This window comes from Sinohyriopsis cumingii, chromosome 9, assembly GCF_028554795.1.
Source record: "Sinohyriopsis cumingii isolate HCF-2022 chromosome 9, ASM2855479v2, whole genome shotgun sequence".
NCBI lineage: Eukaryota > Metazoa > Mollusca > Bivalvia > Unionida > Unionidae > Sinohyriopsis > Sinohyriopsis cumingii.
Genome location: NC_142969.1, coordinates 41851549 through 41967215, shown reverse-complemented (window position 1 = coordinate 41967215; position 115667 = coordinate 41851549). Strand labels below are relative to the sequence as shown.

The 115667-nt window shown below is 34.8% G+C and overlaps 1 protein-coding gene across 1 annotated transcript; it reads left to right on the top strand.

The window, feature by feature from the left end:
• The first annotated feature begins 44137 nt into the window (after positions 1-44137).
• On the top strand, positions 44138-107725 carry LOC149791622 (uncharacterized). Its single transcript, XM_089969229.1, has 4 exons — positions 44138-44429; positions 98206-98305; positions 100650-100718; positions 106375-107725. The coding sequence occupies exons 1-4, from the start codon at positions 44319-44321 to the stop codon at positions 106527-106529; spliced, it is 435 nt and encodes a 144-aa protein (XP_089825355.1). The 5' UTR covers positions 44138-44318; the 3' UTR covers positions 106530-107725.
• The last annotated feature ends 7942 nt before the right edge of the window (positions 107726-115667 follow it).

The window sequence follows — 115667 nt, the reverse complement described above, 5'->3', positions numbered from 1 at the left end:
CATTTTTTTTTATCAATGTATATTTGCATAGCGAAACTGATCGAAATAGGAGTCTTGAGCAACCGGGTTAGACGCCTGTTCATAATTACAGAACATCTAGCAAGCGCCGTCAGAGCAGGGACTCTCGAAAATAGATCTTCTAAGGGCTAAAGTGATTAATAGCATTGCCTACGGATTTTCTCTTTGGCCTTTGAAAACCCATAACGACTCTTTTATCAAACGAATATGAACAATTCGTCCAGCGTTCGAAAACAACTCTGACATTATCTAAGTAAGAAACCAAAATTGTAGTGGGTACTCAGAACTGATATTATTGATCGTTATTTTGGCGGGAAAAATTCATTTTGTACACAAAATTATAAAACGTTATGGAGATGGATAATTCTCAACTGATAAGCGAGCTTTTAATTACAACATGTGGCATAGACACAACTGGTAATAGGGAGTAGTTCATTTTAGATAACTCTGCAGAATTTGGTGTAAATTAAAAAGTATGCGGTGCATACATTACAGTGTCGATGGGCATTAAAACTGAACCATGGACGAGATATTAAGTAGTACGCCTTGCGTACATTAACCTTTCGCACATGGCATAATACCGCACGCGACTTGAATCCAAAACATGCAGTCTTGATATTCATCGTCAATTGGGTGTGAAGAATAATTATTTCCAGGGCTACAAATTAGAAAACTCGAGTATTTTACACAAGTCTATAGGACATAGTTGAACAACTCATAGATGGGGTGAAAGAGTGGAAGTGTACCCCCACATATGTCATTTGAAGAAGGAGAAGAATTCATTAATAATAGCGAAGGCCCTTATGAGAGCGGTTATCATTGAAGAAGTGGAGAAGATCAAGAAGACATTAGTTATAGGTGTGTGTGTTTAGACAGTAATCAAAAAGCTGGTGCTGGAGAGTATATGTGGTGTGATTGACAGAAACGACAGAGGGTGTTGGATAGTGGTGGATATTAAACAGAAAGTGTATTAGCCATTTGTGGTGCGAAGGATAGTTATAAAGAAGCGGGTGCTAGATAGTGATACACTTCCCGACCCTTTGTCCCTAAAAAGTGTTAGTTCCCAACAACACTTTGGTCCCAATAATACCATTCACATGTTAAACCTATGAACAATTTTATCATAGGATTTCCCCTCGTCTCCAAAGTGCCGCCTAATTTAATCCTATGGGCTAAGGTTGATTCCGTACGTTCCCCAATCGCCATATAATACTACCCGTCTTGTCCAAGACTGCAGTTTGAGATGAACGTATGTATTGCACTACATCATGGTCGATATGATGATATAGGTTGCAGGATTTAGTGAAAATTTACTATAAGTTGTGTCAGGACTCTAATTAGAGTGCTGTCTTGCACCTCATTCACTGCGGATGCATCTTAGTGTGGACTTGTGTCAGGTTTAAAAATAGGTCACTGTGCAGGCTTTATTCAACATTACTGAGAAAAAAAATGCTAATTTCTCCTATTTGGTTTAAACTTCTTTCATATATTACATGTATATTTACTGATATCAAAATTACAACATGTACTCATGATCAGCTTGTGGTTTGCCAAATACTGGGTCACTGCAGCGTCATTTCCAGGGTTAATTTAAAATTGGCTCAAATTATATTTATGATATAGTTCCAATGCCTTTTCAACAATTGTCACCAAGCATAAAGAGTGCATCATAAAATAAACATGCGTCCCACTGTTCGTGTTGCAATTTCCAAAGTACCGCATCTAATGACATAAATATAATCATTTTTTTGCATCTTATGATGAGCATATGTACTTCACAAAAACTGAGTCACTGTGACTTACTTTTCGTTAGAGAAAATTTATTGGTTACATTTATGTCCTGGCTCCCAAAAGATTGACACCAGACTTGTAGTGAAGGCTTATCTTTGAATCAAAGTAAGCTACACATGAAATCTATACCACTATGATATTTTTTTCAGGATTTGCAACATTAGGATGTTGTCTTTGTTCTAACTGCAATGACATTAAGCGTGCATTGTACATGTAACTAGCGATTAAGCCGCGTCACACAACAAAACTAAATTGATGTTACCTGGTTTCTAAAGCTTATTGTAGTCTGATTTGAAGATACTGACCTATGTTTACCGAAACTGTTTTTTATTTTGCTCACTGAATACTTAATAGCAGTGAAGAATGGACAGATAGAGAATGGTACCAGTGACAAAAGATGTATTTGTTCGTTTTGATCTGTAATGTGTACAATAGATAAATCTAAAATCAATATATATGAAGGCAGCACATAGATATAAAGAAGCGTGACAATTTATTAACGCAAGCTTTTAAAAAGTCTAGTCTGTTCATGACTGAGGGTGCCTTTTATTTAAGTAGAAACACCTTGAACAAAACTAGATAGATAATTCTAATCTCTCTACATGGGCATAATTGTAAGACCAAATTTTTTTGCCACTCAGCCTGACTTCAAATTTAAATTCACCTAATATGGATGTGGTCCAAGAGAGCTATATATGTCTTACATGGCGAATATTTATGATACCATTGGTCGAAAGATCACCAACATGAAGCTTGGTTTGGTGGAACTACTTAAAGAACAAATCCCTTTGTGGAAGCGTAAATGCGGGGCTCGAAATTATTGTCAATGCAGTAATCCCTAAACAGTGATTCAGACTGCTGATTAGCAAATTCTGCGTAGTGACTTATCTTCTGGATCAGTAAAATTGTTCGCATAAGACATAACTGAAAAATATCAAATGGCCATTGAAATGCAAGACATAATTTTTAATATATCGTCTTTTAAGTTGTATGCATGATTTCTTTTAGGCGTGGTGAACCACTAACGGCTAGAATGGGCAAGTTTGTAAGTTATTAGCGATCAAATTCACCTTTTCATACGTCCGTTTTAATTTGTGGGTATTATGTTATTCCTTTGTTTGTCGGTCAATGTATCCATCCGGCAACAGGCGTAACTTTGTAGGGGTAGGAAAAATCTTAATGAATGCTTTCCAATTAACATATCATGGCCATGCTTTGTATCGTGAGCTAAAAATCGCGGCAGGGAAAATGTAATTATGAAACTTTCATCTTTGTCCAGAAGAGAACTTATGAACCACTGAATACATTTTATTGAAAGGTTTGTAATTACCACATGCAGATGGTGTTTCAGGTATTAATGCCATACCCTAGCCTCAATGCAGATGGTGTTTCAAGTATTAATACCATACCCTAGCCTCAATGCAGATGGTGTTTCCAGTATTAATGCCATGACCTAGCCTCAGTGCAGATGGTGTTTCAAGTATTAATGCCATACCCTAGCCTCAAGGTCAAGATTAAAGCGAGGGGATATATAAATGATTGATATCCATCTATATACGAGTATAACGATTAACTATTCAATATTTTGCAATTAAACTGTAACCTGTTACACATCTTGCCTAGAAAGTGTCTGGCGTATTCACAGATACATCTCTTACTTCAAGGTCAAGGCCAAAAGGTGGGATAACATAAGTCATTTGACTGTTTCCTTATCCAGGCTATGACTTTTTTTTTATTCCCTGCCGATAATTTGCTAAAGCTTTACGCATGGTATCCATTGTTATGCAGTAGTCGATTCGAAGGTAAAACTTATTAATAGTGAAAAGGTCATGACACTCGACCAAGAGCGCATAAACATGTGTTCGCGTTGTGCGAAACTTTTCCTTTCAGTCATTCCAGCCGTATTGTTCAGCATAGTCAGTACAATTATAAAATGTCCAAAATGATTCCAGTCCTGTTGGGTCATTTTTTTCAAATAATTTAGGTTTATTTAATAAGTGGCAGACATTGTGGAAAGATGCTGTAAATAACAAGCTCCATGTGATCAAACCTACAGTGGGCGAAATGCCTTTTTCCTACAGAACCATCCGTAGGGAGAATGAAGTAATTGCAATATATAAATTGGTCATACAGATATAAATCACTCCTACATATTAAAGGGCGAATACCCACCTGAGTGCGATTCTTGCAATGAATCCTTGACAGTTAAGTACTTTATGGTAGATTGTTTCGATATCCGACCTTCATGCGATCGTTGCAGCAATTTTTGAAACTGGAAAAGCAATTAAGTGGAAAAGATCTAAATTAGGTTTTAGATCTGATCGCAATAAAAGCAGCTATAAAAAAGAAAAAGATAAGAAAGCTTTATTTCAGACTACATAGTCCATACATCTAAATTAAAATATAAAGTAAAAACATTGTAAACATAAAAGAACACATATATCATACGTACAAGTATACAGATACATCTACACAATTAACTGCGCCCTGCATTGTTATGAATGAAATTAAGTGGCACATTTAAAGAGTAATTTGTTACATCTGCTATGAATGTCATAGTTCCAAAGAGATTTCAATATAAAGTTCTTATTACTATATATTCTTGTCATCACTGTGAATACGTACTTTCTCATTACTTCATCAAAACTGAATACATTATAATTTACAAACATGTTGGAAGCACTGTTCCATCTAGGAAGACCTAACAGAAAACGAAGGCTATTATTATAACCAATAAATAGTTTTCTTTTCATACATTCACTAAAGTTTGTCTATAGAGGAGCACAATACATAGTGCAGCAATAAGATTTGAATAATCTAATTTTGATATTCAATGGACAATTCTTAAATTTACATAGAAGAATGTTTGTTAGAGCACAACAAATCGGTAATTTCTCATATCTTCATTATCTGACCGACTGGATTTCAAAATATGACCCAAATAGCTATAACTGTTGACATACGTAAGAGCATTGCCGTTAATATGTACAGGGGGAAGATATGGTAATTTGAAAGAAGTTGGCTGAAAGACTATGCATACTGATTTTTTTTTATTATAGATTGTATCATTCTCAAGTTGTTCACATATCTTTAATAATTTCCTTAAACCTGTGATAGAAGGACTTATCAGTGACATATCATCAGCAAAACTAAAATTGTTACGAAACAACACATTTGGTGGCAAACGTAATCCCACGTAACACTGACCCAGCTTACGATTTAACTCGTATATATATATATATATATATATATATATATATATATATATATATATATATATATATATATATATATATATATATATGATATGTCATTGATAAGTCCTTCTATCACACGCACATACACACACACTCACACATATATATATATATATATATATATATATATATATATACATACATATATATATATATATATATATATATATATATATATATATATATATATATATATATATATATATATATATATATATATATATATATATATATATATATAGTTAACTAAAATATGAACTACGTAGACAGGTATTTTAATATCAATCAAGTTTTTAAAAAGCGTCCAATGCTTGACTCTATCTAATGCCTTACTAGCGTCTAAAAAGCATGCAAACACTGGGCTGCCATGCTCGACATAATAGTTAACATTTTCCTTAAATGCATGTAGGCATAAATCTGTTGAATGCTGCTTTTTTAAAACCAAACTGATTATCGGAGATTGTGTCGAGAAGCCACAGTTTTTGTAAGAAGCAAATATCGGAAATATCACATAAAGTTCTTACACATTTTATATGTTATTAGCTATGTTACTAGGGATACCAACATTAACACAAGTTTGGCGGGCCACATCCTAGGAGATATCTTGTAGGATGGTCAAAACGACTCTTTCGTTGAGAGAATTAGATAGTAAAGACACGTCATGTCACAAAATACATTATCTACAGAACATGTTTTGCAGTTTTTATTAACACTAACTCGTTTTAGGCAAGATATACAAATACGTTTATACCTTGTTGATATGAAAGCCACATCTTATTAGTGAGACAATCCGTTTCGGCCACAACGATGGTAGAGAAGAGGATAAAGAATCACCGGAAACATTAGGAAACACTAAGGAACGCTAAAGAACATCACGATTAATTAAAACCGGCTCGTGTATTATGAAAATAAAAGATCAAATATAGTTTTTTGTATTTGGTTGCATGAAAGTCACCCCCTTGCTAGGGAGGTCAAACTAGATATACTTTTGGATAGCATAGCATACAAACAGTATTTGATAAAAACGGACTGAGTCTTCCCAAGAAAGGAAAAACTAGGTTCAATCCCCCCCCCCCCAATTACACATACACATACACACATATATTTGCTTGAAAGCCATGCTATTAAGAGGGAATCCAACCGTGACCCTAAGGTTTTAGAAACTGACATATAGAGCATTGCTATAAAGTTTGATTCAAACTGATCTTTACTTGTATTTATAAGAATGTTATGCAAAAAATAATTAAACCGACAGCCATGTGAATTAAAAACTGCGAACATATATATACTGAAAATGCATTGCGGGTTAAGCCAGTATAAATAGCTACTATTTATTTAGTTCAAAATTCTAATATTCTCAGTCTTTATTTTTCAAACATTTTCACTGAGTTTTAGTCATAGTTATTTTTATTTTTATTTTCATTGGATGTAGGATTTTCATTCTTTTGAAATTCAAGGCCAGACCTAAAACAATGTCATTCACCCCTTTCCTCTGGACTAACTGGTATGATTTGTGGTATGGAAACAAGCTAAAACAATGAATTTAAATATTAATTTAGCAGCATATCCAGATAAAGGGAGAAGAGACTGAACAACTGTTAAAGTGTCAGTAATAAAGAAGCATCCCACACTAAAAAAATTGATGCAATGGCAAAGTGTAAAGGAAATCTTTGCACTGGCTGTTAACGGACTAGCGGTACTAATTCTGCTCCAACAGTAAACCTAAGGAAACACCATGACATTAAAATTTCGAAAACTTTAAATTTCTAAATGTTCGTTATCAAACCTATATTTCTCAGTATAGATATATCCTTCATGCAAGCTCATGTAATTAAACAAATCATAAGAGCGGCGTCATTATTCAAATGTATATATGTTTGAAACACGTGTTTTCAATTCTGTCTACAAAAGAACGGAAATTCCGTCAATAAGACATTGTCACTGTTTTCATGCACAACTAGGATAAGCCGTCAAAGATTCGTTTCATAACAACTATACTTTCATGTTCAACCAATCCTGGCCATCCAAACGCATATTTACTCATTTTACGTTCACCCATTTTCAGACTGATTCCCATTCTTCCAAGAATCAGTACCGTGAGTCCTTAAGAGAAAAGAACGGAGAAGAACAAAGCTTTATCCAAAAACGACATACTCAGGCCATAAATAATTAGCATATGAGTACAGTACAATCAAAATTATGTTATATATAAATCAAAATTATGTTATATGTAAAGTCATCAAGATGTAATATAAATAAAAGGGAGAAGGATTAGTTTGGTTTGGCTTGGTGGGACTTAAAACTATTTTTCAGCTAATGACTGGGATGTACCTCGTGGACATTATATTTGGTAGAGGAAGAACCCAGGAAGACCTAAAGAAGACCCATCGACTCATGGGAAACTACCTGCAAACTTTCTTACCTACCCACGTTAATCGAGTCGAGACTCGAACTCTCGGTAAGAGTTGTGAGTGATGTGTAAAGGTAATCGCCTCAGATCACTCGGTGTGTGTGTGTGTGTTGGATTTTTAACGTAGCTTTAACAATTTTCAAGTCATATCGCTACGATGTGTGCAGTGTGACAGTTTATTGTTATGTCTAGCACTGGGGCATCATGCCGCAGACATGAAGCATGATGTCCCACCCAGTAACATTATCCTGACACCAGGCCGACCTGTCCTAACACTAACTCTTAATGCTGAGCGCCAAGCGAGCAGCTGTTAGTACCATTTTTGTAAGTTTTTGGTATGACTCGGATGGGAATCGAACCCACGACCTCCCGCATCCGAGGCGGACGCTTTAACCACTAGGCGCCCCAAGTGAGAGAAGGAACGTAATAAAGAGAGACCAAAAAGTGAGACAGTGAGTATTGTCCATATATATCCTTTCAGCACTGTAGCACTTGACTTGGTAGAGTAAAACATTAACATAATAAAATATGTGCGCACATAAATCATCGGTGAGAGAGAGAGACAGAGGGACAGAGACGGAGGGGGATAGAGAGAGGGAGAGAGAGACAGAGAGTGGGGGAGAGAGAGAGGGAGGGAGGGAGACAGACAGACAGACATACAGACAGCAAGAGAGAGAGAATGAGAGAGAGGGAGAGAAAGAGCGTTATAGAGAGAGAGAGACAGAGAGAGAGAGCGACAGAGAGAGAGACAGAGAGACAGAGACAGAGAAAGAGAGACAGAGAGAGACAGAGACATACAGAGACAGAGACAGAGAGACAGAGACAGATAGAGGCAGAGAGAGAGAGAGAGAGAGAGAGAAAGATGGATAATCTGAAGTAGAATGCATTAAACACATATTTACCAAGATATTATACAGTCGTTAGATCTTCATTTTTGAGTAATTGTAGTAGTTTATGCATTGTCTGGTTTCTGCTTATCATCCGTTGGTAAAGATGACTGATTAAGACAAAATTATAGTCATTTTCGATCTCATTATTTACGCAAAGATAACATTTTCTTTCACGTCGTTGGTTTCTTACAAGTCTATCAGTCTCTGTATTTAATGGGTGCGATGAATCATTTAATTTACTTGAAACCTTTTTGTGGTTGGCATTGTTTTAAGATAAGAAGCGGTTTTGAGCATATCTGTTATAGTATTATGCATTTATGAAGTTTTTCAAAGCAACTGCTGAACTCCAGTCAGAATGAAATATGTATTTTAGTCTTTGGTTAAAATGCAATAAAAGGAATGATATATTGACTGAATTAGGGTAATACCAGACTTCTCCAAATCCTGAGATCAATAGTATAGTTCTACGGCAGAAACCCTGCTTTTATAATTCTTTCTTTCCCAATCAGTCAGCATTAATTGAAGAATTTAATTATTTTTCCTTAGCAATTTGGAAGAGTACTTAATGACGCAAACATATCTATTTAGATGAAATTACTATCGGCCCAACTCTCCATATACAAACATATTTACATATTCTTGGTATAAGGTATACCATCTTGTGGATGACACCTAGTAACCACTTGTAATATTTTATATGTGGTCTGCTTTCATAAACCGTCATATTTCACAGCAATAAGACAAAACTGGATATACAAAAAGATTCCAATATAGCACACATTATATTCACAAGACATTGTAGATTATTATTATTATTATTATTCAGAAGTACAGCCATTCATTTTCCAGTTGACAATCTCTGTAGCACATCGAAAGGAGTCTCTGTTGGTAAAAACCAGTTAAATAATTCAATTAGTCTAAATGTCCTGAAAATACATCTCCTTACAAAAATTAAAAAACTAGAATTCTAGCTCTTTTGATAAAAATCATAACATTTGTTTTATCAATATCTTCATAAAAACTCCACCTTATACAGTATGTATGTAACTTACCTGAAGATATTTGTAGACCACCTGCACTCGATGAAAAAATCACTGTATCATCGGCAAACAATAACAAATGATAAGACATTTCTTCGAAACGATACCTGCATCTTTATTTGATTTTAATGCAATTTTCAGATTATATAAAGAGAAAACAGAAATGTAAATAGACTTTCTCCTTGATGAAGTTCAAGTGAAAAATCGAAATAGTCTGATTGCATGTTTAAGTGCTTTACGCAGGACTGAGTTGAGCTTTAAACAGATGTTATTATTACTAACATTCTCCCAGTCACTCGGCAGTTTGCTACTCTATGCCATGGACTTGTCCTTTCATCACAATCAAATAAGTTTCTGAAAAACGAATAAAGGCACAACAGGCGTGTTCTTATCATCGATGATCTTTTGAATAAAAATTAATATATAACTGGCGTCTGTTGTACTAATATTCTCCTGAAAACTAAATTATGCGTCAGAAATAATATCATCTTTAATTATCCAAGAGGACAGTCCTAATTTAATATGCTAAGCAATGTTATCCCTCCATAATTATCCGCATCGGATGGATCGTCTTTTTGAACAATTGGTATAATTGGACACTTGCTTGAATTTGAAAGATATATACAGCTGCTAAATATCATAATAGGTTTCAGCATGCAAACTGATACAAATTTAAATGACTCAGTCCTGTAATCATTCCAATTTGTGTCAAGATTGGTGCTTTATAGTTCTCTACATATTTTACAGTTGAGCAAAGTGCTTCGGTTGGAACATCTAACTGTGCCAATATAGACTGGCTCAGATTCTAAGTTACTCCTTCGTAATGTGTGCTTTACTCTGCCAATATAGACTCGCTCAGATTCTAAGTTACTCCTTCGTAATGTGTGCTTTACACTGCCAATATAGACTCGCTCAAATTCTAAGTTACTCCTTCGTAATGTGTGCTTTACTCTGCCAATATAGACTAGCTCAAATTCTAAGTCACTCCTTCGTAATATGTGCTTTACTCTGCCAATATAGACTCGCTCAAATTCTAAGTTACTCCTTCGTAGTGTGTGCTTTACTCTACCAATATAGACTCGCTCAAATTCTAAGTTACTCCTTCGTAATGTGTGCTTTACTCTGCTCCAACTAACCAGTATTATTTTCTGATAAGGCTGTTGCGTCCTTATTAAAATGTTAGTAAACAATCACAGCAATAATTAGAATGACTATTAAAACGTTCCGGGTTTTTAAACGATTCGGAAACTCACGTGGATTCCCTTTTCGTAAATCATGCAACGTTGACACTCTTGATCTATAGGAAAACATTTTGTATGCTTTTCATCATTATGCAGTTCCATCGTTTATTTATATCGGATTTGAAGGAATTGTAAATAATCAAAGCACATGCATATAGTTTCATTTTTTTTTCTCTAAACAAGGGACATTTTCATTTGTATAAATGATAAATTTCCCATCCAGTAAATGCACCATTGTTTTTTAAAATATTGATTTGCATTTTTGGTACAAAAAATTAGCGCCAATGCTTCAGTTTTATCCAAGACTGAGTTTTGGTCTTTGAGTTCAATAATTTGTTCTATTAAAGCGTTTTTTCAATTCCACAATGTCACATTGTATGCTAGCAGGAAACGCGGTTTTAAACTCTGGATTCCATTTATGTTTAAAGCATTGTAAATTTCATATAAGTCTGATGATTGATTACAGATTTTAACGATAGGGCTAATGGACAATAATTTTAAAATTCTGTAAAACTATATACTTTCTTTAATCCAATAGTCCCACTGCGAATATTTGTTGATATTAGACTGTCTAATTTCTGCATTTTATTTGCACACTGGAGAGCAAGAAAGAACCATTTGGAAAATTAGCGGTCTTATCAGTGGTCCATTCAAATACCGTCTGCTCATCAAAGAGAAATGCATCTAATCCACTCTTGAACAAACCATTCATCCCTGTAATCGATGAGCAAGCCCGCAGATAAAGCGCTGTCTTTGTAATTTTTCTTGTCCGTAATCTAATCGGCTCCTCAATCCAAATTCAGAGATTTGCTCTGTTTGGACGTCAGGCTTTTGGACCGGAAAATTATCTTTGACTTACCAGATATGCCCGTAATACGTGAACCACTGTGAATTACATATATATATAAATGGTTCAATAACTTCTTCGTTCAATGAATTGGTACACCACTCTTTTGCATTTAAGTACTGTTCTGACCAATTTGATTATATTCCAAATTTTAAAAAACAAAGTTTTTGTAAACTGATGTTGTAATTTTTGGGACATTCAGTCAGGCTATAAATTGAGTAATACAGCGTTCCATTCAAGGGCAGTTTCACACCCATTGCACGCTGCATGGAAAGGATAATGAAAATTGCTGGGCATCATAGGTAACCCTTATCTACCCAGGCAAGTGCCCCGTTGTTGTTTCCGGATGATAATTTAAATTCTAGTAAACAGATCTTGTGGAAAACTATTATATGTGTCTTTCCTTGTCCAAGGAAGAAGTTGGTTGATTTTACAACCAGCACCTCTAAGGTTAAGGTTAAGCTCGCTGTTGCTGAAAAGGGATTCTATTTCATTTCCGGATAACTTGTGTTCTGGATAACAGAATGCAAGGAAGTTTTATACATTTGTTTCCTTATGTACCAGGAAGAATATTTTTCCTGAAACTCAGTCCTATGAAGAAATCTGTTGATTTTGCGAATAACATCTATGAGGACAAAGTCAGTGTTGCTTAAAATATATTTTTCCTATTCATTTCATTTCCGCACGATAACGAACGTTCTACTTTTGCATATGTATGACATATTATAATAATGATTTATTTTCCGGATTACAGAATTTAATGAAGTTTAATAATTTGTCCCTCTTGGCCTCAGTCATTTTATTGATTTGGATGTCAGTAGCTCTAAGGTCAAAGTCACTGTTACTTAAAATAAATTTAGCTAAATCATTTTATTATTCCATTTACGTTCTAAATAACAGAAGTCAACGCACATCTGCGCTTCTTATCGCCCCCCCCCCCCCCCCCGAAAAAATCCCGATCGACTGTGGCGAGCGGGGACGTCGAGCTTTAAAGTGTAGGTCGCTGTCGCAAGAAAGAGATCAAAAATTGCGTTTCATTTCTGGATGATAACTTAGCAATTTCATTATTACACAGAACATTTGTACGTGCGTTTCTTTCCTTCTAAGATAGATCCCTATTAATGTGAGCGTGATTACCTTTAAGGTCAAGGATTTAAGTTCCTTTCCAAAGTCCCTTTCCACAGATTTCAATGAAAATTGGTGCACGCATTGCAATCTTTGTACTTTAGAAAAGGCCACTCGATTTGAAAGTCAAGGTCGATGTTGCAAAACTTTAAATTTGTACTTTGATTTTGATTTATGGACGATGCCTGTTCTTGTAGATAATCGATTTTGAGCAAACGTGCTACATATGCTTCCGTTTGCCCAAAGGAGAACACCTAGTCAGGAACAAATTACAGAAGGGTCGATCTTGAAGTAATTTTGGAACCATATCCGTACATCTTTTTTAATGCGTACTCAACATATGCTGCAGATAATACATTCAGATAACTGACCTAATGTGCACTGGTATCACGTGCCGTTTGCGGAATCTTGTTTGATTTTTAGAAAGTGAATTTCACTTAAAATAAATGCAATTAGTACTACAGGTTTATACAAAACGACGCATTTACAATTTCATGGAATTACAGGCTTTATAAAAAATACGCATATAGTGTTATGCGATTACATGCATTATACAAAATATCACATATACAATGTTATGCAATTAGTACTAAAAGCTTTATAAAAAATTCCACATATGCATATGTTGTGCAATTACAGGCTTTATACAAAATTCCACATATACAAATGTTTTTTGAAATTACAGTTGCAATTAAAACTGACACCTATACAAAGTTATGCAATTTCAGGCTTTGTACAAAATGACATACAATGTTTTGCAATCATAGGTTTTATGCAAAATGACATATATAAAATGTTATGCTACTACAAGCGTTATACAAAATCACACATATACAATATTATGCAATTACAGGCACATAATATACATAGCTATACTTTTTATGTATTTATTTGAAAATGTAAAATGCAAAAGTTGGATTGTTTTACTTATTTCTAATTTTATTTCAATTTATACTGACGTTGGTAAATAACAATATTGCTTTGTTCTTATATTTTCTGTAACGTTTGTTTCTTTTAAATCTGAAACAATTTTCAGATCGGTAATAAAAAAATATGTTTATATGTCCAATGAAAGTAATTACTGTCTTCAACTGATGATAAATGTTCCATGCATTCATACGTATAGCACGTTTCAGGTATATAGCATATTTTTTAAATAAATTGTTATATTTTGTTCTGTAAAATAGAAATTCATCCCCAGTGACAAAAAGCTGTCACAAAAAAACATAGTCTATACATCATTATAAGGATATATTTATACTCGTAGACGAGAAGAAGATGTACAAAAGTCATATATCAACCTCTAACCAGCTGCCTTAGACTGGTACAATTTATATTGTAAATTAAGATCGTAATTATCTCGCAGTGGACTCGAGTTTGTCAAGAAACATCTAATTTATGTGATGTAACAGCATATTGATCGATGACTCTGTCCAGACAATAGTGTTGTATGTCATCAAAACTCTCAACATGTCTGTAAACTTACTCATTTATTTTGCTAAGAAAGTTCACAGCTCTTAGTTGACATCATTATGTGACTGGTGCCTGCGCTACTCATTATTTGCATTTCACTGTGCCTATTTCAATGATTTCTTGTGGCTATCTACAGACTCTAGTCCACACTTTTGTCCAGTTTGGTCCACTTAAAAAAATAATATTTATCTTATTCTTTAAATCAAAACACGAACCATTCAATACGGATAATTCAATGGACACGAGAAGAAATCCTGGAAAAGCTTTATTTACTTTTCGATGTCTGTGAGAATGAGTCGCAGTTAAAAGATTTTTTAAAATTATTTTTAGTTTGTTCTCTGCAATACTAACCAAGCCCAAATTTGCAACTGGAAATGGAAGCCAACGCAAATATCATTGGTTTTTTTTTCTTCCTATGCAGATGTCACCCCGTTCGCCATTTCCTTCTCAAGGTCTACATCATAGATTTTGAAATGTTCGTTGTCATTTATAGATTATTGTAAACTATCGTACCATCTCTCAAATGGTGTAGAAATTTCAATTGAACAAACAAACTAAACTGACCTAGGACATCACTGATTGCAAGTTTTCCGGCAAATTTGGAGATAGTTGAAAGTTTTAAATAAAAACTTTATACGATTATACACATGGACAACACTAAGCTAGTACCTGGTATCAGTGTAGGCGGACATGCACAGAATTTAGATAAAGCAATGCAAATCGCAGACTGATGCAGAATTAAATTGCTACATGTGATTTCTTTGTTCACACTAATAGGGTTTCTGTGCAGCCCTGCATATTTTCGAGTCCATGTGATGCTAATTTAAGTTCTGTTTAGAAATTTCAAATGGTCTTATATCCTAGTACCTTTATTTTTTACAGACATTAGATTTATAGGACATGCGTCGATGGAGTTTATCAATATATTTAAATTGCGAGGCATTATTCATCTTCGCAAAAGCTGTTTTGGACTAAGACCATCCTTAATTTCATGACATAACATTATTAGTATAAAAAGAAACAGGTACAATTACCATGCTGCTAATTTTCTATAGGCACGCCAATGACCCTTATTCGGCCTCCCGTGCATTACAGCAACAGAATCTTGTCAGAGTCTATCACAGAAATGCATCTGCAACCACATATGACGCGGGAAGAGTATGCGACATGTTCAAGAGGAAAATGCACATTTGCACGTGTATGAAAATACATGTCGACCACAGCTTAAAAACACAATGTGTTATAATGCAAAGTAATTACAATGTATGGAAATCGTGCAGGCAAATCTGCAGATCCGTATCAATGTTTTGATGGTGGTGCATGAATTACTATAGATTGTTTTATGCCTGTATGACTTGATTGGCTTCGAGGTCAAGAAAAGTTTCTTCGAAGGGTGCACAGAGACCTTGTTCGGTACATATTTTGTAAACTATCTCTGAGAATCGCAGCTTGGGTGCGAGTTTGTGGTGAGCACGAGAAACGACCGCATTGGCACGGTTCCAGACTTCATAAACGATAACAGTCATCTATGGTCATTGAAGGAATTAGAGCAGGCGCCCATAATGTTAATGTTGACAACAGAACTTGGCCAGCAGCACCTCTATGACGTCAAATTGCATCGTTGGCGATACTCTTACGTGTTAACATGACTGTGTGTTTAGCTCCGAAAATAACCTTGCGAACATCTCTGTGGAGTGGCAAATTTTATGTCGATCTAACAAGAATACATTAGTTGAGACCAGACAACCATTAATTAGATTTATGGAGACAAGCGTGTATCATATCGCCATACTACCGTGTACGGTTATGTCCTTTAGAGGGAGAATTCTGTTCCTAATTAAACATTTGTTTATACAGCAGCCAGGCGGACAATTCAGGACAAGGAAAACTTCATTTTCATGGTAAAGTTGTCACAATTGAGAGAACGCAGAAACTCTGTTACTCAGACTACCAGGGTCAAGTTGACCCTGACTTTGGCGCCTCTGGAAAAAGGCGGCAGAGATATTTGATTCTGATTGGTACGTTAAATGAGAGGGCGTGTTCCAACACAAAATTTCATAGGTTTTAATATCGCCCGCATCGAATTTTAATCAGTCTAAGCTTTTCCTACAAGAGGGGACCCAAAGGTTACGACTCCGGGAATTTGCAAGAAATTTCCGTAAAACTGTTGTCCAAAAAGGGGACGATTGTTGAAAGGAACCGACGAACTAATTTACCGATTAGAGGGAGGAACGCTGAAAGCAAAGGGAGAAAATAGCTCCTGAGACGTATTATTCTGGGACGTATGAGGTGATGTTATTCTGAGACCTATACGGAGAAGCATAGAGAAGAGTGCAGTGAGATGTATAATCCTGTGACGCAATCCTGCGACGTATTAATTTCTGAAGACGTATTCTGAGAATATCCTGAGACGGATGGTAGAAAGTATCATCCTGAGATCCAAGGGTCTGAACAGCGACAGAGGAAGCAAAAACAGATTGAGAACGAGCAGGTTATGAAATCGTACAAGACGTTGACTTCAATTGTTCACTCGATCCTATGATGAACTAAATCTATCAGTAATAGATCGGCTATCTTATTTAGATCTATTTGCATTTTCTTTGTATTTCGGTGAAAGTTAAATTTCTAAAAGCAGAGTACATTCCTGATGTAATGAATTTTCACAGTGTTTGTATGTAATTGATTAAATTGTTTGTTTACATGTACGGGGGCTCGTGTTGGTTTGTTCTATATGCCTGCTCAGATCTCTATCTATTCCACCTATAAGTTTCACCACTTATATTTATATTTACTCGAACCGGGCAATAACATCGAGGGTGGTCAACCCCTAGATAACGAAAACCAAATACGGAGGGACAATCACTCCCCCCGTGTAACAATCTCTAAAAAAAACTCGAACATATGCCTAGGAGGAGCTGGAGGAATTAATGGGCGGCTACTGTGTCTCATCAAACCTTTCCCATCCGTGCATGTACTCGTATGAATACACTACCTTTCTAGTTATCAACTTCAATGTGTCAGGGTTAAATGCATCATATCGACTGTTGATTTTGAATCGATCATTGCTGTACGCTGTAAGTTTATTCATGAGTCTGTGTAGAAGGGAGTTTATAAACTGTAATGAATCGGTACGTTGCAGCCGTCCGAGCCTAAACTTCATGTATTTTTCTATGTTACTGCTGATGACGCTTACTGGTACTTTCGTTGCTGTTGCGAATCCTTGCATTATTAAATGACCATCATATCCACACAGGTTATGAAGCACCACCGGGATTTTTGCTTTGCTGTAGTAAATTCGCATCTGTAGTTTGCATCCACTGTGTGCTGCCCTCTGTAAGCACTAATGATGTGACAGTGATTTGATTGCTTATTTTAGCATCAACCACATATCCAGCCATGAGTACTTGTGAATATCATCACCTGTCATAGTCAAGTCCGTGGGTGCGGAATGCCGTTGCATATTCCTTGTTGATGTGACATCTACTGTGTCCTTACTGCAATAAACATTGGCAGCTCAGTTTCCTCGACGCATCTAACAAAGACAGGACAAACCGCTCATGGGATGTGTTCCCTAACTTACACTGTGGGGGCTTCGCTAATCGAAGCTTTCACAGAAATGTTGAAATATTCAAAGTCCACGTACATAAAATACGGGACTTTTTATTGTTCATTGTAGCGCAGTAAAGTTTAAATTATTTTTTGCCAGACTCCGCATGATAGTGCGTTTGAGTTTTTCCCTAATTCCACCACAGTAAAAATCACGATCGTCAAGCCGCTGTTGCGTGTTGAATAAATACAAGCAACGTCTGCATGTAAAATAGTTCCCTTCGTACTTGCTGCTCCTGTAAACAAGATGGACGTATCTTGGTAAATTCCTTTGGCAGTTTTGCCTGCACTGGCGTGGAGAACAAAGTCATTGCGGATAGAAGACTTTGACCTTGATTAGTAAAAAAATTCCAAACCTTCTATTATCATACTACTTCTTTCGAAGTTATTCGACTCGCATTAGAGAGACGAGGATGTTGTGTCGCATTTATTATATAAATCTAATTTTTGTATAACTCTTTTCTAGGAATAGCTGATTTTTATATGGATATTTGTAATTGTGTGTCACACCGCCGGAGCTCGTGAGTCATTGTGATACTGGCAATTTAACTTGTACATGGCTGATAGTGGTCTAAAATGGCAAGCTAATATCATAGGCCTGTAACTATTAATATATCTGTCTCCTGACTGATTAGTCAATGACGTCATTTCCACAGCAATGACATTATTCCCATCATGTATAGTTTAGGAAATATCCCTTATCCTCGGGATGGTAGACCTTCCGTGTGCCGTTATAGACTGAAGATTTTAAATAATTATAATATTTACTTTTAAATAAGATGATGTCAATGCTTCATCCAGAGTATTCATTATCTTGAATGAGGGCTACATTTTATTGAAGAAACGATGTTCAAAGTCGGAATTTCTAGCGTAGAAAATCCTATGTTCCGGGTTTGCTAACGAAAATCCATTAAATTAACGACTACATCGCATAATCTTCTTTCGTGTCTACATATAGCGTTCGATGCACATGCGATATACATATATGTATGGCCGGCATGCAGTCAGAAATCTATACTAGTAATTTAGGTCCTTGACAAAAAATGGTCGGCAGGAAAAAAGAGCTAATTAAAGTAATTACTTCAAAATGTTCCGTCTCACGAGATAGTTTAAAACACACACACACACACACACACACACACACACACACAGACACCCCTGAAATATTTATGACAAAAGAAACGTTAATTCGCTTTAAAAAAAGAATTAATGAAACATCTTACATTATTCATATATTTTCATTCTTTGTTTATATCGATGTCAGAATAGAACAAACAAATAACAATCAAAATATAATCTTACCTTTTACTCATCAATGCGACGATCATGCGCAATTAAGACCATCTTAAGTTTGAAAACGTTCATATGTATCAAGTCATTTATTTGAAAACTTAAGTTTAAGGACCATTCTTGATTTTTTAACTAAGCTTTTGTGTGATAATTCGGCATCTACCTATCCATCGTACATAAGCAAAACAGTAAATAAACTGTATCCTTCGCTCAAGCAAGGTATGTGTCGGTCCTAAATATTTCACATTGGGGTGGTCCCAAAAAATACAATGTACAATATACTTTGAACTAAGTGTGTGTGGGGAGAGAGAGAGAGAGAGAGAGAATTATGCAGATGCCGTGTTGCAGATGGTATACCAAATTGTAAAAAATATGAGGCAACACAACACTATTTTTCTCTTAAATCGCGTATTTTTGAAACCCCAAAAGTTTTTTGTTTGTTTGCTAAAGCTCAAGCAAACACAGCCTAACAAAATAAAGCAAAATAAGACACCTACAAAATGTTTACATGAAGGTAGACAGAAGTATGCATAGAAATTGCAACAAGAACAACTTTGATAACTCGATATCGCAGATTCTAATTTTTTCTTCGAGTATCAGGTAATTTAAAAATAGTAATATTTAAGACTCCCTAGTTCCTTCTCCCCTTTACCCTTGCACAGAGGTTTTGTGAAAAACTGCTACTTGTGAAAGATATTACAGCTTGTAAGATATTTATGACATGATTTAGACACTTTATAGGGCCCCGCTGTATAGAACGCATTATTTTTGTGGAGTCGCATTCTCAAATGACTCGCACCAATAGATTAATAAAAAAGATTTATTTTTTATTGGGATTAGGCGGCGACAAGCAAATATCGCATTAGTCGTATCAATAGCCGTATCTTAAAACATATTGATAAACCAAGCATCCCTCTACTGAATTCTTATAAAAAGAGAAACTTGTTTTGTTCGAAGTCAGTTGGAAACTAATTTTACTAGCGTGCCTTCTTACGTAATTGTCTTGTTATTCAAGGCAAATGACTTCACAACAAATAGATCATTGACATCTCACATCTATCCATGTGGGTACTAGTCCATAGCTCGGCCAGTGTGGGAAGATGAGAAAGCTTGCCAGTTGTTTCCCGGGGGACAGTGGTTCTTGCCGGGGTTTTCCTGGGTTCTTCCTCCTCCCGTGATACTAGCCGCCATGTATAGCATATCTTGCGCTGAGAAATGACGTTAAATCCAAGACAACATCAACACCAACACTTAAATCTGTCTCAAAGTAATGATGACTTGATCTTGGTTCTTTCAGTTCAGTTTCTGCAGTTTGTCTCTTCATGTCTTATGTGTCCGTCTTGTACTTTCAAGATGCTGCCTGACACATTTCTAATTGATTATTCATTCCTTTGTTCATGGCTCGTCTCTGCTCCTTGGCAGCGAAACGGTTAAATCATAGATACGTTTTGCAACAGACAGTCTACAAGCAGAAATACATAAATGACTTCTCAATGATTATAAAATCGTATTTGGGATTGTGAAGACATTATGGCTTTATTTACATTCAGAGCAAAAATGGATACTGCTCTCTGTTCGTCTTTACTGTAAAGTATCACTTTATTCAAATTAATTCAGGATCTTTATAGGTGGAATTATGATATGATAACATTTTTGGCGGTCGGATGCATAAATGAATCTTTTTGGTAAAAATATGAGCATTGAACGCAGAAAGGATCCTGATGGTAATTTGATTGCATTCGATATTCAAGTTGGTGAAAGGATTTTCTCTTTAATTAATTTATATGGACCAAATAATGATTTGTCAGTATTTTACAATAATTATAGGTTACTGCATTTGTATGGGAAAATATGAACGAGTTTTTTGAATGGAATACTGCACGACCTTGGGAGTGCAGTATATCCTTCCGACAAAACGAGTTCATATTTTCCCCATAGAAATGCAGTAACCTTTTTATTATGTGCTCATTTTTTAAAATTCTACCTAAGGTTTAATTATATAAACAAAATACACTACAAGAAACAGCATAAATGAATGTATGCCGCATTCCAAACTAAATACACAAGCGCATATTCATCATTACACAAATCAACATTATTAATGCGCACATAACTCCGTCCAGATAAATTTGAACTTAGTCGCGCGCTCGACATAACTTTCGAAAGAAAATGGCGTGTCTAGTTAAAATTGAAATTTGGAGTCATATTGTGAATGAATGTGCATTGCAACAACTTTTCCATTTGATCTGGAATGAATAGATTTTGGTATTTTTCTCGATTCTAGGAAATTTTCGTGATTATGGACTGGATTTGTATGTGACAATTCCACATGAAAGACATGAGATTGAAGAAGTTAGTGAGAAGCGTGTTGACATCTGTAAATGTGTTTATGTTTCTGTCATTGAATGTTTGAAATCATAATGTGGGAAAAATATGAAGTCTTTCAATTGCAATTATCAAAAAGACGCTATGGAATTTAATGCTTATTTCATTCTGAGTGCAGTAAGGAGGATGCAATTGCACTTATCATCGAAATTACAGCACAATTTCGAAATGTGTAATCCAGATTGAAAACCTATGACATGGCTCATGTAATTCGCATTTGCAGAATTAAGAAAATACATTTTGAGGAAATTCAGGATGTAAAACTGTAAGTATTTTTTATTTTGCCATTCGTATCACCATCTGAAGAAGAGAGTATATAACTTGTCACTTGTAAGTTATTTGTAAGGACCTTATCTTGCGCCTGTTATATACTGTAGCTAGCCTAAATCCGTAACACTGTATCAACGCGGAATGTGACAAAGCAGCTGGTATGTGGCAGTCCACGAAACATGTTTTAGTTCATTCAGAAACAAATTTAAATAATCACAACGTAAAGAGCCTCTTACGCGAGTATACATGATTTGTGTACAAATCAAAAGTGCTGGCGTCTGCGTCCATTGTTTGTTTACAATAGAAAGTAGTTCCTTTATGCACGTGAAAGATATATGTGTATTGTCGCGCGGATTCAATATTGGATAATACTGCACGATTCTGACAATGTAAAGTTAACGGGGAAAAAATGAGCATATAATAACATAAATAATATAAATAGTATTATATATGAATATGAAAATGAGTCTGTCATTATATGTGCGGACTTTAACTTGGTTCAAGACCCAGAATTAGATCAGTATAATTAGAAAACGTTAAATAACCTTAATCCTAGAAATGCATTATTAAGTATAAAAGAAACTGTTGGTCTCATTGATCCATTTAGAACATCAAATGTAGAATTAAAGATATATATATGAATAAGAAAAAGTCTTTTAAACCAAGTTAGACTGGATTTCTTTCTTGCGTCTGAATCTATTATGTCAAATGCAGGAAAAGTGACAATTGAACGAAATTATAGGTCTGATCACTCCATGATAATGTTGCATTTTAGTTTAGAAAAATGTTCAGAAGAGGTAAAGGTTTCTGGAAATTTAATAGTTTACTGGTTTATAAAACTATATTGAATAAATAAAAATTTTATAAGGACAATTAAGATAGGCTGCAACTGATTATAGTGGTTATTTTGACAATGTATTGAATTCAGATCTAAGATTGGCTATATTAGATTCATTATTTCTAGATATATTGTTGATGAAAAATCCGTGGAAAATCCGTTTCATAAAAAGTCTATACAGACTAGTTCCATTGGATCTTATGATTTAGAAATATTGGAGTCTAAAAATAATAACTTGAAAGTATGAGAAAAGAAAAGCTTCGAAGAAGTCTCGTTAGATCATGAGTAAAATGGATAGAAAAGGGCGAGAAACCATCAAAGTACTTTGCCATCAAGAAAATAAGAACAATCATAACATAATTAATCAGAGATGAAAATTAAATTATTACTAGTCAATTTGATGTTCTAGGGGAAGTTAAAGATTATTATAGGAAAAGAGGCAGAAGATATATAGAAGATGCAGCAAGAGGGCCGTCTCTAAAACTATTATATTCCTAGGCTTAACCAAGAAAAATATTTAAGATTAGACGGCAAAGTTATCGAAACAGAAATATCCAATTGTTGAAAAGTATGAAAAATAGAAAATGCCCAAGATCATACAGTTTTACAGCTGAGCTTTTAAAAGCCTTTTTGATTGACAGAGGAGAATGTTTTAGTCAGAACAATTAATGAAGGACATGGATCTAGATATTTCTCAACGGTTATGAGACAAGATACTATAACTTGCATACCCAAGGAGGATAAAATAAAATCTGTACCTGAGGAACTGGTATCTCGACTTAATATTGTTTACCAATTAGCATCAGGATGTATTGCCAAAATAATTAAGTCAGTACTGAATGAAATAATATCTGATGATCAAATTGGTTTTGTAAAAGGAAGATACATTGGTTAGGCACATTACAGAAGAGTCACAAATTCCGGGTGCACTATTATTAATCGATTTTAAAATAGCATTTGGTTATATTTCTTGCATATTTATTGATAACGTTCTCACATTTTTAAATGTTTGACCTATTGTATGGCACTGGACAAAACCATTTGATTGTAATGTCTCATCAGCAGTTTTACAAAATTGCCATTTTGGAGACTTTTCCCCCAAAATTTCCAGAGGTTGTAGATAGGGTGATCCAATACCTCCATATCTCTTCTTATAATGTGCAGAAATATTGTCTATACTGTTAATGAATAATACAAATACAAAACATATCAAGCTAAACAGAATATTTACTGTCACGGTTTGCAGATGATACTGCTTTAATTTTTGAGGGCTCTTTTGAATCCTTGGAATCATCTACTAAAGTATTAAACTTTTGGGTAAGGATTTCAGGACTTAAACTTAACGTTGCCAGAACAAGAGCGGTATGATAGAAAACAAGAAGTAAAGTCTAGAAACATTTAGTCATTGGTTAAATTTACAGTGTGTGACTGAATTTACATCAACTGGCATAAAGTGTTCGTCGGAGTTTTATAAAATAGTAAAGATGAATTTTGAAAATAAAATAGAAATTATTAAAATTGTTTAAAACATTGAGAAAAGCAATCCTTAACATCAATTGTTAAATAACAGTTTTGAAAACCTCAGTTATTCCAAAGCTTATTTATATGTTCATCTCGATGGCAAATTCTCCTCAAAACTGTATCCGGGAATTAAATTGTAAAGTCAAATATTTGACAAAATTAAAAGAGTGGTTATGATTCAAATTTTTTTAATGGCTGCTTGGCGATGATACATATTGATAAATTTATATTAGTTTTGAAAATAATATGGATTCATAAGTTCTTCTACCTAATAGAAACTTATACAATTTGTTTAAATATAACACATATGCGAGATTAAGTACATGTTCCTATTAGGAGATGAAAATGTGATGACATTATCCAGAAATTACAAATACTTTTATTGCGCGATGTTTTACTGACTTGGAAACTGTTTATAGAGAAAAATACAATATACACCCGACAGGAGAAGATCTTGTGAAGAAAAAAGTTGATTGATTATATCCCTCATAAAGGTGAACAACTACCTCTCATCCAGTATGAAAAATATGTTAATAAAGATGAAGATAGACAGCTATGGAGGTTTTGTCTCTTTTGGGAAAGAGGTTTCTACGTCAAGCTTTGGGCCTTAATTTCAGTTGACGATGCATTTAATTCCTTTTTTACCCCTTGTACCGTCATTTTTTAAAAATATTCAACGTACATAGGTAGCCATGACGATGCGTTGAATTCCTGTATGCGCTCAGAAGAAAAGGACTGACCTGATCTTTGGGTATTAGTATCGAGATGTAGTCGACTTTTCATGGTTTTTCATTTCAACAGAAACACAGATAAAGTATGACTTCACTAATTTTTTAATTGAAGAAAAAAATGAATGAAAACATCATGGCATCAGAGTCAAGCAATTGGGCGTGAACTAAGAAGAGGTTCAGGATCATGTTCTTATCGGTTTTCTTGACGATGAGAAATCGCCAATGTAAAACGATTGTAATAAATATAAAGCCGAGCAAATAAACAAAAAGTTGTAAATTTACAATGTAGTTAAGGTGAAATGAAAAAATATATTCAACAACTTTATTTATTTTCGCAAGCGTTTGTTCTGTTTCAATAGCCGCTGTTATTTAAGCATGTCTAGTTCCTTGTTGTGGGAAAAGCTAAATCAATTAAAGAAGCCCTGAAAATGAACTTGACTACCGTCATTATCACTAGATGTTGGATAATACAAAGCGTGGGGTTCATTGAATTATTTCTAAAGCATAGATGGATGAATGTATGTCATCGACATGTTCCTGTTTAGATAAATATTAAGCAAAGCCAATATCTCTGCATCTTTGACCAACAACTTGTAGATACTAGACTTTCATGTAAACCTCTGGCCTTTTGTTCAAAGAGCATATGTTGAATGCATAATGGCTTTTACAGCATTTTATCAAAGTCGAACGAAAATAGTGAAATACCTCTTTTCCGCCTTCTCACTGGATGGGATGAAATTATTTTTGCTGTACAATGGACGTGGAGGTTATATATAAGAGTTTGGATCAGAGAGAGAGAGAGAGAGAGAGAGAGAGAGATTACTGAAGGGAGGGGGTAATAATCTTGCTAGCAGTTTTCAGAACAATTCATACGACAGCCTATCGTGCAAATACTGAATGCTGTTATCCAGAGTTCGTGACTCAATGCATAATCTTATTTACAATCGAAAATACCAGCTGTCACAGCAAACAGGCACATAATTTTATGAAATTTTCATTGATTTTCACTCTAAAAGCTTTTCTAAATGTACTATATTAAAGTTTTAGTAATAACAAAACTTTGTATAATTTGATAAGATAATTTCTATTTTGTATGATGTTGTTTTGCTGTTTCTACGTTATCTGCCTGCTTTCTTGTCAGTTTGTATCATCAAGGATGAGACTGTTTCACATGGTCAGAACAGAAACATCATTTATTCATTGCTACCTAATTTGTATTTATTACATTTATCTTTCATTTTTACACAGTTTTGACATCTTTACAGTTTTATGTTCCGCCTTGTTGTACTACGCATTTACGTTCATTGGAAGAGTTAAAAATCCAAATCACCCCCACCCACCCCCACCCGCACCCACATGTTACATTATTTACAAATAGAATTGGAACCTCTTTAGAAAAACTCATTGGAGAGAGAGAGAGAGAGAGAGAGAGAGAGAGAGAGGGAGAACAATATTAAAAGAGAATCATCTTTTTTTCGGAGCATCCGGTTTGGGTCAATTTGTTGTACTATACTTTTGTTCAGAACTACGGTATCTCAGTTGGTAGAGCGTCGGTATTTAAAGAACCGCGATTTCAATACATGCCCAGGCAGTAGCGTCACTAGGGGGATGCGGGGGGTGCGGACCGCACAGGGTGATACCACCAGAGGGGGTGACACCAAAATGACTGTCTATAAAAGTTTTGAATTTTTGTGGAGGAAGGAGGTCCATGGGTTAGGGGACACCATGAGTTACCTCACTGGGTGACACCAACCCTAGTGACGCCACTGTGCCCAGGCCAGCTACTTCAATGTGCCTTAAAAACGGAACTTAGCTTCTATTGATTCTGCATGATTTAACTATTAATGTGGTAAAAGTGCTATTAGAAACCAACAACCATTATTGAATTATTGTTCTTCGTGAGACGAGTACATACGGCTTGGTAGATAACGTGTGATTAATAGCCATTCTAAGTACCTAGGGCTAATTCAGTCGTGGTGTCAATCAGATCGGAGAAAAGTGTCAGTAAATTCTAAAAGAATTTCTTGGTTGCTAACCCATTAGGTAATGCTTAGTCTAGATAATCTACCGATCAATGATTAATAACACAACTAATCTACTGTGTAATGCGTGTATTGATAAAAGGTAACTCTTTTGCAAATGCTGCCTTCCCGGCTCAAATATAACTTATGCATACACCGCGAGGCTAAATTCAGTTTAAGACAGCACTTTCAGTTACATTTATGTGCAATGACTGACTCAAAATTCGTGTGAACACTTTGTATACAAGATTACAAACATGATCTCGAGGATTAGGGCCATCTTGAACAGTTTAATACTTCGACGCATTATAAATGTTGTTGTTATTATTATTATTATTATTATTATTAGACTTGCAGTTCAATTTCAGACATCTATCGTCTAGGTTTTCTCCATATAGCCATTGTTTTCAGCCATGCACACAGTCTTCTATATGTTTACAATGTCGCGCCTATACTACTCCATCTAGATCGGAGCCTAATTTTAAACAATCCAGTCAGAGCGTGCTCACTAATTACGTGGCAAATGCTAAGTTGCTCACATAGGTTGGCGGCAGGGACTTTTATGGATTGAACAACTGTGATTTAGCAATGACAACGAGAGGAGATGCTAGTTTCAAACGCCTACAAACATTTACAGATGTTTGAATCGTAACCATCATGTGAAACGTTTCCCAGATTTCGTATTTATTAACTTAGTAACTCACATGTAAATGCAAAGTATTTGACTTTTAATAGCAAAACAGATTTACTTTTTTATGTAGGAAAATAAAATGTTCAGCAGTTTTTTTTTTTCATTTAGCTTGTAACCAAAATTATATGATCAGATATAAAAACCCATTTTCTCATAACGTTTTTTATTGTTGTGCTTTTTGTTTTGTTTCTTTTTAAATTTTTAAATATAACAGATTAGTAGCAAAACATAATCGCGATGTTTACTTCGAATTACATGTAAATGGGCTTCAGCTGTCATTGTATCTAATTTTCAGAAACTTCTTGGCATTTTCGATACATGCAATCAAATTATCATTTTTGAAAAGAAGACATATTTATTGTTATTAAGCTCAAACAACTTAAAAAGACTTTATTTTTCTCGATACAAATATCAAAGGATCAACGGGTTATGTCATACTCCACTACTGGAAGTTAACACTTTGAAAGAAATGACAGCTTTGATCCGGGACAGATTCTGTGACAAAGCCAATTACAGCGAAAGAAGAAATCAAGAGACAGTCTGCTGTAATTGATGGGAACTAGGTTTAATCGGCAGTTCTATCTTGTATACCATTTATCATCCTTGTTGTAACGAATCACAAGCACCAACACACCACGTCAGAATTGACATCATATTACACATGTAAAAGAACATCTACACCGTTTAGTTTTAACATCAAATATATGAAAAAGAACATCTACATCGTTTAGTTTAAAAACTGAGTACGAAAATCGTGATCTGTATTATAAAACGTGGTTTTCTTACATGATCATTGAACGCAACACTTACTCGCGTCAAGGCATTTGCGAGGCAGTAATACTGTTCAATAGACCAAACTAAAAGTCCACTGGATTACCAAAGCCACTGGTGATTATTTTTCCAAGCAACTGTATTTAGTTTGAGTTTCATTAGCTGTCAGTATCCAATTGAATGTCTCTAAAACGATCGTCGAGCATTTACGATGAATAAATCTGTATATCCTAGTTTTCAAAGCTAGACACAAAGGTTGTACGCAGACATTTTTTTAAATTAATGTCATCTATATTAAATCATGCAATGCGACCAGTTCCTTAACGAATTTAATGTCAGATGCTTTAATATGCTTTAAATACTGTCAAATATTGTGGCAATGAATATTGAAAGTATTGTGCCGGGCTTATTTCTGGCTTACATCAGAAAACTCCCCTATGGCATCGGTTCTCATAGTTCACGTCTCCTAATATAAAATGGCCCGAATATCCTTTACCCATTGACTAAAGCATGATCACAATTAGTTGGACTTCATACTTGGGCCCCCGTGTGGCCGAGTGGTCTAAAGCGCTCTCCGTCACGGATCACTGCCATCCCACCTCTGTCTGCGTGGGTTCTTGTCTCGGGCTCGGCCAATTTGGATATGTGAGAAAGCTTGCCAGTAGCTTCTCGTGGGTCGGTGGTTCATTCCGGGATTTTCCCGGGTTTTCCTCCACCATTAATACTGGCCGCCATGTATAGCCTATCTTGTGCTGAAAAATGGCGTTAAACCTTATAACAAGAAGAAGAAGAAGAAGACTCCATACTTTTACTTCTCGTAGGCAAAAGTCAACATTATTCAAGAACAGATTCGACGAGAAAACAATAATCGAGCGAAGCAAATAAAATATATTGAAAGAAAATCGGCCATATCTGACCGAGACTTGAGAAGCGACTATATTTAACATTTTATAACCAGGATTAAGTCAAAAATGTATCGGTGTATTTTATGAACAACAAAGTCATCTCCACCATTTGGTTTAAGTGCTGAATACAATCGATGATGTGACAGTACTATTTTGGGGAAACAATCTCGGTATATTTTATCGCATATATGGATTTATTTCATGATTAACGTGCGCGGTACCACTTGTTTTGGAGCATTTGCCAGAACGCAATGATACTTTACACCAGAATGATGAATCGATTGATGCATCAGCCGAATCACACTCTAGCATAATTTAGGACGAAATGCTACAACTTGTTCCCTGATCCGCCCTCGAATAATAAACCAGTAAATCAAGGTCTATGTTGTTTTTCTTACTACTGATGGCTCCCTAGAAATTGCATAGACCCATATATGCCGGCGCATTATGCGAAAGCAAACATGGGTCTGCAGTTGGACTCGTCTTTTGAGCGAGTATAGACAATGTATATGTCAATATGAATATTCATAAACAATATGAATATTCATAAACAATATGATTATTCATAAACAATATCATCAACTTATCTGCTACGTAAAATGATCATTGCACGTCAAACAACGACAAATGCGTAGGACTATGTCTACTGTATTCCACTCGATGGTTTTACAAAGTGTTTCTTTAATAATAGCGAAGATAAATTGTTTACTATAGTCGGTTCTCTAAACGATCAAAGATTCGAACGTTCTTGAAAGGCTTAAATCTCGAAGCGATGAATCTTGAACAATACTACATGAAATTGGAGACTCTCTCAAGCATTTGTAGCTCAGTCTTTTACAAACTGCCAGTCAGGTTTTAAATGTTGGATGTTCGACATGACTATGTACCAATACCGTACGTTAAAATACCTTTAAGTCATATATGAAACTAAAAACGTCTTCATCCTTCAGTCACTAGAGAGCAAAACTTTACTTTTCAGTGCAAGCATCAGAACTGATCCATTCTGCGCCTTAGACGCTAAACAAGTGGTTCTGCTATCTATCGTTTTACTATCCAATTTTGGATATTATCCCTAAGCCGACCAACTATGTGGTCACGTATTTATGTCAAGAGCAACAACTTAGTTCCAAACACGTGGCCCTATTACTTAGTTAATTTTAATGACTTACTGAAGACAATCTAATGCATCTCTTGGATGCAATTTTAAACTAAGCACAATTCTTTTAATAAAGTGTGTTAATATGCGTTTGTTGCAGTTAAAGTTGCCGCTGCTTCGTGGAGCACTTCTTTTGTCAAATCTTCATTTTCCGGGGTAAATAAATCTAGCTTGTAGTTCGCAATCCCATAATGCTTAAAGGTCTCACTGGATAGTTTCGTAATTTGACACCTCCCTAATTTTTAAGGTAGAATGCATGAACCTAATTATGATAAGCCTAGCATTTATAAATTCACACATAAGCTAAATCTGTAATGTGGTTTAGATTTCCTTTGAGTTAGGCTTGGAAATGGGTTGGCTAGTTTTTGTGACTCCTGTCACAGTTAGGCTAGCACTGGAGATAAAATGCGTAACCTGGACTGCAAATGAACAGCCGACTTGGCTTACGTAGTTACGTATGTCTGCTACAGAGGTAAATATCTAAAAATCGAGATGGTTGAGGGGTGATGAAAAGTATGCTAATTTGTTATAGTACTAGTGAACTTTATTCATGCATAAGGCACCTACTGATTCTTTTAGCTGCCTTGTCACATGAAAATATTCAAAATAGCTCTCTGCTGTCGAAATGAATGCAACAAAGAGGGGTTTGTGGCAGTGTTGGTTCAGTATAAAAGCCACCAGTTGTATAAGAAATTAATCTGATTGCAGCAGTCAAAATCTCACATGAATACTTTCAACAAAAATCATTAGTTTGTTTTTATTTGTATCTTCAGTGTAAAATTATTCTCATTTTTCTGCAATAGATCATTGTCAGATTAAAATGCACCAGATAAACTGTCCAGTGAGACCTAAATAGATGTGATCGGTTTTCAAAAGAAACCGGAACTTGTGAAGTTTGGAACTGATCAAGTACAAGTGCAACAACCAGGGCCAGTGCAACATGTGCAAGTGTATTTTGCGCCCTGCTCGAACCTTCCACCTACTCCCCCCTCAAGGTATCGCTTATTATAAACTGTTCATTAGTATTCATACACTTTCTTAATTTCATTTTTCAGTCTACATGTTTAATGATAATCAATAAATACCCTAACAGTGTACTTCGTTTTTGCCCCCCCCCCCATGTCTGTATATTTTTGACGTCTATTGACCAGTGATATCTGTCTGGATGTCGATTGACTAAGGATGTCTATCTTTTTTGAATATCCATTGATTAAGGATGATATCTGTCTATTTGGATGGCTATTGACTAAGGATATCTGTCTACTTGAATATCCATTGACTAAGGATATCTGTGTCTATTTACGTACATGAACTAATATCATGAAATTCTCTGCTATTAGCAGCGATGATATATAATCGTTGAACTTCAACGTGTCGAGTTATACATTCAATTTATGCTCCAAGATGTACACGTATTACATGGTTTTTTATGACGTAAAGCATCGCATTCACGTCAACAAACGTAATATAATAATATAAAATAATATTCCTGCTGACAAGGTCTAGTACTTTTCAGACAGCGCGGTTTATATAAAAAAAATGATTTTACCGTTTATATGGGGGTGGGGGTGGTGTCATACCTAAACCTATCATTATATGAGTGGGATTGTTCTAACGTATCAATTTATACATTCATCCCGAAGGGCTCGTTAACTTACGAACTTGTGGTATATATCAGAAAACACGCTCAAGTATCGATTCTTGTAGCTGATGCCTGATAACTGATCTCAGTCAATCTCTATGTATTCCATTTACGCATTTTTCAAAGATTTAGTCCTCTAACACAACGAAAAAAAAATATATAAAGTGGCCGAATATGAGAGATTGTGATATCAAGTTTATATATATATATATATATATATATATATATATATATATATATATATATATATATATATATATATATATATATATATATATATATATATATATATATATATATATATGTGGGTGTGTGTGTGTGTATGTATATATGTATGTATGTGTGTGTGTGTGTGTGTGTGTGCACTGGTCGAGGTTCACCCTTCATGAGGTGTGTGTGTGTGTGTGTGTGTGTGTGTGTGTGTGTGTGTACACTGGTCGAGGTTCACCCTTCATGAGGTATGCACACTAACTGAGGTTCACTCTTTCGGAGCTCTGCACTCTGGTGGAGGTTCATCTTTCAGGAGGTTTGAGGAAACATATACATATAGTACACAAATATCTTGTCTACTGGAAGACAGGTTGCGCAAGAATTTGTTTTAAAAAGAAATATACGTGGAACAAAACGTTTTCAAATGAAATGTAAAGGGTCCCACTCCCCAAATGCCCATGCAAGGGGGATACACAATGGACATCGAAGTATATTTGAATTCCTGGTATATAAAATGTGAAATTACATTCGTCTGGAATAGGAAAAGAACGCACTCACTAATTTTTAATTAAACAAAAATTAAGGTGGTTAGGTCTGTGTGCTGGCGATGTACTAAAATAGTAGACTTAATTACATGGTATAATATCACGAGATTAGGGTAAATTGCCAATAAGCCCTCCCTATTGATATAACTATAGGCTTTTGACTTTCGTCGATTATTTCTCTCTGAGATTGTCTTGATATTAGACCTTAGTTATTAATGGTCCCTTCGCATTCGGCGACATAACATCGTGTAATAGTCATTAATATCCAGAGCATGATTCTGATAATGCAATTTACAGACTTAAACGAGTACCTGCTTTTCAGTTATAAAAAACGTAACTATTGCAGATCTCTGGGAAAATGATCAAGTTTCCATCACACTGCAATAAAATCGACGTGCTTCTATTTATTAAAATTGAATTAATTCTTGAGATTATATCAGGTTACCTACTTGAAAAACATATCTCTCAAGCATTTGCATTGAAGCAAAAAATAAATGTTGATCACTGTTGACGTCATGAAGCAGAGAAGCGAATTCATTCTTTTGATTTTGACCTGTTTTTTTAAATTATTAATCAAAGATAAATCTGCTATGCAATAATTTCATTGAATAAAGTTTAATTGAATGTTAAATCTTATCAGCTGAATATCTTGAGCCCCATTTCATACGCAATGCAATATCATAAACCAATAATCTCGTCTTCTTGGCAACTCTTTGTTAACACATGACACCTGTGTGCCACAGCGCCAACCATACCCTTAACTGTCTTCCGACTGACTATGGGTTACGGGTTAATCTTCATTAGCACAAAAAAAGCAATCATATTTTGTGAAATTGTCTCCCCTTTATCTGTAAATGCCACATCCGTGAACGAATTGTACTATCATACTGTCACATATCCAATGGGCTTAATACGATATCATGTATAAATACCATGTCTTGCCGCAATTCATCGCAAATTGCACAATTGCTCGGAATGTTCTGTAATTGTATAAAATGATTCTTTGACTTTTTAAATGAAATTTCGGGTCTTCTTCCCCCAGAATATGTACATTAAATACAAAAGATATCCATAATATACAAATTTGCCAGAAACATTAAATGTAGCTTTGTGATGATAATGATGATGATAATGATGATGATGATATTGATGATGATGATATACATTCTTCCAATTAACGCACCAACCTACACGTGAATGTACATGTCCATTGCTTATGTAACCCAAATTTTATGCATAATGACCTCACACATGTGCGATATATAAATGTACTAATGCATGGTAGGCATATTGACTTCACACATGTGCGACATATAAATGCTCCAATACATGTTAGGCATATTGACTTCACACGTGTGCGACATATAAATGCTCCAATACATGTTAGGCATGTTGACTTCACACGTGTGCGACATATAAATTGTTCAATACATGTTAGGCATAATGACTTTACACATGTGCGACATATAAATGTACCAATGCATGGTAGGCATATTGACTTCATACATGTGCGACACATAAATGTTCCAATACATGTTAGACATTTGATCATCTATTTTCAGACAGATCACCCATATCTTATATATATATATATATATATATATATATATATATATATATATATATATATATATATATATATATATATATATATATATATATATATATATATATATATATATATATATATATATGTATGTATGTATGTATGTATAAAATTAATTTCCTTATTACGAATTAACAATTCTCTAACCCGCTCTGTTTGGCATATATTTGTAATTATGTGCAGTAACCAGTATACACTATGATTTATCTCTCATTGGTTACATGTTACATGTTATGTATATCTATATTGTATGATTAACCTTGATTGACCTTGCGAAGTAGTTGGTTTTAAGGCCTGCCTGTCAAAAGCTTGATATTTTGTAGAAAACATATTACGTAGCTAATACTTCTCTATCATTTTAGATTATGTTTAAAGATCATTATTAATGGAGGTAAAAATGTTTACTTGTATTTGAGCTTAGGACATTATTTTTTCACTTGGAAACTTGACAACTGAGATAGTTTTAGAAGCATGTTGTTTACAAATTCGTTTGGATGTTGACCATCATCACTGTTCCGTTATTGTGTCTTAGCTTGTTATATAAATGCTGTTTGCTTCAACATTGTCCGTTACTACTTTAACATTAGAAGTGGAATCAGTCTTTAAAGGAATCAATTTTGGTTGTGTTAAGAGGAGTTACTTGTTTCGATTATTATTTGGAATTACATAGTGTCATTAATAATATTTTCAGACTAAAATACTTTTTGGGATATTGTGAATTCATTCAATGACATTTTAGATTATATCATTGTGATACATCAAAACTGTTGGTACATTAGAACTTTCGAGACTATTGATACCTCAGCACATTCAAAAAGTGGAATTCATTCGAATCACCAATGGAATTCATTTGGAAATTAAACAATCGGAAAAGTGATAAAACTTTTAGAACTATTAGGGATTAAACTACAATACTAAAAGTTAATTTTCTTTGTGAAGTGGTCCAGCGATAAAGATTGATGGTAAATAATATACTTTGACAGGTACTTGTTGTTAGAAACAGAATGCCAGTTGGAAAAATCTCACCGCCAACTCCTTTTGTGACAGAATTAAACATGGTAATATCAGTCAGCAATTTAAGATAAGCGAAACACAATTTTAGCGCCGCATCCCAAGATAAACCAGGCCATTAAGTATTACTAAAGTGGGGCCAGCATGTCCTAATCAACAAAGATCCAACATAAATCAGACTTAATAAATTTTCTCTGCATGCGACAATATAAATCGTCACTGTTGGATTCTTAATGATGACTTTGTATAGAGCCTAATCTTTAGAAGCTCTAAGCGCTTTACATCATTAGACAACACCTAAAAATATACATAATGATATTATTACAAAACAAAAACACCATGAAATTAGAAAATATGGTGAAAATATTTAAGGTAAGGAAACATTATTAAGTCTGTTCTTGCATTCGCAATAGATGAGTTTTAAGAGTACTCTTGAATGCGATCACTGTGTCTTTGTGTCTAATTTTAGTGGGAAATTCGTTCCACGTTGCTGGACCCTGGTATGCAAAAGAACGTTGTCCATATGACTTCGTTTTCATAATGGTAATAATGAGAATACGAGTTTCAGAAGAGAAGCGTAAGTATCTTGCTGGTGTATACACATAGGTGAGGTCGGATAGGTATGTTGGACTGGAGCCCGTCAGTGAAAGCAGGAGGAGGTGTTCTCTGATCGTGGTACTCTAAGGATTATCCTATCAACTGTGTTTTGAAATTTTTGAAGTTTCTGGAGTGGATATTGAGACGAACCAGACATAATTGAGTTACAATAGTACAGTCTTGAACGTACTAAGAAACACACAAGTGTTTTAGTGGCATCAGATGAAAGATATTTGCGAATGGAGCTGATGCGTCCAAGTTAAAGATATGCAGCCTTGCATATGTTCATGACATCTTGGTACAATGAGAGAGTACTGTCGAGAGTAATACCCAGGTTTCGTACCGACTGGATAAAATTAATGTTGGTGTTACTGATATTTATTGTTTGAGATAAAGGATGTGAATGAGAAAGTCTTTGCATTGTAATCAGAATGGTTACAATTTTATCATCATTTATCTGCAGTTTGTTACATGTCATCCATGATTTCACATCGGAAATGGACCTCTCTATGCCTTGGATGGTAGCATCAACTTCAATTGGTTGGCTAGATTTGTATATTTAGGTGTCATCAGCGTACAATTGGTGAGAAACTGGATGATGATATATGACACATGAGAGCGGCTGAGTGTATAAAATGAAGAGAACAGGTCCAAGGGCAGACACTGTGGAACACTACAACATAGATCAAATGGGCTGGAGTGTTTTTCATTTACGGACACAATTTGTGTCCTGCTAACCAAGTTGGACTTGAATCATAGTAAGGTTGTATCATGAATGCCAAATGCATGTTGGAGCTGGTGAAGTAATATATTATGGTCTATTGTGTCAAATGCTGCAAACAAGTCAAGGAGGGTGAGTACTGTAATCTTTCCGCTATCCAAAGAGAGAGAAGGTCATTAACTATTTTCAGAAGAGTAGTTTCAATACTGTGGCAATGGCGGTGTGCATACTGTACATTGCCAAAAAGACTGTTTGAATTCAGATGAGATACAAGTTGGGATAAAACAACTTTTTATAAGATATTTTCCATGAATGGGAGATTAGAAACTGGGCGTTAGTTAAATCGTTATTGTCGAGTGTTAGTTTCTTTATCAGAGGCTTTACAATGGCAGTTTTGAAAAATGATGGGAATTCCCCGAATGGGAGAGAGGTATTAATAACACCAGTTAGTGAAGGCAATATTGAATCCAAGCACTCAAGCAGCAGTGATGTCGTAATCGGATCAAGGTCACATAACCTTGGTGCACTCTTTATCACGATTGTACGTACTAAATCCATACAGACAGGTTCAATTGCTGCTAACGGTTGCCGCTGAAATTCTGGTTCGCAAATGCATGGTGACGACGAGCCAATTGAGAGTGTGTTGTCACGCTTATCTCTAATGGTTTGTACTTTGTCACGGAAGAAATATGCAAACAGGTCCGGAAGGTTGACTGGAGGGAAGGTTGCTGCAAGTGGTGTACATTTTGTTCCTTGATGTTAGCTTGTTAGTAATCTCGATGAGCTCTTTGCAGCTGAAACTTTCCGTGATCTTAGCACTATAGTGGGATGATATTGCTGCATGGACTAGGTTTGTGACATTCTTCTTAGCGGCTTCATATATTTGCTTATGAATAGTGAGTTTCGTGGAAAGCCAAAGCCTCTCTACTTTACGTCGGTCTCTTTTTGCAGTGCGAAGTTGGCCTCTGACACTGCTATACCACGGAGAACACGTTTAAATTGATGCTCTGCTCTTGGTTGCTGGGGCATGTTTGTCGAGCAATGAACGCAGGCAGTTATCAAATTGTTCTGCTGTAGGAGATAACCAAGTTGTTATGTTTGCTTGGATGTCATGCATTAGTTGAGTTCTATTTATCATACGGAGGTTTCTCTTAGTGGCAAATAAAGGTGGAGGTTTAGGGACTGATAGGGCAAAATGGCATATAATGCACAGGTGATCGGATGCAAGTTCGTTTGTTTTCTTCTGTTTGTCCATGAGCAAGACTTTGTGTTCAGGTATTATTCAACGGGTTCGTCACGGTAAGATTCTACTCAAGATTCCCATGAGGCTTTCTATACAATGACACAATGGTGTCAAGCAGAGTTTCAGGCTGCTCCAAGTAGACATCTTTTATAAAGACGATTTATCTGACAAGTTGTCTAACCTAATGAGAGAAAACGATTTACAACATCTGGTTTAAAGATTTGTTAAGAATTTTGTTAAAGTATGTGCGACTCAGACATAAGCGAAGACGCTATTGTCCGTGATTACAATCCGTAGAATCAAGTGGAAATGCGCACCTGCATTACAATCAAGGCCGCAAATATGTATCAGAAGATATCACAATGGTTCGTTTAAATCTGTCATAGGAAGAAACAGCGCGATTCAAATAAATCTTTGACAGGGTTGTCACGCTTAACGAACCAGGGAGACGGCAAAGGATGAGACATGGAAACCTGCGGTTGTTGTGCAAAGACCGAAGTAGTACCTTAAACCAATAATATCTCTTTGGTTTTATCACTGCTAACTTGTCAAGCGTAATCTTATTTTTCCTCCTGAAACTTTCTGGAACAAAACCATACCTCATTGCTGTATCATCTACTTGGTTGTAAATATTACGATCGGGCTGCGGTTAATCATTGATATCGAGTTGCTTTTCCAGAGGATTATATGGACGGACCTGTATGCCTATGCATTGGCAGAGTCCAGATGTTATTTGGCTTTGGAAGTTTTCCAATTAGCTTATGAAGGTCAAGAAAACCGTTGTAGATCTTACGGCTTTTGCAGACCGTACAGTGGCCAATAATCGTATTTCCTTGTATACAAATCATCATCCACGCAAGTATGAATAATATAAAAACATAAAACCACCTCATGTGTCAAATACAATAATAATTTGTGTGCTTAAGGGGGTGATCTTTACAACCTATGTTGCCGTCATGACTATTTGAAACCGTCTATGACCATGATGCAAATATCGTTGCTAATGACGATTTTCTGTGTGGTGAATTCTAAGCATATTCTGATGATTGCCTCAAATAGTGTTCTCAACAAACATAGCAGAGTTATTGAAGCAGATATTTCTCCAAGGCAATCTATTTTACCTTCGCAAACGGATAGACGTTGCTAACTCTGGGGATCCAATTGTTGTTGGCATGATTCAGTACAATTCTTGTGAGTTTTGTTCAAACACATCACATTCAATTAGAGTTTTTGTGTTAAACACAGAATATCGATAGCATTTTGTGTAAATATCGATGAGAAAAAATAGTTGGCCATCTAAATAGTAGCAGTTAATAAAGCAGTTGTTGGGCGCCATGGTAATAATTCCTTAGTGCCGAATCGAGCGTTTCAGTTAGAAAAATTAGCGGACAATTATCTGAGGCCAAGACACGGTGGTCCATCTTCTTGCGTCAATAACCCTGGTATTATTTTTTGGTCTGCGAAGGTTGCCACATCGAGAAAAAACTTATACTGGGGACTGGGGAGTCATTCGCTTGTGCCCATAATCACCCTTTCACCTACCTCTTTTGACGTTGTATTATCAGTTTAAAAAAATTTGATTTGAATTACAAAGAGATAGCTAAATAAATAGATGTTAACAACAACAAAAAATGCTTCATTACCAAGTCAAAAAACAAAGTGGCACCAACAGTTGGCCCCTGAACAGAAATAAAAAATAACTTTAGAGAAAATAATGATAACACTGGATCAAAATTTAAATGAAAGTTACCATTAGACTAAGGGTTAAAACGAATGTTCAAAGAAAACGATCGAACAATTTCTACTCTTTTGCAGCTATTAGTATTTCAACAGCAACTCTTGGCCTAACCACAGCAACAATTGACCTAACCACAGCAACAACTGGCCTAACCACAGAAATAACTGGCCTAACCACAGTAACAACGGGAACGGGATTAGAAAGTGGCAGCAGCGGTGATGAAAACGGCATGCAAACATATTGCTGAGTATTTGTCTAACAGCTGAGTCTGTAGTGAATGTTACTTATCTAATAGCTGACGATTCAATTTTGATATTTATTGCATTAATTATCTTTTCTCTGCAATTATACTAAACGTTTATTTTGTAGCAACACGTGTTTCATGATCTACATTTCCAGACATATTATGTGTAGGTTTCTTTACATACATTATTATTATTATTATCATTTGGGTCGTCTATATGTTGTCTTGTTATTATTTTTGTTTAAGTCGTTACCTTCTTAGTATTTACATCACGATTTACCTATGTTTAAAAGAATCTTATGACTTTAGCAAATAAGTATGCATACTATAATTCTTGTTATACCATATTAATAGGCATTACAGAAACGCCTTCACCACGAATTTCATAGTGAAGACTAAAGTTTGATCTAAATTTTTAAAACTTGTTGCAATGTTTTCACCTGATTCGGGGAGCCATGATGGCTTAGTGTTTAGCGTGCCAGACTCACGCCAGAAATGGTTCTGGTTTCGAATACAGCCATTGCACCAGCCTGGATTGGCTACCGTGGTGAGTCCTTAGGAAAGGCACTTTACCCCAGTTGCCTCAGCACTAAATAACCTGTGTTACAGTGCCGTAATGCACCAACCCCAACCCCAATAAATAAATAAATAAATAAATAAATAAATAAATAAATACAACAATAAGCCCCTAAAAACAAAAAGAAGCATTATGAACCGTAAACCTTTTCACACAAATGTAAATGCTGAAAACTGTTTGCTTGGGAATCAGTCTCTTCAAACTACAAAATAGATGTTCTATTTTGTACCTGGACACAATACATAGAATTCCCATATGATATAATACTTTGGTTTAGATTCGATGTTCCGTCATTGGTTATGCATTTGCTATCTTGACAAAATAAAGAAGTTGAATGTATCGTATCCAAAATCCTCTGTTCCACCATTTGTCTGGTTCATATATTTCCTGTCTATGTTTCTCAGCTTCTGTCATGGCCCTCACTATATTGTTAAAGGTTCTAGGTCAATTAATAACATGAACATATTTTCTCTTAAAGATCTAAAATCATGATGTGATGGGATATTGAGATTATTGCAAACTAATTTAAATTTCATTAGATTTATATTGTTGCTCCTTGAGTTAATTGCTAGATCAGATGGTAATTGTACTGAACATTCAGACTCCAGTTTTCATATTTGAAAGCCAATATTAAAACTGATTATGTATTTTACTAATTCTGGCATACTTTTGTCTAATAAATGCCAATAACACATCTTGATTTTGCCATCAATGCTGCCCAGGAAAATTGAATTTGCCAAATTTTCATAGCACTAAGTGACTTGTGTCTGTTCACTGAATCAACCTTATCAAAATTTTCAAGTGTACGTTTTGAAAATATTTAGAGGATCTTAGACGGTTCACGGCACATCAACACACTCTGGTTATATAGTGCCGAGAAAATACTTTTTAGCAAAAATGGCAGATGCCCAGGAAGGTAAAGTGCCCAAGTGAAAGTAAATGTCCACCACGATCCAATAGATCTACCGTAAAAAATACACCCCCAACAACCTCACATACAAAACAGCGACAGTGGCAATAAAGGTAAAGTCGTTAAAATACAAGTCAGAATGTTTCTGTATAAACCAAAGTCATATAAAAACACCTTGCCAAAGTTTTCGTTTTCGCCCTGAGACAGAAATTAAATTTTATAATTAACACTTTACCTAAATTGCTGGGTACCCCTATCCCTAAAACATGTAGGGTTGATGTGTTCTGTTCTACATTGCTATAACTCGCAAGAAAGAGCTTTGGCGGCGGAGATTACTTACAGAAGTCTAGGGATATAGTTAACGATAAGTTTCATGAAATTTAACGATACAATTAAAGGCAAGTTATATGATAGTTGGATATATAGTTAAAGACAAGTTATATGATAGTTGGATATATAGTTAAAGACAAGTTATATGATAGTTGGATATACAGTTAAAGGCAAGTTATATGATAGTTGGATATATAGTTAAAGACAAGTTATATGATAGTTGGAGATACAGCTAAAGACAAGTTATATGATAGTTGGATATACAGTTAAAGACAAATTATATGACAGTTGGATATATAGTTAAAGACAAGTTATATGACAGTTGGATATATAGTTAAAGGCAAGTTATATGATAGATGGATATATAGTTAAAGGCAAGTTATATGATAGTTGGATATATAGTTAAAGACAAGTTATATGATAGTTGGAGATACAGTTAAAGACAAGTTATATGATAGTTGGATATATAGCTAAAGACAAGTTATATGATAGTTGGATATACAGATAAAGACAAGTTATATGATAGTTGGATATACAGTTAAAGACAAGTTATATGATAGTTGGATATATAGTTAAAGGCAAGTTATATGATAGTTGGATATACAATTAAAGGCAAGTTATATGACAGTTGGATATACAGTTAAAGACAAGTTATATGATAGTTGGAGATACAGTTAAAGACAAGTTATATGATAGTTGGATATATAGTTAAAGGCAAGTTATATGATAGATGGATATATAGTTAAAGGCAAGTTATCTGATAGTTGGATATATAGTTAAAGACAAGTTATATGATAGTTGGAGATACAGATAAAGACAAGTTATATGATAGTTGGATATACAGTTAAAGACAAGTTATATGATAGTTGGATATACAGTTAAAAACAAGTTATATGATAGTTGGATATACAGTTAAAGACAAATTATATGATAGTTGGATATATAGTTAAAGACAAGTTATATGATAGTTGGATATACAGTTAAAGACAAGTTTTATTATAGTTGGATATACAGTTAAAGACAAGTTATATGATAGTTGGATATACAGTTAAAGGCAAGTTATATGATAGTTGGATATATAGTTAAAGACAAGTTATATGATAGTTGGAGATACAGTTAAAGACAAGTTATATGATAGTTGGATATACAGTTAAAGGCAAGTTATATGATAGTTGGATATACAGTTAAAGGCAAGTTATATGACAGTTGGATATACAGTTAAAGGAAAGTTATATGGTAGTTGGATATATAGTTAAAGACAAGTTATATGATAGTTGGAGATACAGTTAAAGACAAGTTATATGATAGTTGGATATACAGTTAAAGACAAGTTATATGACAGTTGGATATACAGTTAAAAACAAGTTATATGATAGTTGGATATACAGTTAAAGACAAGTTATATGACAGTTGGATATACAGTTAAAAACAAGTTATATGATAGCTGGATATACAGTTAAAGACAAGTTTTATTATAGTTGGATATGCAGTTAAAGACAAGTTATATGATAGTTGGATATGCAGTTAAAGACAAGTTACATAAAATATACTGATACACACTTGTATTAAACATGAAAATCCAGATGAACTGGAATAAACGGGATGAAATTTAACGATACAGTTAAAGGTAAGTTATATGATAGTTGGATATACAGCTAAAGACAAGTTATATGATAGTTGGATACACAATTAAAGACAAGTTACATAAAATATACTTATACACACTTGTATTAAATATGAAAATCCAGATGAACTGGAATAAACGGGATACTGACTAGCGGGTTATTACTTCGGCCTTGTTACTACACAGAAAGACCACTTGAAATTCAAAACATTTTATTTACTTAAATTGTATTTCCACATTTTTTGCAGAGAGAACATTCAAACGTTTATTTTCCATCGATCTGTTTGCCTTGTTTTCAAAATATATCTCATGTTATGGAGTAGTAGTAGTAGTAGTAGTAGTGAAGTATCAAATACGGAATTGATTGCTTTGCTAATGCGTTTTTGCTAATATCAATTCCTTCCGTCACACTGGCATCAAATGCCTGTGCCTAATATCTTACCAGACACACTACACTGATTAAAAAGTGTCTATTTGCTAAATGAAAAGACGATCGAAATTGGGAATGAAGGTAGCCAAGCTCTCTTTATGAGCCAGCAAAGAAACATGGCCACTTGAAAGATGGCCTGAAACCAACAATTTTGATTTGATGAGTCTCTTTACAAAAGATTTTGCTAACTAAATGAGTCAATCGTTCCCTTCTACAATAACGATTTGTTGGAACTAAAGAGCTCCATCCATGAGATAATGGTTGTGCCCCCGCATGTCCTCGTACAAAATCAATGGATACACCCCCATTTAGATAACAGGACTGCTGTAGGCGATCGAAGAGAAGGCGAAGTTGAGTGCACATAATTCAATTTCTTGCGAAATATTCCCGGTAAATATCATATTAATAAAACACGGTAACAAAGCTACACGCACAAAGATCACGCTACACGATAGCATTCATTACAGATGGCAATCTCGTTACGTACCACGCAGGACAGAAAACAACGTTTTTTATAACAGAGACTGATCTATATTGGTCACCGCGCAGAAAGTTCCCATAAAGTCTGAGACATTTGGTGGTGCGGTAGTGTCGTCAGTTTTAGAAGCGCACAATGAGTTACGCAGTGGAACGGTTTCTTTTCGCATGTTTGTGTGCGTGTTTTGTTGTGGCATGGTATGAGAATGACGTATATGGAGGGAAACCCGCAAGAAGAAGTCGCTGGGTGAGTAGATTACCTGGCATTAGATTCTGTTTTTTTATTTATAAAAAATTATATTATTCTTTTCTAAAGGAGTTTAGAGTGTAGCGTGTCTGGTTCAACTACGTAATAAGTATAAATTCGTTTTGTTTTTATTACATATTTTGTTTTACAGGAAATACCGAAGCAATCATGATAATATATATTTTGCGAGTAAATTAGCTCTTAATAGTGTAGTTCTATCTATAATTTCCATTTGAATATTAATCAAATAAATCATAAACTCTGAGGAATTTACCAGTATTTATGAGTTAGCTTGACTATTTTTCTACTAAAATTTCTAATAGGAAAACAAAACAAGAATGCAACTTTGTATGCAATTCTTAATGATACATATTTCGAATGCCAGTATTTACTGAGGTGTATAATACTTAATTTTAAAAATCCCTAAAAGCCAATAATATATGAGATAATCAATGATATATTCCATATAAAAGCTAGATATATGGTAATCGACCAGCAGTTTTATGTAAAATATTTAAATAAAAAAGACGTTTGTCTCTGATCACAAAACAGTGTCATAATACCCATCTTTACGAATAATTTATTTCTTTTAATGTTTAAAAGTCATACATTGGTTTCGTGAAATATATCACGCATTCTACTATAATCAAAATATTATTCAATTGTCATTCATCATTTATGGAAAATAAACATTCCCCCTTATTAATTTGGTTTTGACCAGATTGTTTTCTGTTATAAAGGTATCAGTTCGTCTAAACTATAAAATGTGGCTAAAGAAACCCAAATGTTTCACGCAAAGATGAAAGTTTATATATACAATATAATTATATCATGTTCCTTATACAGCATGACCAGTATGTCAAGCAAATAGGAAAAAGTCACCAAGAAACACGATCTTATATTTCTACAAATAGTGTATTTTTACAACTTCTTAATCATGAGTATTACTGACGCACCAAAATTGGATCCATATTAATACCGCCTTCATTTTTTTAAATATCAAATTCAACTAATTCTAAACGTGATCGTCTACGATGCGTACTTTCTGTAAAATTTGATCAACAAATAAGACCATTTCCCCGTAAAAGCTAGAGAGTTGTTGTTCTTTGGTACAGTTCAAGTGTAGATTTTGCGTCAGTTTATTAAGCTATCTACGAGACTAAATGCAAATTTAAATTATGAATTAAACAAGGAGAAAACTTGTAACATAATAATATAACAAACTATTTAAACAAAGACGTCTACTTGCCTGAACAGCAAGGATCAACGCGTGTACTGCAACATACATTTGCAAATCTAATTCTTCGCTGTGTTATCACCGTATCGCTATGCTTAATAAAATTTAATAAAACATCACTATTTTAATTTAATATCTCTTGACGTATCATTCATTTAGCATCTAATTTAGAATAAAGTTACGACAGAATATACATGGTATCAAGTAGAACTTAGATTTGCAAACATCGAATAGGAAACTCGCACGATTGTTACGCTCATATACCGTCAGAAATATAAAAGGTACAAATAATAGTTTTGTTTCTTGTTTTCATGAATATGTCAGCTTGTGTTTGTATTTTATGTTCATCATCGTTGTGTTTTCTTTATTTTATAACATAATGCTTTTAATTATAAAAGACTGAAAGTCATTCCAGTTATGTACTCATAAAGTAGGGAGAACGTTTGAAGTCGGATTACTAAAATCACCCAAGCGTGTCTGAATGAATGCTAATTGATATCGTATTAGCTGAGAGAACTAATCATGTGCTTTCCTCCATATTTACAAGCCCATGCCCTGGATTTTTCTTGATTCCAAGGAGCTGGATTCTTGATCAAAAGGACGCTGACTTTGACTGATCGTCAGATAAGACTATGCTAAAAATGAAAAAAATTAAATGCACACACACAGATATATATATATATATATATATATATATATATATATATATATATATATATATATATATATATATATATATATATATATATATATATATATATATATATATTCCTCAACCAAGTTTTACTTGTATTCATGTTAAGAAAATATTCCGTTCTCACAGGTTTGCAGTAATGTTAATTATATTTGATTGCAAGATGAGATTCTATGTTAATATATATATATATATATATATATATATATATATATATATATATATATATATATATATATATATATATAGAGAGAGAGAGAGAGAGAGAGAGAGAGAGAGAGAGAGAGAGAGAGAGATTGATAGGCATTCCTCAACAAAGTTATACTTTTATTCATTTTAAGAAAATATTCTGTTCTTACAGGTTCGCAGTAATGTTAATTATATTGCATCTCGCTCATTTAATATAAGTGTCATTATTTATGACAGGATAAAAACGCACTAAGAATAATGCATAATAACGGTTTAATGAAGTGACTGAAAATCTAAGAGAATGACTCAAAACTTCTCAACCTTCATCGGTCTCAGATTTTGTTACATCGATACTAGAACAAGCAAATCAGGCGTGATACCTGATTCTATTGCAAATATTTTCATTGTATTGTTTTAGATGTTGATATCACAAACATTTCCATGCATGTATTGATATCAGGAACCTTATTTAAAAAACCAATTTTAGAAAACGTTATAAAAATGTTCGTACTGACAAAACTCTCCGAAATATTAAATGACTGAACTCTAGAAAATGTGCGCCCATGTTTTTTCGTTTTGAGAGTTATGCACACATAATTAATCTCTCATTTGGAACAAGAACAAAGTTCAGAAACATCTCAGAAAAACTCATTATTTTAGCTTTCATTATCATGAAAGGTAGCAAGTCTGATCCAGGTTACTGTCGGCCAAAATCTCTTCTGCCACTACTTTCCATTGTTTTACAGCGAATTGCTCATATTCTCAAATTTTGTTTCCAAAGATAATGATCTCTTCTCCTCTTTAAATTTTAGGAAGGGACACAATTCAAGCAGAACTTCTTATATTAACAGAATTTATCTGAGATAAAACCCAGAATCTCATAATGATAGGAATTATAGACCACGATCTAAAGAAAATACTTGACATTTTTAATCACTCGAATCTTTTGCACAGAATTAAGCATTATGGCTTTACGGTATATGACCTACTGTGGTTTCATAAATTTCTGTCAAATAGAAAGACATTTGCTATAACTGATGTTGACCTTTCTGACTTCAAGATCAACTATACGGCTGTTCCTGCAAGGATTTGCCCTAAATCTTCTTTTATTTGCATTGATGTAAAGATGCTATTGTATTTTGTTGATAAATATAATCAGATTTGCAGCCTGGGCTTACTAATGTCAAGTATCGGATGAATGTCAACAAGCTAAGTGTCCACATTGGCTAGATCAATTCTATGCTATATTCTTCAGAAAAGAACAAACCTTTTGACACTAGCCTATCTCTTAAACAAAGCAAAGAGACAGTTTCATTGGTCGAAAACTATGACTATTCAGCGAATATTTTTGACTAGAGCTTAACTTACGTCAAATAGCAATTGCATAAAGTAATTAGCAAATTAAATAGACCTCGTGGGATCCCGAAAAAATGTTTAATGTTTTCCAGTCCTAACTGAACTAGGACAATCTTCTAAAAATCTTACAGTATTCTCTAGTCTGACAATGGCTCATATGGACATATTTCAGGAAATGCAAAATCCAAGCATGCCCATAATTTGAAATGTCATTATTGCACTAACACTACTGATAGCCTCAACCGGTTCCAGTTTCACTTTATTTTAGAACAAATCGTATATAATGTATGCTGTATCACATTGAACTTTTTGCATAAATTAGCTTAATAGACCAATACGCAATAAAGTCTGTTGTAATTTCCCACCGTTCTAGATTACTTTCCGACATGAATGTATACGCTCCTAGTGATCACATCAATTATTTTAAGTGTTTGGGGTCCAAATCATGGAATGACCTCCCACTAGATGTTAAATATGCAAATAAGTTTCAAGGTTTTAAGAAAACAATTAGTGCCCAGTATCTAACGTATGTCAAACATTCATTTCCTGTGATAAAAGGTTTATCGTATTTTTAATTTTTCTTACCCAGTTGTGTTGTTTTATGTATAATTGTTTCATGTGATGTACTTGAACCTCCATACATTTACCCACTCTACGCGGTAAACCATGCAGAGGACGCTTTATCCTTGCTCTCACCAGCAAGGGCTGACCAGTTTACGGCTTAGAAATTCAGCTCAGTGTACTTAGAGCTCGGACCCCATGGATACAAATAACGGTGGGACGTATCATTGCATCATTCTGGTAAGTTACCACCCGGCACAAAGCTGTTAGCCTTCAAACAGTAAGATACAGACTTTCGCTGGACGGACTGCGCCATCAGATGCATGGAACTTAGAGTTTCTTCTCGACGCGCAGATGGCAAGAGCTTACCAAGCAAACATAAAGTAAATTCTTCCTGCTTGGAAACTTGAACGTCGGAACTAGATGACCAGGAATGACTGATGTCATGCAAGCGATAAATGATGTCAGCAAGACAGCACTGATTCACCGATCTCTGCATAAACTAAACATTGACATCACAGATCTCCACAAATCAAGATTATATCTGTGCCCTTAGAAGCAGCTTTGCATCACTAACACATTCTGTACGGGCAACCATTAGCACGCTATTCATGGCACCGCAAAAGATCCAGTCATTGACATCAACTCGAACTATTAGAAGACCACGTAACCAGGCCACTATACTCCACACCCGCGCCTATCACAGTATAGACTTTTATATCGACTACCCTTCTATCATCAGCAGAGTATGTGTGCAGCCCAAAATGCAGCATAGATCCAGACATGAAGGCTTGCCACTTATCAAAATACGCAACATGAAAGATAGAACCTGCATTCTTCAGAGACCATATCTAAAGAAGGTCTAACCGGGAGTGCTGAAGAAGTCTGGAGCGACCTGAACTCAATTATCCACTAGTTGACTATCATAACTTTGTTAAAAGCAGGAATCAAAACAAATACTTCTAGATCCATTCAGACAAGTATGGTGCCATCGATAAAGGAGAAGAATGATGCCTACCTAGAACACAACCGCGAGACATGAATAGAAGCAACTCCTGGTTTCAAGTCGATTAAGAATGCAGCACAGAAGTTAGCAAGGTACTGCACAAATAAGTACTGGGCCAATGTATACCAGAATATAAAGACCGCATCAGACACAGGACATATTGGCGCAGTTTATGACGGGATCAAGAAGACCATTGGCCCCAATATCATCAAACGTACCTCCACAAGGCACTATATGGCAAGGTGATGACAGACAGAGACAAGAATATATCTCGCTGGGTGGGAGCTGTACTCTCCCAAAACAGTCACATTCCAGTTAGTTCTTGACGAAGAAAACCTGCCATTGAAGACATCGGCGATTAGCCAAAGGTAATCCAGTTCAACCAAGCCATACATTCCTTGGCAAGCGGAAAGGTGCCCAAAATGAAAAAAAAAAGACCAGCCGAACTGCCCAAGTGTATAAAGTCCAGTTGTTACTACATCTCTGGGATCCCCCTCTCATCTGTTGACAGGAAGGAGTAGTTACAGAGCACATGCTCAGCACCAACACTATAATATAATAAATGTGAGAAGTCCTTTCAACTGCATTAACTACTGCGGGATCTCACTCCAAAGCATTGCGGGGAAGGCTGTGTTATGATGTTCTTGTGGAGACTCAATCAACTCATAGACAAAGTGTTTCCTGAAGAGCAGAAGATCAACACTGACAATCATCCTTTTCGTATTCCGACTGCAAGAGAAATGCAGCGAGTAGGAGAAACCACACACTACACGGCCTTTGTCGACCTCACCAAAGCATTCGATACGGTTTGCAGGGCAAAACCATTTGAGATTTTCATGCAAGATCGGCTGCCCCCTCCCCCCCCCCCCCGCGCCGCATCTCCTCAGCCTAAACCGCTCATAAGACAGTTTTGACCGCTCCACTACCGAAAGCTTCAGGAGCAAGTGTGTGGTAAAACTGGGCTGAATCCTGGTCCCAACATTTGTTCTTATTTTCTTCTTTGTACTCCGTAATACGCCACTGATGCGGAAATGGAAAGTGTCTACTTGAATACGAAGTCCTATGGAAAGTTTTACAACCTCGCCAGACAAACTATAGCAGGACTTCATCAGAAATTTTCTGTTTCCAGACAATGCAGATATGGTTTCCCACACAGAAAGTCTGCAGACATTTTTACAGAACCCTTTGGGCTATCATTCTGACGCATGCTCCATGTTCACAATCATCATAAAAATAACATTGGGACAAGGTGTTGCTCAAAGCCATCAACCTATGCTTTAAAGACATCTGGAAACTTGATATGAAGGATCCCAGCATCGCTGTCGACGACGAACAGTAGAAACATTTGGAGCGGCTAGCTTCTGGTTGTACAAACATTTATGAACCAACAATGCAAAAAGCGACAACGCAGGAAGAATTGGGTCAACTAAGCTCTACCTATCATCATCACAGAACACATTTGTGTCACTTGCGGCAGGCCCTGTCGTTCCAGGATAGCACGTTTCAGTCAACACAGTAAATGTAACAAAAAATTAAAATGTCATCACCAAAGATAACTGCATATTCATAATCTTACGTGGACGGACGGATGCTAGCCAATATGGGCTTCTTTCAAATGTTTTCAAATACTTGTCAGATATTTCTTTTATTTTACTTAATTGTTTCTGATAATCTACATAGTTTTAGTCATTCAAAGGATATTTGAGAATGATATAAAACAAGACATGAAGTTCAATTTGCACTGCACATAAGTTAAGAAAACATACATTCGTACTTGTCAATCACTTAAAATACATTTTGTGGTAGTTTGATGAAGCGGGAAAAATAAGGAATAAAACAAGATACGAATAAATTTCAATCTATGTCATTGCGGTTTCCCTATCAATTCAGCCCCGCCCTATTATCTAATTCTGACAGGTGTCTCGTTTAATTCACACGCAGTGCTCAATACATGTACATTGTAATTATTAAGCATACAATCTTCACGATAAGGAATTTCCATGAGATCATCAATCTTTTCAGATTTTAGTTACTTCAAAGTTTTAATGTGTCCAATTTTAGACAAATAGATTGGATAGCAATACAGCCAAAGGGTGTTCCATTAAGGCAGTCTCGCGAAATTTCTGCTTTATTTTACACCAGAGTAAGTTCGATCGAATAATTTTGATCAAGAGATTTGTCATGCGTTAGTAAGTCTCAGGAAAATAGCTGGCATTATTCCCACTGCAATTAATAGTCATCCATTCGAAACCTATGATACGCACAACTGAGTGATCAATAGATACAGAAAACATGTTAACAAATATCTCAAAAGCTGATGAAATGTAATCATTGCAAACCATTCTTCCATTAATTTCTGAACTAGTTAATTCCAATTGTTCTGGAATCGAAATGTTTATGAATACCTCTAATAGTACCTTTCTATCATGACCCAGGGTCATTGATTTGTAAATCAAATGATTTTGTTTACACACGAAACATTTCATCTTATTCGATTAAAGAAACAAAGAGCATTTAAAACAAAGTCGATAGCAATCAACATATTAAATTCAATCGCGTAGAAATTTATCTTCGCTTGAAAAACGAAATAAGGCCATGCTAAAGAACATATAGCAGACAATAACTGAGGCAAACTATCCAGACAATAGAGATCTTCATCTAGAATAATTGACAACGTTCTTGAATTGCTTTGACTGCATTGTTTTACATGTTTGTGACTTGATTTTTCTTTTTCTTTTTCGTCTACATTTTCGTGAACAAAGAGAATATTTCTTTTATATCGAGCTACTTGCTAATATCGGTGACTGGGCTTTGCTTTTGTCTACTGCTACATAATTACATCAGAATCTAAACTTGTTCGTAAATCTTTCCAATGTAATATACGGGGAAAAAAAACCCACATTATCTTATTTGCATTTTCTGTGATGGCGCAGGTTGCTTTGTATACCAGCGCAACATTTAGGTCACAACTGATATATCAAATCATTTCGCCGTTCTAATCAACTCTAAATTAAATTTATTTTACATAGCCATCCTGTTTTTTTCCTATCCTCGATAGTATCAATACTCTTGATCGCTGTAAAATTCAGTTAGTATAGATATTTTTTTCCTTTCGGTAATGTATATTACTAAAACGGAAATATTATACCCTTAAAGCTACGTTTAATGAATTAATTCCAGTTGAATCAACGTTAATGTCAAAGTGAATTAAATTAAAATTCTTAAGTGGAAAATTTGGATCTCACCAACTGCGCTAATTGCTACTCATATTATAATTTTGGGAGATCGGATTTTTCTCTCTGTGACAACACTCATTGTTTCCGTGACATCAACGCTATTTCACAATTTTAATGAATTATGTATATTTAATTACACAGCGTGCGACTAGCCACAATCTAAACTTCAAGTAGCACAGGGTTTGTACAGAAAAACCAACAATTACCATATCCTACAAATAAAGACTACTCCTCCGATGCAAGCCTGTTTTCTTAGTCCCTTTAATTAATAAAAGTGTACATGTTTGTCATTCGAAATGAGACCATATCATAATTGCGGCCACTTTTTTCTCAATCTGATTATCGATCATAATTTGGAAATTTCATTGTATTTTCATTTATTTAGAAGTCTTCTCGCAAAGTCGACCCAATTTCTGAATATTTTAAACCAGAGATGCACAAGAAGTCAGTATTTTGTTCACAAGAATGATGCTCAAAAAATGCTTGTCGATGTGTTATACAAACCGAGTTTTTCATTTTTCCCATATAATACAAATTGTTCGGCCTATGAAGGACTGGCCATACAAGTTACGACGAGAGTTACTGAGTGATATCATCAAAAGTCTCGTTTCCAAAGAAAACCCATTTAATAAATTCTCCGATTGAACGTTATGTCTAACTTCATCTGATGTGAATATATATGTGAAGTTATCCAACATTGGTTCGGTACTAATCTTATTCAGTGACAATAAACAAATAACATCGTTTCCATTTCGTCTGATAGAAAAGCAATAAAACGCGTTGATTAGATGTTAGTTTTTTTAATAGATAATTTTAAATAAATCGTTTGATCTATCTAACCAATTTATTTTACGTGCAATTTTGGGAAGCAGAAACAATTGATTTTATATTTGAGTTCCGTTGTAATGTTTGTCATTTCAATAAGTCTTGTTACCTAAACTTGAAACTTATTTCCCTTATCGAACTCTTTAATGCAAGGCTATCAGATAAGATGTCATGAGCCAACATCGAGGTAGCGACAGTAACGGGAAGTGTAAGACTGTTGATGTGTCCTTCTTTCATATAGTCAATTCTAAATGACAGTTGACGGTTTTGCTGCATTTTCTGCATCCGGATTCTACTTCAGGATCCCAAGGTACCACCGACCCTACTCTATTTACCTGAATCACCTTCTCGTGCTCATGGCCAAACCTGCCAGACTTCAGATCACTGGCATACTTCAGGTCACTGACAGACTTCCGATCACTGACAGACTTCATATCACTGACAGACTTACGATCATTGACAGACTTCAGGTCACTGGCATACTTCAGGTCACTGACAGACTTCAGATCACTGACATACTTCAGATCATTGACAGACTTCAGGTCACTGGCTGACTTCAGGTCACTGACAGACTTCAGATCACTGACAGACTTCATATCATTGACAGACTTCAGGTCACTGGCAGACTTCAGGTCACTGACAGACTTCAGATCATTGACAGACTTCAGATCACTGACCTCCTGTTTTATTACATATTGGCCTTGTCAAAAATTCATAAGCTTAGGATCTCTAAAGGCGACCTGGAGATTAAATATTCAAGCTTTCTCTCTTTCGCCGAACTTCTCTCATAACAATATCAAAATGCCATTTCTATCGCCGCGTAGACGCGCATGTACCGGTGAAGTTGGATCCATTTCGAAATTGGTGGGTTCTCTAATTGGCAACGGAATAGACTCTGGTCCTCTCTTGCTTCATTAATATGTGGATCTAATCAACTAGCTCGAACGGAAAAAACCCAAGAAGAAAGTCAGATGTCAATTTTATTACGTGTATTATACAATCAAGTAAAAGTAATATGTTTCTGGCAATATGGTATATTGCCAAAAGTTTGATGGAACTGTTTCCCGGCGTATCGATGCGCTACTTGTGTAATTTTGACCACAATATCGCCTGAATGGTACACACTACTGCTGACAATCCGGATCTGCAAATGCCTGGCTTACTGGCCGATGCATCAGCTTTAACCATATGGGTATAGCGCCATAATTAATACACTGGCCACATAATAACACCCAGCGTACTACTACAACTATTACGCCAATAAACCACAGACCCTGTACATTACATGCATAAATGTACTTAGCTACCAGTGGACATTTCTGACCAATGTCACCAGATAAACCTATAGCAATTCCATCGATGACTCCCCTTGGGAAATAACCATATGCCTAGTATGTTCTCGCATGTGTGTGTGTGTGTGTGTGTGTGTGTGTGTGTGTGATTGGTTAGTAAAATTTTAGTTAAAAGAATCTCTGAAGAGCTTTCATTTGTAACTGAAAGAAACAGAGACATGGTTGTATTAATGGAATTTTAGCCCTCTTTCAGACTTGTGTTTGGAAGACTCATTACTGAAATCAACACCTGACTCTTTCATGCTGTATTGAAATCATGTTTCAAACACATGTAGATCCAGAAAATGACGCGGCTCATGGTTTTCTCTACTCAGAAGCTATCAGGTATAACGGTACCAATTGCGCAAGTCCAGGTGGGCGGAGCTTAAGGTGTATGGAACATTGTATTCAGAATTAAAGAACAAAACTAGCTGTGATTGGTGCATTATGTAAGACTTGTACTTTCTGTTTGGCTTAAAAAAAAGTTGAGCCTCTTGGCAACATGTGAGTTTGTGTTAATTTCTATCTAGATCATATTTTGTATTTTTTATGATTTTTTTAAAATATGGTACACATGACTGAAAATGTGCTTGTTGTGACTAGATAACTCTTACCCCTGTCTAGTTCCAGTAGAGTTATCTCTCTTAAATGCAATGGAGTACCTGGTTATGTCATTGTCAAATTGACAATCTAGCATTGTTCTATATGACAGCGTGTGACATGCATGCCCAAGTAGGACAGAAAGCATATTTATTTCACAAAACATTAGCATTGAGGTATATGGAAAAACAATTGGTACCGTGATACCATCATCAAGGACATGTCTGTACTGATAAATATTTGCTTGGACATGAGCATTTCAGAGATTTAAAGTTATCGAATTTTTAACATCAAGGTTTTTGTACAGATTTACTACAAGGATTGAATTAGTACCGGGCGTCCTGCTAGGCACTCCAAAAACACGACTAACTAATCGCAAAACCGATTTGACCAGTCACGGACCTATTGACTGAATACGTCCATCACTATTAAGTGACTACTGATAGCAGAATTATTGCAGAAAACAAAGGGTGCGAATTATTTACTTGTCTTCACAGCAAATTTAGCATACTCTTCCTTGAATATAAACATTTGGACACCCTCGATCAGTAGAACTTTATGAAAGTTAAAAAGATGAAATATTCGAGTAATATCTGTTCACTGCATCCATCTAATTTAAATTTCAGAATTAACATTCGATGTAAATTTGTATTCACTCTTTTCTTAAAACAGTAGTCTGTAATGCTACCAACAACAGTTCCAAAAATTCGTTTTTCCTGAATTGATTATCATTACAGCTGAAAAAGTCCACTATTCCATCTTCTATATAAATTTAAGCAAAAACGACATTAAATTACAAAGGTATCAAATTATCTTCTGTGAATGGCTCTTCTTGATTGTTACTGGAACATTAATAGCCACTAATGTTGTAGTTTGCTGAACTTAAAAGGCAATACGATGGTAATATATATCACAGTAAAAGACATTGATGTGTCTTCAGCATGAATCTCGAGCGAGTATTTCGCTTTAATTGTACAGAAAATTGTCTTTCGTATTAATACATTTGCGTGACAATTTAGTGATAACTGAATACATGAAGCGGATTTTCATTTGGAAACCGTTTGGTTTCTAGGACGCAGCTCGAAGCTTACCCAATTAGAGTCGTTGTGATCATTATTATTGATGATGATGATGATGATGATTATCATGAAGATGGTCGTTAAATTCACTAATAGAATTAATAAAAAATAAAATGATTGTCATCTTTTACTAATATCTTTAATTTTACTCCATCTTTTTATTTACACCATATAAAATGTGTGATAGACAATTGAGTTATTGTAATATTTGTAATCAACACCTCAGATAAAAGTCAGATTTAAAAAATGTGAACATGAGCGTGGAAACACGTGTGAATCTGTTATGTGAATTCACGTCCTGTATTATGGGACGGAAAGAAAAATGTTGCTGTATTGCAATAATTTCATGTGTATGTTTTTAAGTATAAACAAACAAGGAACTTGTTTGAATAATAAATATAAAAACTACTCAACTTAATTCAGACGTCTTTCTTCAATTTCGATCTCAGGACCCCTATCAGACTTTTCCAGCATTCTTCCAGGTGAGCTAATCAAAATAAGACGTTCATCCTTGTGCAATTGTAAACTGACAATAAATCATTATAGGCATGAACATTGCTTTTTAAATCATGTTTAAAGCATATTATTTTTACAAAAAAGTGCAGTTAGCTATCACCTCTATTCATCTTTAAATTTAAAGCATTTTGTTAGACGATTGCTTTAATCAAAATCTATCAATTTATTCCCTTGCATTCTCGAGTAAATACTAAATATTGCTTTAACACAACCCTTTCTGCCCTATGAAATTGTAGATAGTCTTTAAAACTCATTTTGTAAGTTACTTTTGCCCTATGCATTCGCTGCAGTAATCACTTTTTATTGTCCTTAATTGCAAGCGGTTGAATTGATGTATAGAAAATTTATGATACACTGTAAAAAAGTTTTTATCTTGAAATCTAAGCCATTGCAAAACACACGTACCAAGCGTCGCATTTAACATTTAAAGATTTACTTAGAAGTTTTAGATTTGTTTTGTAGTTCTCAAACTATTCCAAATGTTATAAGCAGCAAGCAGACTACATGCCTGTAAGTAAACCGAACACCATATACAGCAAAATAAAACACGTGTACTTTATTGAAATTCAAATACCTAATAACGTACTCATTTCCCAAACGGACATAAGTGCACGTATTCTCAAATATACCATATTTACATACTTAATCTATAAGAAAAGTTTACTAAAGTCAAAAATTACTGTAAAGGACGAGGCTACTTTGTGGGGATGGAGGGATAAGGCACTGTTGTTAGTAACAACGTCAGTGATACTCTGAATGTGATAGTCAACAATTACCTAATATGATACGCGAATATCCTCGTCTTAGAAAGGGATAAATTCAAATTCCATTGTTTATATAAGTAACTCGTGTATAAAACTGTCTACAAGACAGCACAATTATCTGTTTCGATCATTGCAAATACCTACATTCATATACCTACTTTCATTGTGATTTCATACTTTCATTGCAAAGTCCTACTTTCATTGCAAATGCCTACTTTCTGACGGTGATTTACATGGAATGTGCAACAAACAATCTTGATACAGCCATTAACTCAAGAACACTTGAAGACTGAAACTAAAACCATACCACATCAGAAAAATAATATCGTTATGGTATATGTTTAATACAGGGACAATTTTTTTGTTTTGATACAGCAAATCAATCAATATAGTTCAGTATCAATATGAATAGTCATAAAACTGAGTTTCGTTTGCATTTTTTCGGATGAATACCATCAAAATATTTTATGATGCACTAACATTTCATTCAACATTGGCTTTTATCGCGTACTTATGTCTTACCAGTAAAAAGATGAATTTAAGATGCCATAATCGATGCAAGAGGTGCATCTTTGGCTCATACTTCCGGTCTCTAGCGAGCTGAATACGTCTGGAAAGCTTTGAGTGGTACAAAATGGCATTTTCTAAGAAATACAATGACTTGTCGATCGCGAAGGCATTCAGAATCAATGTTTCAAAAGGGACACAAGGTAATGAGTACGGTCCAGGCTGGCATTGGTAAAGTTATTTTGGTCAATAAACAACGGGCAGAGACATTCAGCTGGATTGTGACCATAGGCCATGTAGAAATATATTGTAACTGCGGTCCTACTACACTGCGGCACATATCGTTGCGTACAATTTACTTTTAAATAATAGATGTACTATATTTAGGACACACAGTACTAATGACATGGAAAAATGGGAACCAGCCTGGAAATGGGTGAATGTAAAATAGAGTATATATGGGTTTGGCGGACCATGATTGGTTAATAATGTAAGTTATGTTTTAGGAAAAAGAATCTTTTGAGAGAGTATCCTAGTTGCAAGTGAAAAAATAGAGACATTGTTTTATTGATGTAACTTCAGTCATTTAACAGTCTTAAGTTTGGAACACTCATTACTAAAATCAGCACCTGACTCTTGGTGCGGAATTGAAAGCACATGTTTCAAACACATGCAGGTCCAGAAAATCCGCTTATCTCCTTTCCTCAACACAGAAGATGAGATCCAGGTTTCATCTATACTGATAAATATAAGTTTGATCATGAGCACTCAAAAATTTTAAGTTATTAAATTTTTAATATCATGGTGTTTGCATAGGTTTTCTATGGGAACTGAATTAGTAACGTGAGTCATATAACAACCCAAGGGAGCTCACTCCTATCCCTTCTAAGAACTATTTGAAAATAGACAGTGATATATAAATATAACCTATCTAAGAGTTGTAAATATAACACTAATGTTTAGTTCATATATAACACAATTCATGCAAACACTAAATTCAATATTCTGTCTCATCTTTTCGGGATATACGCCCCTTTCCATGGGTTACTTGTCGACATGACCATGATTGCGTAAGCTTGACAGTACAATTCGCTAAATGGACCAGTACGTTCTCATGAAACGATCGAAAATATCTCTCTGCGCCAATATCTCTCTCTCTCTCTCTCTCTCTCTCTCTCTCTCTCTCTCTCTATATATATATATATATATATATATATATATATATATATATATATATATATATATATATGTAGAGAGAGAGAGAGAGAGAGAGAGACAGAGAGAAAAAAAGAGAGAGAGAGAATGTTTTTATCTCCTGCGCATAAATAAAATTAAGCAATTATTGATCTTTATTGTTTAGGTCGAGTATTTTCTGAAAATGAGGATAACATATTTATAGTTATAGTTATACGGTGCTGCAGTAGAGTGGATGAGAATATTCACACCCGTGGGATTTCAATGCGTTCTTCGCCTTAATGTAAAAAAATTTGAAGTTTTCCATCCATCCTGATAAAATACCATACAACTAATAACCTGGAACAGAATATGCATGTCCTATCTCACGTGATGGTAATTATAACTCACATGACGTTTAACAAGCATTTTGATTGGACCATCGCTACTCTGACTCGTTTGTATGATGTCATTGTGTCTATCACACCATAAGCGTCTCCTATTTTTTTCTCGTTTCAGAATTTATGTTATATTTTGTTTTTAAATTACATTTGAGAGTTTATGATAAATTCTTCTGCGTACAAAATCTGTAATACCTAAAATTATTAAAGTCTTTTCGCTTTTTTGAGGGTTCTAAGTGTACTAAATGGACACCGTTTTATTTGCAATCAGGGGTGACGGTGGCGGGGTGGGTAATTTCATTTGTTTGTTTTTTTGTTGTCCAGGCATGGGATAAAAACGACACTTCTTGGAACTGAAAGTTATATTCTGACGGAAAGTTCTGTCCTTCGTTTGGAATTTTCTTTCATCGATGAATATGACATTATCTATCTATCTATCTATCTATCTATCTATCTATCTACCTACCTACCTACATACCTACATACCTACCTACCTATCTATCTATCTATCTATCTATCTATCTATCTATCCATTTATCTGTCTGTCTATCTATCCGCCTCGGATGCGGGAGGTCGTGGGTTCGATTCCCGGCCGAGTAATACCAAAGACTTATAAAATTGGTACTAACAGCTGCCTCGCTTGGCGCTCAGCATTAAGAGGTTAGTGTTAGGACTGGTTTGCCTGGTGTCAGGATAATGTGACTGGGTGGAACATCATGCTACATGTTTGCGGCATGATGCCTCAGTGCTAGACATCACTATAAACTGCTACACTGCAGACATCGTAGCGATAAGAATGAAAATTGTTAAAGCTACATTAAAAATCCATGTCACTCACTAATCTATCTATCTATCTATCTGTCTATATATCTATCTGTCTGTCTATCTGGCTGTCTATCTATCTGTCTGTCTTTCTATCTATCTATCTATCGATCTATCAATCTATCTATATATCTATCTATCTGTCTGTCTGTCTATCTATCTGTCTGTCTTTCTATCTATCTATCTATCTGTCTGTCCGTCTGTCCGTCAGCCCGTCAGTCCGTTCCATCCATCCATCCATCCATGTAAACACACAGTCTGTTCTGTCATACTTATAGGTTACTGCATTTGTATGGGTAAATATGAGCGAGTTTGTTCTGTGTTCTGAGTTCTGCATAAACATGGGAGTGCAGTATTATTCCGAAAAACCAAGTTCATATTTTCCCATACAAATGCAGTAGCCTTTTTTTATTATATTCTTTCGTTCTTGTACCTGAGGTTCTATAATAAAGGAATACACTACAAGAATTAAAGTAACTGAATTTATGCTGTATTTCAAAATAAACGCACAACCAAAATTCACCAATAAACATTAACAACATAGTACCGTCCAGCCACTTTTGAACTCCAATAGTTTGAAAAATTCATTTTGGCCTACTTAAAATTGAACTTTAGAGTCATATTTTGAATAAATGCGCATTGAAAAACTTTTCCGGGTCGTCTAGAATAGATGGATTTTATTTATGTCGATCCAACTTACTTATGCTTTTCTGCTTATGACGGTCTGGATTTATTGCGTAAATTCATCGCAAAAAGGAGAATGTGATTTCAGTTGTAAATGTAGTCGACATTACAGTACAGATTCTCGGATTTGCAGATCTAACTTAGAAAGTACATTTTGAGGTACTTCTAGATGCATAAAATGTACGTATATATATGATTATACTTATTAATAACTAAAGAAGAGATATATTTATGCCATGCCACTTGCACGCTCTCTGTTGGATGGACCACAACTATGACCTCTCTCATAAAGTGCACGTCCTAGCCTTACATTGTATCAAAATAGTTAAACGGGGAAAATTGCATAGAAGCTGTTGTGCGACAGTCTATTTAGCCGGAAATGATACTTTTTTGTCGTCTTGGCTTATTGGCTCTAAGACTCTTAGTTTCCTACAAAAAACGTTCAATTGCATTTTTTTTTCGAATTTAGTGTTTTGACTGACTAGTAAAATCTTAGGTCTCTGATAGATATGTGATAGCCGTTGGCCTCAGTATGCTTTTCTGTGATATTTTTATTGACCACAGAGAGCACTGGTCATAGTCAGAATCATTCTATCTGCGAGAAAAGTTACAAATATTCCTCATAAATAACTCTTTAAATGATCAGAATGGTATTTTCCATTACTGAGTCTCTCACGTTTGTTGCCGACATTGCGAATATCACATTTATTCGTTTGCTTGTTTCAAAGTTTAATTTGTAACTCAATGAACTCGTCCTCATCATTAACTTTTTCATCTCTACTTTCAGTTTATTCAAAAACAACTGCAATAAATCGAAAGCAAAAGCGTCTGTGAGTGTACATTCTTTATTTACATTCAAAGTAGCTCGTAATACACCATACTATTTTAGACACACGTGTAGTACAATATGAAACCGTGCAATATGGAAAAATACTGCACGATTCTGAGAATGTAAAGTTAACGGAGGAAAAGAAAAGCGCATATAATAAATAGAGTTCTAACTGTTTTTCCAGAGTCGTTTGTTTTATTGTACATAGATATCCCAATGATTATTCCAGACTTGTCTATTCTGTCACACATAGAGATCCGATTGCATATTCCACAATTTTCTATCATACATAGGGATCCCAGTAACTATTCTAGAGGTGTCTATTCTGTCATAATTAGAGGTCCAAATGAATATTCCAGAAGTGCCTATTACATGGTGCATATAGATCCAATTGATTATTCCAGAGTTGTCTATTCTAATGTGCATAGATATCCAACTGACTTTTCCAGAGTTGTCTATTCTATCATACATAGACATCCAATTCACAATTCCCGAGGTGTTCATTATGTGATACATAAGATGTCCAGTTGACTATTTCAGAATTGTATCTTCCATCATACATAAAGTTTTCTATTCTATCATAGACAGAGATCAGACTGACTTTCCCAAAGTTGTCTAATCTAAAATACATAGAGATCCAATTAACTATTCCAGACCAGTATATTCTATTATACACAGAGAACCAAACGACTACTTTAGAGTTGTCTTTTCCATCGTGTACAGAGGTCCGAATGACTTACCCAGAGTTGTTTATTTCATCATACATAGAGATCGAATTGGCTATTCCAGAGTTGTCTATATTTTCATACACAGAGATCTAATTGACTTTTTCGTTTTAATCAAATTATTCATATTGCGCACAACCGATGATACAAAACAGATAAATTTGCTCAAGTTTTCTTACAAAGAAAATCGATTTCATCAACTTTTCTTTGGCTTCCTTTCGGTGTAAAGATTAAATTGCATAGGGAAATGTTTGAATGGAATGCGAAGTTGGGGCCGTCGTGTCTGATTCATCTGATCCGAGAGCTCATTGGCAACGTATCCAATACTGATGGTGTAAGAACACTTCTAAGAATTACAGGCAATGACATTGGTTTCATTCTGAGCATATGAGAATGAACATGATTAAAGATAAGAAATGGGATATCAAAACGTTTCCTGGACCAAATAAGAAAATCTGTGTTTCTTGCTTAATATGAAAGATGGACTTCTAATTAACTTGCCTGACAATGGAAAACAAAGAAATGCTGTACTGCCTTAAAAATTATGTATATTCATAGTTCACATCCGATTGCTTAGATTCATTGTTTCAAACTTATGTATGTATGTATGGATGGATGGATGGATGTACGCACGCACGCACGTACGTATGTATGGATGGATGGAAGGATGGATGGATGGTTGGATGGATGGATGCACGCATGTATGTATGTATGTATGTATGTATGTATGTATGTATGTGTGTATGTATGTATGTATGTGTATCTTTTAATGAAGAATATTTAGTTTTCTAAACGAAAACAAATTTTTTTAAAAATTAGCATTTTTAACTTGAAATTTACGATTTTCTGTGAAATCGTTTTGATGATATCTTGAAAATAGTGATTAAATATTTGTCCGGGCAAAACACATGTCAAGTTTGACAATGCTCAGCTCTAATTTCATTTGAACTAATCGGAGTGCCTTCAAATGTGGAGATGTGCTTAGCAGATTAGTTTTACTTCTTCCTGTGTTTGACACTGGTCATATACTCATTTACCTGTTTCATATTGACGTAGCAACCTCCCAAGCAACCCCCGCAACTGCAGGATTAGGAGTGGGGAAGGGGAACGTCCAGCGTGGGCCCAAAAATTTCCATAAACCCCAACTTTTCAATTAGGAAGGGTTCCGGGAAAGGAAGGAGGGAGGTGAAATCCTTTCTAGACCACTGTTCTTTCACTTCTTCACAAACCGCATAGAAGCGGGAATCAAAACTATCGTATTTAATGTAAACGTGATAGCCATTGGATGTAATGTAAGCGTTATGCCCGTTTGATAGAATATACACATTGTGGTTGGAATCTGCAAGTAAGAGAAAAAAAAATTATTTGGGGAACGGCAATCATACAGGATACTTGTTGATGATATGGTACGGTTAAGATCTAAACAAGCGGGCTGTTTTGTTTACCAGTTAAAGCCTAAAGATTGTCCAATGTAGTTAATTGTCTTATATAATAAAAAGTGCCGAACAAACAGTTTTGTTTATTTTTTTATGTTCTGGAAAACTTTACATTTTTCCTGATAATTCGAGATAATTATGTATGGTGATCAAAGATGGATTTTGAAAATAATTCTTTACATAATTCCAAAGCAGACTTATTTTGATGTTAGATTTTAGTCGATAACATCTTTTGCTCGCCATGAAATTCGATAGAAGACTGTTGCAATTTATTCCACCTCGATTAACATGAGACGCATTAGCGTTTCGTCAAGAAGCTGGCGATTGATTAATCAATTGGTAGTTACAATACGTCAACAATTATTTGAAAACGGTTTTGGAAAACTCACATCTTTCCTCTAGCAATGTATTAAACTCTATTTTTCCAGGATGTTTAGCTTACAATGATGACCTTATTATTTCTTTAGCGAATTCTGATGCATTAGTTTTACAAAGTATAGTTTATGAGTGTACACAAACGATATTTAAACCAAGCCGATAAGATAATGATCTGACAAGCATCATTCTTCTTTGGGTTCTAAGAACAGACAAACATCGGTCTCCTTTGGGTTCTAAGAACAGACAAACATCGGTCTCCTTTGGGTTCTAAGAACAGACAAACATTGGTCTCCTTTGTGTTCTAAGAACAGACAGTATACAATACCATGTTAATTTACGAATCTTTAGAGCTCATAACTGTTATTGACGAACGACGCAACTGGGTTTTATTCATTACCATTATGATGCATTGCTATTTATTTTGCATTGCATTGACTGCATACAATTTTAATACATTTACGAATCACAACTCTTTTCATGCAGATGTCTGAAAAGAGTTCCACATGATCTGAGCACGAAGCAACATCAATGTTGGGCTTGGATGGGATGTATCGCATGCAACTGTTGTGTTTCTCTTGCTTTCGATTACGATTTTGCTATGCATCCTAATTTTCTGAGACGCCATTTTAAAAGTCATATCATGTTCTGGAGCACCTTTTTGCTCATTTTTACTAAACATCTACATTTAGTCCATTTTCACTAAACAACTCTTCAACAAAACAAGGGCAAAGAATGAACATTCTTGTTCAAGTTTGTTTCTGACCTTTTCCACCCAATGTTAATTATTTGAACAGTTGTTCTGGGATGGGATGCTATAGTAATGCATTTTCTATCGAAAACATGGAACTAGCAAAAAGCAAGAGGTCGCGGGATAGAGTTGTCGCTTTACAAATTTGCTTGTAAACTTAAGCGACCTTATATCGAACCAAACCTACTTGAATGTCATACATACACTATTTATCTTCCTAAACATAGCAATTAAAGGATAATTTAGTATTAAAAACATATTCTACTTGGTGAGGCAGTATTAGATTATCATGTGATTGCAAAATCTCGCTGCGCATCTCGAGCGAAATTGAGTTATCATAGTTATTTTTTTCTTATATGGGTTAGTTCTATCACTTGTTTCACATGTCCCGTAAATAAAACCATAGACCACGAGAGTCTGAATCATGCGGCCAAGCAGTGTGTGAGAAATAGCCAAGCAAAGCTCAATTTACGGTCGCATAATGTGCTGGCAGATCAGGGTCAATGCTATTTGTTCCACTGATAACTCGTAACAAACTTCACCGACTGAGGTATGTCGGCTCATTATGTGACAGCATATCAGGGTCTGTGCAGTTGGCAATTGGGCTCATCTTAAAATCAATTAGATTTGACTTATGAGCGAATACATGTAGGAAATCGCAGGTATCGTGTTTCCCAGAATTAACTATTGCTATGACGGTAACAGTTTATCATTGAAACGCTACTTGCAGATATTGAGTTTTTGTTCAACCTCTATTATATGACAGCTGGAATCAGGATATCCTCCGAAAACTGCATTTTGGTCGTCTCTGGCTGAAAGATGATTTTACACAATGTAAATATGTCACAGCAGGAAATAATGGCATGTCACAAGGGTTGCTCTTGTATTAAAGGATTATACGTCCTCAAATCATTTTATTTTACTGCAAAACAATTGTATATGTTAGGTTAGGTATTAGGAAACAATTGACAAGAATGCATTAAGCAAATTACTTTTCTTGTTTTCCTTTTGTACTGCATGTCTACCGGATATATTTGAGTAACACTTAAATATTTATAATTTTATTTTTTATTACTATCTAACGCACTTTTTAGGAATATCCAACGACAGATTTTTCTCGAACACTCATTTTTTAAGTACTATCCCATTCCTAATTTTTTAGTACTATCCCACATAGCGTGTATAGTGACCAATATCCAGCGCAATACCATTAAAACGCCGTGTGCACTGACCAATAGCACACACTTAGTATCAACCACAATACGTTTACTGACCAACACACCAACACCCAACAATAATCTATCAATGCACCGTGTGTAGTGGTCTGCTGCCTAGTACCCGTAAAAAAAGATACTTGCTTCAAATGAAAGAATAATGGATATATTTCATCAAGTGGGTGAAAATACCCAAGTTTTTCACCCGCAAGACGATATAATACTGTTATCCACACGGAGCAAGCAAAATGTTCTATTTCCTGCCTAAAGCTTAGGGCAAGCAATATGTTTGACAAATTGAAATAGTAGATCCCGAACGATTTAAGCGGTTTACAATTTATGTTTTGGTGTGCTTCGTGGTTATTTCCACAGAAATGAACAGTTGTAAAATAATTCTCCATCTGAAGGTAAAGTGGCAAATATATTTTTGTTAACTTGAAGAAAAAATATATATGTGCATTGTGGGTTATGAACATGGTTCGTCTCCATATTGACCACTAGACCATGCAAGTTTCTAAAATAGCTCAGATTTCAAGGTCAAAATGTTGTCAATATTTATTAACGGGACAGTAAAACAATATTATCACACTCAGCTCCAGTGAATTACCAAAATTATTTCTCTAAAACTAGCTTTGATGAAGGGAACCAACTCATAATAAGATTAAAATGGATGAGACTAAAAGTAAAACTAAAGTTCTGAAAATGTCAAGAACTTTAGCAGAGGCTCCACACAAAAAAAAACAACAGAGGAAAAATATTTTTAACAAATTCTTAGACTAAATGTAGTATGAAAATTCGAAACCCACACGGAATTAATGGAAACTGAAAACAGTCAGGTACAAATTTTAACATTTCTGCTCAGATTAAAAGCAGTTCTAAAGTTAGGAATCTCATTCTGACTTAAGCGGAGACCAAGAAAAATCAGGCAAAAATGCAAATTGTTTGACTTAGAATCTAGCGGAGATTTGATTTTTTTTCCCTCGAAATAATGTAAAATTTTATAAAAGAATAGTCTTTATAAATTATGAAAAGAAAATATTTATCTAAAGGTGACAAACATTTTCCACAAATAAAAACTAAACAAATTATACCTTATTTAGACTTAATAATGTCAAGATAAATTAAAAATTTGCATAAATTATTTTACAAAATTTGAAAAAGAAAATAAAAAGTTTCAATTTTTTCTCATAATGTGAAAGATATGTACACAATAATTAAACATTTCACGCTGTCATGAGTTACTAATACCAAAGTTGCTAACTAACAAAAAGGATAGTGACCAACATCAAGTCATCCACTATCTAACACCCAGAGCCATATCATTAAAATACCCCACATGTACTATCTAATATGCCCTGTGCAATGAACAATACCTCTTCCTTACTATCCAACAGGCAATGTATTATTATTATTATTATTATTATTATTTTTCCTGACCAATGCCAAATGTTTACTCAGCAACCAACACCCCACATTTACTAACGAAAACTCCGGTATATGTTATTATTATAAATAAATTCAAAGTTCAACAGACACAACGCAAAAGAGACTTTTAGTGAGTCAGTTTTATTTTGTTTCCAAAAACCCATCAACCACGATTTCTTCCAAATCAATATTTTAATAAGACCCGCTAATTCAGTCATCAACAGGAAACGATTGACTACGTTAGGAAGCAAGACTTGAGTTTTAATGATCCTTTACGTTTGCATTTTATCTGGGCGAAAGTAAATAGATAAATATAATCTTCACAAATCAAATGTTCATTTTATTATCGTTTCCTGTTCAGAAGAAATAAGTACATGTTTTAAGGGGAATCTAAAACTGCATTGATCAAGAAAACATACACAATATTGTCTGATTCCTGTAATTTCATGTATATGAGTTGAGCCTTCCAAAGAAGGAAAGCAATATAAATCAAAATATTCAGACTTTGTTCGTTGTTAAAGTAAAAGACCACGAAATAAGTTCCTGGGCGATTACTCTCATCGGTGTTGATGACATAGGCTTGAACGTTTTTACCTTTTCAGTGAGGAAGTTCATCTTAACTCACACAATGGATTCCAATAAGTCAGAAGGTAATGAAGTTCCCAGCGATTCATTCTTTTTACAAACAGTGATAAGTTCATACTTTCCTTTTCCTTGGAAATATCTGACAAGTAAGTCGACGAAGGGTGTGTATCCACATTCCGTTTCAAGAGAGCGTCGATGCATTCATCTCCCAAAGAAGTAAATGCAGTGAAGGAATAGTCACTCAGATCTTCATATCACTGTTTCAAACAATTCTTTTCTGAGAAGAGAGTCCATACATCTTAAAGATAGTCCTCCGAATTTTCATCTTGACTCATCATCAAGGATGTGTCATGTTGTTTCGGACTATGATGATCGATATAACATCCATGACATGTTATTTGATCAGTCACGTGATTCCTTCAGCCAGGTGACGAACAAAACATGGTACTAAGTGTTGTTCTTGTTCTGTAATACTTGACTTCATGACTGTAGTTTTGCATTGTTCACTTATGATCTGTGACTGTTGTTGCTCTGGGTAGAAAACATCCACATCGCCTATCTCCATAGGTTCATATTCCATCTTTTTCAAATACATAGGATCACTTCTCTCATACTGTTAATTGACAGAGTGTTGTTGAATTTTGCATACAAAATGACGTTAACTTTGTTCGCAAGAGCTAGTGCAAACTAAATTTCACCCGAAATTGGTCCGATTTTATAGTGTGGTAATGTCCCTCGTCCTTGCCTTGGATAAAGAGAGAAATTCAATTCCCACAATGCATTTCATGCAGTATAACTGTCAGACGAAATGATGCGCTTTCATTTGGTTCCTACCTGTCCTGTGACTTCAGACAGAATCAAGTAATATCCAAAGAAATCTTTATAGGCAAAGTTAGGTCCAAAGGGTCTGGTACACGATATCTAGTCATCTCCAATGACTACTCTCTTGGACATATTGGATATATTGGACACGTTGAAGTGTTAGAACTCGAAAGGATTTGGATCAGTTGATCAGTTGGGGGCTGCATTGCTGAATATGCCGATGAACAAAAATTGTGATGGTTGGCCTTGGAAAACATGAGCATCGATGGGTAAGATGTAGAGTCATAATTCTTCGATGTTCGTCTTGTGCTTATTAACTTTAGCCTACAAATGGAACTCGGTACTACTTTGATGTTCGTCTTGTGCTTATTAACATTAGCCTACAAATGAAACTCGGTACTACTTCGATGTTCGTCTTGTGCTTATTAACTTTAGCCTACAAATAGAACTCGGTACTACTTCGATTCAGACTGAAGGATACATACACACCATTTAACAAATGTTTATTTCTAGTGGGCTCAAACAGCCATCAGTCATCTTATATAGACGACACATCATTTTAGGCTATAATGCTCATTGGTCGTTGTGTATAGGCGACACACACGTGGAAGCTTAATTGCTTGTTCAGTTGCCATGTTTATTGCTATCTGGACAAATATTGATTTTTTATACGAGAAAACAAAACAATAAATCTTAAATGCGCCGCATGATATTATCATGAACCATCAAAGTATTTGTATCTTTACTTCGTCTTTCATCAAACGGTCATGCCGAATAGTTCGAGAAATGAATAATTCAACTCCTCCAAACCAAGGTTTTCACCATCCATTGTAATTGCAAACTTTGATGTTTCCATACCAATCAATCAATCATTGATATATTTATCTACATTTCGGTTGTTTTATATATATATATATATATATATATATATATATATATATATATATATATATATATATATATATATATATATATATATATATATATATATATATATATATATATATATATATATATATATAACATTCAACAAATAATTTATATCCCTATACTAGAAGGTGAAAATGTAAAAACAACTTAAGGTATTGAGAATTAAATCCATAATAATCCTAGATTTAGTAACAGGATTCCTAATGAATAAAATTCTGAATAAACTTTAGTGGTATTCCAAATAATTTCCAACGCTGAACGTGTTCATGTGCCTGTAGTAGCCTGTAGTAGTCTTTAATATATTAATGTACAAATGGCCTGAATTGTAATTACGTGTCAACAGCCTTTTGTTGACTCGCAGTAATGTCTCTGTCTAAGAATATTACTGAGCACTTCGTATTTCCAGTAAATAAATATTTTGAATAAATAAGTTCCAGCCCAAATCAAACACTGAACAAAACAAATGACTGTGCCTCAAGAACTTATAGCATGAAAACAATATTTTTTTCAGTAAACAAGATTATAATGATCATAATATTTAACCTACACTCACGGAAGCATATAAACTATGTATTAGTTGTTTATAGATGATGAAACAAATCAGTGATTCTGGTCCCGTAGACAATAAAACTTGCAAAGGGTCAGCTACAAGATACAATTTTACATAACCCATTGCATGCAATGAATTTAAAAAAAAAAGAAACTATGCAAAATAAATATTCCAAACATTACATACCATCTATACTCGCGTACAGGTCATGTCTCGGTGCACGTGTTGTTTGTTCTACTGATCACTCTTAGAAAATTGGTTAAACCCATATCTGCCAGCGCATTAGTCGTCGGAAGCACAAGGTCTGTGTATATTGCAGTTGTATCTAACTTAAACGCGAGTACACATTGTATGTGAAATTACAAAAGAAAAAAAATACATACTCCACAAAATGTTTCTTGTTCAGTCAACTTTATGGTATAACGGTACCAATTGCGCAAGTCCAGGTGGGCGGAGCTTAAGGTGTATGGAACATTGTATTCAGAATTAAAGAACAACACTAGCTGTGTTTGGTGCATTATGTAAGAGTTGTACTTTCTGTTTGGCTTAAAAAAATGTTGAGCCTCTTGGCAACATGCGAGTTTGTGTTAATTTCTATCTAGATCATATTTTGTATTTTTTATGATTTTTTTAAAATATGGTACACATGGCTGAAAATGTGCTTGTTGTGACTAGATAACTCTTACCCCTGTCTAGTTCCAGTAGAGTTATCTCTCTTAAATGCAATGGAGTACCTGGTTATGTCATTGTCAAATTGACAATCTAGCATTGTTCTATATGACAGTGTGTGACATGCATGCCCAAGTAGGACAGTAAGTATATTTATTTCACAAAACATTAGCATTGAGGTATATGGAAAAACAATTGGTACCGTGATACCTTATACACGATTCAGATAAAACGTATTTTACTGTATTACTTTGATTGTTAGTATTTCTTTTCTCAAAACAATCTTTAAATGCAATTTCATTTTTTTTTTGTTGCTCAGAGTAATATAATTTCAATTTTCCATTCGCTTCTTGATATTGGCAGGTCCCGAGAAGTTAGCTTAAGTTATATGGCCTATCTGTGTTTTGAAATATGTGTCTGTTTTGCAAGAACTCATGACCTTATGATGTGTAGAATTAATATATTTGTTCAATACGACCATTCCCAGAATTATTACTTCTTGTATCAACTTAACTACGCCATCAAGTGCAAATGCTGTCATACCTTAATGACTTCTTACATTCAATCAAAATGCTTCAGAATGATGATAAAACTGAGGAAAACTGTGATAAAAAGTCTCGTTTGCAAAAAAAAAAATCGATCTAATCAACTGTCGCAGAATAGAGCAACGTCAAAAGGATAACAGTTTCAGATTTCATAGAAGTATTCTCATCAGAAACCATACTTCTTGGGCTGGAATGTGTTGTGAAATAAATATTTTATAAAATCTAACTTTCTGGACCATGAAATGGGATATTACAAATATGGGATAATGCAAATAAACTGTATTTACAAAATGGCATATAACGCGGTTCGTTACTCATCAACAAAAATTCTGCGTTCAATCATCGTACGTACATGATGATCCTGATTGTTACTTCGTCGTAGCGAATGAAATGTTTTGGGAAAGAAAATAAAAGTTTAATTGTCAGAGACAGCTAAAAAATATACAATAAATATTTGCCAAGTCAAAGTTTTAGGTCACTGGAACAGAGATCCAGGACACAAACTATAATTTTAATAATGTGATTAATACAAAGGTAAAATTAAATGCAATTCCCCATTTCATTAGTCATTCGAAATAATAACTAATAACGAGAATGATAGTTCATCGTCAGCACAAAAGAGCAGAAAATCTCAAATTATGAAAAGTGAATAAACATTTACATAAATATTGAAGATGAAATTCAAAACCTCCGTTTAATGACAATGAATATTTAAGACAAGAAAAGAAACTTTATTTCTCTACTCTCAGACCTAAATAGTTTTAGCTAATTATTCCATATTCACTGAAATTAATACGCGTATCAGATAATGAAAATACGTATGAAAGAATTACAACAGGATTCATATAACTATGTCTTTATTGGGGAAAGGTGTGTTAACACTTTTTAGAATTTATAATGTACGCAGGATATGATTTAGGAATAAGTGTCAGTTGTATGAAGATTCCACTTAAACCAGTTTCATCAGACATACATTTGGAACCAAATCACTCGATTTAACCCGATAAGTTGCATAATTTGTATGGCATACCGTATACGGAGTATCAATAAACAAATATAATATCATCATTCCACGCATAAAGCCTAATTCATACTAGGAATCTGTGGGAAAATCTAAGATATCCCACCATGCCATTTGACGCCTGGTTGTGTGCGCTTCAGAAGTTAAACCTGCAGCACCATCCCCTCCCCGCTCCAACCCACTCCCAAACAAAACAAACAACACAAATTATCCCACAAAACAAGAAACACGAGTACTGTATTGCCTAGAACAAATAAATAGAAAATGCATTGCATTTCAGACACGGAAAAAAGTAATGTTTGATGAAGAAATCTGACAAGACGCCGTTCGCGTCTCTCTGACGTTATTTCTCTTTACTTCCATGACAACAACTATAACCCTGCTGTGATGCAATGCTGAATCGGACTTATTATGTTTTCAGGTAGGGTCAAGTAGTTAATAAAAGATGTAAAGTATAATTTGCTTGACATGTTAGCTCGTCCCAATCCTACCGCCAGCTTAAGGCCCTTATATTTATGTGATCACCATTAGAAAGCGACATAAATTCATGAAAAGGAGGTGTTGTGCTGAAAAGTGAGCTTCATCATCTGAGGTTCGATTCTGGAGCAAGTTTAGTTTGGTATATAATAAAAATAAATTTTCTTTTCCTTCGAAAATACCTGATCTATTTCGTCTTGTGGTACCAGAAACGATATATTTTCACACGTTAAAATATCACGTTCCCCTTAAAATATCACGTTTTTGAACCACACAATGAATCATATTCGGCATTAAAGTAGGAAAAGAAAATAACTTCTCTCTCTCTCTCTCTCTCTCTCTCTCTCTCTCTCTCTCTATATATATATATATATATATATATATATATATATATATATATATATATATATATATATATATATATATATATATATAGACATATATAACGAAAATCATATCTGGTTTACTTCATACATTTGTCAATTTATTAAAAATACTCTAATTTATGTTTGATTTTAATGCGGTGTCACTAATTTGAATGTAACAGAGGCTGATCTGTTCATTTTAATGAAGGATGAAGAGGACGCAGTAAATGTGTGATAGTAAATTGACGACGATAAAGACTAAGAACGGTTATAATAAAGGCAGACGATGCCAATAATAAAAAATTTGCTCTTAAATCATTTTCGAAAGTCAACATACACTGGCTGCAGCTTTTCTAAAGAAGAAACAAGTACATAATGATGCTCTTCAGTTTTGGCATTTATTTTGGCCACATTCTTCATGTAGTGCCAGACATCGACAATTACAAAACGTGTAAATTCTCTAACCCAGGAATTTTACCAATGATTGGTCCAAGTTAATTCGATGATGCTGGTTGTTCTTAGATTCTAGCTATTACATAAGAAAATGCAAAGTCAAATTAAACAACTCAGTTCCACGATAACCTTACATTTAATCATCTGAACAATTTAACACTACAATAAGTTTGCTTGAAGGTTTTAATCAAAGATTATTTCATGACTGAACCATGTTTTCGAGAAAGCTATTGGTTATTTCCATTTTAGTAGATTGTGATCAGTCACTCGGAAGCAAACACATCTCTGCCGAGCTTAACATCTCTCGTCACATTGTTGGCTGAAAAATAGAAACTTGCAAAGGCGTTATTTCAATTTGCGTGTTAGTTAGATTTATAGCGAATGCTTATTTATTGCTTGAATGACTTGACATAAATACTTTCGTTGCAGACAGGATTACCAATGGCTAAAATTCGTTTATTTGGTGATATCGATTTCGTTTGCTTGCATTTCTTAAAATGCATTGAGCGTTTATTAATGAGAAAATTAAAAATTTGTTAAGAGCAAAACGAACAAAACAAAAACAAAAAAAAAACTAAAAATGACAGAAAGAAATCACAAAGGAAATTAATTAATTAATCAATTAATAATAATAATAATAATAATAATGACTAATAGACGTACGCAACGGTGGAAGGATATTCTAGTTACGACGGATACATGGGCTCAGTCTTATTTTACACATAGGTCGACATCGTCTAATTGGCATTTATTATCTCCATGAGGTATTTATACAGATACCAGAACAATAATCCCTAGTACTGTCTCCTCAATACCCTCGATTAGCATTCTACAGGGTGATGTAACTTAAATCGAGCTTAAAAATGACCTCATCTTTGCTTGAAATTGCCATTTACTGCAGGAAGAGATACTTGCTAAATGGAGCTAGTTACTCACGCAGCTAGTTATCTCACCATGCGCACAGATTCATCTTCGAGCGGATACAATACCCTTGGCACAATTAAATTTAAACGGCGGTGTAGAGCTTTCTCTTTTCTTATCTTACAGCAGAGCTGTTTCATACGATCTAACCTTAACTGTTACAACTGTATTCGCTTTCTAACGACCACTGACTGTTTTTATAATTTAAGCATAACATTGGTGTATCGGTATTCTTCAAGTACGCTGGTGCATGGAAAAGCATGGATCCTCTACCTCTAATGTATGCGAATACTTGTCATTCGGACCACCACGGCTATTTACTAAACAAGGATTGAAGGAGAAGTTGCAAATGCACGTAACTATTTTTCACCCTCCAATTCTTGGTCAGTCGAATCATAGAAATAGCCGATGTGGTACGAATAGATTGCGGTATCTTTTTGCGAAGAAACTTCTTACGAATATAATCTATGATTCTTCTGTAACGTGCTCTGCTGACATAAATCCGAGGTGTATTTTCTAACGCATAAATAGCAGAGGTGATCCGAATGTGAAAAATCGATACAGTAATACATCAAACGAGTAGGTTAAAACGTACATGAAGAAATCTATACAATATTCCGGTCTATTTTGCCTCGAGTTATTAATTTTGCGTTTATTATATTTTTTATATATAAAAAATAGTATTCATATAGATATACAAGATAAGATAATTTGGGTGAGGGTGAGTGTTAATGACTTTGTAATATAAAATACCTCATTATCCACTACACTCTTTACAGGATGAATTGATACAAACTACAAAGAAAGATAATGAAACGCGGTCTTATTTGCAACGGAAATTGATTAATCCAATCTTTCTCTAGCGCAAGTTCCAACTTCATTTGACGATGTTGAGAGAAATACACGATGATATTGAAAGCAATCCAATTTGTCACGCATAAATTCATATGCATAATACAATATTTGTCAATGGTGCTCTCAACATCTCATTTCGTTAACCATAAACAAATACATTTTTTCTTCTTCAAATAAGCACTAAAAGTTCAAACACAATTTACAAGCTACTATATACAAGTTAAATCGTCCGCGTGGTTGTGCAATTACTATTCGAGTAAAATTATAAAAAGAAATGTATCAGGCATGAAACAGGAAAAAGTATCCCCAATTCAGAATTTGGTTTGATGAAAAGACAAGCCCCTTTATGACGGCCCATCAGATGATTTCCCTAATCAAACTGCACCCATCATTTCTTCTTGAGATCAAACTGTTTGTGTTTGTACAAGTAAAGCAAAATCAATACATTAATGGCGGAATGCCATGTGATATGAATATGGCAACATCCATGACAATCGAAATGGACACTTATTTGAATCAAATATATAATCACCTAAAATGACAGCCGGTACGCTTAACATAAGTACAAATCAAATAAATGTTCTATTGTCTCATATGGATTATCTAATTTACGTTAAGAGTATTTTATAGTCGTGTCTCATATGGGCTATCTGATTTAAGTTAGAGTATTTCATAGTATTGTCTCTTTTGGGCTATCTGATTTAAGTCAGAGTATCTCAAAGTATTGTCTCATACAGGCTATCTGATATAAGTCAGAGTATTTCATAGTATTGTCTCATATGGGCTATCTGATTTAAGTCAGAGTATTTCATAGTATTATCTCATATGGGCTATCTGATTTAAGTCAGAGTATTTCATAGTATTGTCTCATATGGGCTATCTGATTTAAGTCAGAGTATTTCATAGTATTGTCTCATATGGACTATCTGATTTAATTTATGTTTAGAGTGATATCGGAAGACTGAAGTAAATACTGCTCTGTATTTATTTTTGTTTTCACTGTTGACATCGTTATCCAGAATCTGATTATTCTCATAATATAACTGACGAACAAACTGTTGTTCATTTAAACTTTCTGTATGAGATTATTTACGGTTGATGCAGGCAATTAAACACAAAAAGCGAACCTCGTAGGGAATTAAAGTTGTATCCGAGTCCGTGTACATTTTGAGAATTTCGACGAAGTTGACTTAAATATTAATTTTGTATGAAACAGTGCATTGATAAGGAAATATTAAATTCGACAATGTGCTAAAATTCAGTCAATAATAATTTCATCCGCATTATAATTTCTCATAACCAAATACTTTGCGTCGATTTTCAGTTTCCCCGCCATAGCAAATCAATGCCATAAATGTACCGAGTCAGATTTTTATGTTTATCTGATTTTTCTATTACTCTACCAATATTTTATTAGGAAGTTGGATATATAGGGCTCGAGTGACGAAGAAAACTGGTAAATACAAGGGTTAGAAGTAGTGTCCCATTATGAGGATCAGTAAGTATACAGGGAAGTATTGTATTTAAATAGATACGTTACAGCATGATATATATTTTTCATAATACTAGTGCATACAAAAAGTCACAAACATAATCTCACAGGATTTGACCAATATTTTGGGGTAGTCCACGAAAAGAAATACATTTGAAATGAAAATTTTAAAATTCGCGAAAGTTACAATGACTACCTTTCACATTTACTTTGACTATGGTGATAAATTAAAAGACGAAAGCATACCGATAGCGACTAAAAAGAATATTTGCATTGTCAGGTCGGGAGATTTCGCTTCCATTTGGTCTTCAAAAGGAAATGTCTATCTCCTGAATTGCCTTTTAGATTATGTGTATTCTAGAGTAAACAAAATGGCATCTCGTGTCACTTTTAAATATAGCGTAATCCTTGACCTACACATTTGGCGCAGTATTTTTTTTTCCAATTTCAATCACATGTAGTAGAATGTGTAATTACGCAGATTTCGTCTATTTTAACTTCCCTTAAAAAACTGAGAGAAAAATATCACGAAGGCATTTATCGAAATTTTGCTCCATCGGTAATCTACAGTTCATGCGAAAATCAATTACGAGAAGTTTCTAGTTTGCTGCACATTGCGTTTCATCGCTTATTACTCTTATATCCTGAAAAAGAATCTCATCAGACCATTGACATGGTATCATCTATAAGAATCGATACATTTTCTTAAATCTAACAGCAACAATCTAATGAATTGGTTTACTTAAAGTATGCAATAATAACACTGAGTTATGATATCTTTCAGGAGACTAGAATTCCCAAAGAACAAAAGAGTTTCATGAACATGTTCTAAACTGGAAAATTGCATTGACTTTAAAAACAGTTCGAATCTCTCAGTGCAAGTGATAATAGCGATTCCCGTGAACTCCATTGACTGTATAGTCTTAGCTGTGACACTACCATCACTATGTTCTTTCGCTAGTCAATATTACCGCTCCTCTAACCTAGTGGTTAGAGCGTCCGTCTCGGAAGCGGGAGGTTGTGGGTTCGATCCCCGGCCGAGTCATACCAAAGACTTACAAAAATGGTGCTAACAGCTGCCTCGCTTGGCGCTCGGCATTAAGAGGTAAGTGTTAGGACTGGTCGGCCTGGTGTCAGGATAATGAGACTGTCTGCGGCATGATGCCCCAGTGCTGGACATCACTATAAACTGCCACACTGCAGACATCGTAGCTATATGACTGAAAAATTGTTAAAGCTACGTTAAAAATCATAATCACACGCACACAAATCAATGATAAATTTTGACAGCCAGCAAGAAACTTGTCATCATCTACTAATGTTTTTATTTCGAAATGAATATTATCACAATAGAAACGTTATGCAAGTAAACAAAGCATATATTTATTCTGTGTGATGTCGAATAGAATTTAAACTTACACGCAATTTCTTACAGTTGCCTTGGTAATTATTATTTTTCCTTTGTTGTAAAAAATGGTACAACAAAGCCTAACTTTTTTTATATAAAACTTTGAGCAAGCTCTTGATAAGGTAGTTTTCACACACACACACACACACACACACACACACACACACATTGACCAGAACTTCACAGTTTATTTAAAAGTTTCTACATTTAACGAAGTCAATTAAAATTTCCATGTTAAAAATGTATGGAATACTGAAGTTAAATCCGATGATTCCGGTCTTTAGTGAAGCTCACTTTAGCATGATAGTTAAATATATTATAAAATTCCACCAATAAAATCACACCATGATCACAACATTCAAGTTTCGATGGTGAAAACGAACATGTCTAGCATGCAGAGAATAATAGAATTGTCAGCATTTTCTTGTTCTTGGTTTGTTGGTTTGGAATGGAATTTCAAAAACATTATTCACTATATCTTGCTAAGGAAATGGTAGCTAAGTTGTTGTTGTTATTGTTCCTGGTGCATAAATATTTCGTTTCTTGGACATTTTTTAATAAATATTACAATGACTGGCGCATGCGTGAATATAGGTAATAAATGTAAACTTTTCACTGAAAATGACGACTTAAAACCAGAACGAGGCGAGTGATTACATGTTGTGATGATGTCTGTTTATCTGGGTTTTCCGAAAGAGTGACTCTTTGGAATAATAATAAGATCTATTATTGTACCATTAAACACAAACATACCTTTGGGAGAAAACGATATATTTAATGAGTTTATTTGTAGCACTTACATGAAATCAGGAAAGCCCAAAGTTGGACAAAAGCAACATCAGACTGAAAACTAGATATCTTTTGAAATTTGAAAAATAACGAACCATCTCTTGCCACTGATATGATGACGCGTTACCAGAGTATTTAGTAATATCAGCAGCGATAAAAGGATTCAGTATTCTGTTGCAATGCACCATATATATATATATATATATATATATATATATATATATATATATATATATATATATATATATATATATATATATGCGGATAGACATCTTTTGACTTGCAAAATGATACATAAACGTACATTATTTGACTTTCATTACTGCAATTGGACTAGAAGGACATAATCTCGATATAATTATCCGACATAGCAATACATGAACATACGGTGATATATATTCAACGTAAATTCATCTCCAAAAGCTAAAATCCATAACTGTATCAACAGAGTGAAAATAATATAAAAGCAATACTTTCATGCATACAGACACATGCACAAACACAATGTGCCAACATCAGAGGATTTGGGATAAAGATTAATCTGGGAACCAATATATTAATTATTTTCTACTACTAATACTACTTATCATTGTCATTAACCGCTTGGTGCTCAGTATTAGGAGGTTAGTGTTAGGACTGGTCGGCCTGGTGTCAGGGTAATGTGACTGGGTAGGACGTCTTGCTACATGTCTGCGGCATGATGCCCCAGTGCTAAACATCACTATAAATTGCAACACTCCAGACATCGTAGCGATATGACTGAAACATTGTTAAAGCTACGTTAAAAATCCTAATCACACACACATACAACATTGTCATTATCGTTGATGTCATCTTCATCAAATACTACTTGTTTAGAGAATATTATTTTTCAGTTAAATAGCATTAAATGCATTAACATACGTTGTGTATATTTGTAATATTTTATTAATTGTGGAATTTACAATAATTTTAAACATGTTTGCTCTTTTTCAACAATAACTTTCTAATATTTAATCGTTTAATCTTTGTGTTAGTGACTCTCTAAATTAAAATGATACTTATCCTCCGGTGTATTTATACACTGAACAAAATCTTTGTCCAGTTGCTTTGTAGGGCTTCCCCACCTACTAGCCTCGATTTCCAGTCCTTTTTTATTCTGAAATCTATTTGATGATATTCGAAATCGACCGATAGTCTTTCAACATTTCGAAATGTATGCGATGATATTCGCAATCAACCAATAGTCCTTCAGTATTTTGGAGTCTATGCGATGATGCTCGAAATCAAACCGACAGTTCTACAATATTTTGAAATCTCTCTCTCTCTCTCTCTCTCTCTCTCTCTCTCTCTCTCTCTATATATATATATATATATATATATATATATATATATATATATATATATATATATATATATATATATATATATATATATATATATATATATATGCGTTTATACTCAAAATAGAGCTATACTAGTTTAACATTGTGGAATATGGTCATTTAAAAGATATACTTTAGGCTGAAAGGAAGCAAGTTTTAAGTATAAAGACTTTCTCAATGACCGTACCATGCCGCTATGTCCGTCTCATGATAAAATGATCTGATTCTAATCACTCACTACATATACTATTGCATTTTCTATTGCCTCCAGTCTTATGACATTAAATTTGACATTATTATTATAGTAGCATCCTATACTGAAAGATCACGAAAATGTAAACCATTTATATCTCTTCTCTTCTCCAATCATTTATCTTGTAAATTCGTTTTTGCATATTGTGACATTGCTTATTATATGAACATGAGTTTAAATTGCGCATATGGGCGAGGGTATTTAAATGCACTTGCCTGTTGCCCGACGATGAAAAGGTGCAATAAATACATGTAGCTTCGATAAGGTCGATATCATAATCGGGATTTGTTCATAAATTTTTATAATTCTTTGTAGAATCCCGAGTAAATCCCATAAATGCATAATATTATTATTCTTGGGGGTATTAACTTTAATCTGGATTGAAACTGAAATTATTAAAGGCTAGATCTGGAATTTCATTAACTATTGGCAATGTCTTGTTACATAGCCATGTCTTTACCAGAATTAACGAAGTCCGCCCATTAAAACGAACTTTGAATTCGCATTTGAGTCGATATAAATGTATGAGACAGGATAAAATCTAAATAATGGCCTGGCTTGTGATACATTCTTACTTTGTGATCGGAAGTCAGCATATTCTTTCGTGACAAGCATACATGTGATCAATGTGTTTATGAAAAACATACATATACACACACTTATGGAGAGAGAGAGAGAGAGAGAGAGAGAGAGAGAGAGAGAGAGTGCAATAGTTGTAAGAATGCACGCGATACTGAGTTTGTGCCAGTATTAGAGATCTAAAAGAAATTATGCACGATCAGTATTTAATGGAAATATTAATGTCTAACATATCTTGCAATTTCCATTTATGTGTGGAATTGGATTTTTCATTTCGTACCGATTATTACTGGCTTGTCTTCATACTTAGAAATTGTGTATTGAATGCAAAGGTTTCACAGCAACTGTTCACATTTCAGACCAGGGCTTCATAACAACTCTTCACATTTAAGACCACTGTTTCATAGCATTTGTTCACATTTAAGTCAAAGGTTTCAGTGCAACCATTCACATTTAAGTCAAAGGTTTCAAAGCAGCCACCATTCACCTTTAAGTCAAAGGTTTCATAGCAACGGTTCACATTTAAGCCAAACGTTTCATAGCAACTGTTCACATTTAAGGTTTCATGCAACAATTTACATTTAAGTCAAAGGTTTCGTAGCAACCATTCACATTTAAGGCAAAGATATTATAACAACTGTTCGCATTTAAAACCGAAGTTTCATAACAACTGTTTCCAATAAAGACCGAAGTTTCGTAACAACTATTCAAATTTAAGACCAAAGTTTAAAAACAACTATTCAAAGATCAGAAACTAGTAATTTTAATGTCCATTTGTGTTTTGAATATCAGCTTTGTGACCATTATAATTCACAAGTACATCGTGTGCAGGACTATTTGTTCTTGATCAAAACATAGTCAGTTAAACTGATTTATTGGCTGAATGTTTCTTTTTAATTTTCTCAAAATAATGAACCGAGAACGCTTTACAATATTTGCTACACGAACCGAAGATACTTTACAATATTTGATACACGAACCGAGGATGCTTTACAATATTTGCTACACGAACCGAGGATGCTTTACAATATTTGCTACACGAACCGAGGATGCTTTACAATATTTGCTACACGAACTGAGGATGATTTACAATATTTGCTACACGAACCGAGGATGCTTTACAATATTTGCTACACGAACCGAGGATGCTTTACAATATTTGCTACACGAACCGAGGATGCTTTACAATATTTGCTACACGAACTGAGGATGCTTTACAATATTTGCTACACGAATAGATCATGAGTGATAATATCAAAAGTATTTCGTTATGAATCAGTAAAACAGCCGTATACGCCTCCTTGACTGCATAAGGATGTTACCGTTTTTAAAAAAAATCTAATTAAAATAAGAAATGCTAAGGTTGGGGGCCGTCATATCTGACTTCAGAAGATGATAGGATCTCTCTGAAATAAACAAACATTGGTTGATAAATGTTACAAATCTAATTAAATGGACTACAAGTAATGAAAGCGGAATAATGTTTCATGAATGGAAAATCACAAAAATGATGGATTGGAGTTCTGACATGGCAAACTTCCAAAGTAAAAAAAAAGTAAGATTGATTTCCATGTCGACCAAAAGACTGCGTCATTTTCACTACTTTATTTGGCGACTAGAATAAATATCCATTCTTTCAACTGTGCGAGTGTCTTTAACATTCTATTCAAAGTTCATAATAAGCTTCATAATTCACCACAATGGTTTTAAGCAATCAAATTGAATGAAGTTATATATGGTATAATTACCCAGTATAGATATGTCCATAATCTAATGATATAAATTACCCCCCCCCACCAACAATTAATTGTAAATTTGTTTGTAAGTTTGTCTTTACAATATGTTTTGCAAAATTGTAAACCAACAGACAAACAACAAACAAACAAACAACACAAAATGGCTACATGTGAGAAAGAATACAAATCATTGCTTTTGATGGTCCATAATCTAATGATACCTTATAATCTAATCATGACCCACCCTCTAATGATCATGATCTGCCCTTACCGCGAGATGTTACATATATCATACGAAAAGGCATGGGTTCGATAACTTATTAAATTATTTATTCTTGGTTTAGCCGCCTTGTGCAGATCAGCTGGCTTTACACAGAAAATCACATCACATTAATCACCACATCTCTATATAATATAATTTTTCTTCAAATGCAGATAGTCGAAAGCAGGAACTGATTTTAATATAATTTGATAATGATGGATAATATTTAAACGTTATGGTTATATTGGTGTTTTTTCTTTACTTGATATCACGTAAATATTTTTGTTTGAAAGGTAGGGCAATGCTTTACCAAGGGCTTGATATACAGGGCATAATGCTCTAACAGTGGTTTGATACACAGGGTAATATGTTTTACGAAGGGCCTGGTCGGCGGGCAATACGTTTTATCAAACGTTTAATATGCTGGCAATATGTTTTGCCAATATTTTGATAAACGGAGCAATATGTTTTACGAATTATTTAATAGGCAGTGCAATATGTTTTACATGTGGTTTGATAGGCAGGGCAAGTATTTTACAGATGGTTTGATAGACAGGGCAATATGTTTTACCAGTAGATTGATAGGCAGGGCAATATGTTTTACCAGTGGTTTGAGATGCAGGGCAATATGTTTTACCAGTGGTTTGATAGTCAAAGCAATGTGTTTTATCAGTGGTTTGAGATGCAGGGCAATATGTTTTACCAGTGGTTTGATAGGCAGGGCAATATGTTTTACCAGTGGCTTGAGATGCAGGGCAATATGTTTTGTCAGTGGTTTGATAGGCAGGGCAATATGTTTTACCACTGGTCTGATAGGCATTTAGTAAATGTTTTACCAGTGATTTGAGATGCAGAGCACTAAGTTTTACAGAGAGTTTGATAGGCACCCCAATATGTATCACAAAGGCTTGAAAGGAATTGTTGTAGGGATAACATATAGAGATTGTGCAATATTTAACAGATTAGTTCCTTGGAAACAGCTATTTCAAGATTATTTGCATTACTAAGACACTGTTAGACGTTACGTCCTCGTCTCCTGGACTCTCGTGTTTGTAGTGAAAGTATCTGGACACGTATTATATAACGTAACTGTCGTCTTACATACATTATATATTTAAATTAGATGCTTATTTTACTTAAAAATTTAGTTCTTAGTGTAACTCTGTCTTACGTAAATCGCATGGCATATATTTGGTCTTCTGAAAGTTCCTACTTCAAATAAAACTGGAAGTAAAATAGAGCATTTATGCATTTGGTCAATATTAAGAGAGACAATAGAAATATATTCAGCTGGATTGTTATAAGAGACAGCCATCAATTAGTCTTTCACAGAGATGCTATTTTTGTAAACAAAGTGAAGACAAAATCACAAGTATATGAGTCTTGATAAAATTGAGTAGAGTAACAGTAAAGCTAATGAACTTTTTCAGAAGTTAAAAGTTTTCCTTATAAACAAAACTAATTACTTCGCAATATAATGAAATGCTTTCTCTTGTTATTGTATCATGCGTTGAACTTGGGAATTTCGGATGACCGGCGACTAATCGGAACATCCTCGGTCTTTTCCCTCAGACAAGAATTATTCTTTTGGTGGCGCTATACAGTTTCGCATTTTGCATAGGTTAGGATTTTAAAGAAAAAGAATTTCCCCGGCTCTCCTCACTGGTTTTACTAGCTATTTAAAAAAGACCTTGTATATCTTAGGTATAATGCAAAGAACCTTTAATTCCCTTTATTTTGGTGTATGATTGATGGGTGTACTATGGGTTATAGAGTATACAGCTTGGCCTTACTTCAAATGTGCACCTTTCAAAAAAGTGCTAGCTCTACTTGGTCATTTTCACTTCCTGAACTTCAGAGGTCAATTGTATAAAAAAGAGCCGATAACTTTTTTTTACATTTTATATATTTGGTAATTCATTCATTGCACTTTCAGAAGCTGGTATTGTCTAGTCTGGCAAAATTAATTTTCCCTGTTTTAATAGCTGCTATGTATAGTGCACTTTAGACTAATTCAGACTGATTTTTTAACACAAGGGAGCAGTCATTTTAGTTAGCAGTGTACTTAAATCATGTAAAATTTCCAAAAGTACAATATCCAAAAGAAATATCATCCACATTACATTAATGTAGCATAGAGATATGCCAACATTCTCTCCACTGTGCATGTTTTAAATGCGAACTACTTCACCTTACATACGTCACTCTCTCAAAAGTACATATTATCTGGTGAGCGCCACCTTTACAGAAATGACTGAGCGTTGTTCCGATCAACCCATTCACTCCACTGACTGCATCAACAGATTTGTGTTAATGTGCTGAGTCTACATCACAATAGCTCGTGACTAGCGACGCGTTTGTTACATTACAGAGAACACGTACCGATTATAACTATTTATTTTTGTTGTAAGAGTGGCATATATAGTATGATTTTACTGATACAATTATTTAGGTTTTCATAAACACATTGAAAGATCAAAACGACCTTTTGAAAAAGTTCCGGAAATAATAGAACGTGACAAATACTGTATGTGTTGAATGCGCTAACAAAATATTGAAAAAATGAAGGGCTAAATTATTTGAAGAGAAGAAATTGGGTGAGAAAAATAATCTATGTTGATTTTTGCTCCATGACATGGAAGCCAGAGCTTAGACGTTATAGAATTTGTGTCCCCGTTTACCTGAGCTTCGCGGGAGGCAAAAAATCAAAACTTTTATATGGTGTCCTTGCCTGAGTGTAAAACCCCAACAACGATTATAAAATGCATATTCACTACTTAAAAGGATATTACTCAACATAAGTATAAATGACGCTATTGTAGCATGCGTATCTCAGAGAGCCAATGAAATTGTCCAGCTACACCAAATTATGACGTCACATTCTCGTCATAATGACGTATTTCATTATTTCATTTTCTTCGCCATTTAAATCACGTTTCCAATTTTGTGAAAGCCTAGTTCAGGCGTTGCAAGGATAACCCATATTTTAACCAAACTTCGTATGACAGGCGAAAGGTCTTGTTGACTATCATGCGTCTTGGTTTGGGTACACCAAGCGGATATGTTTTGTTTAATCCGATCGAAAAGTGTTGACATAATCCTTTATATGATGTATAACAGAAACAATGACAATATAAATAGAATAAATAAATAATAAAAAAACAATAAAGGTCTGAATTTAAATGCCTGTTACGAAATTGAACCCATTATCACCGTCAACATACATAGCACTGACCACTGACCAAAATCGTATAGGTCCTGGTTATCTTCATCTTCTCTTTTCTCCAAGCCCGGGTTTGGGTCTCATTATTGCTAAACTTCGAATCGGGCAATTTGAAGATGGCTATCAACGTATCCGTTAAACTTCTAATCGGGCAATTTGATGACGTCTATCAACATATCCAAGTTACTAAAAGATTAATTAATTCTAAGATTCTGAAGGCTCTTGTGAAATGGATTTGCATGTCCTACTTAATTATTAAGAACGTAATCAAACAGATTTAAGACGTACAGGAGGCGAATGGTTCTTTTTTACAATTCTTTTTTAATTTCTATGTAAATGATATGTATTCATAACATAAACAGTTCCTAAGAATTCATTTTCCCAGTTGTACAAAAAGCTCATATAACGGGATCTTATCAAATGTCTCATTTACTACGATATCGTATTTAGAGAACAATGTTTAGTGAAATGCTTGATAAAGAGTTGGAAGCCTTACTACTCAGATACAGTTAATGAGTGTTTCCTTTTTTTTGGATGTTATCCAATACTAGCGCAGCACTATCTGATTTTGTGAACCACAGATAATAAATATGGTGTCATATTTAGTCAATAAAGAAAACAGCATCAGTATTCAGTGGGTGTGGTAATGAAATTCGATTTCGTCTTAATATAATAGTCTGCAGTCCACTTTCCGCTTTACTTGTTTGAATATAGTAAGGCAAAGAGAATAAATATCGCGCCTTTCAATTATATCATTTTTCTTCTAAACAGGATATCGATAAGTTCAGGTCATGCTGAACAATCTCATACCTCGAGCTACAAAAAGAACGTTTCTAAGCCAAAATAGTGACAAAATGACCCAAGCTACTTTGTCTCTTCATAAATAAAGTTCATGTTGATTCCCATTATTTGATAATAAGAACGGATAAAGAGAACTTTTAAATAATTACAGCAGCATTAAATGTCGAAACAATTATTGAAACAAAAATAACTTTTGTGACAAAGTTCATTGCAACGCATGGGACAATGATTATTATGAGTCTCAGTTGCCACTCACGCTGCTTCCGCCGCAAGGCGAACTTTTCTGCTATCTGGCCATTTTCCGCCCATTGTTGGACATTAGTCCCACGCCGGTAAGCCTGATAGACGCTTATGTATGTTAAGAATCTAATAAAATAGTTAGAAATGCTTGGTCCCTTGGCGCTTTTTTTTTGTTGGTGGGGGTGTGATGAATTTCTAAAGTCAATCTAATATATATCTCGATTGTATTTTGATATAAGTAAAATTCTTTGTAAAAGTGTGTTAGGATTTGCATTTGCAAAACGTAAGGGGTCGGGTGTCCGAGTAGTCTAAAGCGTTTGCCTTTAACGATCACTGCTATCGCACCTCTGTCCACGTGTATTTGAGTGTCAGGCTCAGTAGCTTCCCGTGGGTCAGTGGTTCTTACCGGGGTTTTCCCGGGTTCTTCCTCCACCGTTTATACTGGCTGCCATATACAGCATATCTTGAGCCGAGAAATGGCGTTAAACCCCTAATGAACAACAACAACAACAAAATGTAAAACTGCCCATGGTCATTGGAGAACGTCTGTTGTCAAACTCTTCGATTTCGAATGTCAGTAACTCTTGCATGTTGTCCACAATACCATAATGCCCAAATGGAAGTAGTCGGTTTTAACTTCAGGTTGTCGCTAGGAGAGATGCGACTGAGTCAACATTGTCAATCCAGGCGCACTGTTAAATAAAAATGATATATACTGACGTCCTAAAATTTATTATTATTATTATTATTATTATTATTATTATTAACTGCTCACAACATGTGATAAACATTAAGGAATTTAAGGTGTTTTTTTTTCTCCAAGCTCCGAGTAGTGCGGTAAGGGGGATTTCATACCAATTCGGTTTTTCTAACCAGGAAACCATTGAATCCGCGTGGAAGCCCAAAAATATGCTAATGTTGCGTCATATATATATATATATATATATATATATATATATATATATATATATATATATATATATATATATATATATATGTTAAAAATAACATCGCATTCAAAGTCTTGGAATAAAGCAATTTGAACGATCAAACTGTCATCAGCCCATGGCGCGACAATACGCATATATAAACATTTTTCTCACGACCAGCTGCAGTTGATTCTAGATCAATAATAAATTTCCACACATTAGTCATTAGTATGAAAATAACGACAAAAAGTATTAATAATCCCCGTTTTCTAAATGAATTTAATATGGTACAGATTTTCATCACAATCCTTTCTGCTTTCTGTTCCCCTCTTCCCTCTCATGCATAACGGACAAACTACGCATACATGTGGATTGAGAGAGAAAAGGAATTTGGGCTGGATTAAAAACTTGAAATTGAAATTACACCAAGTAAGCTACACGAATATGGTTCGCCGTAATGGTATGTATGCAATTTCCTTGGGAGTTAACTACAGTGTTTATATAATCAAATATACTAAGTTGCAAACCATGTCGACCTTATAAGGTAAATTTCTCGGTTACGTGGTACACATACTGTGATGTATTTAACGTTTTGTTGTTGTTATTGTTTCTTAAACATACTATAATATTCTAAAAATCGATTATTGTTAATTAATAATGAAGATGTCCAAAGGCTTCCCCCCCCCCTCTCTCTCTGGACCATCGTCGTAGCAAGATACGGGCTAAAACCTATGAAATAACGAGCGTAGATGATTTTCATTTGTGGCATCACACCATGTATCTGAATTTATTATGAAGGATGGTAAAATTTAAGTCAAACTGACCAAAGGATGAGAGAGCGAGCGAGAGAGAGAGAGAGAGAGAGAGAGAGAGAGAGAGAGTTTATGGTCGGTGGTACTGTTATTAAAGCAGAATAATGACTTAGATTAAATGTAAATATATTAAATTATTTTTATTACCTCTTGTTGGTTCGCCTTTTCGGTTAGTTTCTATTCCACATTAATTTCCATGCCCAGGTACGTGAATGGCAGTGTTTATGTGAATGACTTAGCTAACCATGTGTTTGTAGTGCTCTACTTTTATCATTGAAACCATCTTTCATGTTTAAATCATAAGTATATATTGTATTGATTTAATCAATGTGAAGAAAAATAGAAACTAAAAAGAAAACAATCATCTTATTAATATGCAAACGTGATTGTGAATAGCCAGAAAAGGCATAAAACTACATTTTGTAGCGGACACACTCGGATGTGAGTTCATTCACTTGGTCAAGACGCAGCTGCCTTTAGTAAATCTTAACTCCGTTCAAAGGGCAAATGTATGTATTTATATGTGATATAAATAAAATATATGAACAGTATGTACGCTGTATCAATGATATACCACTCGTAGTATAAAGTTTTCATTCAAATGAAACTCGGCAAGCCTCGTTTCCTTTAAAAAAAGAGATGTATACATTTCGTGGTATATCACTGATACAGCGTGTGTGTATATATATATATATATATATATATATATATATATATATATATATATATATATATATATATACAGTATTCCTTTTACACAAATTCTTCTCAATGTAATGTATATGGTGCTTTTGCATGAATTCTTTATCACAGTATAATATATACGGTACTTTTACACGAATTCTTCATTTGTTCTAATAGACCGGATGGTCGGTAAGAGTGAAAACTTTTCATAGCTGCGACTTAAATTTATTAATATTTTCATTTTGTTTTGATGGCTGAATGTAGAGTCTAAAGAAACAAACTGATTTTGATTCGTATATTCACGTTAAAGAGATCAATACACTGCAGTTTGAGCGAAAGACAAACAAATTACTTGCACCGTAGCTCTAAATGAAGTATTCACCGTATCTGCACCAAAATAGGGTTCATTAATAAATATAAACGGTACAATCGTAAAATCTCCAAACTGACTAAATCGAATCTCTTCTTGGCATATTAACTTTCATTTAGCTTGGAATTAACATTTACTTCATCCAGAGCGATCGTTAATGGCTTCAGACGGCTTCTACGGCTAGTTAATCATACAACGATTGCTCATTAATACTGAGTTATTCTCCAAGACACGATTTTACTGATGAGATGAAACATGATCATCGTGACGAGGTGGTGAGGTGATACACAGTCAAAAAGGCAAAAGAAGCTAGAGAAATTCATCAGCTCTTGTACATTGTTCTCATCAGTAACGGCATGGCATTTGTTAGGAACAAAGAGCCAAGAGTCAGTCTAAAAATGCGAAATATGTTAACACAGGACGCGGGCATTAAGCTTTATGAAACTTTGAATTAATTGCCATTTGTTCAGTTTTTATTTCTTCTCATAATCCTAGGCAAAACATTTGCTGTTTGGTTGGTGTCAGCAGTTAGTAGTCTGTAATGTAATATTCACTATTTGAATTTATATATAAACTTTCACCAGGTTTGAAATGTGGTAAATTTGCATAAATAATGCTTCTAAAATAGTTTTGGGGTAGGTTTCAGGATCACAAACAATTTTTTTGGAAAAATCTTTTGGATTTTTTTCAAAATCACAAATAGTGCTTAAGTCTTTCTGGAGTTTTCATGAGCAAACGTAGTGCGTCAGGAATTGTCTTTTGGTGTTTTCATGAGCAAACGTAGTGCGTCTTGAATCGTTTTTTTTTGAGTTTTCTTGATCACAATTAGTGCTTCCGGAATCATCTTTTGGAGTTTTCTTGGACACATGCATGGCTCTAATAGTTGATAACAACAAACATTTTGTTTACAAATTGGATGAGTATATAAATGTCTCAATTTTCATCATAATTATTATGCTATTGAAATAATTAATTATCAGGGCGAGCTTTATGAAACTTAGTCAAAGTGTCCCTCAAACCAAATAGAGTCTTTGAAAGTTTTTTAGCACAGAAGCTGCTGCCATGTAAGAAGGTGTCCACTAAACATGTCCGAATGCCAAGATACTACATGTTAAATGTGCTGGAAAAATCTCTGATTGTTTTGTAAATAAAAGTTATCCATACTTTAAAGAAATGATCGGCAGTATTTTCTATACTTTTTGACGGACCCAGGTCTAGCCAATGATTTAAAAGAGATCGTGAAAAGTTCATACCTGTTTTCACCAACGGCGAGATTTCTTTTATACCAACTTGGAAGGGTTTGATGCATGGACTGCCAATTATATATTAGAAATATTTTCATCTGGCTGTTTGATGATATTGTTTCCAGCTTTATTTTGAGACATTAACTTTTACTATTAAACGGCGGCCTTTACTAAACCTTAAATGGTTGTAATATGAGAAATATTTTTGTACAATTCACCCGACTTTAATCACACGTTTTTCTAAAAGTCTTTACAGCTAAAAGACGGATTGATACATATTTTGGATTAGGTGCATGTTTAGAAAAAAGTATTGGATCTAATGTATGTAACACCTCAACGAATCTACAAAGATGCATGCGTAAGGTAAAGGAGGAAGAATTACAGAATGAAAACCTAACGCATATGTCAACATCTGTCTTCATGCTCCAATACACTCATTGTGTATAATAAAGCTAATCAGATGTAATAGTGGCACTACTAAGTTGTTGATGAGTGCATATTGTTTTCGAAATGTCGGGTGGCAGTGGTGGCGAGCAGTGAAGGCAATAATATTGTAATACCTCATAATTTTGTTCTTTTATTTTCGCTGCTTCTTTCCTTGCTCAATTATTTTGCTATTCAACTTGATCTCTTCAGATATTGTCACCCCTGCTTCCCCCTTTAAGCTCTCCCTGACAATTATTTTTTTGTCTGAGCGATTTGTTCTCGTTCATGCGTGCTCCACATCCTTTGACAGAGAAACAAAAGCATAAAAAAACAAAGGTCCATTGAATGGAACAAATTCAGAGTGATCCTGTACAAATCAAAATCAACGATGAAATGCACATGTATATTTTGTTCTCGTTTTCTAATTTGTACGTATCTGGTGGACTCGATACTTGTAATAAATCTCTACAAGTGATTCGTCTATTTGGATATCTACACTCATTTTCAGTGTCGAAAAAGAATATATTAAATAATAGTTAATAAAATAACCTAAATGACTTATTAAATGTCGTCACATTGTGGCTTTGTCAGGGAAACTTAAGAAACAAGGAAAAAAGGAAGTGTCACCAGTTCTTGATATGATTCGTCAGTTAAATTTTTTTGTAACTATATAGTGAATTCATTACATCATAATGACATCTAAATCGTGCATAGTTACAATGGTCGTCAACTCTATAGTGATTCAATTACTTCTAAATCTTATCCAAATCAAGAATCTGGTTACAAGTTTGTAATCTCTATAGTGAATTAATTGCTTTGTAATGTTATCCAAGCCATGTACATAGTTACAAGCGGTGAATTTTCCTCTTTATTTGCAAGACACATTATTCGACGAAAAACATTTCCATACATAGCAAAAAAGCATTTGTGTACATGTTAAATTTTAAAGGTCTAAATAATGTTAGACATATCTCGAATACTCCATGAAAGCATTAAGTAAAATAATTACATATCGATACGAATTGTTTGCATTTGTTTAGGAAATAATGTCCCCATAACCGTTACAGCCAAAAAGAACATAAAAAGCTATATATCAAGCTGTGACGGCTTCATAGTGGCAAAGCCATGATGAACGCATCATACCGATAACAAGGTACACGTTCCCCACAAAATTGCAAGCCACTGGCAAGAAAATGAATATAATAGAGATCCTGGAAATGAATCCAATATTTAAGCTTTCAAAGAATCTGCTGCCTGAAATATTAAATATTCATGTTTTTGCTAATTTTCTCCTTTCCCACTCATTTTTCAATTTCAGATATGCCAAGTAATTCCAGCAATATGTTGTATTATAGCATTAAATGCTATTATGCTTCCTATGTTGAATTCAAAGGCACGCACGTATCTTGCACGGGTTATCATTAACCGATGATCGTTCTATCTGAATAAATAACTGATCGCTTAGCATGATTGATGAGCATTTTAAGGCGGGTTATTTTTGCTATTAGTGATCTTTTCAAATTTCCAACATTTGTAGATTGGGTTATCTATGTTATGAGCCCGCGAGTCATTAATTTCAACGGAACACATACAGTGGTATAGCAATCATGGAATAAAAACATTACATTTTACTTTTGGACATTAATGGAATACAAGTTGGCTCTTTGATCGTTTGGAAACAAAATAGAGAAACCAGAGAACTATATTAATCAGACAATGTTTAACGTCACATTGATTTAAAGAATGAATATAAAATCTAATGAAGACAGAGAGGTATCGACATTTTACCATATAGATAATCTTGTCAGATTATATTGGAAACAGTCTGTCATAGTATTTTGAACGCATTTTATTGTCGTTTTATTAATCAACATGGGAATGAACACGAGTAAACCAACTTTTCTAGATCATTTCACAAAACATACAAAGATGATCCGAATATGTCATTTAATCCCCCCCCCCCAACCTGATCATATCTAAACACTTGGTCAAATCACATGTATGGAAAATATATTGCCTTTCAAAGCAAAACACAATTTAAAAAAGCATAACAGCAAGATTTAGGTGGATAATTAAGAGAATCCAGAATTAATAGATGAGAGGGGGCGGTAGAGAAGGTTCACTGGTTAAAGCAACGTAAGGTCGATTTTGTTTATTTGATAATTTAGTAATTAATATATAATTGTAAGTATAAGAACGTAAAGTTTCGTGGATATATTTCTGAACATTTATGACTATTGTAGAGTTTGTTTCGACCCTTAGTGTTTGACATCACCTTTCAATAATAAGTCTAGTGTTGCATAAGGGGTGAGGTTTATGTTGACTGAAGGAGCTTGGATATTTGAGTTTTTAACAAGTGGCAGCACAAAACAAAATTGTGTAAAACATTTCCTTTATCATAACCAATACATGAATCAAAACGTCACGTACGTACACTCTAAGAAAGTCGGATTTGAAAAGGTAACATTCATTTTCAAATTAAGTGTGTATGACATTAAAGTAACTTTTGCCAATACCATAAAAGGGTGGTGAAACAACAGATGGATTAAGGAAAGAGTTGGAAAAAAACTCAAAACAAACAAACTGAAGACTGACTTAGACTGGTGTGATGCTTTAATAGTTTTGTAGTCGATACTTCGATGCCTCGTATCACCTTTGTAGAAAAATATCGCCTAAATAGATTAATTTACAATTTTTAGTCGAACACATAATGCAAGATTTTTCTTGTGTTATACAGCAAAATCAATGTAAACAACTGTCTGTGGTTTGTGGTTTAGATTTTTTTAAACGTAGCTTTAACAATTTTCCAGTCATATCGCTACGATATCTGCAGTGTGGCAGTTTAAAGTGATATCTAGCACTGGGGCATCATGCTGCAGTCATGTAGCATGATGTCCCACCCAGTCACATTATCCTGACACCAGGCCGACCAGTCCTAACACTAACCTCTTAACGCAGAGCGCCTAGCGAGGCAGTTGTTAGTACCATTTTTAGAAGTCTTTGGTATGACTCTGCCGGAGTTCAAACCCACGACCTCCCGCATCCGGGGCGGACGCTCTAACCACTAGGCTACCGGAGTGGTCGAATATATGTATAGTGTGTACGCCGTATTAATGATATACCACGAGATGTTTCAATTTTTGCATTAAAAGGAAACGAGGCTTGCCGAGTTTCCTTATAATGAAAAATTTATACTACGAGCGCTACATGATTGATACAGCGTACATACTGTACATATATTTTATTTATATCACATATAAACACATACCTTTGCCCTTTGAACGGAGTTAAGATTTACTATAGGCAGTTGTGTATTGACCGAGCGAATGAACTCCTCACATCCCCGAGTGTGTCCGCTGCAAAATGTGCATTTACGCCTTTTGTGGCTATTCACAATCACGTTTGCATATTTTGATAAGTTACTTGTTTTTTTTTTACTTTCTGTTCTTCTTCACATTGATTAAATCAATATAATACAACATGTATGATTTAAACAGTAAATATGTGTTTAATGATAAAAGTAGAGCAGTTCAAACACATGGTTAGCTAAGCCATTCACACGAAAGCTTAGCCATTCACGTACCGGCGCATGGAAATTAAAGTGGACTAAAAACTAAGCGAAATGATGAATTTAATACATTTTAATATATTTACAGTTGATGTAAGTCATTATTCTGTTTTAGTAACAGTACCACCGACCATAAATTCTCTTTCTGATAGATTTTACTTTAAAACTCTCTCTCTCTCTCTCTCTCTCTCATCCTTTGGTCGGTAACCATCATTCATACGTCCATAGACATCGTGGGATGGCACAAACGAAAATCCTCTACGCTCGTCATTTCATAGATTTTAGACCGTATCTTGCTACGATGGTCCAGAGAGAGAGAGAGAGAGAGAGAGAGAGAGAGAGAGAGAGAGAGAGAGGCCTTTGGGACATTTCCATTTTTAATTAATAATAATCGATTTTTAGAACATTATAGTATGTTTAAGATGCAATAACAACAACAAAACAAATACATCACAATATGTGTACCACGTAACTGAGAAATTTACCATATTAATGTTTGCAGGTTTGCATCATTGATAAACACTGTAAAATAAATCCCAAGGAAAGTGCACACATGTCGGTACGACGAACCATATTCTTGTAGGTTACCTGGTGTAATTTCTAATTCAAGGTTTTAATCCAGCCCCAGTTCCTTCTCTCCCTCACTCCACATTTCTACCTAGTTTGTCCGTTATACACGAGAGGGTAGGTGGAACAGAAAGCAGAAAGGATTGTGATGAAAATGTGTACCATATTAAATTCATTTAATCGTTATTTTCATATGTCACTAATGATTAATGTGTGGAAATTGATCATTGATCTAGAATCAAATGCAGACGCTCGCGAGAATATTTGTATATGCGTATTATTGCGTCATGGGCAGACCACAATGTGATATACCAAAATTATTGGTATATCAAATTGATCTATGCCAACACTTTAAATGTCATGTTATTTTTAGTGTATGTGATATATATATATATATATATATATATATATATATATATATATATATATATATATATTATATATATATATATATATATATATATGTGTTTCTGCAGTCTCTTCTTCCACGCAAGATCGGATTAAACATCATGAAGAAAGACACTTATATTTTTTTCAAGGCTGTACATATGTGTAAAGCGATGCCGAGGAATAGGGTATCCTTTGAATTGGTCTTTTGAATAAAGTGTCATCGTTTAACTATTCGAAAATAAAAATAGAAACAGGCTTTAAATGATTCTGTTCGAAAGTCTGACTCTTTAATAATATCAAACAAAATCTTATGTTGAATATTAAAAGACATCCTCGTTTGTTTTAATTGTGAACTTGAATATCTAAGTATTCAATTTGAGAATGCCAATAAAGTATTTACCTTGTATGTGTCGGGGGCCCCGAGTGGCCGAGTGGTCTAAAGCGCTCTCCGTTACGGATCACTGCCATCTCACATCTGTCTGCGTGAGTTCGAGTCTAGGATTCGGCTAATGTGGGTATGTGAGAAAGCTTGCCAGTAGCTTCTCGTGGGTCGGTGGTTCTTCCCGGGGTTTTCCTGGGTTCTTCCTCCACCATTAATACTGGCCGCCATGTATAGCCTATCGCGTGCTGAAAAATGACGTTAAACCCCACAATAACAATAACAATAACCTTGTATGTGTCGATTCATTCATCCTTTGTTATGCTTTCAGTGCGTGGCTGACGGCTACATGTGCCTCAAGACGGACCAGTGTTGTGGTAAGAAGAGCATATGTGTAGTCAAGAAGGAACCGAATCAAGAGAACACAGTCAGTAAGTAAAGTCTAACCACTGCTTTTGTCAATTAATCACAAACTAAATCCATCTATTCGACACATGTATATGATATAGGAAATCTAAAGAAATCTTACTGAATGAAGAGTACCAATCGTCCAATATGACAGGACGTACACGGTAATGATGATCGTAGGAATCTAATCAAACGCCGTAGATTGTACTTTACCTGTCTAGTCTCCTAAGTACCGCGAAAAAGTGGTTGTATTAACTTTGTATGTTTTCTGGGCGCCGCGACTGGGTGATCCTCTTAGTATAGACCTTCACCCGCATTACTAGTTAATGCAGTACACATCATTTGTTGATTTCCACCGTACAGCAATAATAAATCTAATTCAAACAAATACATTGTAACTGAATCTCAAGTTAAAAACCACAAAAAGAAGAGAATAACAGCCGAACAAGATCAACAACCACAATAGTAATACTAATTATAATGAAGCGGAAACTTCCTCGGCTACACTACCCCGATCTCGCATTCTCTGGTTCATTAGGATATGTCTTTCTACTTAGGTTATATCTATGTAAGGGAGTAATGTTGCATTACTCCAAGCACTGGCCTAAGGAGAACTACTCCTAAGACTATATATATATATATATATATATATATATATATATATATATATATATATATATATATATATATATTATTATTATTACGAGGACGAGGATGTATATTAAAATCCATATGGTTGACGAATATAGGGACATTGATTACCACTAATAGTACTATAACTATTCCCACCCTAGCGCTAAACAAGCATATCAAAAATTCACTCCAGACTGGGTTACTGGGTTTCTGCTTGGTATCGAACCTAGGACGTCTGAATGCGAGATAAGACAACTATCGCCTGCCTGCACGTTCAAACGCCCATACTACCACGGCCACCTCCACATCACCAAAAATGATGTTTTGGTATCCGTTCATATACGGCGCTAGAACGTGCAGACACTCTCGAAACTTAGATATATACATTATTGTATTTGGGGTGATACTTCACTGAATCTGTCTGAGGACTGACGCTCCAGCGTTTAGTAGATCTCTGTCCCGGCTGAATACCGTCTTATTCCTTGCTTCTTGTTGCCGACTGGCTCGTTTGCTGAGTCGTCCTCCTGGGTCGTCCGTTGGTAGCCGACTAGTTCGTCCTTCTGGGTAGCGGACTGGGTAGCTGAGACGTCGACTGGGTCACTGACAGGGTCGCAGAATGGGTCGTCGACTATGTCGTCGAGTGAGTCGATGAGTCATCGACCCGGTCGTCCTTCTGGATTGCCGACTGTGTCGTTGATAAGGTTGTGGTCGCGTATCGTTATTCGCTCAAGGCCGAGAGAGAGAGAGAGAGAGAGAGAGAGAGAGACAGACAGATGAACAGTGCGAAATGATGAGAGAAGAGATACACTCAAATAAAAGTTACGTGAACCTAAGACGCTAGATGGCGCTACATAGCCCGCTAACATCTGAAATCAGACATAAACATCAACGAAATGAAAATTAGCTGATACGAAAAGAAAATTACTGACCATGGGAATTTCTCACCACACAGATAATAATAATGATAACAACAACAACAACAACAACAAAAATAATAATAATAATAATAATAATATTTATTATTATTATTATTATTATTATTATTATTATTATTATTATTATTATTATTATTATCTGGAGTAAAAATTTTGAATATAGATAAATGCCACAAATCTTTATCTGACCATGAATAGTAGAAGATAGAGCACGTTCAGATAAAAAGATAATGAAATACACATATTACTGATATTAAAATAGAACTAAGATTAAAATGAAAGTAGTGTTGAATCAAAATGGCCTTTTTCTCTTCAGTAGCAATCATCAGGTAGTTGCATTATGGACTAAAACGAAATACCTATTAAACCCAAGAACTATGAATATCTTTCTGCAGTTTTTCGGCAATATTGTTATTCTGAATAACGCAATTAATAGTTTGGAAGAACAAAAACAACACGGTAAATGTTAAAGCGACTGGAGACAGAAATACAATGCTGGAGACCGAGTTTGCTGGGAGTAGTTCATTCGCTGAAAGGGGGTGGGGGAAGAGGGATAAAACATTCCGTCAAAAGGGGTGGGTAAACGGATTCACTGATACAAAAATTGTGTGGCATATAACTAAACTCAAAGAGACAGCAGTCATGTGGCAATCTCTCTCTCTCTCTCTCTTTCTATATATATATATATATATATATATATATATATATATATATATATATATATATATATATATATATATATATATATATATATTAAAATCAGACTTACCTTAGAAAAGTTTATCTATTTTAATTCCAGGTAGTTCGCTAGGAATCTGCATGAATATTTACAAATACCCAAAAGGAGCTGTTGGTCAAAAAGAGGAAGGTAAGGACCAGTTATGCAAATGTTTTCCACACGTCATAACTGTAAAAATTTAGTTTCGGATTAATAAATATCACACCAAGGAAGAAATGAATTATAGTCTGATAATACAAATCCGTTTGTTTGTACCCCCCTACCGATTTAAATAATGGAAACCTTTAAAGTGCAAGGAACTTAGTCAATTCATTCATTGATTTATAGTTTCTAACCTGACTCTGAGTAGAGTGGCCCTAACACCGTCATCTTGTGCGCGTTTCATGCTTAACGTAAGTTTTCAGTGTAATAGACGGACATGCTCGGATCCATTTCCAGTTTCTGGACAAGTCCATTTTTAGCAAAGGGGTGCATAACGACTATATATGTACTTATATAAGTCGTCTGCTTCCGATATTTACAATGTCGAATCAAGCAAAGGAAAATACTGATAACTACAAATTTGCTGTTCATGTGGATTTAACAAGCAGTTTAATTTCTATGTTCATATATGCAGAGGGATATAATTCCAACCTCTAAACTTTTTGTAATTTACGCAATTATTCAGCAGTTGCCGAACAGGATGAACTACGTCATTACGTTGTCTGATGGAAGTAAACTAGCCTATAGTGTATGCAATATGGTGCCGTGTTAGTATGGAAAGTCCGTTAAGCATGAAATGGTGCTTGGATGCCACCATTACTGCCATTCTGATCTCAGTCAGTTAGAAATTATAAATCAATGATTCAGTTGACTTGGTTCTGTGCACCTTTTATCACATTAAATGTTCTCGTTTTTGAAATCGTAGGGGGCTACAAACAAACGGGGATGTAGAGTCAGACTATAGAAAATCATACAGGTTTTCATAGATGATGTATATTCTACGTGGTAATTATCAAGAGTTTGACCATTGGTAAAGTCATCACATATCTAAAAGATGTACAACGTCAGCTAGTAATATTATGTATGATTGCTGACTGTTACTGAAGGCTACATTTTCAAATCCCCTCATATATCTGGAGTATACAAACAACAAAAGAATCTGTAATTAGCATATTATTCTTTGGTTCATTTATGTTCGGTTTTAGGAGCTTTCGAATTGTTTATAAATATTTTCCTCTTTACGTTGTCTTATATGTTTGTCATGCATTTCATGTTTTGTTATGGCAGTATTGTAAGGGAAAGCAATTCAACAAAGTCATATAATTATTCGGACCTGAACACTTACTGTCAAACGGCAAGGAGATATAAAAGAAACGTAAGGTGCTGTTTGCAAGAAAGACGCAAAAGAAACATACACTTTCTAGAGAAATGAAAGAGGGTTGGAAGCTTATTATAGTGGCGACATTACAGCAGCTTAGGGGGTAGGGGTATTATTTCATTCAAGATTTCCATGAATTATTCAAAATGTGGTTGAAATTAAAGTAGTTAGAATATTACACACCAGAGTAAAAGCGGACGTAAAGCTTATAAATGTGCATCCTAGCAAGCTATCTTTCGTAAAGTTGAAGAACATGTACCATAACATGTCATTATTGATTGTCAGTGATTTTAATGTAGGTCTAATCAAGTAATTGATAAGCAAATGGAACATTTGAAAGACCTCAAGTTTTCAGTAGAATGGGCAACCGTTTGTCACTTACTGGTTCGTTAAATACTATTTGTGAGACATTATGCATAGATACATAGACTGTTCTGACCATTCCACTGTGTTTGGAGATACAGAATTGTATGACAGTAAGAGAGGACCAGGTTACTTCAGGTTAAATAACGTTGCTTTGAAATAATAAATACCAAGGAACTAATTAGAGATAATACTGATATGATGATAGAATTAAACGAAGATGCATAACTAAGTATTAGGCGGAAAATTTAAAAAAATACGATCAGAAACAAAACTATCTTATGTGCAACGAAGGAAAAGAAGAAACGTGGAGAATTAGGTCAGAACATGGAATCAGAAATAGGTACTCAAACAAATCAACTTAAAAAAAAACCAAATCGACTGGATATTAAAACTAAATCGGTCACAAGCGCCCATAAAACGTAATGAGATGTGCTATAAAAATAATCGCAGGTATGAAACTAAAATCTAAAGTTAGTTTAGTTGAAGGGGAGAAGAAAATACAAAATCAGTTTCTAATTTGAAGAAACAAACTTTCGAATGTAAAGTTTTACGAATAACCATAGTTGACAGCACTGAAATTAAAGATCAAAGTGTAATACCGCTTAACCAAAAGGATTCGTTCGAAGATGTTCATAAAGTAAAATATATACTGTGGAATGTGTTGTTTTCGTTAAATTATGGAAAAAGCTTATAAAGAAAACATAACATGTGAGGCACCATTAAGGAAAGATGAATGTACAAAAGCATTAAAAAGAACATGCAGAATAATAAAATTCCATGGTCTGATGCGAATCGTACAAAATCTTTAGGCCACGTGCAAAGCTTGTTTTGTAGAATAAGCTTTTACATTATTACGAATTATAATATTAAAATCTATCAAAATAGACACACTCAGTTTACTTAGCACTGATGATAAGATATCAAGCAAAGCAACAGCATCAAGAATAAAACACATTTTACCAAAATGTTGTCATGAAAGCCAAACTGAATTGCTAAAAGATGGCTCTATTGCAGAAAATACAAGAATATTACTTGATGTCACTGAGGATGCAAAATAATCACATACACACTAGTATTTTGCAGACTTTTGCAATGCTTTTGACAGTTTAGATCACTCAAGTATGTTTAAAGTTTAATCAATTTTGGTACAGAATTATACAAATTAAGTTTCGATAAAAGTAGAGTATCAAACAATGGATATCTATCTAAATTGTCTGCACTAAACAGAATGTTTGACAAGGATGTCTTTTATCCCCATATCTATCTGTACTTTGAATATAACATTTTTCTTATGTGCCTTGCACGAAAGAATCAGTAATAGGTTATCAAAGCACAGAACATGAAATAAAAATAGTATTTTGCCAATAATGCTGCCGTTTTATTTGATAGTTGATAGCAAGTTTCCATGAACTACAAACGCCCTCTTGATGATTACGACACTATTTCAGGACTGTCATTAAAATACGACAAATCCATTACTTCTGAATAAAACAATTTTGGAATAAGCTCCTAACCAAACTTTATTAAAAATCAGATCAGCAAAAAACCAGTAAATCTAATTTGTATCCTAAATGAAACAAATTATTTTCCTATTTGGAAAAATGCTACGTAAGGAATTTAAGTATCTCAATGAGAACAACGGTTTAAAAAGCTTCACTATGCTAAACTTGATATTGTCATTAACTACTTTACACAACCGCAAAACGGAAACTCTTAAAAAACAAATCATAATTCCAAAATATTTATGGAAAGGAAAAATGTCGACATATCTGTTAAAATGTGACTTTACCATCTGTGGGTGAAGGGGGGGGGGGGTATTGACAACGACACTTTCATGTATTCCTTGAAAGGTGGCTGGATTATGCATTTTTTAAATAAGGAAACTGGAATGCAGTTAAACACAGAAACTGGACTTTGGAAAACGGGCATAAAAAATTATAAACAGATTTATTTTATTTTTAAATACTTTTAAATAACTCATTAATCCTTCATAACAAATGCATCTCATTATGAAAAAAATACATTGTTCTTCTAACTTCAGTTCCAAGATGTTGGATTACTATGATAAAAGAATATATAAAAAATTCAGTGGAGTTGAATATCTGAAGAAAAAAATGGTTTTAAAAGTATAAAGCAAGTCTGGCAGTTACATTTATGAGAAAGAAAGAAAAACAATGAAAGTGAAGTAGGCTTAGGAGTTTATACAAAAACGAAGCTTTTTGATAATCATGAATTAGATTATAGAAGACGCAACATAAACTTAGACAATCTCAATACAGACACAAAAAATAGTATCAAGTAATACAGTTCTTTTTAAAAAAAATAGTACCTTCTTTACTGCGTGATTTTTAAAAAATATTATGAATGAAGATTTTGTATTGCATCTATTTCAGGGATATGAATTTATACAGAATTATGGAAAAATTTAACTGACTTTTTAAATGAAGAATATCGGTCATATTGAGTTTTGTTTTATAAATATTTTATAATGACATATTGAAATAAATTGATATCGCAAGTGGCGATATGATTTTTCTCGCGACAGGGGTGACATCATTTCGGGAACTAATTTTTTCCCATTAATGGAAATATATCTGATGTATGTTATTTAAGCCTGCATTTCCATATTTTGATCTATTTCATATTTCTTCTTCTGCTCCTTTTCTCTCTGTTTCAGGATGATCAGATCTTGATATATTTCAAGAATGTTGACTTTCTAGTATACGTTTTGTTTTATCAATGAGGAGGCGTCATTAATAAATACAAAAAATCGAACTTCAAATAGCAAAACTTTGCTGTATATTTTCCCACATTAATCATAATTGTAACTCTGCACACACACACACACACACACACACACACACACACACACATATATATATATATATATATATATATATATATATATATATATATATATATATATATATATATATATATAGTTGAAATATTATGCAAATATTGCTTTTATTGTTATATGCCTTTGCATGCTGTTTACATTATGTGCACATTGTTCACTTTTTTCTTCTATGTTTTTATTTAATATCTTTAAAATCTGATTTAATGCAAGTTTCATTTTAATTTACATGAAATCGATGCGTGAGTGAATATAATCATATATAATCATATCAGGTCTTCTTATTTTCTTACACACTTTGAACTGTATGAGAGCAGAGTGGATTCGATAATTCGCAAGAGGGACATGCATTTAATAAACTTTGGTTTTTTAAATTCCTTGTGTCCCTTCAAATTTTAGTCTGACTCAGTTTAACTCCCCATTTACTTCGAAGACTAACAATGCACAGGGATGATGTTCAGCACAGTTTGTAATCATTATACATGCTAATCTTACCGTCAAAAACAAACCAGATTATACAGTAGAAACATAAATTCATTTTGTGTAGATGTTCATTAATTAGATACAGTTCTTATAATACATAAGTCGTGGCTCCATGAAGCTGGCATTAATAATACTAAGCATTTCTTAGCATTAAAGTAACCGATTATCTTTCGGGAAAAATATGAAGTCACGAAAATTAAAATATGCACAGGATGTTTACTTACCTCGCCATTCACCTATGCCAATTACACATATTAAAGTTTGGGGTGGGAAGTTGCGGTGTAACCCAAAAAGTGTTTCAGTTTTAATTGCTAGTACAGAGTTTTGGTGAACGTGTTTATGATGAAAATAATGGGATTCATTGTGAAATTAAGCTGTCCAACAGCAAAGAAAAAATATGTGAGTAGTAATTTTAGGCCTAACAAAATTTCTACTCACAGCTGCAAAAAACAGTAACGGAAAACCGATCGCTGCAATGGCGTATTCAGGACAACATACACCTAAACCTTTCTGAAAAAAATCTTGAAAAGTTATTTGTGCAAAAAATTAAAAAAGCAGAAGTACATGCTTAATTCATGCCCTTTTCAAAAGTTTTAAAATATGTGCACTGAACACTTAGATGGGAAATGCAGTTAAACACAGAACTATATGATGCATATTTTTTTTAAAAAAATATAGTTTCCTGTGAATAATTCATGAATTTAAGATTTCTGTTCCAGGAGAACGTTGTGACACCAGCTATGAGTGTGCCAGCGGATGCTGTCGTCACATCCAGCGTCATAGATATGGCAGCATGCAGCTCTGCGGCGAACCTGGCCACTACACATGCATTTTTAAAGAGTACAGCTTGAACGACATCGATAATAATTACTAGCATGCATGATTTGATCATCACACATCATATTAAGGCTTCAAGTGGGGAAATAAATCTTATGTTTGAAGGTATTCTTTAAAACGTCATAAGCACGTGTATGGGACAATTTAGAAAACATTCAACATTCATATAGATGGATTATGCACATTTTAATAAACTAGATTAACAATTCAACCTGTCGGTGTTCTTTGACGTTTGGTAACTGTACTTCTGCATGAACTACTTGCATTGTTCATTTCATAGCGTTCTTCTTTGATTAAACAAATTTCTTAAACGCTCATATTTTGTGTGCTCATACCAGTTTGTGTCCCACTGCTTACATTTAAATTTTGTTACATTGGTAGTGTAGTCCACTATTATCTGAGAAATATACTACGACTGCACCATGCAAACGATTATGAGAAATATCTCAACCGGCTTGAAAAGTATTTCAAGTTTTTCTGTTGTTTTTCTAATAAACTTAAAATGTATATCTAGAACCATAAAATACCACAATATCATTATCAAGTAAGAGATCAACTACAGTCAGTATCTTGTTAATTCTGGCGGTTCAACTTGCTTAAGTCAACCATATTCCTTAGTCATATCTTGCCAAACATAAATAAAAGTGCATGTGCACATTTAGAAGAAATGAGAGAGAGAAAGAGAGAGAGAGAGAACAAACATTATCAGGCATACCCATCCACAAACAAAACAAACATTGATTTACATTTCTGATACAAAACCATATCAAATTAGAAGGGGGGGGGAGGAGCATTTAAGAATGAGACATGTCTAGTCCGTCTATGACCGCACATTCGTCATTCTAGCGTGGTAAGAAGTATTCACACACACACATACACACACGCACACATATTTATAAGCGATCGAAATGTCACTGATAAATGTATGCAATATTTACTAGTAGACGACTGAACAAAATAAAATAAATATAAAAAATAATTATGCTTTGGAGATAAAAAGATCTGTAGCAAATCTGACTATAAAATCGTCCGGTTGCCTAGGATAAGAAAGTATATTCCTAAGTATGAGATGTAATTTGATGATATATTGTAGAACCCAAGATGAAAATGACAAAAGCATATTTCAAAAGAGCAAAAGATCCACTTATTGTCTATGTTGTCATCTATCTCTGACTGTACTTTCATATCAAATAAATGATCGTTTTTTGTTTTTACAAATAAAGCAGAACTTTACATGTGTTTTATTGTTATTTGTGCACTCGAAAAAAGATATAAAAAAACGTTACACTAATCTATTTCAATCACTCTGCTGTCCCATTGGAGTAAAACAAAATGACAGCAATGACGATGACGATGATTATTACGATAATGATGATACTGATAATCAAATAGTTGCCCAGGTCAAAGGATGTACACCTTATGGTACAGTTGTATAGCAACAAAGTTAAGTTGTTCCAAATAGGCATATAGGTGGAAGAATGATTAGCATTCGTCTTTCAACTAATGAAAAAAAAAAAAACTGACGAACATTTAAACTATTATAAAATGTGCTAACTGTAAAGAAAACCATTATCCTAGATCGGCAGAATGCAGATTTGCAATAAAAGAGAAACAAATAGTGGACTTAATGAACGAAAACACCTCACCTAAAATTCTGCCAAAAACATTATTTGTAAAAACAACCCCAACAAACCAAAATCTACCTCTGAAACAATCAATGAGCACCAAAACTCTCCACGCAGAATCAGAAGGGAAAACATTGCACCACAAAACATACCCTCGAATCAGGAAACAAAAGAACCAAAAACTACAACCCACATTGCAACAAACCACGACCACCCTGATAACACTCCAGATACAAACAAAACTGTCACCCCAAACATCCCTAAACCTAACACACACCCCAACACAGAATTAATACAGGAAGTAATGAACCTAACAACAGGAACCCTAATGCAAGATCTCAGTAGCATAATGAGAACCCTCAAAACCATTTTCACCATACTAGCTGATTGGACCACAAGACTAACAGATAAAGACGTCAAAAATGAATAGTACAAAAAATAATAAAATCACCATCTGGCAATGGAACTGCAGAGGAATCTTTAAAAACCTATCAGAACTGCAGAACAAGCTGAATAATACAGCCGTAAAACCAGATGTAATCTGCCTACAGGAAACCCTCATAACACAAGAACACAAACGCCTGCCCAAACTACAAGGCTATGCCCACGGAATTTTTAAAAACAGACCCATGGGGCAGAAAGGGGGTGGACTAGCAATTTTTTTAATAGATACACTAATCAGACATGAAGTAATAGAAGTACCCCCTAACCTAAACATCAATAATAGCATCGAAATAATGTCAGTAATGATAAATATAGGAACCACAAACATTCAAATAATAAATGCATATGACCCTGGGGGGTACCTTCTGCCCTACCCACCTAATCTCACTAAAGGCAATTACTAATAACAACAACAACAATCTAATGATCTGTGGCAACTTCAACGCACACAGTGAATTATGGGGAGGTAAAAAGAAAGATCAAAGAGGGAAAATGGTTGAAAAATGGATAACTGAGAACAATCTGGTCATCTTAAATGACGGGTCGAACACTAGATTAAACCCTGAGGATGGCACTCTCTCAGCCATAGACCTAACCATCACTACCCCAAAATTGGCTCAAATCACAAATTGGTGGGTGGATCAGGAAGATATGTTAGGAAGTGACCATTTTCCCATCACAGTCAATATTCAAACAAAAACTCAACACATTCCAAACGAAACCCCACCTAAATGGAGGTACCAACAGGCAGACTGGGACCAATTCCAATTATTACTAGCTAGAGTAAATCCAGATAACTTAGAAAGCCCAAGTATTGAAATATATTATGATAACATAACAGACACAATTATAGAAGCAGCTAACCGATGCATACCAAAGACAACTAATATCCAAAATAAAAACCCTGTACCATGGTGGACGAAACAGTGCACTATAGCACATAAAGACAAACAAAGGGCCTTAAAGGGAAAGCAACTACCTCAGCCCCAAAAATTAAAAATGCCATAACAAATAAAGATAAGGCAGACCTCCTAGCGAAGCATTTTTTGAACATGAGTAGCAACAATAATCACACCAGAAACTTTCAAGAACACAAAAAACTAATGGAGGGAACCCAACCTCAAATGTTTCAAGACCAAGGAACAAAAGAATCTCACCTAAATAGCGACATCACAGTACATGAATGGAAGATAGCCCTACGATCCAAAAACGAAACATCCCCTGGTATGGATCAGTTAGGTTACAATTTATCTACAAAAAACTACCTATCAATATAACAATAGCCATAATCAAACTCTTTAATAGGATATGGGATAAAGGCCAACTACCCACCAAATGGAAACAGGCCATAGTAATACCAGTCTCCAAGCTAGGTAAAGATCCCAACAACAGAAATTTGTACCGACCCATCTCCCTTACAAACAGTATTTGCAAAATAATGGAGACAATAATCGCAAATAGGTTAAAACACCACCTAGGAACCAATAACCTACTCTCCATAAATCAATGTGGCTTTCAGAACAAACGGTCCACCACTGACCAACTTCTCAGATTGGAAACAGACATCAAACTCACTTTTAACGCACATAGGAAAACCGATCGCAACCTCATAGTGGTTTTTTTAGACTTAGAAAAAGCGTTCGACCTAGTATGGACCAATGGACTAATGGCCAAATTAAACCAATTTGGAATAATTGGACGCTTGTTCAACTGGATTAGAGATTTCCTCACAGGCCGGAAAATTACCAGAAGAACAGGCAACACCCATTCGGAAGAATTTTCACTTGAAAATGGAATACCGCAAGGCAGTGTAATAAGTCCCTTACTATTTAACCTAATGGTAAACGACCTTGACCTCAATGCAGCCTCCACAAAAATAAATTTGTCACAATTTGCAGATGATAGTGGCATATGGAGGAATGGAAATCCTGCCAATAACACAGTAGTTAAAGAAATCCAGCAGAGCCTAGACAACATAGGGAGATGGGCGGACAAATGGGGTTTCAAAATATCTCATGAAAAAACTGTGGCAATCATATTCACCCCCAAACGAAATAACAACCTAGTCTATCCAAACTTCTATATACAAAAACAATTAATCAAATACGTAACAATAGTAAAATTCCTAGGAATGTTCTTTGACAATCACCTCATATGGAAACAGCACATTGAACAACTCACCCAGAATTGTAACAAAGATCTCAATTTACTCAGGAACATCACAGGGACTGACTGGGGATCCAACCAGGAAACCCTCCTCACGATATATAAAAGCCTAATTAGATCAAAACTGGATTACAGTTGCCGAGCATATAACTCGGCTAAGCAACCTGTACTACAAAAACTTTTCTTTGACACTATCCAGAGAAAAGCCTTACTATTATGCACAGGAACACTCCCCTCAACATCATTAGAAGAACTACAAACACTAACAGGAGAACTACCCTTAAAATTACGTAGGCAAGAACTGCTCCTCCGATACTCCATTCGATTAGATACCCACCCAGACAACCATCCCACCAAAATAGCTATAAATAAGTGTAAAGTTGTCTTCAAACCCAAAATCATACCCATCACACCAAGTGGCAAAGTAATCCTTGAACTAAGAGAAAAGATACCTCTACTAAAAAAACAGGTAACAAACAATACAGACCAGAACAAATCACCATGGTTACAAAAACCACCAAGGATTAACACTGAAGCTACCAAATTAGGCAATAAAGAAGGACAAGAAAACTTACTAAAACCTGTACTGGTAAACGAAATCAACCAAAAATACCCGGACTATGTTAAAATATATACCGATGGATCAAAAACAAACAACCCACCAAGAACAGCAGCAGCAATAGTCATCCCTGAATTCAATATACAAACGGGATCCAGATTACCTGACTATTGCTCCATTAACACCACTGAATTCTGGGCTATACTTGAATCACTACAATGGATCAAAGACAACCAAATACCTAAAGCAGTCATTATAAGCGATTCCCTTAGTGTTATCAAATCGATCCAAAATCGCAATACACACTCTAGGGAACAATTCCTCGACAGAGCATGCCAATTAATCGACGATATCACCACAGCACATCAATTGGTCAAGCTCATGTGGATACCGTCGCACATTGGAATCTCTGGCAACGAAACAGCAGACAAAGTTGCAAAAACCAAACTAGGAGATCAAAACTCTATCAAGCTTAACTATAGCTCTACTGAAGCAATAAGCTTCGCACAAACATATATAGACCAAACATGGCAAGATTTTTGGAACTCCTCCACAAAAAGTAAAAAGCACCATGAAACCCAAAGAAACGTAGATAGGAACATACAGCTACCTAAGGGTACCTATTTAAAACAGAAAACCATAAACAGGATAATAACTGGAAAAACTAAACTAGCAAGCAGTTTTGGAAGGTTTATAGGACCCAAACCAGCAACCATTAACTGCTTTAACTGCCACACCACCGAAGATCTACACCACATATTCAATATATGCCCAAAATATCAACCCGCTCGGAAAAATTACACATACCCAGAGTTACTTATGGACTCTAATAAAAATAAACAATCAGCATATAAAAATATAAATCAATTAATAGACTCAGCAGGACTTAGGAACAATATATAATTATTATCCCCACAAAACCAAAAGACCCAGTAACTAGCTAAATAAATTTAGAAGCCACCACATAAAAACTCATAACATATCATTCAGTTTTATAAAGTATTAATAAATAATTCACTTACGAAGCACCTATAAAAAACTAAGGAAACTGCAAAATCGGATGTCCTAGATGTCCTTAACGAACCGAGTAATCAGCTAGGATTCCGGTCCTAGATGTCCTTAACGAACCGTGTAATCGGCTAGGACTCCGGTCTTTTGCTAAAGAAAGTATAAATAACATTCAATCTCTAAAAACATTAATTAATAAATAACTTAAAGAGGTAATATCTAAAAACTTATAAATAACATAACGTAGGAAACACACCCTAAACACCTCGACTAGTAATACCATAATAACCTTGAAAATCTCTCTTCATACATGATTTCTACTAAGAACCTCTATAACAGCATAGAACATCCCCCCCCCCTTTTAGAACATTTTGAAGAAGAAAAAAAAAATCGAAAAAAAACAAAACAAAAAAACAATCGCCAGTAACACCAGGCAAATGCAACAAGAAACCAGCGATGTAAAGCAAGCAGGACCATTCCCGAGCTCTCCTTCCCACTAATGACAGCCAACCATTCAACTGTAGGGACCTTTATGGACCCACAGATTGAGGCCGAACTATCAGGGTTCCTTGAATCCATAAAAGTCTGGGGGGATGTGGCACCATCCCCTTCCCCAGGAACAACTAGCAGGCTGTGGTGCAGTCAGAAAAAAGTGGCTCATGCACAATTGTGCGCACGCCACTATAATTAAACTCAACAACAACAACCTGGTGTAGCTTGATGTTGCCACTGTATAGATAGTCGGGATATGACCCATTGCTCTGTTCATCAGATGAGTGAAGACCCTGGGACTGATGCTGAGTCCAAATGGAAGAGCACCTGAGCTGGTACATGATGTCTTTGTAGGTGATCATAGGAATGTCCTGGAGCCGTATGTATAGGGACGCTACTCTTTCAAGTCCACTCTGATTGGGAAGCCTCTCTCCTGAACGGCATTCAAAACCCATTCCCAACGTAAAACAAGGGGCATGAATGAACTGAGGGTGCTTATGTCCATGACAGGGCACAGAGTGCCGTTTTCCTTTGGGACCAGCAATAGTCTTAAATTAGAACCTCGAGAATTTATATTTTGAAGGATTTCTACTGTTCTTTTCTGGAGAAAGTCATTTATGTCCTGCTGAAAAGTGATGGCTTTTAATGGACTTGTGTGGAGGTTTGTAGCTGAAAGAACCCTGCGCAAAGACAGAGGTGATCTGAAAGTGATGATACGTCCCTCAGAAACTAATTGTTGGGTCCACTGATCGTCATGGCAAATCTTGCACAATTTGGCAGCAAAGAACTGTTGCTTTCCTCCTCATGGAATCTGTGGTGTGACTTTGAGAGGGCTGCATCCCATAGGTCTTTGTCATAGGGGCATATATGTGATCTTTTTGTTGATTTCCTGAATGTCCCTGCACTGAAGCTTGGATTGGGAGGGAACAAAATTGGTATATTTGGTGACCTTTTTGAGGATATCGTCAATCTAGCTATATAATAGAAGATTAGAAGATAATTATTGTGATCGTAACTTAGTTTTAGGGTGATCATTAAGGAAGGTGGAGATAGAGAGCACTGGATCTCATTTTGCCAGTTGTAGATTAGCTAGGGTATGTTGAGCAGCTCTGTGTAATAGATGGGCCATTATGGAACTGACTCCCACACATGTCCTATGGTATTAAGATTGAGAGAAGATGTGTTCCACCAGCTGGAAGATTGCCATAGATTCTAGATCCAAAACAGAGCCTATGGCTATGACATTACATACCAACTGCTGAGTATCATTAAAAGACGTCCAGTCCATATGTATAGAGTATGATATTGTCATCTCAAAGGCTGTGATATCTCGGTCAACTGCTGGAGTGTCCGTTTCAAATGCTAGGGTGTAGGACTTATAGAACCACTGGTGAACGTTCAATGGAAGGCACTTTTGTGAGAAAAATAGCTGGATGACTCTTGGGTCTTGTAACTGATGACAGAGACAGTCCAAAATGTCAGTAACTCTACCAAACTGTTGAATTTGAAGATATGTTCTTCCTTTTCAGTCCAAATATGAACTGATTATGTGGTTTTGATCAAGGTAGTTGATGAAGAGTGAAGAGGAGGACAGAAGTCTAATGGTAAAAGGTGGAAAACTTCTTTAATCAAAGAAATGAAGGCCCAATCTTCCTGCATCATAATAAAGTATAGTAACAATGAAGAAACCGAGGATTGTCGTCTTTGAATGCAGATAGTATAACGTAACTTGTGTTACCTCTGAAGTAGCTGATGAAGAATGTCGAGCTTAATATATTCATGGAGTGTCCTGAAATTGATATTGTGATGTCCAAGCAGATTAGAGGCTGTCTTTGAGTTGCAATGGTTTCAGGATACTGCAAAGTGATGTCAACTGGACATTGAGGTACTAATCTGGGCATTGTAGGTAGTAATTATCTAGCAACACTATGTGGGTTAGACTGAACCATGCAAGTATCTGTATAGACCAGGTTTGTCAAACTGGACAAATGGTGTTCTTCCGGTGGCTTTTATTGTATGATCTTTATAGGTATGATATTGTCCAGAAGATGTTGTTGGGATAGGGTATAACATACTTGATCCACATGGGGTATAGCATACTTGATCCACATGGGGTATAGCATATTTGATCCACATGGGGTATAACATATTTGATCCACATGGGGTATAGCATACTTGATCCACATGGGGTATAGCATACTTGATCCACATGGGGTATAGCATATTTGATCCACATGGGGTATAGCATACTTGATCCACATGGGGTATAGCATACTTGATCCAAATGGGGTATAGCATACTTGATTCACATGGGGTATAGCATACTTGATCCACATGGGGTATAGCATACTTGATCCACATGGGGTATAGCATACTTGATCCACATGGGGTATAGCTTACTTGATTCACATGGGGTATAGCATACTTGATCCACATGGGGTATAACATATTTGATCCACATGACTGGTCCATGCATCTGCTGAGTAAAATTGTAATTTAGGCAGTTTAGTTTACTCTTAATCTGTCTCAAAAGCCAAGGATATGGAATCACATGATGTTGAACAACGTATTGAAATTGCCAATAAGTGTGTATCCCGTTGTTGTGGAAAATGAGAGGCCAGAGCTGTCTCTGAACATGATAATTTTTTGATGTTTTGGGGATGATGTACCATGGGTAAATTTATATCCCTCCAAAAGAAATTACTGCACTGATGACATGTCAGCATGTATACATAGGGCATCTTTATCCTTCATTGCGTGCCTATAAGCCTTCCCCTTTGGTGCCAAAAGCAAATTGTTCCATTGACTTTCAGTCCATTCTGAACAGAACTTGAATGTGTTAATATCTTCACAGCCAGAACACACAAGTGAAATTATTGTC

Excerpts from the sequence above, each read along its gene's own strand:
- LOC149791622 (XM_089969229.1), top strand. The coding sequence starts at position 44,319 with ATGAGTTACGCAGTGGAACGGTTTCTTTTCGCATGTTTGTGTGCGTGT. Across the intron at positions 98,306-100,649 it reads GAATCAAGAGAACACAGTCA|GTAGTTCGCTAGGAATCTGC; the intron begins GTAAGTAAAGTC and ends TTTTAATTCCAG. Across the intron at positions 100,719-106,374 it reads TGTTGGTCAAAAAGAGGAAG|GAGAACGTTGTGACACCAGC; the intron begins GTAAGGACCAGT and ends TTTCTGTTCCAG.